At 37.7% G+C, this 144179-nt stretch overlaps 2 protein-coding genes and 1 pseudogene across 5 annotated transcripts; 1 reads left to right on the top strand and 2 right to left on the bottom strand.

Annotated features, from left to right (window-relative positions):
- Nucleotides 1-49204: 49204 nt before the first annotated feature.
- LOC121321929 lies at nt 49205-53975 on the bottom strand (annotated as a pseudogene).
- Nucleotides 53976-60368: 6393 nt separating this feature from the next.
- On the bottom strand, nt 60369-110042 carry LOC121322039 (TRAF3-interacting protein 1-like). Of its 4 annotated transcripts, XM_041261489.1 has the most exons (17): nt 109774-110042; nt 101486-101554; nt 98690-98851; nt 96171-96314; nt 94953-95276; nt 94443-94523; nt 90938-90961; nt 89269-89344; nt 88965-89030; nt 87187-87207; nt 85767-85842; nt 84559-84642; nt 83711-83843; nt 83122-83158; nt 82640-82716; nt 63993-64216; nt 60369-62470 (listed from the first exon to the last, which is right to left on the bottom strand). In XM_041261489.1, the coding sequence occupies exons 1-17, from the start codon at nt 109894-109896 to the stop codon at nt 62305-62307; spliced, it is 1887 nt and encodes a 628-aa protein (XP_041117423.1). In that variant the 5' UTR covers nt 109897-110042; the 3' UTR covers nt 60369-62304. The 4 variants fall into 4 exon arrangements, with proteins under 4 accessions (XP_041117423.1, XP_041117425.1, XP_041117424.1 ...); XM_041261491.1 differs by lacking the exon at nt 88965-89030; XM_041261490.1 differs by lacking the exon at nt 90938-90961.
- A 20025-nt stretch (nt 110043-130067) lies between these two features.
- Nucleotides 130068-135926, top strand: LOC121322209 (anterior gradient protein 3-like). The gene is made up of 8 exons (XM_041261821.1): nt 130068-130174; nt 130986-131088; nt 131327-131390; nt 132015-132067; nt 133441-133517; nt 134600-134663; nt 135051-135134; nt 135754-135926. The coding sequence occupies exons 2-8, from the start codon at nt 130989-130991 to the stop codon at nt 135801-135803; spliced, it is 492 nt and encodes a 163-aa protein (XP_041117755.1). The 5' UTR covers nt 130068-130174; nt 130986-130988; the 3' UTR covers nt 135804-135926.
- Nucleotides 135927-144179: the final 8253 nt, after the last annotated feature.

Raw genomic sequence — 144179 nt, 5'->3', positions numbered from 1 at the left:
CGTAAAGAAAATGTTATTGTTATTATTAAAATTTTATTGGGGTCTTACTCTTTTATACTATAATTTATCTGGACCTGTACAATTGCTGAATAATCTGTGTAGTATTGCGTCTGACTCGAAACTTGTGTGGAGGCGGGGCATCATTCAAGCAGGCAGGGAGTGGATTGACTGGTGCTGAAAGAACTGAAACAGGGTTGGGAGTTTAACTGGTTGTTTTTGATGGAGGGTGTTGTTTGGATCCAGCCAATGACAGATTTGTGGACCAATCGGGTCTTCCCTGTTGATTTGCTGTCGAATAGCTGTGAATTGATCCTTCATTACGGTGGCCTGTCACAGACATGATTTCCCTTGTCTCTAGACCAGCGTCAGAAAGTATGTTTAAGTAGTTTTTTATGTTATCAGATTAGTTGTAGATTAGAATGTTAAGGGAAAAAGCTGGTATTGCGTGGATAGATTTTAAAATAGAATTCACAGTTAAGACTTAAGTTAAATAGAAGCCCGCTAGATCTGGAAGCTGATTGGCTGTTCACACTCAATTGTTTTCTAATTATATAGTTGTAATAAAGTAATCTTATAAAACATACAATAACCTACATAATAGGATACTTATAATATATGTAATTAACACATCTTATAAGATACTTCATAGTATATTTATAAATTGACCTTGAAATTTTCACAAGATATTGTTATTAGTGAGCAATTGACATGTTATATATTACAAGTCCTGTTATAATCTATATTATAACGTTTTTATAATGTGTTATAGCAAAAAAAAATGGCAAAAGTGTATTAAGTCTTATTATTTCTAATCATACTTTATAATATCTGATAGTATAGCTAATAACGTGTTTATAGATTGTTTATAACCACTTATAAAGGATGCCTAAACTAAATTTCCACGTAATGCATTTTTTTAGCTGGCTTTTAAATACATATTTATAAGCATAATCATATCCATCTCGCTTCAAGTCACACACCAATCCCTGGGTTGCTTTTTATTGCTTCCCACATCTGAAAATAATTAAGCAGCTATTTTTGTTCCTAATCATGCCAAGTTTCAAGCTAAATCTTGGCAGTGCATAGATTTTCCACTTGCCACCCAAGCTTCCAGAAAGTGGAAATAGTCATAGGCAGATTTCACAAATCAAAAAACAACAAAAGCAAACTGAAGGCAGCCAGACAGTGGGTAGCACATCCAACAATTGTAACATGCAGAAGATAAAAAGCAGATGGTATACATTTTGAATTTGGAGATGATAATGTTTGATATTTATTGTACATTGTGACAATAAAGTTGGTTATTGCTGTTTATTGATTTCAAATTTAATTTTGCTTTCAAAGTGTTTATTTCTAGTAAAGGCAACTGAGATATTATTTGAAAATTGATTCCTTCATGAATTCAGTTAGATTCATAAGTGTTAAATGATAATTTCTGTGTATTTCGTGGGCCGATTGATTTAGGAAAACCCATTCCTGCTATTGTAGCTGATTAATCTCAAAACGTTGTCAAGTCGGGTCTTTTTCTCTATTCCCTACCCTTACCACCTTGTAAAGAAATGGGGGGGGGGGGTCCTGCCGGTGCTCCATTGGCAGACATGGAGCAGTGGGGGGCGTTCTCCTGGTGTGCTCTGACTGCCAGCTAAGATCAGCCCGAGCGTTGCTGTTGACTCCGTTTGCAAAATTAAAAAGGCTACCTATTTTGGAAGATAAAAGTTGCACGCTTGGAATCTTACCGCCGCTACAATTGGGGTCCGTTTCTGTCTGAAATATTGTTATACAGGTCATACTTGCAAAACTTGTTTATTAATCAACGTTTTAATTTTCGTTCATGATGCAATCCTAGTTTTTGTAAGTTCAATAAATAAATAAATAAATAAAACAGTGAGTAAATATTGTTTATATTGTACCATGCTGTCTTTTTATGTATGTTTTATTTGAAGTTTCAGTTTTCAGTTTATTCAAGTTAAAAACCAATGTTATTGCTTTCTAAAAACGCATCTATGACCACTTTGTTTATTGCCAAGACACAGCAAGGCCAGTGATTTTTACTTGAAATACACACACGATTTAACTACTGTATTGCTTTATTGTTTTGTAGTTAATTCACAAGGGCAAAGGAAGGCCCTTCTTAATTCTGGAATATTTTTCAACTTTAATACAATGCTGCATATAATGGCTTTGATAACATTTTTTAAAACTAATATCCGAACAAACATCTAAATCTTGAACAAATGTCCAAACATGAAAATTCCATGTTCGTCCCAACACAAAAAAAATAATAATAATTGCAAAATATAAATATATACTGATCAATTTTTTATTTAGCACTCAGCAAAAAGATAAAGACAAAGAATATTGTGACTATTACTGCTGCTCTGATACCTGGAATCTGAAACCTGGTTTGTTTGAACCAGCGCATCAACATCTGGTTCAAATGACTGGGCTGAGGATACCTTGAGTATGGAGTTAAGTTGAGAATAACATTTGATTTGTTGATACTCATGATGGAGAAAGATTGCTGCTTCTCAAGACACGATGCAAGCAGCATTTCTTCAACAACTTTCCATCAGAAAATGGTTTTGAAGAAGCAGCTATTTTGTGAGCAATCACATGGCTTACCTTAACAGCAAAATCACTTATGCTACAAGCATTAGTAAACATCAATTATTGCTTTTTCAATGACTGCTAATTCAGAGTATTTATCTTCACATACCATTCCTGTTAATGATATAATGTTAATGATATATATATAATGTATCATATTTCTTGCCACAGTTTGCTTTGATAGTGTATTTTCATATTGTATTATTTCACAACAGACACATGTTTCTTACAGATGAATCACATCGGCTTTCCATTCATGCCCTCAAAGAAATACGGAATTCCCCATTTCTCTTGAAACACACTGTTGTTATTAGCGACAATGCTGGCAGTGGCAATGCTGTCGCTGGAAATGCTGACAGTTTACAGGCTGGCTCTAGCAGGGGCAGAGGCTGCCCAAGGCAATGCTTGCAGCAGAAATGCTGCTAATTTCAATGCCGGCAGTGGCAATGCTGATGGCGGTGATGCTGTCAGAGGAATTGCTGACAGATGTCGGGCTGGCTCCTCCAGCTGAGGTGATCCTGGCAGTGCCAATGCTGACATAGAGTGAGGTCCTCCTCCAATGGCAAGGCTGTCAGAAATATTGACAGTGCCCAAGCTGGCTTTTCCAGCAGAGGGAATTCTAGCAGCAGAAATGCCAGTGACACCACTGGCAGCTGCTCTGCTCACAGCAGCCATGCTGTCAGCAAACATGCTGACAACACCAAGGCTGGTTCCTCCAGCAAAGGCAGTTCTGGCAGCAGACATGCTGCTAGTGGCAACGCTGGTAGCTGCAAGGCTGACAGCAGCAATGCCATCAGCAGAATTGCTGACAGCGCCAAGGCTGGATCCTTGAGCAGCTGCAGATCTTGCAGTGGTGCGGTGCACTACAGAAGTGTCAGTGGAGCTGGCAGCGATAACGCTGCCTTCAGCGTAGGACACTCCGGTAGTAGTAGAGGCGCTGGGCATTCCGGCTGTGATGTTGGTGCTGGCAGTGGCTCTCAGTACTGGACATTCCGTCAGTGGTGGCGGCGCTGCATACTCCAGCAATGGTGGTGACTCTGGCAGCAGTAATGCTGCCCTCAACGTGGGACACTCTGGGAGTGCAACTACTATGGGTGGAGGTGGTCTCCTCACCTCTCCCCCCTTGTTTATAGCCAGCGGTTCCCTTTTCCTGGGCTCCAGCTCCAGAATTTCCAGCAGCAAATGCTGCTGCTGGTTACAACAAAGCCCTGGTTGATGTCAAACAGGCATCCCCAGGTGGTGTTGTGCTGGCTTCCCCGGGTGATGGTGTGCTGGCTTCCCCGGGCGATGGCGAGCTGGTCTCCACTGGCATTGCAGGACAGGGCAGGAGTTGACCCTTGGGAGCTAGCTTTAGCTCCTCTGGTGATGGTGGCGGGAGCATCAGGTGGTCTCCCTCTTGCGGTTGGGATGGGAGTTGCAGGTAGTCTCTCTCTGGCGTGGCTCCTTCCGATGGGAATCAAATCTGTGGGTGCATCCCCATATCCACAGCCAAGTAGTTGACTATCACGGTTGGGATGTCTGGGAGGGAATTGGGATGGTGCTCCTGTTCCCAGGCTTCCCATCTCTCCCCATCTCTGGCTCACAGCAGGTCGATTGCCATCGTGAAGGCCTCCATAAGGTCCACTTTAGAGTTCATCAGCCTGTCCCATATTTCCTGAGAGGGCGTTGGACGCTCGTGCTCCCCCTCGTGTGTGCTGAATGCTTGAGCTCCGCCGTCATGGGCACTGAACGCTCGGGCTCCATCTTCATGGGTGCTGGAGCTTGAATCGGTTTCTTCCCCTTCTTCCGGGGAGGTCTGCTCCCCTCTTCTTTTTCCTCGGGACCGGCAGCTGATCTACTTCCTGGTGTGGGAGGTGGTAGTCAGGCGACACGTGCCCGAACTCACCAATGGCAAAACAACACACATCACTTAAGCAGGGTTTACAGCAGATGTAACTGGTGTGCTCTACTTGTCACCTTTGTTTTTTTTATCTAAGAGGGCAGGTAAATGTAATTATTACGTTTTCCTTAGGTTTTCCTCGTGGCACATTGCTTCAATGTAATTTGAACTTCTTACAAGTTAAAAGAAAAAGAGTCTTGTATAGATGTACAATTTTACAACAAGTCGAAACCAATTTAATTTTCAAAGACTTGCTGTAACAACCATGCATATTTAAGAGAAGTACTTTTGTATTACTTTCCAACAGTGGAATTCAATGTTATAAACTTAAGGACCGCAAGTTACTGCTTTACTGATGGAGTCACACAGAGAGCTGGATCTAACGTTGTGGTGGTTTTCTCAGCTTCAGCCCCAAGGTGTGTATATCTCAACATTAAAACATAACATTTATTAAAAATACAGAAGACGTAGGTGTTGCAGTTTCCTGTGCATTTCAGCTCATGCCAGTGTTATCAATTTCAAGTGGTGAACAATCTATGAAGCAGTGGTTTAAAAAATAACAATAAGCAAAAATCTAAGAAATAGATTACAGCACACAAACACTAATCACATAAACAGGAAATGGAAAATTAAAATGCTACAGGGCTCCCAAAAGTACTTCCATGATAGAAAAAAATGCAATGAATCATAACATTTCATCAAGTATATGAAGACCAGGGAGACTGAGTTAGCGCCACAGTTTCAAAGAAAGCTTTTATCTTTCCTCAAGAGATCTGCATTCAAATGTGTTTACAGGCCAAACGAAGGGTGGTGGTTCAAGACGTATGAAACTTGTTATCCTTAAACAAATAAGATGTTTTCGAAACTGTTTAACCTGTAAGTGCCTGTTATACACAATAGTGCACCCACCCACCCCCAAATATCAAAAATCCTACAGCGTAAACCCCTGGGCTAAACCAGGACCCTCAGGGCAGTTTCACCTGCACTCACTTTAGCTCCAGGCAATTCTTCTGAACATTTTGTTCAGGGCATGCAAGTCACCAATGCCAGCTCGCATCCATGTTACATAAATTAATATGAGAACTTAAGATCTTTGATTTGAACTTATTCCATCAACCTTTTAGAAAGAAGTTGCAGTGAAGCAGTTGGAAGGCAATAATGGTAACATAATATATTAAGTGTCCATAACTCAAATGTAATAACATATTGTGACAGAGATCTACAGTAAAACACCAAAGTTACGAATTGACTGGTCTACTGAACACCCCCTTTCTACCAGAAGTACGGAATCACTCAACCATGAGTACATTGCAACCACATAGCAGCATGCTGGTCACGGAGAAGGCAAAATTACTGTACCAACAAATGCATTTAGAAAGGTGAGGCAGATTTAAAGCAAGGGCAGGCAATTTTCTTGAACATTTTAGATTGAAACCAAGCAGTTTTTTTAAGCCAAAGGAGGCAAGTGGCACAAATGCATTTTGTTTAAAACAAGCACAGCATTAATCCAGGTTTTCATGTGCATTTAAATCTCTGTAGGCACATGGATAATACCGTTTTTCTATTATATTGTAGTCTAACCCTCCCATGTTCCCACATTTCATTTCCCACATATATTTATAGACTACTTTAATTAAATAAAACCTTTAGATGTTGCGCTATCTATTTTTTAAGTAGTAAAACTACTTAAAAGTATATACTTTTATGTGAGTGTGTGTGAGTGCTGGAAAGGTAAAGAGACACAATTAAAGTAATGCAAGATAATCTGGAATGTGCGCGACAACAAATTTAATTGCTAATGTTTTTAAATCTTCATGGCAACGCATGAAGTTCTCACGATATTCAGAGTCATTATTTTATTAATTACTAGTAGTGATGAACAATTATCACTTTTACAAGTCGATTCGATATTTGAAAATGATCCCGATTACGAGTATCGATTATTCTACTAACATCATTCTTAGGGGGGGAAAAAGTCACAACACGGTTCCTGATTAAATGTTTTTTATTTCTAATTAAAAACTACAATAAAACTTCAAGAACGTTTCAAGAACAGTTCTTTCTAGGGGTTCAAGGGAAGTCTGCCAACCTGGAAGGGGGCAAGACTCTGTTGCAATAATGCATTGACCCAGAAGGGAAACAAAGTGGCAGCTGCAGATTGGAGAGGCGGTTGTACTCGTTTAATAGGGGTCATGTGTGACAGCATAAAAGGGGACAGAGAATCGTAATCTGTTCATTTGTTTGGTTTGAGCTTTGAACCTGTAAGGACTGTGAGAGACCATGAGAGAAATAATGTTTGTGAGTGTTTTATTTATTTTTCTGTGTGTAATTGTCTTGTTTGTTTCACCACACTAGCACTAGAAGCCCTCCGGCCTGTCCTTTTTGGCGGTTTTTGGTTTTAAAATGTCATTTTCTCCAGTCATGTAACACATATGGGTCTGCGCGTTAATGTACCTTTCTGTCCCTATGTATTAAATATTCTCACAAAGCATGAAACGTAGGAGTACAGAAATAAAGGAGATTTATTACATTATAACTGAAAGCCCCTGGAGCATTGATGGCCACACAGAAAACAATTGTATTTTGATTATACAGAACAGTATTCTACTTTATTATTTTTATTTACCAGTCTGCAATGTGTTTAGCTGTAATCAGATTAGTCTCTGCTCTCTGCCTGAGTGAATGACTGACAGTCTATTGTTTTAAATCAGCCTTTTGAAGGCTGGTGCCTGCTTGCCAGCTGCGCTATTTTGGTCAGTCGATTAGCATCGGGACTAGTGAAAATATATACCAAAGACCGTGGAGTTTTACTGTTTTGGATCAAATGGCATGGAAGTATTCCATGAAAGCTGGTTCCCGATGGTGGTCTGTTCAGGTGTTTTACAATGTATTGGACCTAGCAGCCATCAAATCCTGGGTACTTTACAAAGAATGTGTGGAGAAGAATTTTTAGCTGTTGCCGAGGGCCAGCACTAAAACTGTCAAATAACCTGTATCACCCACCACGAGCACTGGTGACCGTGTATGTACTTTTGTGTGGCGGATACCTGTTGGGTTGATATTATTGTTTTGGTATGCAAAACCCGTTATTGTTTATTATTATTGTTGTTGGTCAGCAGACCTGGAATAAAACAAAATAAACAGCACTTTTCCTAAACCAGATAAAAACCTCCCTGTCTATTAGTTACCGCACTGCATTCATTCAGCCACTTTGTCACAGTACGTCAAAAATATTGTGAGAAAAACTGTCATGACTTGTCCATGTAAACGCAGTCACCGAAGTATATAAGCAATAAGACCCTCCACATCGGGCACTACCAGACATTATACGATCATTTGGTTGTAATAGCGTCCTTGACTTCATCTTGGGCCCTCTGTGTCCAGTCTTATTGCTTACGTATATTGTAACACATAAACTACCGGCTGAGGCTTACTTTCCAGCCTTACACATCGGAGTCAGATGTAGAACAAAGCTTTACACACACGCTTTTATTATTTACAAATGAAAATAAACAAAACAAAAAACTAACTCCTTTAAAGAGCAAACTTTGCCTCTGTCATTAATTACAACTGGACGGCTAAGCCGTTTAAGAGTAAAACAAAACAAAAACACAGTACCTCGCTGCTTTAAGTATCTTCAGCAGCTGGCTCATGGAGCCTATGGCTGCTACTCCATCAGCCCTCCATCAGGGCTTCTCCCGCTTAATTGGCCTCGGGTGCTTCCCATTTCCTCTGCTGTCCCTTGGTCTTCTGGGAATTGTAGTCCTGCAACCCCTCTCAGACTACTTTTTTATTTCTCCTTATGCAGACTTCCGCTGTCATCTCTGCCACTATATATATATATATATATATATATATATATATGTGTGTGTGTGTGTGTGTGTGTGTGTGTGTATATATATATATATATATATATATATATATATATATATATATATATATATATATATATATATATATATATATATATATATATATATATATAATATAAATATTGTGAGAAAGGGAGGAGAGAAACTAGTCCTGGGGAGTACAGGACTACACCTCCCAGAAGGTCACAGTTTGAAAAGCCTTAATTGTATTATTGTTTGACTTAATTATTATTTGTTGATCGGTTTATTGTTTAGGCAGTTGGCCTTACTATTGTTAAACGAGGCCTGCTGCCAAGTATAAAAGGAGAGCAGCCAGTGTGCTCAGGACTGTTGAGTAGAAGGAAGCAGGAAGGTGTACTCTGTGGCTGGCAGTCAGGGAGTACTGTGTGTACTGATTTATGAATTGTGTGTTTAACAGGGAAACAGCTTAGCTGTCCTGTACAGTAAGGTTCCTGGAAAGTGTGCATTTAGCTTTCCAAAAATTGGAGCTAGGTTGTGTTTTGTTATTTTTGTATTATTAAAAGTGCGCATCAGCGCTAAACCTTCCATTCCTGTATTGGGTCTAAGTTTTTAAAGAGGCAAACGAATGCGTGGAGTGCAGCTTTGTTGCTATCTATCTATCTATCTATCTATCTATATCTATCTATCTATCTATCTAGATAGATAGATAGATAGATAGGTACAATTGTCGTCAAAAGTTTACATGCCCCAACGGAAATGTAAAATGTATAGAAATTTCTCAAAAACAAATAATTATAGGGAAAAATATTTTGTAGCAAATGTTTTGTTTTTGTGAATGAGGAAAAAAGTTACAAGACATAGCTGTCTACAATTATTTATTTCAGCAATTTTTTTTTTTGCAAAACTCCAAAAATGCTAATTCAAAAGTATTCATACCCTGAATTGCTAGTTGAGGCACCTTTACCAATAATCTATTTTAAATGATTAGGATATTTGCTAATGAGCTTTTGGCATGAATCTTTAGCGATGTTTGACCATTCTTCTATGCAGTTCATTTAAATTCCGAAGACTGCTCTTGTGCACAGCCTTCTACAACTCATACCAAAGATTCTCAATCAGATTTAGATCGTGACTTTGACTAGGCCATTCCAAAACCTTGATTTTATTCTTCTTAACCATTCTCAAGTATATTTTGATGTGTGCTTGGATCGCTGTTGTGTTGAAACGTCCAGTTGCACTTTAAATCAGATGATTGGCCAGTATTTTTTGGTATGGTATGGAATCCATTTTATCATGTATAGGAACACAAATTCCCTGTGCCATTAGAGGAAAAATTGGGTTCTTTTCTGTGTATGCCTCAACAGACTTTCTCCAAGCGTAACTACTATCAGCGTGACCAAATAGCTCGATTTTTAGTTCATCACTTCACAAAACCTTTGACCAGAACTCATCTCCATCATTCAAATGTCGTTTTGCAAACTTTAAGCGATTGTCCTTGTGATGTTTTCCTAAGAGTGGCTTTTTCCTTGGCCTGCGACCACTGAGACCTTCACCATGCAATCCTCGACCTATAGTTGAAATGGAAACCCCAGGCCCACTTACAACCAATTCACTTTGAATATCTTTGGCAGTCAGTCTCGGATTGTTATTAACCTTCCTCACAATTCTTCTACTTGTTCTTGGTGAAATAATCTTTTTTCAAGACCAAGGCACAGTTGTGATAGTACCATGAGTCTTGTACTTGTTGATAATAACATGAGTTGAAATTGGGATACTCAAATACTTGAAAATCTTGTATCCTTCTCCAGATTTATGATAATTAATAATTTTCTGCCTGTCTTCATATAGCTCTTTACATTTTTCCCATATTGACTTATTGGTAACGACAGCAATCATCATATGCCTAACCCTTTCATATTCTCTAAGAATATTCACCTACAATCCAGGATTATCTAGTCTTTTCTAAAATTAAGTTCTGCATTATTATATTGAAATTTCTAGCGCCAGGTAGACCATACTATCATACCATCAAAGGGTATGAATATTTTTTAATTAGAAAGTTTTGCAAAAAAAAAAAAATTGCCGAAATAATTATAAAAATCTATTTGTTGTAACTTTTTTCCTCATCCACAAAAACAAAACTTTTGCAACAAAATATTTTTCCTATAATTATTTGTTTTTCAAGAAATTTCTAGAAATGGGGTAAGTAAGTGCAGTGAACTAAAAGTTCCACACCATGTGACTTCGTATTAGTATTCATATGTCTTTAAGGTTTTTCGACAGATTTGCTTCTACTCGTTATGAACTTAATATTATAGGAATAATTTCAATAAACTTCTTATTTGAGATTACTCCAGATACTGTAAGTATAGGTATACGGAGGAGTAGGATCCACACTCCTCAGAAAGGTGTGAAGGAACCACAGTTTGCAGCAGTTTACCTTCACTCTAGAAGTAGATCTGGATAGGTCCAGTGCGATCCTTCAACTATAATGGAGCTAACGTCAATAACAGAATTTTAGCCTAAATGCAACAGTAGCAAATGTAGAGCAGGTAAAAGTGGGCTAATATGATGCTTTGTTTCAATTAAAAGACTGTCGCTAAGAAATAAATAATAATATCACACTCATTAGCATTTAGCAAGTAATGCACTGCAATGATCAATTCTTGACAAGCCAAAAGTTGCAGAGTGAGTTAGTATAGCACTAGGGGGAATTAGGATCTCAGGGCCATATTTTAAAGGAAAGGCAGAGGGATTAAAACCATTTAGCTCTTCCAACTGTTACTGCCAGGTGTTAGTCTTTCAGCTGCTAATTATCTTAGCATGCATGACCTTCTGAGGGCCGGCCCAGTACACTGGCACACTGTGATGCTGAGTCAATCTATGACTAATGCTGACTCACTCCCAAGGCATCAATCTGCACATTCGCAATGCAGGCACTACCTCTAAATATGTACTGTACATTACAGCTGTTTATTTGAGATTGTTGATGCTAAGTTAATATTAGGATGTGCTGTTCCATTATGCTTTTCCCATTTTTTCAACCAAAGAAGAATAAAATATTGTTCTAATCTAAAATAGTACTGCAATTTACAAAATTGTATGTACTGCTACAGTAAAATAAAGGCATAACTATTAGTCATTATACAGAATAATAATGTACACTCCCCATCCCTGAATATTAATGACATGTAATACCCGTTCTCCAACACAGGCCAAGCTCCAACATTTAAACATCCAACCACTTTGATGACAATAACACTTTGTACTGTTATACTGGTGGGCTTGGAACAAAACTTCATGAGAGCATTAGCCTCTCTGTTAGATATAAACTTCATTCAACATGACATTGAGTGTTTGTGTTTTTTTGTTTGTTTGTTTCTATATGCGTATTTATTAAATAAACAGAACAAAAGACTTTCACAAAACACAAAACAAAACGTGAGCTGGCAAAAATAAACAGACAAACAAAACGCTGGCCCAAACAACTACCGTGCTGAAGTGGTTTAGTACTAGTAGCAATTGTTATTCTTATTTTCTATCTTCTCTCTCTACTCCCGTTCTCCAGTCACCGAACACCCAACACCCTGAGTGAGTTATCCGTTCAATTGCTAATTAACCATTCACTTGAATCCCAGCACGTGAACTAATTGGTGCACTACCGTGTTCACATACTAATACACATTTTATCTGCATATGAAATGATTGTGCAATCCCTGTGCCTAAATACAAATATACAGTTTAAATCACATGTGCTACATAGCCCAATTTATACCTCATGCAACACTATATCCACACCAACAACAACACATCACATACAACATAAAACACAAAAATACACACGGGGTGGGGCCCCCCGCCACAGACCTCCAAAATAAAATGAAATTATTTAAATCTGCTGGCTCAAATAACTTGTATACATTGACGATAACCTTGTACTAACCTTTTGGCGTAATAAACTCAATGGCATCACCACCCCATAACAAGGTAAATTAAAAGTCTATTAACCTTAACACACTAAACATAAGACATTTAATACATGTCATATCGCTTATTGATTTAATAAACTACAAATACCACAAAAAAAAAATAATAACTGAAATGCCAGAAAAAAACACCACAATATTAGATAGCACTGTCATTTCAGATGCTGAAAAATTCTCCCAAATGAACTATTCTAAAGCCTTAACCCCTGTACCCTAGGAGTCACCCAAGGCCCAATCCTAAACCCTTTCTCTGTTCCTGCTCTACATCATTGGCCATCCATCCTCCTGTCCCAATACCCAGTGCCTTCCATATGCTGACAATACAGCAATGTATACATCCGATTATAACAAACCACAGTTCCACACTAGCTGCACACAATTCACCTAACACTGCTGGGATGAACATGGATTTTGAAAGTTAAAATATAATTTCAAAACTCAAATGAATTTTTTTTTTTTTTTTCATTTTGAATTGGCAACACAGACTGAGAGGTAGTTTAACAAACTGACCTCCCTCTCTGGGCCAGAAGACACATGTTTTATTGTGGTTATTTGCATATCTTGGCAGAGGTTGCTTTTTTTTTAGGGCAATGAAAAAGAACTTCCTGACAATAAACAAGCAAAATAAAAAAAGCACTTGGAAGATGCTCAAGCACCATGAGTTATACAAGACAAATATACAGATGACTAAGAACAGTCAGCAGAGTAATGAACACTAATCACAGGACTGTGCTCTTAACATTTTCCTTTTGGTTTTTCCTTCATATATTTTTTGTGGCATATTACATCTTTATAACATGTTTCAACACTATTTTTATAAATCTATTTAAGGTTGTGTAAATATCAACTCTAGATGGAGGTGTTTCATGTAAAATGCTTTAATAACTAGAACATAATGTGGATATCCATGAGGTGTATTGATAAAAGAACTTAAGTTCTGAAATGTTAAGTGGTGTGCTTATCACTTAAGTGAGGCACTTAAATATTATGGAATTCATAAAAAGTCTTAAAGAGTAACTAGCAGGGTTCAGAAAAATACAGTGTTACATGTCCCCAGGTGTTACTGTTTAAATAACGGAACTGTAATTTTTATTTTCATTGTTAACATCCTGACAATTTTGTACACTTATAACTATAAAGTCTGTCATAAAGCTTTCAAAATGGCTGCTCTAGTGCATTGATAGTGTAAGGATTATTGCTTACATTTTCAAACAGTTAACACAGCAATAACGATCCATGATATGGTACGGAACAGAAAAGCCAGAGCAGCTGTTATGTTTCTTTAGAAAAACACCCACAGGTACAGGTAATTGCCCATATGGAGAAATATGTTTATAATGGGCTTCTGAAAATCCATGTACACATACCAACTTTACTAATATTTCTAAGGCGCTATCCTTTAAGGTTTTAAATAGCCATAACAGAGGAAACCTGGAATTTCACAGCAACACCTGTAATTGTCATTTCAAAACCGCATCCTCAAGTTTGTTTCTCCAGAACCTGTGTTTTAGCTCTTTCACAGTCATTCTCTAAATGCATCTGTGTGAAAAAAAACGACCATTCATACAAAGCAATTTTTTTTTTATTTTTTACCAGTGTGACATTGTAACATCTGCTAAATACCCACCTGACTACTGTACACTACCTTGGGAATGTAACCAAAACATTTTTTGTAACATTTTGGAAACTACTTCAACATTTAAATGTAGGGTTTTGAATCACCCTATAGAATTAACACATTTTGCTTCATAAAGTCAAATGGGGAAAGTGTTGCATAATGTTACGTTAACATAATGAATTACTTACCGCTTTGTAGTTTTCATATTCTTAATGAAAAACTGATAAAAAGGAAAAAAATGATATTTTGAAATCTAACTTCTATACTACTATTATGGATTATGTTTTTTATGCTGGACACAGTGGTGTCCTGCAAGGATCTGTTCTTGGGCTAATTTTCTTCAACTAAACACTAACAAATCTGAACTCCTCCTAGTAGGATCTAAAACTCAACTTAAGAATCTCAACATAGCTGCCCTGAACCTCGGAAACTGTCTGCTGCTGCCTTTCCCCACAGTACGAAGACTTGGTGTACTTCTTGACAGCAACCTCAAATCTTCCTTCTACCGTCTTCGAAACATCTCCAAAGTCCGTCCCTACCTTTCCCTCCCAGATGCGGATACTTTGTCATGCATTTGTCTCCTCTCGACTACTGCAACTCTCTATATCGTGGTCTCCTGACACGCACCATAAAATGACTGCAGCTAGTTCAGAATGCTGTGCCAGGATCCTTACCTGATGGGGAACACCCCACCCCTGTGCATATTATGTTTTGTATTATTTTGTATTTGTATTATTATTTAAAAAGTATGGTTTAATTGGTAAAACACATGTTTTGTTGTTATTGTTTGCCTAGATGTGGTTAAAATGCTTACTCCAGATAAAATTATGAGAATGTTTGGCAACAGCAAGGGCTTGACAAACTGGCCGTTGACCAAGCAAATGAGAAACCCTGTGCCGAATATTACAGAGGGATAAACTAGGTGATTAATAGCCAGTTCAGTAGTTTGGGATAAACACCAATCACAAAATGTTTATGTACAACTATTTATTGTGCAGAATGAGGAGTGTGATTTTACAGAGAATTATGTTTTATATACACTTTCATGTGGCATCAAACCTAACTTAGTTTGAGGGCTCGCTGCCTGGCCAAGTGGATGAGGCGAAAACCCCCAAAAAGAACAAGCTGGTCTCAATGAGGTGATTAATATTGAATATAGCCCACTTGAAGGTTTAGCTAACCTTTAACAAATGATCATCAGCACACAGGAGAGTAAAACAAAACCCACTTTTGGGAAATAAACCTCTGGGAATCCACGGCTGATTCGATTGCCTTTCCTCTGGGCAGGCTACTAACACTTAAGAGCACATTTTTGTAAAAGCATTTTTAGGATCCGTAATATTTGTTCTAATGTAAACTTGATAAGCACTGGAGGACCAACAACCTAACCATTTGGTGTGAATCCAGACCTGGAAAGAATTGTTCCGTTTTTGCTAATAAACAATGGGTCTGAGGGTGATGCGCCCTGATAAAGACGGAGATGGATAAGAGAGAAAGGGGTCATATGGGCTAACATGGGAGTTTAATTTATAAACGAAATAGGAAAGGGTTCCCTAATCATCCTGGTCAGTTCTACTTCTTTTGAGCAGGAAGGAAAAGTATCAGATGAGGTGATTGCTAGGTTGGAGATACAGGGGTGAATCTCGGGGTTGAATTTGAGAGCGATGTATACTCTGAGCACCTAAAGAACTCAAAGCTAAGGGTAAAGGGCTTTAAGGGTTATTTAAAAACTGTGAGGCACTGTGACGAAGTGCCCACCCCTGTGTATATTATCTGTTATGTGTTGTGTGTGGTGTGTTTTAAATGTTGGTGTATAGACACTGGTACACGGGATATAAACGGGTCAGTGTAACACAAGTGTTTAAAATGTATATGTGTATTAAGGCACGAGGATTGCACAGCACTTCACTTGCAAGTAAAATGTAGTAATATGTGAGCACAGGGAATTGCACTTTATTAATTCACGTGCTGGGATTCAAGTGAATAATTAATAGGTAATTGAATCCCAGCACAACAGTATATATAGATGCACGTTGTCACATATTCGCGGTTGGGTGTTCGGTGAGTGGAGAACGGGATAGGAGACGGAGGTAGAAGTAATAACAAAAGTAATCGTTAGATAGAAGCTCACTGTGTTTGTTTGTTTGTCCATTGTTTGTTTTGTTTAGTCCGTTTTGTTTGTCTATTTATTTTGGTGAATGTGCCGTGTCCTGTTTTTGTATTGTTCCAACCGTTTATTTTCTGTCTGCCTGTTAATTCATTAAATGCTGAGCGATACCATTCGCTCAGCTCTTAAACTCCACCTCTGTCTTTGTTTATTTTCCTGCTTCTGGTCTGATGCCACCCACTCCGGCCATCTTTGTGACAGGCACCAAGAGAGCACATTGATGGTGATAGGTAGGCAAGCAGGGGGAGAAAGAGATTTTGATCGTTGAAGCCCTTTGAAGATTTGTGAAATGTTTGAGTTACTGAGTGTAGAGCTGGGATGCCGAAAATGAGTTTGCAGAAAAACTGGATGCCGGAAATTGAAACTTGATAGAGCAAACTCTTATTCTTAATAAGGACTTCTTAAGGGACTTAATATAGGATGCTACTATGGACATTGAAAATGAAGGGAATGGAATGTTGAATGCAATGTGAATTTTTAAAGCAATTCCAAGATGACCACTATATTTGTAGTAAGCGGGGAGCGACGCTGAGAAGAGTTGTTTCTTGAGCTTGTAGAATTAGACAATGCAGTGGGTGGCTCACATGAATGTCAGGTCTGAAAGGGGAGGAATCTGAGTTGGCAGGAGGTTGCCTTTGGGAGCTAATGCTCTGAATCTCTGCATTTGGAAACGAGAAAAAGAATCAGCGATTACATTCGGGTGTCTGAGATTGTGTTGAGCTCTGATAATGAACTGATGATAACAGGTAACCAGGTAATCCTTCTGAATATTCTCATTATATAGTGGGAAGATGAACAACCTGTGTTAATGATTTGGAGTGCAGCTGAATTATATGAGTGGAGAAGAATAGATTTTTCGGGCTCAGGAAGACCCCATTAGTAATGCGGCTACAGCAACTGGATAATGACGAGGAGTGATCAGTTATAGGAATGGTGCTGAATTCTTCTGGCCATGGAGCAGAAAACCATTTTATCATCCAAAGTATCATCCAAAGCTGAGAGAGGGAGCTGCATCTGTGAACAGTTGAATGTCTTCGTGTAGCAGGAGACAGTCAACATAAAAGAAAGTAATGATGTTCCATTCATTTAGTAGGAGCTCCCACAGGCATAAAGGATCCATGAGTATGACTTTGTTGAGAGAATCAACAGAGAAGAGAAGGTAGGAGATGAAAGCTCTTCTTTGAGGAATTATCTTCATTGCGTAGTTTAAATGGCCAAGGAGGGACAGAAGATTTTGTTTGGTAGGAAGTGGTCCAGACAGAAAAGTGAAAATAATAGATACAATATGGGTAACCCCCCCCCCCCCCCCCCCTTCCCCCAAGGTCTTTTCTGATGCTAGGGGGATGCCGAGATTTGAAAATAATGATTTGAGGATCGTTACGTTCTGGGCAGGGAAGCGTGGTGAAAATCAAATTTGAAGAAAATCATCCAGGAGATGGAGCAGAAAAGGAATGTGGTAGTTATTAAGGGATCCAGAACAGCACTTTTTGATTAAGAATATGGCATGGTTGATTTTTGCATATTGCAGGGATAAATCTTTGTGAGGGATTAAACTATTGATGCTGGCTGTGGTGGAGTTATGGTGAGTGGAAATGAAGGAAGTTACAGGCAGAATTGGACAGGTTCCTTCGCTGAAGTTATTACAAATGTGGCAGCTTCCAGAATATGCAATATTGCGTACTGGAGGGTATCTGGAGGGGATGAAAAGATAAGGGGGATTGCATGAGGGTATGGGGTGGAGGATCAGTGGGGTGAGCGGTGGAACTGCATACCGAACATACTAGAAACCGAAGACCTGAGAAAAAACGGGAGAATATGTCTTGGTCCAGTGCACCCCTGTAGATCCTCTGGTTCCACTGTTGGTGACAGGCAGTGGCTTTGGCAGAGAAGGCTTTGTGGTTTTCAAAGAAATGGGAACCTCCTCATCTAACTGAGGAGTCGAAAATGATCGCTGGCTCCTCTCCCTCAGAGGTTCCTGGCTTTCCCAGACTTCATGGAGGAAGTACACTCCTCCTGGGATTGTCCGGCTTCAGGTCCTAATGTACTAAAACAGGCCGCAGTGCTCGCCTCCTTGGAAAGCGCAGATAAGCTCAGCCTGGTGGGGTTCCTGCTGGTAGACTCCACCATCGCAGCCCTGGTTAAGGCCGCGTCGGTGGGTGGTCTTGCTAGAGACCCAGCATGCCCGAACCCTCAATGCAGGGTGACGAAGACGCATTTAATGCGAGTTTACACAGCAGACATGCAGGCAACTCGCTTAACTAATACAGAGAATGTGCTTACTGCATATTTGGACAGTGTACTGAGCAAGTCCCCACTCCCCGAGCCTGTGGCCACGGAGTTAAGTCTCCTGTCCAGTATGCTGTTGCAGATCTCCGGTCTCCATGGGCAAGCTTTTTTGGCCTGGAGCCTACCTAGCTTAATCATGGCTCGTAGACAGCTGTGGCTGACAGAAGCCAGAGTCCCTGATGCGGATAAGGCAGCACTGCTTGACATGCCCATATCCCCAGGACATACTTTTGGGCCAGCTGTTGAAAAGATATTGCAAAAATCCCACCAGGAACGCGAGGCGTCCCATCAGGTGGCCGCATTGTTCCCTCCCCGTGCCTCTGGATGGGGTAGGTTGAGCCGTTGGTGAGCTCCCCAGACTCGACCTGTCACCAGAATAGTCCCAGTCCTCACAGCTCCGCTGGGTGACATAAGGCATCGCCTATAGGGCACATCAGCAAGTAACTGAGCCCAACTGGCAGGCAAAGGGGACGGGAGGGGAGGGGTCATGGTCAGTCCATAAACTAGCGTCTCACCCCAAATTGCCCAGCCCCAGCGTCAGCAGCCCGAGCAGGGCCCCTGAAGGCTGGCGGTCTCAGACCCCCTTTTCAGCACAACAGCTGCAGTACTGGCATGCTTGCACCTGAGACTCCTGGGTGCTCGCCACCGTGCAAAACGACTAAGCGCTTCAGTTTCGCTTTCACTTTTGTGACAGACCCTCTACAAGCCTCAGTACTTCAGAAAGAAGTGGCTGCCTTCCTGTGCAAATGAGCCATTCATCTTGTAGACCCATCTCCCACAGAGAGAGGTACTACTCGAGATACTTTCTGGTACCCAAGAAAGATGGCTGCTTTCGCCCCATCTTAGACCTGAGGCTCCTAAACGGGTTCTTAAAAGAAAGGAGGTTCCGAATGCTGACACATCCTCCAGTCTGTCCAGCCGGGCGACTGGTTCACCAGCATGGACTTACGGGACGCACACTTTCTCATTCGTCCAGAGCACAGAAAGTACCTGCGCTTTTCCTTTCAAAGAAGCACATGCAAGTTTGCTGTGCTGCCATTCAGCCACTCCCTACCTCCGCATATGTTTTTCAAAGTGCATGGTCGCTATCGTGGCTCCCCTGTGGCTGCAGGGTATCAGAGTGATAAACTCTCGACAAACTGGTTGATCTGTTCCCAGTCAAGAGAGGGAGCACTGGCCCACGTGACGGTTGTGACGGAGCATCTGGTCAGGCTGGGCCTCACCATAAACGATGCGAAGAGTCAGCTTACACCAGTGAAGTGCACCACTTATCTGGGGCTCCAGCTGGACTCCATTACAGTGCGCACATACCTATCGGACGACAGAGTTGCAGCTATTCAGGGTTGCCTCTTCCTGTTTCTACAGAGATCGCAGGTTACCCTCAAATTGTGCCAAAAACTACTGGATCTGATGGTCGCAGCTATCTTGGCCATTCAGCTGGGTCTGCTTCGCATGCAGCCACCTCAATGCCAAACATGACAGACACCTTTGGCTGACTGTGTCTTGCACATGCTCAGCAGCTCTACGCTGGTGGAGAGTTCCCTCTCATCTGCGCAAAGGTGTGCAAATGGGAGTAGTACTGAACCGCCAAATGGTGACGACAAACGCTTCCACCCTGGGTTGGGTAGCAGTCTGGGAAGGCAGCGGGGTACGCGGATCCTGGTCAGACCACTGGACATCCCTGCACATAAACTGACTGACATTTGTACTGTCGCTAGCTGGGCTATGATGTATACTTTCTCCAGGTTCTACCCTATTATTGTGTGTAGGCACAAGGGTCCTTGAGGGTGTAATTTCACACCGCTAACCTCTGGGTTAGACAGTGTTGTGCGTCTCTCATATATTGCCTTTCCTTCTCCCTCATGATGGCTTTGGCATACATTATCCCATACCTAATGTTGTGGTGGTCATCTTCAAATTGAAAGGGAACGTTAGGTTACTAACCGTAACACTGGTTCCCTGCAAGAGAAGACGACCATCGCTTCGGTCGCCCTCACGGGTCGATGGAAAAAAAGGAGGATCTTCCTGTGAGTGATAGTTTCATTCCCTTGGTGGGCGGGACCTAGTGCGTCATCCCAGGAAGGGGCCTTTCGGCAGCTCTGTTATAGCGAGCTCAGCAATACCTACCCGAAGAGTAGGAATATCCCATACCTAATGTAGTGGTGGTTGTCTTCTCTTTCAGGGAACCAGGGTTACGATAAGTAACCTGACGTTCTGTTACTGTATGTAAAGTATGATTTGATAGCCAGCTATTCATGACCATTTAAATAACCCCTCACCATTACACACATCTTGAGCCCCCTGTGGCCCCCCAAGGTTTGCCTTAATTGACCCGCCAGAGAATGTAATTGAGTATAGCCGGTTAGTTTGAACCTTTATTTTGGCCCTTGTGCCAGTTTGTTTGTTCCTGCTTCTTTGATGTTTTGTTTATTAAATATGCACTCCTTGGCCCCGAGTCTCTTTTCTTCTGGTAACATCTGGGCACACAGTGCTATCATTTCACAAAGCCCAACATGCAGTAAAGCAACTACCTTATTTTTTTTTAAATCAAACTTTATATAAAAAACGTGGACAACTTAGTGCAACATGGATGGCAGTAGAAACACTATTAGAAGCCAATATAGAAACTTGCAGGCTGTTATACAGTAAATACAATGATACAGCTAAACTAAAAACTTGTAAAATAACCAATATCCAATGGTTTTGGTTATTTTTGCTTCCTTGACTGGCCTAGATTTTATTGTACAAAAAATATATGAATAAAGTATAATGCTCTATCATTAGATAAAGGCCAAGAGTTGGATGGTAAGAGGGCTACATTATGATTTACATGGAAGGCATGAAGGAACAACCCCAGACCCAGCCTCCCTCTATCCCCATGATTAAAGTTGCCAACAAAATAAATTAAGTTTAGAAAAACTGCACCACCAAGTGTATAAACTGTATTCCAAATACACTTGCCAATGCCCTTTTAATGTGTTAGTTCTCTTTTAAGATGTCAAAAAAACCATGACATCATCTTGGCAGGGGATGCCACAGGGACCATCGCTTCAGTCCCACTTGTCTGGAAGGTAAACCTGTCAGTACAGCTTCACCTTGCTGCTTGCTGAGCTACAGCTAACATCTGCTGGGCTGGCCTTTGTCCTCAGGTTGCCAGTATCTCCTTGGCATCCACTGTCAAGCTCCTGGATGTAAAGTGGTAATTGGCTTGGCAGTGGAATTGCAGGATGTCCACTGACTTTCAATTCTTCTGACCTATTGTAGGGACTTGCTATGGTGAGGGAACTTAGTTGGACTGGGGAGAAAAAAAAGGGGTTAAATAAAATACCATTACAGTTCCCTGACAAGTTATTTGTCAATTCAATTTATAAACTGAAATAAAATTAGATATATATATATATATATATATATATATATATATATATATATATATATATATATATATATATATATATATTAATATGAATGAAACCATAAAGCTCATTCTCCAGTAATGCTTTGACCTTTTTAAAAGTTAATGCACCGTGCAACCAGTCTCATTGATCAAACATTGCATCAACCTAGGCGTATCACACAGTAAATGGCAGTGCCAGCATGGGGTTTGGGGTAGAGGTTTAGTGCAATGTGTTTCTTATTATTTGATAAGCTGATGTTATTTTAATGACTTTAAACTATTTCTTTCAAGGTTAGCACTGACATTGTAATATGTTTGGAACAGTCCACCAGCAGGGTTCCCTGAAGTAAACATATATCATTATTACAGTGACATTTTCCAACATAGCTATTACTGCCAGTAAGAACACAGGGAAGATGTTTTCCACTTATTTATTTTGGGTGGTGGAGTTTTTTTGTGGGTACCTGCTGTGCCCCCACCCTGTCTAGTCCTTGGTCAGCATTGCTAGCAATGGCAGCCTCAGGCTAACTCGAGCTTTGTTCTCGCTCCATTTGATGGAAAGCCAAACAATGCTGGTAACTGAACCATAACATTACTCACTTACGAACTTTTCTACAGATGCATTTGCCTCTTTTATCATAACAAAGTTCACATGCTTACCACAGAAAACTATTACTTTCTATGCATGTCTCTGCATATTCCCATAGAAGCAATTTAAATTACATTGTGTGTATCTGCAGTGTATTAGGGCAGTGGTTCTCAAACCCACATTCAGGGATCCCTGGGGGTCCGTAAAGGTGCTCCACAGGAAATTCTAGAAATTCTTTTGTAAAACAACGTATTTCATTTACTGAAAGGATCTTTCACTGTTGTGGTGAGAGATAGGCCATACAATACTTACAGACAATATATATATATATATATATATATATGTATATATATATATATATATATATATATATATATATATATATATATATATATATATATATATACACACACACACACACACACATTTACTTTCACTGCAGTACTTTCTTCCAAAAATAAGCAAATAATTTTAAGAAGCTACAAGTGTAGTGTTACCCCTAATGGTATCCATTGACTAGCAATACAGAACAACTGGATGGGATATTATGGTATGTTAAAAAATTGTTTCAGCAATGAAGACAATACAAGCATTCCATTGAATGTCAAAGCAGTTTTGGTGGCAGCCCAGTCAAATTTAGTTTGTCAGAAAACAGGGTCACATTTTATTTTAAGGGCCATTTTTTTAGTTTATTAACTGTTAACAAACACTTTTAGCTAAGAATTAGGGTTAGGGTTAGGGTTAATAAAAACCTGATTTAATTTGAAAAAAAAATTATACAGTAACAAATGTAACCTATTTCAAGCATATGGTCGACTGGGTAATGATCATCCATAGGGCTCTGGTGTTTGATTGATTGTGCATAGGGCTCTGCTATTTGCAGTTTTAGATGGACTATTATATATTATTAACTAAAAGTTAACAGAAAATCAATAATGTACATTAACATGTTTATTAGCTGTTTGTTAACAGTTAATAAACAAAAAAGGCACTTAAAATAAAGCATGACTGAAACCAGGGAGCATTTTGTACCATTTAACTCTTATTTCTGACCATTTAAGTTGCCGTGTCCCTGTTTTTTTAGGATTCTTGGGTGGTACAACCATATTAACTAAAAGTTTGGGAGAACAACAACTTTTTCAGAATACTAGAAAACAAGTTTCTTTAATAATAAAAACTAATTGTCTTGAGGGAAGTATGTATGTTTCCCACCCTTGAAATGATTTACCGCTAAACTCATTATGCTAATTTTAAACAGTTTTTCTTAAATCTGTGTTTGGGAGCAATGAGTCACTAGGTGGTTTTGAAATGTCTAACAATTAAAAAATGCAGTTACTTCAGACTTTTTCAAAAAAACACGTTAAGTATGGCACAGAGAGTATGCAATGTCTTGACCGTGTTGGTGTCCTGGACACTGATTAACTGTGTTATTGGTTCTTGGTTGTAAATCTCCCTCCTGACCTGTGAGGGCGCTAAGCAGTGAGAACAGAGTTCTTTGGACAGATTGGTCTGACAGTTCTTTCCCAGGATCGGGAAGTTGGCCAGTCTGGAAGAAGACGAGACTCTGTTGCAAGAATTTATTGACCCGGAAGGGAAACGACGTGGCAGCCGCAGATTGGAGGGGCAGTTGCACTCGTTTACCAAGGGGTCATGTATGACAGCATAAAAGGGGACGGAGAATTGTAATCTGTTCTTTGCTTTTGGTTTGTATTTAAAAACTAAGAAGGACTGTGAGAGACTATGTCGTTCGAGAAAACAGTTTTATGAGTATCTTATTTGTTATGCCACAATAGACGGCTAACACACTAGACAGCTAACACACTATTCCGGAGCTGTCACTCAGCTACCTTGTCACACGTGGTGTTAGACATGGGACGTGGATTGCAATGCACTGGCAGAGCTGCTGGAGGTGCTAGACAGCAGTTGGGGCACAGAGGAGAGGTAGGAGTGCTACACTGCGCTCATTGAACAGATAGGGTTGGCACATTCCACAGCACCAGTTCCTACCGGAGGCTCGGGCGATGAAGATGTCGACAGAGGGTGACCCAGATTTATACCTGGTTGCGTTTGACTGGCTGGCCACCACCATGTCATGGAGTTCTGGGTGAGCCAGCTGGGACCCTGCCTGATCAGAGAGGCAACCTACCAGGCTAAGAGCGACCCCAACACTGCCAGCTATGACCCACTGGTTACGGATCAGGGAGTACCAAAGATCCCCAGAGACATGCCCCAGGGTGGTTGCAGAGCGGTTGTGTGACCACATGGTACACTGGCTGATGCCCAAGAAGAAAACCAACCTGAAAATGGGGGAAGCAGTGGTTGTGGAGCAATTCTGCGACATGGTCGGCACCGATACAACAACTCCGACGCCCTGGAAGACACGTGAAACTGGACAAGGATTTTGAGGACTCCGTATTTTCCTCCTGGACCAGAATACTTTTGGTCTCCGCTCTTCAGAGCAGTCAAACCCTCTCTCTCCACCACCACCATCAGCATCAGGACCCAGACCTTCGAGACCACCGACCCCAATGGGCCTCCTTGCCTCCCGACAACGGGAGCTCCACTTCTCCCCCTGGTGTAGCTCCTCCCCTTCTAGCTGTGAAGGCAGCAGTAGCCCCTCCCCTTCTGGCTGCAAAGGCGGCAGTAGCCCCTCCCTTTCTGGCTGCAAAGGTGGCAGTAGCCCCTCCCCATCTGGCTGCAAAGGCGGAAGTATCCCCTTCCCTTCTGGCTGCAAAGTAGGCAGTAGCCCCTCTCCTTCTGGCTGCAAAGGCGACAGTAGCTCCTCCCCTTCGCTCAGCAGCACTTCCGGTTGCTGCTGAACGTTATCCACTACTCGCCCTCGTCCCCCCCTAAAAAAATTTTGGGTGGGTGAGGCCTTAGCTCCTTCCTGTAAATTGTCGTGGCTCTTCCTCCTGGGACAGCAGCTCTTCTCCTTTGCTCCTCCCAATCTAGGTCCGCGTATGTGTCCTCTTCCCGGTCATGGCAGTTGACCTCCACATGCCTATACTCCATGCAAATAGAGCACATGGGTGCACCAGCCCGAGCCAACTGGGACTGCTCCGCCTCCCACCACTCTCTATGAATCCAGTCAACCACCCTGCCCATAGCATCCAAACCCCCTTATCACACCTGATTTCAACAAGAGATTCATCCTCCACATCTATGCGTCGGACATGCTGTCTTGTCCCAAAAGGTAGAAGGAATAGAACACCCGATAATATATCTCAGTAAAAAGATTCTACCTTGGGAGCGCAACTACTCCGTAGTCGAAAAGGAGTGTTTGGCCATTAAATGGGCTACTCACTCTTTACAATATTACCTGCTGAGACATTCATTTGATCTTGTCACAGACCACGCCCCACTCAAGTGGTTAAGCACAATGAAGGATAGCAATGCCCAGATAACTCGTGGTATCTGGCAATGCAGCCCTTCATGTACCAAATGGTACTACTGCAATCACCCAGACCTGGTGACCATGTATGTACTATTGTGGGGCAGATACATGTTTAGGTTATTATTGTTTGGGTCTGCAAACCCGTTTATTATTGTCCATTATTGTTGTTGGTCACCAGACCTGGAATAAAATAAAAACAACATTTTCCAAACCAAATTACAGTCTGTTTCATTTCTGCACTGCATCACCTCTGCACCTGAATCCACTCAGCTCCCTTGTCACAGGCTGCTATCCTGTGCAAAGAAGATCTGTATTCACATGAATGTCAAAAATCCAGTGCATTTGGATGGTTCACAATCCAACAGACCTGCCTGTTTTCCCCTGTAGACAGAGCATATGCAAGCCTTCTCCCTTTCCTACTCCAGGAAGGTGTGAATACATTTTTTTATATAGTGACTTCCCCCTCTGCAAACCAAATGTTTCTTGTGGAGCAGTAGAGCTTTAACGTATAGCAGGCTTCCTGGTGGCCTGTGCTTTATAATTGTCACCTCCTTGTGCAAACATCTGTGGTTGCCTTTGAGCCCCTATTTTATTTCTCTTCTTATAAATAGAAAGTATTATGCAAGGGGCTTTAATCTGTACTTTTACATTATGAGGGATGTCTGTTAGAGATGGAGGTGAGAAATGATGTGGTGTCCATCTAACCCACTCAATCATTTAGAAGGCAACACTCGAACTGCATCCATGGGAGATGCTGACATTTTTTAGCAGCTGACCGCAGAAACGGCTGCTTGAACTGTGGATTTTGAGAAAGGCTTCTACCAGAAGGAACAGATTTGCAGACCCCTTTTGATCCGCTTGTGATTCTTTTATTTGTTTAAGCCACATCCTTTTCACTGGTGTAAGATGCTTCAAATTAGGGTTGGGGAATATATAAGCTTGGCATTTACACTGCACCCAAGCCTTCAATGTGGATTTGGGACTGACAATTACCCACGGCATAAACGCTGCAAAATAAAAACAAAAAAAGCCACAGGGGTTCCAATGGGCAGCATATTGCATTTTATTTTATGTTTTCTTATTATTTTTGTTTAATATCTCCACCCACGAACTCAAGTGTGGATATCGGCAAGTCAACTGCAGGTGTCCAATGTAACGCAATGAGAAGAAACAGTCCCTGCCAGTTTTGCCTTCAGAGCCAATGCAACGTTCTCTCTGGAATCCCCAGCGAAGACTGTTGAACCTGTACTCCACTGACTGTATTTACTCAGGGATCCCCTACAAAAAAAATGTCATTTTAAATCCAAGCACTCAGAAAAAATCTAAGTAAAGAAGCCACAATTAATACACTTGGGTTGATTATGTTCTGTGAATGGAATTCTGCAACAGCAAGTGGGTTTAGGCTTAGATTAAACATTTTAGATTATGTAAGAAAGAAAGATATGCACCGATGAAAGAAATTGCCCTAACGAGGACACAATTACCTTACCATTGGGCTTCACCTGTGAACCACTAAAGTTGTTGTCACGTTTTCTGGATAAAAACCCCACTGTTGAAGGATCATTGGTAAGGCTGTGAATCTGAAGAAAAATGAAGACCAAAGAGCATTCTACAGAAGTTAGAGATAAAGTAATACAAATGCATAGATTAGGGAAAGGGTACAAAATAATATTCAAGTGTTTGGATATCCCAGTGAGCACAGTTGGATCAATAATCAGGAAGTGGAAGCTGCATCACACCACCCAGGCACTGCCAAGAAAAGGCCATCCCTCAAAACTCAGCACTCAAACAAGAAGGAGACTTGTGAGAGAAGCCACAGAGAGGCCAACAATCACTTTGAAGGAGTTACAGAGTTCAGTGGCTGGGAGTGGAGTAATGGTGCACCAGTCAACCATATCAAGAGCTCTGCATAACACTGGCCTGTATGGGAGGGTGGCAAGAAAGAAGCCGTTACTCAAAAAGTACCATCTGAAAGCACATCTGGAGTTTGCCAGAAAGCATAAGAGTGACCCAGCTGCGATGTGGGAAAAGGTTTTGTGGTCAGATGAGACCAAGATAGAGCTTTTTGGCCAAAACTCAAAGCGCTATGTGTGGCACAAACCTAACACTGCCCATGCCTCAAGACACATGTGAAGTATGGTGGTGGCAGCATCATGCTGTGGGGATGCTTCTCATCAGCAGGGACTGGGCATCTTGTTACAATTGAAGGAAGAATGGATGGAGCAAAATACAGGAAAATACTGCAAGAGAATCTGCTTCAGTCTGCTAAAAAACTGAAGCTTGGGAGGAAATTCACCTTTCAGCAGGACAATGATCCCAAGCACAAGGCCAAAGCAACATTGGAGTGGCTCAAGAACAAAAAGGTGAATGTCCTACAATAGCCCAGTCAAAGTCCTGATCTCAATCCCATTGAGAATCTGCGGCACTATTTGAAAATTGCGGTCCACAAGCGTCGTCCAACCTACCTGAACAACCTCGAGCAAATCTGCCAAGAAGAATGGGCCAAAATCACTCTGACACTGTGCGCAAAGCTGGTACATACTTACCCCAAAAGACTTAAAGCTGTTATTGCAGCGAAAGGTGGCTCTACCAAATATTAATGTGTGGGGGTTGAATACTTATGCAAGCAAGATATTTCAGTTTTTAATTTTTTTTAAAAATATTTCCCAACATAAAATCAATGTCACCTTACAATAACATATTTTGAGTTCAAGTGTTTTAAAATAAAATATCGAACAGAACGAAATTTCAATGTACCATTTGTAATTTAGTAATATGAGAGAATTGGTTAGGGGTCTGAATACTTTTGTAAGGCACTGTATATAACACGGCTTGGAAAAATAACCACCTCTGATTGGTTAAACAGCGTCACATGACCGTTCGTATATATAGCGTATACCATGGTTTTCATACTAATGCGCCGCTTCACACTGAATAAACCACCACGCACAAAATGATATTGCAAAAGCCTACTGGAAGCCATAATAGCAGTACAGTGTTTTAGTACTAGATTTTGAAATATCACGTGTTTCAATTTTTGGCAGTTTTTCATTAAGTATATGGAAAATTACAAAGCGGTATGTAATTCAATATAACGTAACGTTATTCAGTGGGTTTCATTCAACTTTATGAAGCAAAACATTTGGCCATAGCTGGAAAGTATGATTCTCAGAAGGTTCTCAGATAATACCAAAATGATCGGCATATTCAAATAAATAAATAAATAAATAAATAAAATGTATTACACATATTGGATAAAAATAACAACAACAACATGGTTTTACATATGAAGAGAAATCTGTACACCCAAACCAATAACTATTTTATTATTTTTCATTGTAATTTTAAAATGTTATTATTACTATTTTTTACTACACTAGTTTCACAGTAACGTCATGATTAATAATGAAAGCTGTTTTTGACCATGGCTCTACAGGAATATATCAGGAATTCACAGTTATGGTAAGACTCTGCAAAGTTCAAATTGATATACAAAAGTGCACAGTTTGTCAGCTATGTAGCTCCGCTACTATATTAATGTTTTTAAAGCATTGCTTCTCCTCTCTTTAGGGAAAGCAATGCACAAAGCGGAGCCCCTGTAGATGAACTGACAGCAATCCATGGACTTCAAACACTTATTTAACACATGTTTTCTATTTTTTATTCTATGCAACCAATACTTCTGCCAGCCGGAGGTCCCTGGAAATGAATTAGTTTCTTAGTATACATGACCCATAGATAATATTCTTTATATGGTATAACAGCTGCATCTACCCAATAGCAGGACCAGCCGCCAATTCTGTGTGGACCACTGTCGTGGTCTGCTTACGTTAAGTTTACAAAGCTGAGCAAATTGAGAAATAAACCTAACAGGGGGTAACTTGATTACAACATGGTAAAAACGGTCCTTCTTTTAATTATGATGGACCATAGGTTTTTATGAATTCACAACAACTGAACGAGTAAGGATACAGATTCAAACACTTTATTATTGAAAGCCAAATAGAAAATCAAGATTATTAATGAAGCTCCAAAGATAGGCACTCCGTTATTAAAGTGCTCAATCATGTAACACACACAGAAAAGATATAATTTAACAGATATTGTTGCTGTTGGTTCTATGCAAGGGATGAAATGTGCACACAGGATAAGATGTACTGGAATGTTGACAAATCCTGAACAGTAATTGGCAGATTGCTGGATTCTTCATACATGATTTATAATTTAAAAGTAGCCTTTCTCCAGTACAAACTAAAGAAAACACGATCATATATTATATCATGTGACAATCATGTGACATATTATAGTTTGCACTATAGTCTCCGTAACAATGGTACATATTCATACTTAGCAACAATTCATATTGTGGTGGAGTGTCCCACCCCCTTTAGGTTTATTAGTGTTTTCTGTTATATGTAGTGTGTTTATTGTTGGTGTTTATGTATAAAATACACAGGATATAAATATGGGTTGTTCACACAAGTGTTTAAAATGTATATTTTGCATTTAGACAGGAGGATTGCACAGCAATCACGTGCAAGTAAACTAATATGTGAGCATGGGGAGTTGCACTTTTATTAATTCACGTGCAGTTGTACCGAGACTCCAATTGAATGATTGATGAGCAATCGAGTCTCGGTACAGCTGCATAAAAGCTGCATGTTTTCACTCACTTGGGGTTGTGTGTTCGTGAGTGGAGAACGGGAGAGAGAAGGAGTTTTTTTGGGTTTGAGAACAATTGTTGCAGCGTGCTGGAAGAGCCAGCCCGGTACTTGTGTGTCTGTTCATCCACTGTCTTGTTTAATGTTGTCTGCTTTGTTTATCTTTTTATTTTGGCCTCAAGTGCTGTGTCCTGTTGTGTGTGTTTTGTTTAAATCTTTTTTTGTTTATTATTATTTACAATAAAACCCTGGAATCCATAGCATCACAGATTCACCGCCCTACCTTTGTTGTTCTTCGTCCTTCTTCTGGTCTGTCACCCCAACAAAGCCATCCTGTTCACAATATACAGAGAAACAAGCCCACACCTCGCGGCTGAATTATGAGAAACATATCAGAAAGTAAAATATATTGTGGAAGCTTTGACAAAAAGGCTGCTAAAAACACAAAAGTTGATAGAAAAACTCCTATCACCAACTTTCCAAAATATCTCCATGCCAAACACCCACACTTGAAGCCATGGAGAAATAATATCCTCAAGACCAGTCTTCTGTAGAATTTCTATGCTGCACTGGTGTCTGAAAACCGAATAGAGATTAAGGGTTTAATAAAACATGTGGACTAGATATATATGGAGAGACTTTGACTTTGTGCAATATACTGCCTTGGAGTACATTACAATATGTCAACCCAAGGGGACATTAGTACACCTCAACTCCAGTCCATATTTGTAATATATATTCTTATTAAATACAAATTAGAATATGTTTATTCCTGTCTGAAGTCAATATCTTACACACAACATTTGAATAAAATAGTTTTGGCTAAATAAAGAACAGATACAAAATACAAGATATGTTGGCTATATTCAGGAAAACACTTCTGCTTCTAGAATAAGAAAAATACAATCCATGAATCATAGTTTATTTCTTCTTTCTTTCTTTTTTCCCCAAAATATTAGTCATTCATTATTCATTTCCAGTGGTGTCCTAGTGCATGTAAGTTATGACTCAAATAAACTGCGGTACAAGAAAGGAGGCATAACAGAACACTTCATCAAATCTGCTTGGATCTTTCAGAATCACAATACATTTGCTGTGTATGCCTAGTCTAATTACTTCAGCATGCAGTGTAAACTGGGCCAGCATCTGCATTGTTCCAAACAAACATTCACGTACGGTGGTACAAACCAGACTAATTAAAAAAAAAAAAAATTAAATGAGATTTATTTGCAGCCGTGTCTTCATTTGTATTATAATGATTAGTGTTTGAAAAAAGATGCACTTTCTATGTCGGGGTTTCTGAACAAAGACATGCTCTATTTGTAGATTTAAATGACAATAGCAATGCATTACAGCACTTGTGGAGCAGAGGCAACACATAACCTCAGCAAGACTAATGCTAACTGAAGTAGTGCAGATGGCTGTGATACCTCTTTTGGGTCAAGGCAACAGATGACACTGTTTTGTTTATACTTATGCAATGTTTAATATATGTTGAATAATAACATACAAATGCACAGTACTTATGCAGTTGGGGATTATTGTACGGGAAATTAACTCATTGTAAAAACCTGGTACACGTGCATGTAATATTATAAGGCACACACACAACTTTTGGCACTAATCTCTCTGATCAAAGATTTTATAAAAATAACAGTGTGGTACAAAGTGTTGCATGCAGGTGTATTATCTGCAGAAATGTGGTGGCCATCGCTGTGGGATGTGGAAATGCCTAATTTTAAATACAACAGCTTCAGAAGCAGAACTGTTCATATGATGTATTATACAACTGTAATTGGAAGAAACCTGGGGCTTTCCATTCATAAATTAGCAGCTATTCTGATTTGCCTCTGTACGCTGTAATTACATAAAAACAGCCTTGCTTTCTACCTCCTGTCACAGATAGGCCATTCATTTATTACACAGCAACATAAATCCCTGCCAAATCATGTAAAATGTACCTTCAACCATGCAGTTATACTGCTAAACATGTAACTGTAGACATGTATTTATACTACAGCCCTGGATTAAACATCACAATTGAATTAGATTGGTTCACGGTTCGGTTGAAACAGCACATCTCGGTTCTGTTAATACCAGCCTGGTACTGCATAGGACCAGCCGGCACTGAGCTCACAGGATCTGTCCTTCTAAAACTGCACAGCAGTAAACTTGACTATCCAAAGTGTTTTAAAAATAAAACAATCAAGCAGCATGCCCTGGATACCTTGGGAATAATTGTACACCTGTCTTCAGCTTGTTATTACAAATACTGGCAACGTGTAAATACTTACTTGGTAATCAGGCACTCAGAATACCTAATCATATCTATAAATAACAACATGGTTTATTGACTCAGATATGTACAGACCACTACTGTGGTCTACATATTGTATTGGAAGGGACCACAATGAAAAATTTGAAGAACTCCCAAAAGCCACTCAAAAGCAGCTGTTTGTGTTGATGGTTAATGTAAAATACATGCTCTTTTATCATAATATCCCACAGATTTTTTTTTTTTTTTCCCCAGCCTGCAGGGAGTCTAAATGTGTTGGAAATGTATGCACATCAACCCATCTGCATGATCTGTTGAGTTTGCCCTACAGTGAATAAGGGGAAGGGGTCATACTGTTCTTCTGTGGTATAGCTCCAAGGATGAGAAAATGCAAAACAATGAAAAGAACAGAATTGTGGATGTTGAAGCTCTGATTTTTCCAAAATGTGCTGCCCTCCTGGAAGAAATTACAATTAAATTACAGGGCACTGTCCTGTCAAACTGTGTAAATTAAAAAAACAATTAAACGAGGGATGAGTCAGTCAGTTTTTGGTTTACTCAAATACGGATGGGAACCCTCACGTAACATAAAGATTATTATTATTTAAATAGCTTGGGTTGACCCCATATTTTAAATCATTTGGGGTGACCCCATATTTTCCTTTAGTTCGTTTCTGCAAGCTTTGATTTATCAGATTCCCATGGGGAGTGCCAAAACCATTAGTTTGTGGCAATTTTGTAAAGCCAAAAAATACCTTGTTCACGCCGTGAGTTTTATACATAACATACAAAGAATGTTATGTAATAATGCTGGCTTCTTTATATGATGCCTTGTTTCATTTGTTTAGTTACCAAGAGGAAACTGAAATAAGAACAGAAAACGAGAGTAGGCAGTTGGCCCATCAGTGCTGATCCGGTCCTACTAAAGGATTTATATCAAAACTTAAAAAAAAGAAAGTTGGTTCTTAAAGTATCCCAATGATTCAGCCTCAACCATTTAGTACAAAGGTATGTCTGTCTCCACTTTAATAGAAATCAGGGCCAGTTTCCAAAAGCACTTCTAGTCGTTAGCAGGCTTATTGTTAGAAAGCTGTCTTCTTTAAAACTCTTTAACAAAACAATATTTCAAGACAGAAAAGTTCAGAATTCTATCTTAATACTGGCTCAGTGATAGTGATAAGCACTTTGATATGGAGCGGCAGCTGTACTGTGGAGAGGCATGGATCTCTATGTGGGACTGAGATCTATGACCCAGGCCTCTGGCTCTTGCATTAAGCCCCTGAATGGGAGCAGTTCCCATGGTGATCCACTGGAAATGAAAAAGCGTCCTCTTCTTCTCCTCACAGTCCCCTGCCAATCCCCTGCAGTCATTGGACTATCTGTCTCAGTGGATAGACACAGAGAGTGATGTACAGATGTGCATCAAATGACTTCATGAACCGCAAGACCAAAGCTTTTGGGGACTTAGTTCTCAACCCAGGAGTAGAATTACTGGTTTGTATTTTGTCCAGCCATCTGTTGTTTTTTTTTTTTGTTTATTGTATACTGTTCATACATTGCTTCTCTTTGGAGATTTTCCTTTTTAGCGAGGCAATCTTTTTATGAGTCACAGTTTTTGGTTTTGAACTGATGTTCAGAAATGTCAATTTTAACTATCCACTGTGCTCTGCAAGGTCAGTACTCTACATAAATGTCTATCATGTTACAGAAGCAGAATGATTCTAGTACTGTCTATCAGGTTTAAGACACCGATACACTGTTTTGTGTGTAAACTAGTCGAAAATCTCTTACTGGGAATTAAATGTGTACTGGTTTTGTATGTGTCAGATACAAACCTGTATAATGATTTATATTTTTAAACATAAAAATTCTAAATGCAGTTAGGATTTTGAAGATAGTAAATGCAACATGGTAAGTAACAATATTGTCACCTAGTCATTTCAATGATATAACCCAAATCCCAGAGTGGCTGCAATGTGAGTACTGTATCTAACCCTGAAAATAGCCACATTTAATTCATTGTACAACCAATTATACAATGTTGTTAGCTGTGTACATTTAATTAATCAATTACATTTTGTAACTACTATGAATCATTTATACATGGCACATTCATGTAAAATGCATTAACTTTCAGCAACTCTGCAAAAACACAACCCTGCTAATAATTATATACTGCAGTTTTAATTTATTTTATGGAAATAATCCACAAAAAATGATATCTTAGAATACACCATACAGGGACTGGTTAACTGGTCTATCGTTTTCTGTGGAGTTATTAGTAGACCTTAGAAGTGTTGAAAGACTTAAATATAAAAATGATTCACATTCAGCCTGATCATTCAACCAGAGGAAATGTATAGGACAAAAAAAAGAAGAAAGAAAAATCAAATCAAACAGGTCATTTAATCAGGTCATTTAAACATCAGCAGCAAAATGCTGATTAAAAATACTTAAAAAAAAAAAAAAAAAAAAAAAAAAAAAAAAAGAAAAACCCTATGTTCTGATATTCCTAGCAGATGGAAAGAAACATGAGAACCTTTGCCAAGACAGAACGTATATAAAAAGTGTGAACTGGAGTTTTGTATCTGGAAACCTAATTTCTGCTTCCTTGTCGGAGGAGGAAATGGTGATTTGAATTGGATCCACTCCCACTTTCTGTTACAGGGGCTCTGCTAAGAGATAAAAAGGAATCCTGAGTGGCTTCACACCAGCCCTCTCTGTGATTTACAGCCAGGGAGCAGATGCCCCATTATTCTAGGCTTCCCTCCACAGAGAGGAACTATATGGATACATTTTGACCTTATAAAATTGTATTCTGGCAGTAGCAAAAGCATAGCGAAGTATAGGCAGCACAGTGAAAATAAGGGTGGTAAAAAACTGATATACAATGCTACAATAAAAACAGTGTATACCATGCATTGATCATAGCATTGTATGGTAAAAGAATGATAAATGCTTATACAGTGTAACAACAATTAATGTAATAACTAACTGATAACACCGTTATTTTTTTTGGTTCCTGGGTAGTAAGTGTTATTTCCTAATTGCTTATGCCTCAAAAGTATAGAAAATGGCTATTATTCCCCACAAACTTTGCTTTTGCGACCAGGACAGTGATATTTTGAAATTTACCTATTTTCCAGAACATTCCAGATCGATTCAATGCTGAGTAAACTTGGAGTAACTTCTAGAACTTTCTAGAACTTTCCAGTAATATAAATAGTAGTATAAATACAGGGGCCTTAAGCCCACCAGTTCAGTTTAGTTCCAGCTGCCTAAGTGGATACATATCAAAAAAAAAAAAAAAAAAAAAAAAAAAAAAAGTGCATTTTTCTGAGATGGCATCAAGAGGCTGCAAGCATCCGGCAGACGCATTTTGCTATGTCTGCGGCCAATTTATCAAGACAAGAGCGAAAAAGTACTCAGTGGAAGCATCTGCTAAGATGTGTGAGGCCTACAAGGCATATTTCGGCATGCCTGTCGGGGATCAAGACAAACCCTGGGCACCTCATTTCACCTGCGAGCACTGCAAAAAAACTCTGGAAGGTAAGATGGACAATTGTTGCTCGGAATTTTATGTTATAAAATTTGTTAACATTTTTAAAATTGTAAAAGTTTTTAATTTTAAAATGTTTTACAATTTTCAATGTTATTGAAAAAATATATCATATATGAAAAATGTTGCGAGAATCTCTTACACATTAGTCATGGGTGAAATAAATTTATTTTTGTAGGATGGTACAGAGGGGAAAAGAGAGCCATGAAGTTCGCTACCCCAAGAATTTGGCGGGAACCCACTGAGCACTCAAGCAACTGCTACTTCTGCATGGTGGACCCTTCCAAACGTCGGACTGGCAAGAATGCACCTGCTATCACGTATCCGGACCTTCCTTCACCCACACCCCGGTGCCACACTGCCATGAGCTCCCCGTACCCACTCCTCCGGAGAGAAAGCAGCCGTCTTTAGAAGAGAGCAGCAAGTCAGAGAGCAAGGAAGACGTTGTAGATCCAGATGACAATTTCAGAAGTGGAGCTGAGGAGAGAAACCCATACTACCCAAACCAAAAAGACCTCAACAACTTGATTAGAGATCTTGGTCTCACCAAGTTCAATGCCAAGCTTTTGACGTCTAGGCTCAAGCAGTGGAACTTGTTGTTTGAAAGTGTGCAAGTCGCAGATCAGACGTTAATTGATAAATATAAACTATTAACATGTCTATTTTTGAAAGCATTCTTACTTTACAGCATTTTTTCACACCTGCCAAAAACTTTTGCACAGTACTGTACATATATTGTCAATGTATATTTTGAAAAAAACAATATTTACCACAATTTTATTGGATCAATCAATAGTCTCCATGATGTTTGATTGAAAATCATATCACATATTTAAGAACAATCCCAAAAAATGATAACAGACATCATGACATACATAATTCACATACTCAATAACCATTTTATATAATGGACAGAAAAAACATCTCTGCCCACGTACGCCAATATCTTGTTTTTATTAGTTACAGAAGACTAGATTTTTTTTCTACCATCAGAGGATTTGTACCTTTTTGTAGTTTTGCCCACATGCCTACATAAGGAAGGCATATAGCGGTCACAGATCATCAGATTTACATGGACAAATGCAATGTTTGCAATGGTGGTATGGCAGTTATTACATTATTAGTTAACAGGTTATTACATTATCAGGCAAGCTGAGTTATTACATTATGCATACAAAATTATTACATTATAGAGCAGAAATTTGTATTACATTAGTTGTTAAGTTATTATATTATCTGGTGATTATTACGTTACAAGAAAAAATAATTACATTATGAAGTATTACTACATTATCGGTTAGTTATTACCTTAATGGTTGTTATACTAGAACATATTAAAAAAGTCTGTTTTTTAAACTTAGTGTATATTCAATAAAAAAAACAAAAACATGAATAACACTTTTAATAACACATACCGAGGTTGCTGTAAACATTAGGCATTAAAAACGTCTATAAAATCAGTGGAATTTTCATTTTATACTGCAAAACCAGTTAAGGTGGAAGGGTCGTGGCTCCCATTTGCTCCATAATCCCATTACTCTAGTAAAACAGAAACAGCAGTCTTGTAACAGACTCCTGACTAGATCCTTTTAAAAGGGGAGAACTATAATTATATGCAGATAAAATATCATGGAGAAGTTTTTGACTGTACTCCAAACATATTGTTGCACATATTCACAAATACATCTCATGTTAATAGAGCTCGAAACTACTAAATTGTAAGACAACAAACACTGTAGATATATTAGAACCTGTATATTGCCAAATGAATAATTATAGCTCAAATGTACTCAATAATGAGAAAAATTGGGTAAAATATGGATAAAATTGTTTTTAAAAAGTTTTTAATTGAAACATCGATAGAAATTGGGGGGAAAAAATCTCAGGATACACACTTTACATGTGGAATAAGATGCATAGCCGTTCTGATATCTGATTAAGTTTAATATCCCTGGCATGTAAGCAGAATCTATGCAAATCAAAGCCACATTTTCCCAAGTTAGCTGGTACTTTGTGAATGTTTAGGCAGTCGCTGTGCTCACGGAAAAAGTATCTACAGAAGGTATTAACATGACATCAGCACAAAACAAACCAGGTTTATTCACCTTGAAACCATTAACCCTTTGCGGTCCTATGTCGGACCAGGTCCGACATTACAATTTTCCCTTTCCAGTCAAATGTGGGACCCTGTCTGACATCATCAAAAAGATGTAAAGCACAGGTCTCTAGCCGTTTTTTCTCTGGAAAAAGCCGAGCAAACCTTTCACTGGCCGAGTGAGAACGATAGGCGCCGTATGAAACCGGAAAAAAAGGGCGTATCTCATAGCCCAATGCACTACAGAAATAACACGGACATAATAAAGAAGGTAGCTGCAAAAGTGCTGAATAAATGGAATGCAAAGAGTTAAAAAAAAAAAAAAAAGAAAAAAGAAAATTGACAGAACTGGGCGGTGCAAGCCATCAGGAGATGTGTCAAAAATCACACTTGACATTTCCATCAATGCGTTCCATAAGTTTACCAACTAAAGCATCACCATTTTCTGTCTGATATTTATGATTGTCTGTGTTTTAGGCAGTGTTATAGCTGATGGACAGTACTGTCGCACAAAGTCACCAATACACACCTCTCTGCAATAAATAGTGGCTGTCCATGCAAAGCACAGCGCTCTGACAAACTCTTTTATTAAAGCGAATGTAAAAGCTGCATAAATTGTAAACTTGGTTGCTTTTCTGCAGGAGAATCCGCATCTAACCAATACGTCATCAACAAGCGCACAAAGGCTCTGTGTGTTATTCTCTCATGTCGCTTCTTTTGTTTCGGCTGCTCAGGCAAGCGTTGGGCTGCTGAAACAGGAGTTCACCACTTAGAGCCTGGAGGAAGGGCTACCCTGAGCCATAGGTTCCCTGAAGTTTCCCCCTAAAAATACCTTACCTGATTGCTGTGCAGTTCATATTTAGTTCTGCGGGCTGTGTGGTCAGGCTGGAGAGGCTAGGCTCTTTCCCCCAGTGCATTCATGCGCCGGGGGACGGGCTGTGTCTCAGCTTTCATGGGGGGTGGCTCATAGCCACTTCCTAGCTGCGGCACTAGGATGCATGTAATCGTTCATTTTTTTACAGTCGGCCTTACGCAGGTAGCCTTTGCGCACCCAAGGACGAGGCCTCCAGCCAAATTTATTATTCACTCGGCTGCATCACATGCGTCCTCTGCCTCATCTATCCCATTTATGCTATTTTTGCTTTTTTGTATACTTCAAAACATTAGTTTTCTTTTGAATATTCATAAACTCATTTATCTTTTCAGCCCGGTCCTCATCCACAAAAATATTATATTTTTGTGTAAGTATTTCAATTTAGTTTTTGATCAAGCTAGTAGATACTACGCCCAGCAACTGCCACAATAATCAGACTTTTGGAACATAATCAGGCAATAATGTGTTTGTGAAGTGACAGAGAACCACTTTTGAACGTTATTTGATCCTCTGATGTCTAAACATTTGCTGTATCCTAGGATACCGTGTAGGGCTGCTTATTACAATGTCGGAGTCAAAATAAAACAGCATTTTAATCAAAATATTATCTATTTACTAGAAAATATTGAATAACAGAAAAATCAGGTATAAATCAGTAAAACCCAATGTCCATTTAAAAAAACAAAACAAAAAACTGTAATTTTTCAGTAAAATTCTGAATAAACCAGAAATGCGGAACTCTATGAATTAGGACAACTCAAATGTTTGTAATCCATCAGTCATAATACAAGTGCAAAGCTATCCTACAGTACACAAATATTGACTCGAGTCGAGGATCATAGACGGCAATTATTGGCCAGAGTTTTGAAAATATTACAGACAGTGGGCTATAGTGTCCCAAGGCCTTGATCAAGGCTTTCTAACCAGATTCAGGAACCTAAGAGCAGGAGTAATACAGTGCACCTGCCGGTTCCCTTTATTCCACCCTTTATACTGGCAAGTTATTCTTTTCTATTAAAAAAAAGTATACAGTCTGTCTGGGATCTTATAAAAGTAAAAGTTGTGAAATAAAAAGATATGTGAGGCTGATAAAAACATTCAGATATAAAAGTTTTAGAAAGGAATAAGGTGGTTGGTACTGGTATCAAGGGGTTTTGGAGCTCTGGACGATACAGTATGGTTATGAAAAGATATAGTGAAAATAACAAACACAATATGTATTATAACCCCCAAATAGTCATCTATTAATCTAAAAACCATGTCACAATTACATTTATAAAGCACTTTGCAAAAGTTCTATATGAGAAAAATATATTATGGCAGGATAACATTATAAGTCTCTTAAGTAGGCAATCAAAACACTCAATCAAAAAGATCCCAGTACATCTTATTTTGTACTAAATACCCCATGAAATCAGCTGAAAAAATACATTATCTGTCATAAAATATCTTTGCATATGGTCATGCTGCAACCAGGTTTCAAGCTACCACAAAGTAAAACAGTCTGACGCAATCCCAGCTGCTTTTCAGTTAGAAGCCTTAGTAGTACAGTATTAAACATAATTGTATTAGAACCTAGACCAGGGACGGAAAACTGGCAGCCTGGGAACTGCATCCAACCAAGAATACCATTTTATTTGGACAGATTATTCTGTTGTGATATTTCTTATTTTGTGACACTACTACCTCAAAGTTGTTTCGACACAGCACATAGAGGTTTGTTGTAAACCACGGTCAACCTTTTTTATTCAGGAATAATAGCATGATAATTATAGTCATTTTTGTTGTAAATGTAATCACAGTCACATGATTTGTATAGAATGACAATGCTATGCCAGACAGTTTGAATTTCCAGGCAAACTCAAAACTTGGTAAAACCAGTTATAGAGGGAAAAGTTAACTCAATTGACATAACCATACCCAGAACCCAGATCACAAAAATTCAATTTGAATCATAAGGTTAAGCCCACAATGTTTTACCCCTTAGCCCTCAAACAAATGTCTTAAAGTAGGTATGACGTTTCTTGTGGTACAAAACTATTTTCAAGATGAGGAAATCATTCTGACTAATGGTAAAGTACCTTTGTTTTTTATTTTCCGTACAATTTCCAGGCAATGACATGCTCACACTGAACTCAGTGTATGTAATTTAGCTGCAAAACTCTGGGAAAGGAAGTGCTGCTGACTGACGGGTCAAGCTTTTACAGTGTAACAGTTCAGAATAGCGCATGGAATCGAAATAATTTTATAAGAGACTAGTCGCAGACAAGAGTGATCCAAATTCAAATACCCAACGAATTGCGTAGAAACTCTCAGGACTGCTTTGTTCTTTTTTTAGCTTTTTCATTGAAACAGGAGTGAAGGTGGATGAAAGGACTGAAAGAAAATAGAAACATGTGTATGCTAGTGACAAATGATGTGCTTTTGAAAAGACTAACAGCAAAACCAAATGAATCCACTGCTTCACAGTTTGTCATGAAGAGATTGCCATCTACAGGTTAAGGAGGGTACCTGAATATATTTTTTGGGGAAAAAAATCAACTAATGTTTTTTTTATGATAATTAAAACATAATAATAATAATAATAATAATAATAATAATAATAATAATAATAATAATAATAATAATAATAATAATAATAATCAGCCATTAGAAAATCAAAACATGTAAATTCTACAACAAACTTCGTATTGTTGTTTCTGATTTTGAACAATTGGATACATATGCCTGGCCACTTAATTAGGACTGTTGGATCTGGCATCACCCTGAGTTAGAGATGCAAAGTAAGTAGTGATGTGACATGGGACAGTCATGTTAGCAGGCTGCTGCAGGAGTCATCAGAGTGGATCATGGTAAAATTAAGGGATTGTAGCCGCAATTAGAGGGGGAAAATGATTAGAGGCTTGTCCAGTCTGAAATATTAATCTAAATTGATTAACATCCCTCAAGACACCTTCCAGCATCTTGTGGTGTAAATCCCATGTCATGTCAAGGCTGTTATCAGGGTAAGCGGTATCCCAATATCATATTGGGTACAGGTCTTAATAAAGCGGCCATGCAGCATAGGAATATTACTGAAAATAACAAAAACAGTGGAGTCACAAGTCATTAATATAACACATACTGTATGGGTCATATAAGCTGCTGACTAACTCTCTAGCTCAAATGTTTCATGCAAAACAACATTTCTGTGGTGGGTGGTAAGAAACACCACACACCTAGCTCAAACTATTCAATGCCACATTCAATATACTGCAGTAAGGAGTAAATAATAAAATGTGACTATTAAAATGCACAGAACTGTGTAACACATGATGGAAATCATACTCACAAATGTTAAACATCATTTTGGATTCTTCTTCTGTGTATATTTTTCATTCCTTCTTTTCTAACCCCAATGACAACAGCATTATTAATTACCTGTGTTCCGTGTGCGCTGAATTTCATATCAGCTTCCATACTCCGTCAAGTAAATTGAACACTGAGCATATCCTCCTTACTCACCCATGATGTATCCTATATCTAGTTCCTCATGTTGGATGGCCCACCAACAATGTATTGTTGTCAGAGTCAGAGCACCAGGAAAAGAACTCAGAAAACAGGAAAGCAGTGTTGCTCTTAAGCAGGGAAGCAGGGTTCTCCATTCAAATAATATTTAGAAACTCAGTGACTTCAAGTTAAAACCAGTTAGTAATAAAACATCCTATTCTTTTGATTGTGTAGCTGACACTACAAACAGAACATTAAAACATTTGTGAGAAAAAGAGATAGAGAACTTTACACTGTTTTCGCATTCAGAGCTGGGCAGAAACGTGACAAAAGAAATTCAATGTCCACAAATGTAAAGTATTACATGAATTGATACAAAATGGCGGGTATAGAGGTCGAACAGGCTCACCAACAGAAGATCCTGGTGTTGTAAAAGATTTATCGCTGCCAGCAACCACACAGTAGTACAAATCCAAGGAGGTTATGATGAGGTTGTATAATGCACTGGTGAGACAGCACTTCTGTTCAATTCTGGTCACCACAGTACCAAAGGGACATCGTGACACTGAGGAGAGTCCAAAGAAGAGCAGCCAGACTAATCCCAAGGCTTCAGGAATGAGCTACAAACATAGACTGAAATAACTGAATCTATTTTGATTCATACTTGAAGTATCTCATTTAAGGTCAAGGGCAATCTGTAGCTTTGTTTAAACATGCTAAGTTTGCTCTTCATCTATTTTCTTTTCAACTTCTTTGCAACTACTCAGTCAGGTTTTTAATAAACTAAATCATATCTAGACAAGTAGAGCTACATTTACAGGCTTAATAATTTGTGGTAGAAAAAAAAAATGTGTATACCAAGTTTCATTATAATTGGAATACTAGTTAAAAATATAACTTCATGTAACAAATATGCAACATTTCATTTGAAGAAAGCAGTTTCTAAAACGTACCGCACACTGCCCGACTCAAGCCGTCCCGATTCATCTCATCTGAGTTTGCACAGATTCTACGATCAGTTGTGTTCAGTTTTGGTTTGACTCAAATGAGTGTTTTTCTCAACTGGGTGTTGCATACTGCTAAGACTGAATTACTGACCACAGCTAGATCCTGGTGATTACTATGTATGCAAATTTAATTAATACTGCCCTGTACACGTTTTTTTTTTTTTACTAACTTAGCCCAACATATCGACCCTCGTATTATGCATGGCATTGTATGCTTATTAGACGATGGAGACAGTGCCATAAAGCAACCAAAAGAAGCACTTAGCCTATTAATTTAGCTATTGACCATTTACACCGTGCAAACGTTTCAGGCAGTGTTTGACTTTTTGTACAGTTTGTCTACTTTAACCTGTGGTAAATAAAATCTAACCTGTTGATTTTTATTTGACTTTGGCGGGGTTTTTTCTCAGTGTGTAGATCTAGGGGCTTGTGATTCATAACCTATTGGAGATCAACACACCGGTTACTTCTGTTTTAGTGCAGTAAGAAAATATAGACTGCCAGTAGATTGATAATAAAAAGGTAAATTGATAATTTACCTTTAATTAGTAAACGCCTAAAAAAAACTAATAAAATGTGGCCATATCTGGTATTTTTGAATTCGCAACACTCAGAGCAATTCAAGTCCAGTGTATTTTTATCTGTGGAACTAAATCTGTCAATATTCCGCCATCTTGTATGACAAATTACATGACAAGCTACATCACTTAAACCTGTTTCACCACTGGTTGACACCCTAATGACTAATCAGTCTCAGTCGGTCTTGGTCGGCAACCGCCGCACACAGACTGACTGATCACATCTGAACTAAAATGCGTCTGAAAAAGATTCAACATGTTCAATCTTCAAATCTGAAGACATTCCGGCTGAGATCTGGATAATCTTGGTTTTAAGGGCATGCACACTGCTATGATTCACCCAGACTCTGTACAGCCAGTTGAGATGAGTCGGGACTGCATGAGTCGGGCAGTGTGCGGTGGGCTTAAGATTTCATTAGCCCAATCAATCAGGGACTAGAACTCATAGGTCACAATAACATAACATCCTCAAAATAACTTGTCCTAATGGAGATCACGTTTCATCACAATTGACCCATATATATATATATATATATATATATATATATATATATATATATATATATATATATATATATATATATATATAAAGCTTAAAGCTTGTTTGTAGGTACAGCCCCTCCACGGGTTATACAAAAGAACATGAGCCAATTGGGCTACACGGCCTTGTTCTTTTGTAGCACAGAAGGGATACAGTTTAGCTGAAACAACATTCCCATGCTACTTGGGCTAACTGCTGGGAAGGGAAGAGGAAATAAAACGTTTGTGGTTTAAAGAAATAACTTCAAGCTTAAACTCTGCTCAATGAATCTGTATGTTTCAAAGATGGCTTGTCTCCAATTTAGCACATAACCTTAAATATTCCTAACGTAGGTGCCGCTTCGAGGAATGATAGTCTCCTGGACCTTTGCCAGCCACTTTGCCATCTTTCATCAGAGGCTGATTCATAAACAAGGACATCTCTGGAATCAACTGTATCTTAAACATCTGCACAAGCTTTCAGCGCTAAATAGTGGATACATGACATGGAATTATGATTTATAGTTTAAACTTCCCAGCTATCCCTCTTGTGGGAGCAAGAGATAAATCATGACTTCTTGCCTCCTATTTATTTCATTAAGTCCCATTTTGCCTTCAGCTGTCTCACTTCTTCTAATTTCCCAGGGTTTATTTTTCCCTTTTTATGTGGTTTCAGTTAGAGGCGTGAGATGCAGGTCTGTAGACTGTTTTTTTTCGTATTCACTGAGGCCCCATTGAAGGTTTGAGAATGTATATATTAGATACTTTTACCAAACTGGATTACTAATTTAGTAAATGAAGTACAGTGGTACCCAAAGGATTTGTGGTGCTAGGGATTTGTTTGTTTCTTAACCCCGCTCCAAGCACTTTTATATCTTGGTAATCCTGAATTAGATCATATCCTGTTCTTTAAAAATAGAATAAATATTACAATAAGCAAGTGCTGTGGTATGCCAAATATAATCCCTTTCTTCCCAAAGAGAATGACTGGTTGGGATATTTGCTCTACATTTTATGCCAACATATGTGATAGTAGGAGTTTCATGGGGGATTCAATATGGCTTCAAATGCTGAATTTGTAACGGTGATCCCATCTGAACATATATATTTATAAAAAAGTTGTAAAACAGGTGTATCACCCAGGTGCTCATTTCCAAACTCTTTGTATTTCCTGTTCTGTATCAGATAACTTTTGTTCTGCTCTTAGTATGCTTTTAAAATGTGTTTTGCCATTTTTCTTCTTTTTCTTTGTAATACTTGTTAGAGGGGAAACAGTCAAATGTGTTTCTATTGACCATTTGAAAAAAAAGATATTTACAATAGGACTTAAATATTAACAGAAATTAACTTTTCTGAACTCTCTTATAAACTAACACAGTTCACAAAGATACAATAGCAATATGGCATTGGCTCTCAAAGACGCACAAGGTAATGAAAATCAAACAATGACAAAGTGTACATTCTCGTTGTACTGTATAGTGGGGATACTTTTTATATAGTTAAGTGACCATGCGCATTGTGAACTGATGTAAACAGGAACGTGAATGCTTTCAATATGTTCCCGCACTAAAAAGGCAGCAAAAAAGGAAACAAAGACTTTTCATTAAGAGACTGTGGACGACTACGATGTGCTAAAATAAACACAGCATGTGTTAAAGGTACATCAATATGGATTTCTGTTCAGTTTTCAAGTAGACTAACATTACATATAGATGTGTGAAGAGACTATGAATGAACAAAGTTTTCACAATGAATATGGTAAATTATCTGTGACATACAGCATTTAGTAAAAATTACTTCCATTTAATTTTCAAAATAAAAACTGGTATTTTGTCAATGTGGATTACTGTACATTAAACTCACGGGCACCTGATAGGACTATAAGGCAGTACAGAGAAGGCAGAAATGAAGTGTTAGTGTGACAGTAACAGGCGAAGGGGGACTGAATTAGAGAAGTGGGCTGCAGCCTGGACTTGTGAACAGACACACTCTGACGTGGCAGAGTCGCCTTGCAGGGCAAGAAGAGGTCTCAATGAGACCTGAAAGGAAGTAATAACATAGGGTTCCCTGACCAATGTGGTGCTGCCCTTGAATAAAGTGAGGCTGAGGTCTCCGAAGCCGGGAGCAGAGGGACGTCCCGCCGGGAACCTGTAAAGAATGAGAATAGATGGGTTAGTTGGGACTCGAGCACTGAGAGATTAAAGCGGGCCACGTCCCAAAATGTTAAATATAGGATAGATCCTCACTGGGCTGTGGCAATGTTTTTTTTTCCTTTCACAGAAATGTGGTAAGGAGATTTGGTTAATTCGCTAAAATGGATATCCCAGGAACTCTAGCTGACATACTGCTTTGTCTTTAAATTCAAATTAGTGGATTACTGCTTTGTGGGAAATAAATGTAATTTATTTTGAACTGAATCAGTGTCTATAGAATTTATAGTTTTTCATTAGTATCACGATACGTGCTGTATATTCATGTAATACGCCCACACTAAGTGATGGACTATATAAACATGGAGTACATCCCACACGTTAACCTGACATTCAAAATGCCCCCTGATCACCAGTACAGTAAACAAAACAAACAAGCGTGTATTGCGGTCCGTTTCAGGCAGAGCGTCATGATCACCAAGGTGACACAGCTGAGAGAATTCTCCCTCTGACTTCCCATCTGGTGTTGTCAAAGTGTCAATTTGTGTCATATTTCCTTCAGCACTCCCCTTCTCAACTACAGAAAACCCAGCTTTCCTGATGCAATGGTGGATTGTTTGCTGAGTGACAGAGTCACAAGCATGCTTCAGCAGGCGCACAGCATCAAACAGATATTTAACGCACTGAACTGCATTGAGCTCTGTAGAGTTAAGTTATTCAAGAACTCTCTCTCATTGACCATTCAAACTGTAAACCCAACACTGCATACAGGGATTAAATAGCCATGGTACAGTACATGGTAAGCCCATCTGGACCATCACACTTATTGTAATGCATATTGTATTGCAACCTGCATGGCAGTGTGAAAGCCCTGCCGGAGCATGGGTGTGGGTCTGTGTGGGGAATATTAGGTGGCATGATGTTGGTTAAATTCCTCCCTGCAAAATCACCTGTGAATGTGGCTTGAGCTGACAATTGAATAAATGATTAATTCGTCTCCAGCCACTGTTGTATAAAATTGGTGCAACGGGTTTAAAGAAATTGATGTTTTTGATAGAGGTGGAGGTATGTTTTGTGTTCCATGCTGTGCTGTCTGTGTTTACTTTCGTGAGTTTTTGTAGAACCTTTTGTTTTGGCCCTTGTGCTGTTTATTTTGTATAGTGGTTTGGTCAGTGTTATTTTTGTTTATTTGTAAATAAAGAGCACTGTAGCAGGGGGAGATCTGTACTGACTCTGCTGGCGTGTTCATAGTGCTGCAGGAAGAGGGCAGCACTCGTCCAATACCCACCTGTGAGTCATGGCAGTGACACAGGGAGGTGGGAAAGAGGGTGTGTGGACTTTCCCTCTCTCTCTCTCTGAGTGGCTGGGAGGCAGGTCTTGGGGAGATTGGTAGCCCTATAAGGTAACGCTCTACTGTTTCCTCAGGTCTGCCCTTTTAGATGTGTGGAGCGTGCAGAAGCACTGGTCCAGGACTGAGAACCAGCCGGGAGAAAGATTGAGATAGTGGGGAATCCTTGGGCAGACCCCGAAATATTGTATATAGCAGGCTGAGGGAGCCGCTAGAGTATGTCGGAGATCTGGGTCGTGCGGGTAGCGACGACCATGATAAAGCTGCCAAGTTCAGCACCATTTATTTGTAGTTTTATTACTGTTTTATTTTCCTTTTTCCTTTCACCTTCTGTTTTTGGATTATTCTTTGGAGCACCTGTAAGTGTGCCTGCATTCTGGACCTTTTACTGTCTTTTGGTATTCCCGTGGTTCTTTTTACCATAGTTGGTAAGCAGACCATGGACAACAGCACCCTCTGCGGGCTAAAAAGAAAAACTGCACCTTGAAAACAAAACTGGGCATCTGTGTGGTGTTTTCAAGTACACCTGTCTGTCTCCTGTGTCAATGAATTACCCACCACCCTTCCACAAGCACATTAACCTGCAGTTTTCTGTATCCAAGTCTATCTCCCTGCCAAGACCACCTGGGCTGTGACTCTACCGCACCACACACCCCTACAGAGAACCTGCAATTTCAGCAGAACTCCATATAGCAACACAGTAAATTCCACATGATAACAGATATCCAGGCTGCGTGCACGTATGCCGTGATCTCAAAACCAAAAAGTCACATTAGGAGACCCTACATAGGTACTGTAAATAAAACACTGAGATTACCCCAGAAATGTATCTGGTTTATCAAGAACATTCGAAAGAGGCTCTGTGCAACTCCTATAAACTTCATGCAAGTTGCTCCTTAAATGTTTTTATGGAGCAAGAAGATCTTGATGTTGTGGGGCACTGATAGGCTCTGAATGTCTTTCAGCTGCTGTTTTCCAAGCACTCTTCGGATGGTGATGCGGCACAGTGATGTCAACGTCCGGGGAGAACCTACAGAGGTGACAGTGGCTGGGATTACATTTTAATTAGTGCTGCCTCCCAGACCCCAGCTTCAAACCCCAACTCCATTTCAGAAGATAAGGCAGCACCCAACTGACTGCTACTAAGTCCCTGGCAGCTTCATTTAAAGGGGGTTTGTCAAATCAGATCGATTGGTTGGTAAGCATGAAGTAAAATGGAATTGTGAAAAAACTGTATCGTTGATATATCCACTAGTGACATTTTCTAGTGGACACCATGTGCAATGGAGACATCACGTTGATTTTGCCAGAGTTTAATGCAATGTGGCAGGCAAACAGTTCATTTGTACTGGATAACATGGATAATGAAAATCAAATAACGCAGCTGTCTACCACAGATTAAGAAAATAACTAAAACTGTACTGTATCTATACAGCTGTGGATTCAAAAGTCACATGACCTCAATATGCCAGCCATACTAGGTCACAGGTCAATGTCATGGTCGTCAACACATTTATCATGAACTGTTCATATAACCCTGCACATATGAAGTCACTACCTCAAGTGTTTGAGATGCAAAGCTTATACACCGGCTACAGCCACACTGGAAAGGGCTACTTATTCTTGTAAATCATCCACAATCAAACTTCACCTAGGGAATCAGAGAATATATATGTGTAGCAAATATGAAACCATTATTTCAAAGCTCTAGGTCTTTATAGATTGGAAACCAAACAGTCACATAACCTCAATATGTCTGCCATCTTGGTTTCCAGGCCAAAGTAAAAGGTGCCGTTAGATTCTGTCCAAGGAGTTTTCACAACAATGAAAAAATGAAGTTGTCAGCTTAATAGACGTAGATGCGGTTACAGGTTTGCAAACTCATACAAGCTCCCCTCTATGGGATGCTTAAGTTACACAGTGTCTTAATGACGGGGGCATGGACAGAGTCTGCTTGGCAGTCTCAGAAACAAAATAATCTTAAGAGGGTAAAAGGAATAAATGTCCCTCTCAACTCAAGGTCAACTTATTTTCCACAGCCTCAAAAAGAGACATTTAAAAAAAAAGAATCCTTTGTACAGTAAAATGTGTCAGGGTAAAGAATCTGAATATTATAGGCAAACAAAATTTACATGAAAGTTCACATAGCATGGTGTGGCTATGCTGGAATAACATTTCAATTTAAAACTAGTAACACATTTACAGCCGTCTTATAATAAAAAAAGAAAAGAAAAATTGAGCATACTTCTTGCCTGTCTGAAGAGCTGCAGTGCATCATGGTTCACTTTGATTCTCCCCATGGTCTCTGGGTCCAAGACCTCCCACTTGACCAGGTTCAGGTTGGCTCCATACTCAATGAGCAGCACGGTAAAGGCAGGCTCACAGCCGTGTCTCAGCACCGCGTCCAGGATACAGGTGGGGGAACCCCTGCTGAACGCCTCCCTGTTCACCGGGCCACAGTAGTTGTAGTCAGGGTTGGCCCCGGCCTGCATGAGCAGCTGGAAGCTGTGCAGGTGATGGTAGGCGGCACTGATGTAGAGCGGGCAGACCACCAGGGAGGTGAAGCGCCACGCATTAGGCAGCAGGGGGCACTCAGCCAGCTGCTGGTCAACATCCATATTAGCACCGAATCTGGAATACAAATGAATTTTTATATTCATATAGTCTGTCCCTGATTATTACAATACATATCTAGAAGTAAAAAAAAAATGCAAACAATAAATGTCCCTTTACAAAAGGTTAAATTTGTAGTTTTCTCCATGGTTAGAAGTGCGTTTACCACGGTTTGCCAAGTTTCTTTTTTATATATGCTTTACCACACCTCTCTGCATTTTACAATGATTACCTGTGCTTTACCATACTTTCACTATGCATTATTATATTTTGCTATGATTTTACTATGGTAAAATGTTAAGTTCAGTATGCACTTGTTCATAAATTTCAGCAGGATGCTAAATAAATGACAAACCCACAGTATAAACCAAATAAATTTACAATTTCTTTTTATTAAAAAATAATGCTACTGTAGCAACAAAACAGAACTGTACATTGAATGCTCATCCCGGAACACTCATTCAGTTTCAAATAAACTTATTTCTAAACTTTCTAACATCTATGCAGATCACAAAAGGAATTACACCAGCATTCTATATTTTCTTAACTTTTAAAATTAAATAGGAAATAAAACTGTTCAGTGACAGATGGCGAGATCTGGTTGAGTGAGTGAGCGAGTGCTTTGGTAAGTTAATTTCTTACTTTACCTTCTAGGGCTGCAAATAGCCCAAATGGTCATTAAAAACAAAACAAAAAAAAAACATTTATTTAAATACAGTGAATAATTCCACTTGATGGATAAACAATTTAATTATATTATTATCTTTCTGTACTACTTTTCGTAAAATGAGTGGTAACTAACATACCTACTTTTACTACTAACAGGATCTTAAGGTTGCACAAAGAGATAGCTAGATGCCATATGGAGTGCTAATTTCTTTGAATGTGATTGCATAGCACACAATGACACCCAGTGGACCACTACTGTAACTGCAGCTCTTAAAATCAATGCAACATTTTCATAGACAGAAACAGAAAACTATCTAATGGAAAGCGATCATGATGTGAACACCCAGGCGCTGACCTTAAATTACTAAATAGGATTGAATAGGACTGCAATTGGACAGACCCTATGTATCATACTACTGCACCAACTAACCCAGATCTGAAGTGAAGCGCCGTGTCCTCACCTGATAAGCTCCTGGAGGATGTCCACCCTCCTTACCCATGCTGCGTGCTGCGGTGGTGTCTGCTGCCATTGGGGTCGGCCCCTGCCTCCAGCAGGATTCACACGCAGCTCAGGTGTCCGTTGACCACGGCCACATAGAGTGCAGTCCGCCCCTTGATGTCCACTAGGTCCACCTCAGCACCCTCTCTAATCAGGAAGCTGACGCAACTCCCGTGGCGGCAATGCGCAGGGGGGTGCAGGGCAGCCAGCCACAGCACCATACCGACTTGGGGGAGAGGAGCAGGCAGGGTTAGCGTGGCTTACTTTATTATTTGGAATATAATGGGAGGCAGCTGTATATGTACGTCACACTTTATATTTACTTGAAAAAACTCTTATTGTGAGGGGACATGGCATTAACATTACTTATCAGATTGCAGGGACACAAGAAGGCATTGCTCTGTCTGTCTGTTCATCCATCCATCAGTATGTCACACTTAACTTCTTGTCTTCAAGACACATGTAAAAATGTATCTTGAACACAAAGAAGTTATTACAAATGCTGTAAAACTAGTTATTTTAATATACACTACCATGATTTGACTATACTACTTATTCAATGTTTATTAAACTGCCATTTCATATTCTATATCACAAACTAATAAGGATCTTTTAGCAACTGAATTTGCAACAGTGGGGGAGATGTATGTTATTAATATTATTATTTATACATACTGATTTTTCTGTTTTAACAGAATTATATAATTATGACATAACAAAAGTAAATTCGAAATCTATAATCATACCATTTACATTTGCTTTAAATTTCTCTTCCTTTCATTCAGTTAATTTTACTCGAGTAAACCAGGCTTTTCACCAGACGTCATGCCAGAGACAAGGTCAACTGTACATGTTAACATACATTAGGAGACGCTCTGGACTGGTCCCTAGTGATGCTGGTCTCTCACCGTTTGAAGTTGTCCTCTCACAAGAGGTTTTTGATGGTGTCCAGGTCTCCCACATAGGCCGCATCATGCAGACACATGTCCTCACACTGCTCCCATAGCCACTCCTTCAGGTTCTGACCTGTGCAGGAAACAGTGTCTGGTCTACACCTTTCACTGGAACCCTAAACACACAGCACTGTACAAATATTATCTTCAGAAGTGTAACAAATGGATCTTGTTTTAAACTGGATTATTTTTTTTTTCTCTTTTTTTAAATAAAAGATAATTCATATTTGGCGGAGTTAACATTTTTTGATTTAGGTTACACCCCCCCCCCATTTTATTTGTTGTTTTGAAGAAACAAAGACAACAAACATTTACAGACATCTTAACTCAAATTAGGAATTAACTGCACACTGTACTGTACAATTGGTCACATAGGTTTATAGTATCCCACATTTGGAACAATCAGTTCATTTTGTCTGCAAACTGATTTTAAGGGAGGGGAAAGAATACAGTGGGTAGGAAATAGGGGGTTCTGCATTACTAAATAGGGAAATAAGTAATGCATAGTTTATTATTTGGGTACCACTGCACTTGAATTGCTCATTTAAAATGTTATGAAATCTAATTAGCATGTGTTTTAAAATAGGACATTTGTCAAAGATATCAAGCAAGACAATTTAGTAAGCATGAAGTGGGACAAACTGGACAATAAAGCACTCCCGTCGTTGTGAATTTATTCATTTATACATCCTATAAAAATACCTGTTTATATTACAGCAATCTAACCCGCAACAAGGAATGCTGCTTGGGTGTAAGAGCAAAATGAAGATAACCTTTGTGAATAAAATAACACATTCTTAGGCGTTCCCACACTCCCCAAATCAAATGAAAGTTAGGCGTCCTCCTTACATTACCTGCACTGACACCGCCGTCCATCCCATGACAAGACACTGATTGGGTCAGCGCAGAGGGACAGCCGCCTGCCATCGCCATCTCCCTCTCCCTCTCCCTCTCGAGTCTACATTCCACTTAGCCGTCTTTCTTACAATCGCTGTTATAAAGATTGTATTTATTTAAGTTAACAGCGGTGTAGTTCTCTTTCTGCACACTCAACCTGAAGCCTCAGTTCAGCTGACATGTATTTACAATTTCACCCTTGCGTGCTTTCCGATTGGAAGATTACACCGCTTCCTGTCCAGTGCTTGTCCTTAAAGTGGAGTTGTTGCTTTTTCAGGCAGACTTCAAAGGCGCCTTAAACATAACAATACCTTTGTTTCATAAATTGTATAGCAGACATTGTTAAATAGAACCCCCTTTACTGGAAAGTCCTGTGACACGCTATGTAAAACATTTTGAAATGGTAAACATTTTTTATTTGGGTAAGTGTCGCTATTGTGCCAGCAGAATAAAATCATTTACAGCAGGTGCAAATTTTACTTGGGTTTCAACTTGGGTTTTCAAATGATGATTGACAGTGTGAAATATTTAATTAATAATTGGTTCTATTTACAGAATGTTTTATTGTATTATTATTATTATTATTATTATTATTATTATTATTATTATTATTATTATTTATTTATTTATTTATTTATTTGCAATATTATTAAGTGTTTGTTTGTTTTGAAACTACCTGGACATTTTATAAACCACTCATGTACACTTGTCTCAGCTGACATATGGTTGTTGCATATTCCAAATATATATATATATATATATAATATATATATATATATATATATATATATATATATATATATATATATATATACTGAAATTAACAATCAACAGCTAATAATAACTCCTGTAACAATTGAGTTACTAATATGAAAAGTTAACATTATTTTACATGAGTTACTTGACTGTAATTATTAGGGCACATTACTGTGAAACGCATCCTTTTGAAAGAGGAAAGCAGTGATTGGTTTAATATGTATTGAGTTTAAAATCGCTTTTGCTATCTCTGTTTGCTGGTCTGTGGGGAAGGGGTTTATGCCTGTTACTTCTAGAGAGGATCATTTCAGAAAGTGTTCAAGAGCAGAAGCCTCTTTTAAAAATAAATACAAGGGTATGGCTCAGACAGTCTCCTAGATCACTGCATATCTATTTATTATCTAAGTTGTTTTTACCTTTAACCCATTAAGTACTTTTTTTTATTATTTTAATAAATCAGAACACAAGCCGCATTAATCTAATTTGATATGTTACAGTGAGACAAAATGAGAGTACGTTTTCATAACATTATAGTTAAAGAGAACATTTAAATAACAGGTAGCTGCCAGTTAGAAATGCTCTAAAAGACTACACTTAATATATTATATTATTTGTTTATTTAGCAGATGCCTTTATGCAAGGCAAATTACAGAGACTAGGATGTGTGAACTATACATCAGCTGCAGAGTCACTTACAACAACGTCTCGCCCGAAATACAGAGCACAAGGAGGTTAAGTGACTTGCTTAGAGTCACACAGTGAGTCAGTGGCTGAGCTGGGATTTGAGCCTGGGAACTGGTTACAAGCCCTTTTCTTTAACCACTGGACCACACAACCTCCATAGGTTGTACTTGCAGAAAGCAGCTTGTCTATTGTCACATTCTTATCTTCACTATCAAATTCTATGTAGGCCCAATTTTGTTCAGTTGGAGGTTATTTTTTTTCCTACTCTGCGTTCTTGCAGCGTGAATCTTTAAAGAACTTCAGTCTTCAGTGTGTTGTTTATTATTATTATTATTATTTATTATTATTATTATTATTATTATTATTATTATTATTATTATTATTATTAATTAATTTATTATCAGAAATAAATACATTTTAGCGGGCCCCCTTATCCATTGTGACTTAAAATTGTTACAAAATGTCACATTACAGAATATCACATTACCTTTGAGAGCAGTTATAAAGAAAATAAGATCACATTAAAATAAGAGCAAAATAAAGAATACAGTAAATAATTCCATTTAAGAGCAAGTTCAACCAAGCAGTAGTTAATTTTAGTAAAAATATTTGCTTATGCAAGTAAAGTCCATTAAGAGCACATAGAAAGTATGATGAATGGATGAGAACGATTTTAAATAAGAGTAATTACAAAAAATGTAAGTAATGATACCTGTAAGAGTAAAGTAGTAAAATGTGGCAAGGTATGGAGCAGTACAGTGCAAGTACAAGCTGATGCAAGTACTGGTACAACTGGGCGCCAGATAATCTGCTGGTGGTGGAGGAGCAGAGGGGTCAAGAGGGAGTATAGGGAGAAATGGTAGTCTGGAGATAGGACAAGCAGAAACATTGAGGCAGCGATAGGAGAGTAAAACAGTTTTCAATTGGACGCAAGCAGCAATAGGGAGCCAGTAGAGGGAGCGGAGTGTGGTGTAACGGGGGGGAAATGAGGAAGGGAGAGCATCAGAGTTTTGGATGAGCTGGAGCTGGAGGGAGTTGCAGTAGTCAAGGCTTGACATCTTCAATGGGGATTCCATAGGGCAGGCTGCAGAGTCACCGTGCTACAGCAGCCACTGCTGGACAGGAGCTAGGTTAGTTCAAGCAGACACTTTCAGAGTTGGCCTTTGTCCTCCAGAGACCAGAAACTGTCCAACATCCACTCTCAAGCTAATGGATCAGCTTACTGGTGGAATCTGAAGATATCTACTGTCCTGCAGCTCTCCTGAGCTGTTGTGGGGCATTGCTGCAGTTAGTGAACATAATCGGACATTCTAAAAATCATAACGTGCAAATGTTATCTTTTTTTTGCGCATGTAAAATACTTAATCTGTCCCAATAATTAATTTAAAAAATAGATCTAAATAAATGATTACATATAAATAATAAAATAACAAATTTTGGAAAACCACTGTGATGCATCAGGGAGGAAACAGAAACATCTTTGTATTCTGTATTCCTTTCAGACCCTCTTGGTAATTACATATTAGGAACTATAAATCAAACATAGAAACTGTCACTGCTAAGAAGGGCTGCATTTCCAGCTTTAAAAACAAATGGGAGGCATATGGCTCATCTGGTTAATACATAAAACTCAATGGTACAGAAGCTTAGAAAATCAAATGACCTTGTTTCCTGAGCTGCAACCCCACAGGACAAAGGTAATAATAGAGGCCTGGCAGCACGTGCAGCCTCTTTGTTTTTCTCTCAGGCCCCTCTCTCAAAGAACACATTTGCAGTTCAAACCTAAATGTCAAACAGTTTGAATAGGAAATTATGGGATCAAAATGAAAAGAACAGCAACTTCACAACAGCAGATGTCCACTTGTTCAAGTCTTTAAGTTTAATAGACTTGTGCCTCCAAAGTCTCTGCCAAATCCTCTTTAATTGAGAGTCTTTTTCATACTCTTTTCTGTTTTGAAGTTTCTGTGCAGCTGTTTTGTCAAATTTGCACAAATACAAAATTATTTACTGTTTAAGGATTAAGGGTCTATTACGTGTAGATTCCAACTGATATGTTTCCTCACAACTTTATAGTAATAGATTATTCAAAAGAAGGCAACCATTTGTTAAACTTTTCAAGGGTTATTAGCACTGAATGTTTTTTTTTTTTTTTTGGTTGTTTTCCAGTTTAACCTTGAAACCAATTAAACACAAAGCAACTCTCCGTCGGCTCCTTTTTAAGCAACTACCAGACATTTTCCAACTTTTTTTTTTTTTTTTTTACCTGTGTGAAAAGTTTAGGCAATAATATAAAAACATTTAGGATTTTGGCAGCTTGGTTAAACTGCTTAGAAAAAATAAATACATAAACAGTTTCCTGAATATTGCCCACATTATAGGAAATAGCCTACAAAAATCAAAGCCACACCCATGATATCACCATTTATTTATACAAAGCCTTTTCACTGGTACTTTATTTTGATTAATTATAAAAAATAATCCATTGAGACTAGTGTCTCATTTCTAAGAGGGTCCTGTGGATAGTGTATTTGAATACTAGGATTCTAAATCACTTTGGTACAAACACAGATTCCTGCAGGTAAAGACAGGAGGGCAGTAACTCCAGGCTCCCCCCAAAGCCACTAACTATTGATGCCTGCTATCGCTTCTTATGCTGTTTCAGTGTACAGTAATGTTATACATTAATGGTGAAACGACTTCCATAGTAAATATTTTAAAATAGCAACAATGCACATTTACCAATTTCTAATTTCATTGAAACTCTGATTAACAGATATTACATTGGTAGTTGACCTTGTCTTTATGGTAAAAAAATTTAAAAAGGCACTGTTTACCAGTGTGTTATCACAAAGAAACCACGAATACTGTGCTCTTACCTTCCCAACTTAGTCAACTACCAGAATGTAATGCCCTGTAATATGCCCTGTAGTTTGGTTGCTGGTCTCAATAAGGATCAATGTTAAGGATAGAAGGTTTAGGTTCAAAAAGTTAATTCTTCTTTAGCATACAAACATTTTGGCTAATGCTTTAGTCCGTCTTAATCAAGGATCAAAAGGGGTGTTTAGAAGTTGCCACTTATCACTAGGAAAGGCATTATTACAGTATTAATTTGTTTAGAAAGAGCACAGCTTCGTGTCACTGTCTATTTCTGTAAATGTACTGTTTATATGTCTCTCTAATGTCTTGCATTACCCTCTTTCAACATAAGGGTTTTGGTATTTTGTATTCAGGTTTTATTGGTCATTTCAACATAGTATCTTTCAACTATGCCGTTATGTATGTTTCTTTGGGAACAGAAGCAAGCCTAAATGAACTGGTGCCACTATTTTATCATTATTAATGTGATTAGTACAATTTCTTAACACAAAACTACTCACATGTGAGTTAAGGGGGAGAAAGCAGAACACATAAGAAAAGGACAGTATTTCTTAAATGTATGTTCTTTATAACTACAGTCTGCAGCCCTTTCCCCAAATAAATGTCCCTTCACGACATTTTAATTTCATTTGCTTTTTAATATAATCTACTGGAGTGACTCCAAGGAAGAAATATACCTGCAAGCAAGCAATCTTGTAAAACAATTTGAGTTTATGATCTAATTTTCATCGAGTTTTACTTTACCATAAGGACTCGTACGGCTGCATACAAAATTGGTTAGCACACCTTGGCTTAGCATTGCAGTTTTGAGCTGTTGTACCAGCGGAATGCTATTCTTTTTTCTTTATTGGTACATAAAAATAAATAACTCTGGGGATAAAACATAATTTCCTTTAGTAGTTTTGTATTGTGCATTTGATCTGATAAAAAGCGGAATGCACTTGTCTGGAAAGATTAACGTAGTGGCTGTGGGGCACTGACATCGTTTACCAGCAGCTGCACATTCTTTTAGATAACAAAACAATCTGTGCAAGAAATGTTCTTCAACTTAACTTCAAACGCTGCGGCAAGGAATGTTTTTAAAAGATAAAAAAATCTTTAACCAAGTTAGTCAGTCTTGCTATGAAATGTTTACTCTCTGGTTTCAATTATTCAGCTTTGCTCACTCCACATTCCCAAAATTCGGAATATTTTCATGATAAAGAGCTGCAGAGACAGATTTGATCATTACTGTGACGTGTGTCACCAAAGTGCTGTAATGTGTACTGTACACTATTGCCGATATTCTTGAGGTGAAAACTAGCCAAACTATGAAAAAAAAATCCACAATGGCCAAAGGCATTGTTTAAAAGAGGAATGCGGTCATTTATAAGGCTACAAGCTAATTCTTATAAGAAAGCTTAGAAGAAACTGAACTACTACTACTCCTTATTGCAGCTAAGTGGATTCCTACTAGATGTATACCTTTACAATAGTTTTATCTGGCATTGTTTGCACTTGCTACAAAATAGGGCCTAATAGCTTTAACTCAAGTAGAAATTCTTAAAAGGTTACAATGTGCTGTTAAAATAGAGGGAAACAAATACAGCAAACCTGTATTCACAAGCAGTCACCTAGCCAGCAGAGTTATAATCGGTAACAAACTATACATAGGGAATAAATGACTATGTTAACAATAGAAACTAAAACAAATACTTAAATATATAGTACATAGTTTGAGTTGTTTTTCACTATATGAAACTTCTACCAGCTTGAGTGAATGAGCAGCTCTTTTAGCTAATCTGCTCGAGCCAAGCCTGTCGAGCTGAGATTGCAAGGTTGCAGCAGCTACCAGTCGACACACAATTATTGCTGCAGAAAGCACTAGAAGTATGTTGTAATAAAGAAAGACCCAAGCATCTGTCCACACTCAAACTTGTACAGAAATGTAACATTTTATTCCACTCTACTACAAAAGTTATAGTAATTTATGAACTATGATACAGACTCGAAATATACATAATATACAAGAGAGCGACACTGGTTTTAACACAAGTAGTTTACAGTGTAGATGCTTTCTCACCAGAGGCCTGTAAATGATTCTTATAAATTGATGGATAAAGAACATGCCAAAGTATTTGTAATCTGTTTAGGAAATGGCCCTTTTTCAAGCAAATGGTTTTTATTTGTAAACTGCCTTAACTGAGGGAAATGTTTCATTTCCAAATAAAAGCTGCATTTCATTAACCTGCAATCACTCTATTAATACTGATAAAAAAAAACCCAAAAACTATAGTATTGATTGAAAAGATCTGTGTATCGCACTCTCCGTGCTACAAAATTGGAATTTGAAATGCTGATTATGCATACATTACAGACTTAAACAAATACATATACCATTGTGTGTGTGTGTGTGTGTGTGTGTGTGTGTATATATATATATTTTTTTTCCTAGTCATTTATACAAACCAAAAAATCCTATCAACAAGGTTGTCAACTGGGACTGGGCCAAGTGTAGAAAAGAAATCCTGTGGTGGTGACTGCAGAGGTATCAAAACTACTGTGCTGGACAATCAAAACTCCAATTCTCACACGTTGGGACTCATATCCACAGACTGTACGCATTAAAGATATGGATGTGTGAATGATCACTTCTTATAACTTGTCAAAGACATTTCGGGAATTTGTTTAAATGTATTGTTTAGTTCCACAACAAATAACCAAATCAGCCTTCTTTTTTGGTGGAGTACTGTGTGTGGTCTACTGTGTTTGCGATCAATCCATCAATATACAGTAGACTTAATTTAGTCTGTCATGCACAATTGCTGTAAGTAATACATCTTCCCCTTATCCTGCAGCAAAATATTCATTTTACTACTGCAGTAGCAGTAGTCTTTTTATACTAACATATGGTAGCCAGAATGTCACCTGCTCTGCACCATAACATTTTATTTGCATGACCTGTCAATATATTGTCTTTGAGATATTGAGACTGCATCAAGGCCAGGACTTCAACAAGATGAAAGACTCATTTATATGTACAGCGGTGACCAAGAATAACTTTTAAATACATGTTGATATTATTACAAATTAGGAAATGTGGGTATCTACAGTATGACAATATAAGACCATTTTATCTCAAAAAGTGTAGTTTTTTAGTACACTTTGTAGTGTGAAATATTAAATATATAAAATGTACTTTTGAAAACAAAACTGGTTTCTTTCATTTCCTCCTAATTTGTTCAGAACTACGAAACCTTAAAAAATAAAAAGAATGAAATCTTATAAGGAATAGAGTTCATATTTCACTTCATAATTTCAAAACCAGACTTGTAAACAACAGTTCAGAAATATATTTGAAAGTGTACAGAAGAATTTTAAAAAGACGTTGGGAATAGGCATCATTTGTTTATCAGTAATTGTTCTACCACACTGCCAGCACAGAAAATACTGCATGTAGCCTCTGTTTGTGTGTTAATGCACAGTTCCATGCTACATATTAAAAAGGCCAATACATTTTCATGGTTGCTAAATGTGTTTAGGAAGGTTAGCAAGAATGATATATTCTGTGCTGATTTACTGCAAAGACAAAATCAATTTTGAATTGGAATGGTATATGGTTTTCTACATGACCTCTGACATTTCCTTTTTTTAAATAAAATAATCCATATTTTACAAATGGTAAAATCATCAGAGACTTTGCTATCAAATAAATAAGCAAGATGATTTTCTAAAATGACTTTTCAGTGACAAACCAACTGATGTTGGTATAGGGGATAGATGTGCTACACATGCAAGATGCACTCTATGACAATACCAAATGAAAATTCATATGGATAGTGAATAGTGATGTGATGTGCCAGGAACATGTGAGTATGTTAATAATGAGAGGTTATACTTATAATTGGGTGGGAAAGCCCACAACTGCTGAAGAAAAAAAATCAATTGATCACAGGATTATAAAAATACAATACACTTTATAAAAATAGCCTTTCCTTGTTTTTAGTGCCTTTTAATATATTTATTATCATTTTATTAATATCTGATGAGTCTTTTCTGCCTTGGGCTCTCACGTCCTGGAAGAGAAGTTGATACTGGAGACCATTTTCTCAATCTTCTCTTCGTTCCTTAAGATGTTGGCCTTTGCAGCACAGATTTTGTCCTGCTGGTCCTTGATTAGCTGCTCCAGCTCCACCAGCACAGCTTTGAGGGGCTCCACAGCACTGTCTGTTATTCTGCGGGAAAAAAATACAACTTGCATTATGACTGAACACAAATTCAATTAAACTTCCAGACACTTTACAGCTATGGCCAAAAGTTGTGCATCACCTTGAATTAACTAATTTTGCTTCAGAAAGTCTAATGAAACTTGCTGAATAATGTTATGTTAACATATTGAACTACATACCACTTTGAAAGTGTGACATTTTGAATCTAACATGAAATACTGTACTACTTCCTGTAGACTTTTCTAGTTTCTTTCATTACACAATGTTAAATAAAATATCTAAATTATATTAATATAGTTTTTTTGTTTTTCATTATGTGTCAATCCTAAAATTCTAGATGATGCAAAACTTTTGGCCATAGCTGTATGTTTAATAGTAGATTCTGAGAACAATGTCTGTTTCACCATTTATAAGAAGTTAATATGTTCCATGTAGGCTATTTCTTATTTTAAGAGACATCATTTTGCACAATAGGAGCAGTTAGAAACCTGCACAACAGAACACCTCTGAAACAAGAAGAGACACCCTTCACATGACATATTAACTTAGAATGTTAACAAGTGTTTTTAATATTTTATATACGCCCCAAATTTAAAACCTGTGGACAGTTTGGTTGAATTTTGCAACAGAATGTGAATAATTTAAGCCGCAATATGTAAAGAATCTTGATTTGTGGTGCTTTGTAAAAATTGCTTGAAAATGTTCCTGGCAACTGGTTGCTTAACATGCTGCCAGAAAAACTGCCATGTGTTACTAGGCTTTAAGGTATTTGGCATTTAAAGAAAATGAATCATTTTGTGAATGGATTTGGCTTTAGATGAGTCAAGCACAAAAAAGATGGATAGAAGATTTTGGGTACTGTTACCCAATAAAATAACTTTGTCTGCAAAACAGCTACACTGAATTCTTCACTGTTTTAGTTAAAGCTATTAATTCCATATGTCTTACCTCCTGTGCACTCATTCACTTTATAGGAAATATGTATTTTATTTTAAAACCTGCTATCTGTTACTACATTGGGATAAAGAACTATACAGTTTGCATGTCATGCTTTCAGATAGTGTTGAACTTCTTTGGTCCTTTCACGGGTGAAACTGTCTCCACCACTGATTTTCCCTCTTGACTGACATGCTTCGAGCCAGTAACAGGTTTTGACCCATAGATTTAATGTTTTAAATTGAAAATATATGTTTGCTATAATGTGCTTTTTGAAAACTGCACATTTAATGGAAGTGAAAAACAGGTAAGATTTAAGGAATTATTGTGTTACCTACAGTGACTTTAAATTAGGTATTGTAAAAAATCCAGTTTGTACAGATACCGGTAAATAAATCTCTCAATGTACTCATAATAGTTATCTCCTTGCTTCTTCTAGAATCATAATTTGAATGATATTAATGTTACCATTTTGTGTACTATCCCTACACTGAATGGAACTTGTAATCACACAAGATTGGCTTGTATGGTATTGTTCTTTGTAATCACACTCAGATTGTCTTGTATTCTATTGTTCTTGTATTCCCCCTACCGCTGCTCCTTGATCAGTGCTGCTGCATGCTCTGTGTTCTCACTGCGCCACATCTGCAGCTCCTTCTTCATAGAGTCCATGTCCTCCTGAATGTAGTCCATGATCTTCCCCAGCGGTAGGGCACTACGACACACTGTCTGAATTGAGGACCTCAGTTTTTCAATCTCCCTGGAGACTAAGTCACGCTCTTTTCTTTTTGTTGCCTCTGATACAATTGTTGTATCCTGATGAAAAGAAGAATTAAGTCAAATCCCTTACACTCTCACTAATGGTACATCTAGGTTCCCTTTAAATCGAAAGGATGCTGTGTGGTCCAGTGGTTAAAGAAACAGCCTTGTAACCAGGAGGTACCTGGTTCAAATCCCAGCTCAGCCACTGACTCATTGTGTGACCTTAGCAAGTCACTTAACCTCCTTGTGTAAGTGACTGCAACTGATGCATAGTTCACACACCCTAGACTCGTATCTTGTAAAGCACTTTGTGATGCTGACCCACTATGAAAGGTGCTATATAAAAATAAAGATTATTATTATTATTATTAAAGTTAAGTGTGTCAAATAAGCATTGTCATTCACTGACATATCTCAAAGCACTATATATTGCAATCGCATGATAGAATAATATGGATTGCTAAAAGTCTAAACTCTACTGTATTTATGTATTTATTTTTGTGGGTTGTAAAATAGAATACATACTGGTCAAGTGCAATGAACTATAATTGTATAAAACAAGTAAAAAACAACTTTGTTGCCTGAAGAAGTGGTCAAATTATTGAGTAGTTTGTTGCAAATTTTATACCATTACAATTATTCCTCTCTGAAAACATATCTGTACTTGCTTAAAAAGAAAAGTGAATTGTTTGTTAAAAAATTAAACAGTACTGTCTGCAAAGCTTAGATTTTTGATGAACAATAAGAACCGTTAAATGTATAAATACAGAAAAATAGCTTTCTTTTCCTCTCTCTGGTATAGGGCTTGTTTCAAAATCTACCATGTCACCTTACACCCTAGAATGCTCTAGCCTCCCTGTGTGCACAAGCTCCCCAATGTTTAGTCAGCTGTGTGGGCCGTGCAGGGAATACTGCCAAACTCAGCCTCTCACCGTAAAGGAACACACATACAATGCTTTTTTTTGGGGGGGGGGGGGGGGGGGGGGGGGGATTCCAGACTTATATTTATTTACTTTTATATCAGGATGTGTCAGTGAAAGTTGTAGCATTGCGTTATTTTGCACCTAATAATACAAGCTTCCCTAAAAATGAAACATTTTCAATTCACCCTCAGTCTTCCCTAGCAGTAAGGCCTAAAAACACCTGCTAGAGGGAGCTTCACTGCTCTTTCAAACACTTGCTGTGCAGAAACCATTAAAGAACATTGCACTTATCATCTACTGTTACCTCCTTGCGTGGTCTTTAAAGTTTTATTTTTATTCTCAATAAAACCTTGTATTGTGCATATTTAAATATTCCCCTGCAAATATTTTACCTGCACGTAAATCTGTCAAAAGTATTTCAAATGCACAGAAATAGCAAGTCAGAATAAAGGGACAAGCCACAAAGAGGTGAGATCTACAAAGGAATCCAATTTATACACAAAAAGGACAGCCTAGAAGATATGTAATGTAGCCTATTAGGGGCTATGCTAAACCAGTCAATTGGGGCAAGATGAAAAAGATGTGTTGGAGATTTGACCACAGTGCTTTAACAGATTAGACAACAGTGTTTATGTTATTTTTTTATAGTGCATCTCAATCCCTACAAGTATAGCGAATTTCATGAAAATCTTTCTTCATTTACTATGCTTTTAGCATCTCTTTAACTAAGAGAACAAGAACAATATGTTTTGACCACCCATCTCTTCTAATATAGTGCTCAGAACTGTCCAGAATAGTGCTGAAAAACCATGTAGCTATTGAAATAACCGAGATTTCCCTTAAAGTTTTCCTCTATCCTTTATTCTAAGTTTGCCAGAGCACTGTGACTCTGTGGAAACGATGATGTGTGTGGGGATATCAGACCAGGAAGAAACAGCCCCACGAGGTGATATGGTGAAATGCTCCTGCTTGCACGTTTTAATAATACACAGAAAATAAAACAGTTGAACAAAGCAGCACGTGGCACTTCCGAGTAAAAGAAATAGACAAACAAAACGGACTAACAATAAACAAACAGTGGACGGACAAACAAGTGAATGACTCGTGCATCTACATACACAGTTGTGCCAGTGTTATGTAATATTCTGTATCCCATAAAATTACGTATCCCCTGCTTACTGCACTATATGCAATCAAGAGGTTTTTGATTAGTAAAAAACATTGTACCGTAATAATGAAAATATAGTCCTCAACCAACAAAACAAACCGTGGTGAAAGTGTGGAAGACGAATAGCCAGACCAAGTGATTGCATATAGTACAACAAGGGGATGCAGAATTTTATAGGAATTATAATTTTATAGGTGCCCACATACAAATACACACATTATATGCATGTGAAATGATTGTGCAATCCCTGTGCCTAAATACAATATGCTCTGTTATAGTCGCATACTGCAGGTGAGATCCCAGGCGATCACATTGAACTCTTAATCCTATCTTTTGTTTTGGAACTGCCTCCCCCACTTATATCCCAAATTTAGTGATGGAAAAAAAGATTCAAATTTCATAACAGTTTGCAGGACTGCATACTTTACTGTGAGTTTAATTAGGATCACCTGATCTTTTCCTGTCTAAGGTTTGCCTAATTGAGCTCACAGAAAAACCTGTCTCAAATGACAATGCAATGGGAGTCTTGTTTCCCTTCCTGCTGTGGTTAGAAATCACATTTAAATAGGCTACCATCACCTAGCATTTGCAGCAATACTAGAAGAAACTTTTTTGGCCAAAAGTCCTTGATAGAATAATGAAGACACTGAGAATTTGAAACGCCAATGAATTTGTCTACTTTTAGAATTACTACATATTGAGAGATTTAGTTATGGATGAATCACCTATAATATTCTGAAAATTGTTCCTGGTTAAACACTATTTGTAGTTAACCAAGTTGAAGGATATTAATCCAGGGCTTGAAGTTAACTTTTCCATGCACTAGCCACCATGGCTAGTGGATGGGAAAAATCCATCGACCACACAGACATTTTACCAGCCAACATCATTCCAAAGGGTGACGACGACAAAAGAAAATGCAAAAACAAGCAATATTTATGAGCAGTCTCAACAGGGTCTGAAACAATCTGCCTCATGAGTGAAGATATATCTTCTGAGATGTGTTGGGAACCTGTCCTCTCCACAGACTGCATACCCACAAGATACACAGTCACCAGCCCTTCCTGGCAGAATCATACATGTACTAGCTCCTCTTCTATACCAGCGCTATCGGTTGAACCATCTGACATCACTGACAGGAACTTTGCACCTTTTATTTTCTGACCGAGAATCTGCTAAGCATTAACTTACTGTGTTTCTTCAAGCTTTAAACAAGTCAGTTCCAGATAATCCAGTAAATTCACTAAAATTCATCGTTAAGGTTGCGATTTTGTCATGGTGATTTTTGTACATTTCACAAGAAAAAAACAAGAATTCACGAAAATGTCACAGAAAATGTCACCAAATAAATGTAGGTTTAGCTACATCAACATCACAAGAGCTTTTAAATAGTACACAAAACCAATAATATAAAGACTATTATTTTTTACTGCTGGCAAGTTTAAATGTCACTTTAGAGTACAAAACTTAGTTAAAGGTCCTTTCACACCAACGTACCTTTATTTTAAAAATACTGTAAGATGCAGGCTTTCACACTGTGTAATGAAACAGACTGAAATAAACTGTGTTCCCATTTCTCTGTGTGAATCTGGCATAATGAACATATATAATCAAAATCAGCATGTGAAATTGTTTTTATTACCGTGTTCAAAATTAAATAGTATATCTTTTTTCTTTAATAATAAGAATGAGACAATTAAACTGGTTGTTTCTGAGTAGCCTAAACAGCACTGCCCCTTTAAACATAAAAACAAACCAAAAAACGAGTTGAAAGGTCAAATTACACAGGCAGCACCGTGTCCAAGAAACAGGGGAATCACAAAGATCAGAAAAAAAGACCAGAAACCAATAAACCTTTCATTTTATAGGAAATAAAAAAGGAATCTAAAATATTTTGTTTAGCAATATTTAGTTTTAGAGAAAACAAGTATTTATTTTCAACAGACTACTTGGGTACAATATTTTTTGAAGATGCAAGCCCACTTTTTATTTAAAAAAATTAATTAACAAGCACTGTATGTGACTAAATGGATAATTAACAGCCGTCACCTTTAACTAAATATTGTAGTTTGAGATCCCTTTTAACAGCTCAATTATCTCGGGTGTTTAGCTGATAGCTTACCAGCCTGTCAGGAGAATGTTTGCACCTGTGCTCTTCCCTATAACAGCCAGGTGCAGCATGGGGACGCGAGCGTACAAAGGTCGGAGAGCACAGAGGACACAGCGCCGAAGAACAGGGAGGGGAGCGTCTGAACCAGAGTGTCCAGGAGGGAAGCAGTTCATGGAGCAGTAGACGTGCGGGAAGGGAAACGTTGGGTTCAGTGACCAAGAGTTGCGTCACACAGTGAAGAACTTATCTGAAGCAGCAGAAAGGAGCAGCAACTGGCTGTGGTTGAGACGGAAAGATTCTGGATGGGGATCTCAAGCACAATAGAAAGGAAGCAATGCTGACGTAAAGGTAAGCAAGCTGGGCTGAGCTGAGTGGCGGATGGAGGGGGGTGATGCTGGGATGCCAGAATCACTGTTGAGCCCTCTTGAGGTGTCGTGGGCTCGTCAATGAAACACAGAGGATGGAAGGTGTCCACTTGAAGACCCCAGAGATGTACCCTACTTAGCTTAATCCAGACGGTTGTCCTGCTGATGCGCTGGGGAGACCCCACTGGGTTGATCCCCGGAGCCAGCATAGCAGCCGTTGTGTGTGCTGATGCACTGGGGAGGCAAAATGAGCTGATCCCTGGAGCCAGCATTACACTTCAGCAATCAACACCAGACAGAAGGATATCTACATCATCAGATGGAAAACAACACAAATGGATGGAGATACAGATGGATCACATTAGATTACTGCAAATCTATGTCTTAGTTGGTGCTTATCTTGGCAAGAGCCGAGTTCAAATCAGCATGAAGTTCAACATCTACTATCATGTAATGGAAAGAGAAGCCGTCCATTGAGTGCTACATCAAGGAAGAGCTGTTTGTGGGAGTCAGAGGGAGCACTGGATAGAAGAACCACACAGATAACTGCTCTTGCCTGGTAGTTAATAGATTGAAGTAGTACTTTGTTATTGGCAGTGTTTCTTTTGTATAAGATATTTTAAATACGGATTTGTGTTTTTTAGTATTACTGTAGTTGTGGCCAGACGTAGTGTTTTCATCTGGAGGGTTGTGACATTTGATTTAAATACAATGCTTGGAAAAGTGTGTGGAAGGGATTCGGGAACGTTTGAGGAGAAAGGTGATTGGTTGGTATTCACAGAGTGTTTGATTTTTTTTTTTTAGTGTGGAAATCACAAGGATGGCAGTGGTGTGACTGCGGTGTTCTATTGGTCGATGCAGGATGGTGCTAGATTGATCTGCATGGCAGACTGCTACTTCCCCCTTTTTATGGTGTTTTTTTGTTTGTTTGTTCCTTTGGACAATCGGATTGGATTATATTGTGCCCTTTCTTTCTAACATTTTTTGGACAGTTTTTTTGTTGTCCTTTGTTTCTTTAACTCTAGCCCAAAGAGGGAGTAAACCCTTTTACACATGTCACTACTTCTTTGTTACTTCGGCTCTTCTGTAGCCAAGGGACCAAAACCCCCCAGTTTTAACTTTTCTTGTATTTGATATTTTGGCTCCTAGCTAAATAAGTAGAGCTTATATTGTGTTTCTGTGAATATTACATAATAAACTGAACTACTTTTACTATTTTGTTTGTGCCTACTGCTTGGTGGGGTGGGGTAACTCTAGTTAAGTTAAACAAACCTGAAGGTGAGTGGTGTTCTTTGGAAGTAAATCACAGGTTCCTAGTACCTGCTTTAAACACTTAGGTGTAGGTCGGACTACAACTATATATCTATTTTTGTTTGTACCTGTGGTCCCCAAGTCTCTAGGGTAACTAGTGGTAGTAGAGGGTGGGGCCAGGTACAACATATGTATGTGAAGATCACAACCGAAAGTTTACAGTAACGTATGATCTGTTTATTTACATGCTCGCTCAGATAATACAAATCTCATTAGCTGGCATACATAGCTACACATAAATGCTATATGCATACATAACCAAACAATACAGACACTCGCATATTTGTATTTTCAGTGCATGGCATACTGCATTTTAAAGAAAATAAAGACAGAGACTAACCAGATGTGTTTTACATCCATTTCCAAGATTTCACTGACTTTTGTTCAAATTCACGATTTTCGTGACAAAATTGTAGCCTTATTCATTGTAAATACCAAATAAGAGTTTACTTTATTTAACGCGGCTGCATTATAGTTTACCAGCAATCATTTTAATACCCTTTTCATAGTTTGTAGTACACAAAACAACAGGAAATATTGTACATAGTATCCTATATTGAAAATAAAATTTGTACCACAGTAATAATATTAATAATAACAACAACATGTTGGTCCTGGGGCACTTTGTACAATGTGTTTAAAACACCAGTCGCTGTATTAAAATTAAAACTTCACCGGTTACACTTTCAGTGAGGTTAAAATACTCACAAGTTGATTGCATTTGTTCAGCAATTGATACCCATGCATTCTCTTTTTTTATCTGATCTTTATAATCAATCTATCGATTGCATATAAGCAGGGATAAACACTGAGCAGCATCTCCACAAACAACCGCTCATCCATTTTGGCGTTGTAATAACCATAGCAACAAGGTCAAAGTTAATCTAATATCAAGGAAGGGATTGAGACATTAAGCAGGCATAGTAATGAAAAACTGATGTCAAAAAATGTATAACTTAATTAATAACATTACATATTTTTTATCATTGCAATCGTTAGAAGTTCTGTAGCTCCATTATTGAGCTTTAATGATTTCTCCCATACTTGTTGTAAAGTAGCGGTCAGCTAAACTCAGTGGTGCTGTGGAATGCTCAGTTTGATTTCTTCATTCTAGAAAATCAAGCAAGCCTGTGATCTTTTAACAGCTTGTTGGCAGCATCTGCTTTACAGTATCGTATGCAGCCAGTGTAAACACTTGAAATGTCACAGACTCGCATTGCAATATGGAACAAGGAAATTAAACAATTAGCATTCCTTTTGTTCTCTCTTGGGAACTCGTGAGGCTCTGACTGTATCTGGCTTGTACAGGAGGAGAAAGTAACAACTTAAATAATGAATGACAATTCATTATATGTTAAATTTAAGCAAGTATCGAATATTGAATTTTAGCATCAAATGTTACATTTTAACATCAAATAATAAATTCAAGACTTAATATTAAATGCAAGTAATGAATGTTAAATACTACCATTGAATGTTAAATGCAACAGTCAAATGTTAAAAACTAGCATCATACATTAAATATGAGCTTCATCCATTCAATCTGCCTTTTATCGCTCTTGCACACTGTCAATCAATCCCATCCGCCCCGCCCATTCCCTCCCCTTCCACATCGGGGAGATCAGTATTTCTTCTTGTTACCTGTTAACCTGTTCAGCCAATGAAAGGCTTTGATTTACAAACTGAAATACGGTGGCTGTCTGTGCCATCTGTAGAAACTAAAAAGGGTCTTGTTGTTTTACCTGTTTTGTATGTAAAAAGTTACAAGTTAAGTAACATTATTAGGCCTTACGGGTTTTTTTACAATGGTTTTTATTTTATTTTATTAGGTTCACATGGCTGAAGCTGCTAGGCCCAACGTAGCGACCCAGCTACAGAACTACCCCTCGACAAAAAATTATTCTATAGAGAAATATGCAGAAACTAATACCAGTGAGGATACTGTTTTGTACATTTTAGAGAGGCTTCAGTATTTTGATTAATTCAGAGGCAAGCGGAATTTATGCAAACGGCCCGTTGGTGGAAGTTTTATCAGACGTCATTTCTGAGTTACATCGTGAGTTTGCAGGTGTTCAGTACTAATTCAGTACCCCCTCAGAAACATGTATCCCCTGGCACATTGCGCACGCGTAAAATGAGATCGGCCCACAGGCACGTCTCATTTTTCTTTTGCTCGTGTCTGAGGTAAAATACAAGTGATGTTCATGCGCAGTAGTTGTCAGCTGCATTTTACAATCATTTACTCATTTTTCAGCAGGAAGGCATGATTTCCTTGTCATGTGTATAATCAGTTATAGTTTGTTTCATTTAAAACAATCTTTAAATAATGAATGCTTAATGTATTAGCTATGCAACCAACCTGTTTATAAACGATTGTCCCGATTTCAAAAGAGTCTATTTTTTATATATTTTTTGGATTTCAAAACTTGAAAGTTGAAAGTAAATGAAAGTTTTCACAAATGTTGTTGCTCTGTGGCTTGTGCTGTTATGTCTACAATAAACACGAGTCGTGTAAATTATGTTAAAAATGCATAATGTATTACATATAACGTTATTGTTTACAGATACCATATGTGTTTATATGTTTCTTTATATACAGTACACACACACACACAAGATTGGTATTGACAGTGAGAAACACAGAGGATACCAAATTAGGCAGCTGACAATATCTTAGTCTATGGCTATATTATTTGGTATCCCCTGTGCATGTCAGGCAGTGGGGCTCCTACAAATGTCAAGCTTCCAGTGTCTACCTGTGCCCCATTATCACAATCAAAGGGATTAATTGATATTGGGTGTATTTACAGTGGGAAACACAGGGGATACCAAATACAGCCATAATGTTTAATGAATTGTCATTCATTATTTAGTTTTTGTTACTGTCACCTCTCATAGACTTGCTGCTGCTCCAACCCTGAAGCAATGATGTTTAAGAATTTCAACATAGGGCACATTCAACCAACATGGTTACTTATAATCCAAGTCAGCATAGTGTAACCTATGTGAAATCGACCCATTATTACGACTTCCTGTGGTACTAAAAAGCAGCCCACCGAGACCATCTCTTCACAGGAAACAGCTGGTATTTCTAAAACGTGTTCTTAATTTTTTTCACCAGCTTTTAAATGAGAGGTTTAAGATAGATTAAGGCTTCATGCAATGTGGGTGGTTTATTTTCAAGCCCATAAACACCCAACCTAACTAAATATTATTCAGGACATTCACCTACTGTAAATACAATATGGGAAACCAGGCTGTTTTGGTCTGTTAACAGTTGTCCTACACCTCATCTTCCCAAAAGCTACCCCGCAGAGTCTGGGCCAAAATAAATCAATCATTTATAGGGGGCCTGTGAAGATCTACAAGCCCAGAGCAGCCTTATTTTTCCTCTTTTTCACGAGGCACAAAGAAAAATATTTATTTTAAGTAAGTAAAGCAGATCTTGTCTGTTTTACCCATTACCTAAATCTGTGATAAAGGCACTGTGTGAGAGGAAGGTGGCTCCAAGAACCTATTGCTTTAGAAATTGCTTCTCAAGCTGGGCAGTGAATATGCTTAGTGACTAACTATTTCTTATATTGTTCTTTGAAATTATAATTGAAAAAAATAAATAAACATGATGTATTACTACAATCACCAAACATATTTAGACAGTTACCGGTGGTTTCTAAATAATTATATCAGAAAATCAAACATTACTGATCATTTACACCTAGTTTATACCAAATGATCAGTCTTTTGAAATCCACCATAGTATTTGTCAGGTGGAAGAAATTAAACATCTTTCCCTGCCTTTTGTTAAATGTCAACACAGACTTGAGCTTCAAATTATTTTAAACCAATACAATTGCATTAAACATAATTTAAACACTGTGTCATTGCCTACCTCCAAATGCAAAACAAAACAAAAAGACATGCTTATTGTTAATTGTATAACAGCCTGGGGCTACATGTAAATCACATTATCTGTGAAGAACATAATATGGCTGTGCTACATGAACCTAGTGCTTCCTGGAATTCCAAATTTCCAGAAACATAAGCTCCTATCTCAGTACAGTATGTACCAAAAATACTGTGAAAATAAATCTTCAAAATTCAAGGATGAGAATTATATCCCTGTTTGGGCTTCTACTTTTCTATTACCCTAAACAAAACTAATCTAAAATACAATAAACCATTATTAATTTAAAAGAAAGCAAAAATACATGCGTTTCAGTGTTAGTGGCAAATCAGAATTAAAAAACGTACTTTACCACTGCCAGAAAATACAAATAACTAAAAAATGTTTAAAGATTACACAAATGTTGCATATTAACATCACACAGGTGCCCAATGGTAAAAAGAAGGCATTTATTAGCCTAGAGTCAAATCTGCTAGAACCCCCCCAATAACCCTTCTTAAAGTTGTCTTAGGAAACAAGTGATTAAACAGGGAAAATACAGTATACTGAATTTGTCAGGAGTGTCCACTATAGACATTTGTTTCTTCTATACAGGTGGTCTTTAATACAGGGTTTACTGCATCCACGCAAAGACCTGTTCTCAACGTTTTCTTGCAGTCTGTGATTTATTTATTTTTGTGCAGGTTCTGCATGATTGAACCTGGCTGCCTTCTGGCATCACTTTCAAATCACCAGCTGCTAATTTACACAACAAAGTTTATTTATTCACCATAAACCTTCATCAAGGGTGCATTGCATGGTGTAAAAGGGGAAATAAAATGATGCATAAAAAATCACAGCTGTTTAAAAACGTTGAGGCCAACTAAATAAAGTCTCTCCCTGAAATGAAACTTATAATAATATACATACTTTCCAAGGGTCATGGATAAGGTCACTTCCAAAATATACACTGAATTCTTTGCCATTTTACCCTCTAGTGACAGATTACGATCAGTCATCTAGCCTGCTAACCAAGTTCAAACCCCAGTCTAGATGGCAGAGCAAGGGGGCAAATTCCTATAGCGTCCTACAGAAATAATACCAGCAGACATTGTCTGCAACGACAATTGCTACCTTTATGCGTGTTTTTTATGCAGAAGACAAGTATATGGGATAATTAATAAACAAGTTTATTCAACAAGTGATACATTACGTGGTACACCGGTGTACTGAAAAAAAAAAAAAAAATCTGATATTTTTCTTCTTTTTTTTTTTATGTCTTGCATGGTTTCAGGTCACCCCCTTGGACTTTTCCACATTTAGAATCAAAATGGAGGAGTTTTTGCCACTGATCAACACAAAAAAAGTCCATATGTCAAGGTGAAAAATAAAATCTACAAATTGTTCTAAATTAATTACAAATACAAAACAGAAAATAATTGATTGCATAAGTATTCACCCCCTTGAGTCAACATTTGGTAGAGGCACCTTTGGCAGCAATTACAACTATGATTCTATTCGGATAAGTCTGTACCAGCTTTACACATCTCGACACTGCAATTTTTGCCCATTCTTTGCAAAATTGTTCAAGCTCCAACAGCAATTTTCAACTACTTCCAAATATTCTCAATTGGATTGAGGTCTGGGCTTTGACTGGGCCACTCCAGGACATTGACCTTTTTGTTTTTAAGCCACTCCAGTGTGGCTTTAGCTGCATGTTTGGGGTCATTCTCCTGCAGGAAGATGAATCTTCTCCCAAGTCCCAGGTCTCTTGCAGACTTCAGCAGGTTTTCCTCCAGGATTTCTCTGTACTTTGCTGCATCCATTTTGCCCTCTATCTTCACAAGCTTTCCAAGCCCTGACGCAGAGAAGCATCTCCATAGCATGATGCTGTCACCACCATGCTTCACAGTAGGGATGGTGTTCTCAGGAGGATGTGCGGTGTTAGGCTTGCGCCAAACATAGCACTTAACGTTGAGGCCAAAAAGCTCTATTTTGGTCTCATCAGACCATATAATCTTCTTCCACTTGGTCTCAGAGTCTCCCATATGCCTTCTGGCAAACTCTAGCCGAGATTTGATGTGAGTTTTTTTCAACAATGGCTTTCTTTTTGCCACTCTCCCATAAAGGCCAGTTTTGAGAAGCACCCGGGTTATTGTTGCTGTATGCACAGTGTCTCCCAGCTCAGCCGTGGAAGACTGTAACTCCTTTAGAGTTGCCACAGGCCTCTTGATGGCCGCCCTGACTAGTGCCCTTCTCGCCCGGTTACTCAGTTTTTGAGAACGGCCTGTTCTAGACAGATTCACAGTTGTGCCTTATTCTCTCCATTTCTTACTGTGCTCCGGGGGATATTCAATGCCTTGGAAATGTTCTTATATCCTACCCCTGATTGGTGCTTTTGAAGAACCTTATTCTGGATTTCCATTGAATGTTCCTTTGTCTTCATGATGTAGTTTTTGTTAGGAAATGTACTAACCAACTGTGGGATCTCCCAGAGACAGGTGTATTTAACCTGAAATCATGTGAAACACCTTAATTGCACACAGATGGACTCCATTCAACTAATTATGTGACTTCTAAAGACAACTGGTTGCACCAGAGCTTATTTAGGTGTGTCATAGCAAAGGGGATGAATACTTAAGCAATCAATTATTCTGTTATATATTTGTAATTAATTTAGAACAATTTGTAGATTTTATTTTTCACTTTGACATCATGGACTTTTTTTGTGTTGATTAGTGGAAAAAACTTAAATCCATTCTAATTCCATGGTGTAACACAATAAAATGTGGAAAAGTCCAAGGGGGGGTGAATACTTCTGAGAGCCACTGTGTGTGTGTGTGTGTGTGTGTGTGTGTGTGTGTGTGTGTGTGTGTGTGTGATATATATATATATATATATATATATATATATATATATATATATATATATATATATATATATATATATATATATGTGTCAGGAATCATGCTATTTATAAGCCTACTTTTTTGGTTTATAATTAAAAAAAAAAAAGCTATTGTTTTAGGTTTAAATTTGGGCAGTGTGTGTGCATGTGTGTGTGTGTGTGTGTGTGTGTGTGTATATATATATATATATATATATATATATATATATATATATATATATATATATACACACAGTGCCTTGCAAAAGTATTCAGACCCCTGACTAATTCTCTCATATTACCGAATTGCAAATGGTACATCGAAATTTCGTTCTGTTTGGTATTTTATTTTTAAACACTGAAACTAAGAATCAATTATTGTAAGGTGACACTGGTTTTATGTTGGGAAATATTTTTAAGAAAAATAAAAAACTGAACTATCTTGCTTGCATAAGTATTCAACCCCTGTGCTGTGGAAGCTCCCAGTTTGCACTGATGAAAGAAATTGCTCTAACGAGGACACAATTACCTTACCATTGGCCTCCACCTGTGAACCATTAAAGTTGCTGTAACATTTTCTGGATAAAAACCTCACTGTTGAAGGATCATCGGTAAGGCTGTGAATCTGAAGGAAAATGAAGCCCAAAAAGCATTCTACAGAAGTTTGAGATAAAGTAATACAAATGCATAGATTATAGAAAGGGTACAAAATAATATCCAAGTGTTTGGATATCCCAGTGAGCACAGTTGGATCAATAATCAGGAAGTGGAAGCTGCATCACACCACCCAGGCACTGCCAAGAAAAGGCCATCCCTCAAAACTCAGCCCTCAAACAAAAAGGAGACTTGTGAGAGAAGCCACAGAGAGGCCGACAATCACTTTGAAGGAGTTACAGAGTTCAGTGGCTGGGAGTGGAGTAATGGTGCACCAGTCAACCATATCAAGAGCTCTGCAAAACACTGGCCTGTATGGGAGGGTGGCAAGAAAGAAGCCGTTACTCAAAAAGTACCATCTGAAAGCACGTCTGGAGTTTGCCAGAAAGCATAAGAGTGACCCAGCTGCGATGTGGGAAAAGGTTTTGTGGTCAGATGAGACCAAGATAGAGCTTTTTGGCCAAAACTCAAAGCCCTGTGTGTGGTGCAAACCTAAGACTGCCTATGCCTCAAGACACACCATCCATAAAGTGAAGTATGGTGGTGGCAGCATCATGCTGTGGGGATGCTTCTCATCAGCAGGGACTGGGCATCTTGTTACAACTGAAGGAAGAATGGATGGAGCAAAATACAGGAAAATACTGCAAGAGAATCTGCTTCAGTCCGCTAAAAAACTGAAGCTTGGGCGGAAATTCTCCTTTCAGCAGGACAATGATCCCAAGCACAAGGCCAAAGCAACACTGGAGTGGCTCAAGAACAAAAAGGTGAATGTCCTACAGTGGCCGAGTCAAAGTCCTGATCTCAATCCCATTGATACTCTGTAGCACTATTTGAAAATTGCAGTCCACTAGCGTCGTCCAACCAACCTGAACAAACTGGAGCAAATCTGCCAAGAAGAATGGGCCAAAATCACTCCGACACTGTGTGCAAAGCTGGTACATACTTACCCCAAAAGACTTAAAGCTGTTATTGCAGCGAAAGGTGGCTCTACCAAATATTAATGTGTAGGGGTTGAATACTTATGCAAGCAAGAGATTTCAGTTTTTTATTTTTCTTAAAAATATTTCCCAATATAAAACCAATGTCACCTTACAATAATTGATTTGGAGTTTAAGTGTTTTAAAATAAAATATCGAACAGAGCGAAATTTCAATGTACCATTTGTAATTTAGTAATGTGAGAAAATTGGTCAGGGGTCTGAATACTTTTGCAAGGCACTGTATATATATATATATATATATATATATATATATATATATATATATATATATATATATATATATATATATATATATAGAGAGAGAGAGAGAGAGAGAGAGAGAGAGAGAGAGAGAGAGAGAGAGAGAGAGAGAGAGAGAGAGAGAGAGAGAGAGAGAGAGAGAGAGAGAGAGACACACACACACACACACGTCCTTATCGAGCTAAATAAGCCTACGTTTAATTGTTGTAATGAACGCAGTACTCAGAACCTAACTATCTCCAAAGTTTATCATTTTTTGTGCACAAGAGGTGGTTTAGAGAATTATTGCTTCTATGGCAATATGGTCCTGCACCTTCAAGTCGTGCAACACCACATCATTAAAATGTAATTAAAACTACTTAGCATTATGAGCCCTAATTAACTGAACCAAACAGGATTAGAGAGATTCTGTGGATTGCCTGCAGCTGTATGTAACATTTTCAGCAGTTGAGGATCTTTGTGTTCCAGAATGTGATATAATTAAGCAACACATGGAGTCCATGTAAACAGGATGCAGCTTCATGCTTTTTGCATGAATCTTTAAGTTTGGAATTTTAGGGCTAAATGCCCTGGAAAGTTTGCTGAATTTAGGCTCAAAATAATCAGCAGGTGTGCGTGGCACAGTTGAAATGGCCTAGGATTAATTGAATATAGTTCCGGTGCATTGACACTCAATTAATCTGTTACACTTGACTGTAAAACTGGTTAAAACCTGCCTGTCCTTGAATCGTAGATTAACATTTTATATGAGATGCAAGTGTCAGACACTAAGACAAGTTATGAAGGGTTATCCTAAAGATATTTGTTTTTATAAGCTTACCTTAGCTTGTTACCTACATGCTATGGCTAATTAAACCCATTGTAAAGCCTGGAAAAGGTGGAAACAAACAAAGCAGGGAAGTCATGTGTGTGGCGTGTCACTTCTGGATTAGTCAGGAAAAGTGCAAGTTATACACCAGAAACCAGGCAGATTCTGGTTGATGCACATATTTAGTTCTCTTGCAAATGCTGAGTTCAAACGTAAAAAAGACCCCACTGACCCACTTAGTGCCCAACTTTCACTATTTTTACTATTTAATTGATTTTAAATTGCCCCCAGGAATAAAAGTCTTTAAATCTGCCTTTTAAAACATGCTCTAACAGCAGTATTGTTCCAACCCTTTTGCCAACTAGCAGCAAGGCAATAAATCAGCATTTCTTTCCCTTTTATCAGACTGGGGGCTCGAGTATCCATTTTCTGCTAACTACCTGACAGAACACAACAGCAAGATTGTATACAATGCAGGGGTGAGTTAGAACACTTAAGATTTACAATGTCAAGCCTTTGGTGTTAGCCCAGAATGAAAGAATATCATTTCTTTATTACACTGACCTTCAGCTCTTTCAAGTCAGGAAGGAAATCATTAGAGCCCTTCAGACAGCACATGAAGGGGAAAGGGTTTCCTAAATAAACCATAGTGCTGAGAAATGCTTCCTTTAGCTGCAATGCAGATTTATTCTGGTAATAGTTCAATGCAAAACAAAAACCTTGGAAAAAGCAAGCAATTGCTATGATTTACATATCTGTAAAGAGATGATTAAAGATTATTAAAAAATCTAACATTAATATTTTACATGCTATGCAAAGTGCTAACATCAGGTACATAATGAAAAATGAAAAATTAAAACTGCACCCTATACTGTTTGTAAAAAATTCCAGCGATCCAGAGAAACCGTCTTTAATAACCCCTAACTTGTATTGGGTAAGAGCAAGTTCAGAATTGTCTAGTTTTGTTATACTATTAAGACAAATTGTACACTAGCTTTCATGCAAAACAACTGACAAAGTTAAGAGCCATGTAATTATACTGGGTATCAGAAACAAACATGTATTTTGAAATGTAACTGGTCATGGGGAAATTGCTTTTTATAATATAGCCATAACATTGTTCTCTCCCACAATAGAGGGAGGGATTGAATTAAAGTAAACAAGCAAAAAAGAAAACAGACAGAAAAAAGAAAGTGTGTGTAAGAGAGGAAGGACAACTAACTGGGTAGAAAAGCTATTCATGAGAGCTAAAACATGATTGAAGATAAACAGGATTATCATGATCATATTTAGCTGATAATGACTTTTTCAGTTATTGATTATCATCCAACCCGCAGAGTACAGTTGATTATTTTCAAGGCCTCATTAAGATCAAAGTAATTCTGTTTTTAATTTGCTTTTTTTTGGAGGGGGGGAGGGTCTGTGCCACACAGAGGCCCAGATTTATAAAAGGATTGCGCATGTTTTACGACCATAAAACGGGCGATGAGGGTTTTGAATTCTTGGACGCGGCAATCCCCAAGAACAAGGCTCAAGTGAGGTCTCTACTGGGGTTAGCCTGTTCTTACCGCCTCTTTATCCCCGAGTGTGCCACAGTGGTTAATCCCTTAGTTGACCTCACCAGGAAGAGCACAACAAATTCCACTAAGTGGTCAGAAGAATGTCAGGGGGTGTTTGATATTGTTAAGTAGAGACTTTGCCAGGCCCCCATCTTAATCACACCAGACTTCACCAAGACATTCATCCTCCACACCTATGCGTCAGATGTCGGCTTAGGTGCAGTCTTGTCCCAAATGGTAAATGGGTAGAACAATAACTCCGTTGTCGAAAAAGAGTGTTTGGCCATCAATTGGGCTACTCACTCTTTGAGATACTATCTGCTAGGGCACTCATTTAATCTTGTCACTGACCACTCCCCACTCAGGTGGTTAAGCGCAATGAAGGACAGCAATGCCTCAATAACTCGGTGGTATCTGGCATTGCAGCCCTTCATGTACCATATGGTACACCGTGCAGGGAAAGAACACCAAAATGCATACTATTTTTCCCAGGAGGGGAGAGTAATGAGAAAGATAGATTTAGCCGAGTATTCCTTTGGCTCCACTCTGAGCGGTGGGATATGTGACAGAGATTGAATGACACTTGGTGTTAGAACTCCCTCCCGACCTGACAGGGTACTAGATAAAGGGATCAGAGTACCCTGAACTAAAAGGAATTACACTTTGTTCCCGTGGGTAGATGAAAGTCGGCCGGATAGAAAGGGGACAGAGCTACGGTTCCCGAACTCAATGACCCGAATGACAAACGGCGTGGCATCACGCATTGGAGGAGCAGACGTGCTCATTAACCAAGGCGTCATAAGCAAGGGTATAAAATAGGGGTGTAAATTAATCTGCTCCTTTGTAAAAGGCTGGAGTTAACCTAAAAGGAGTAAACGTATTGCTGAGAACAGTGATTGTTTTGTGTTTGTAGTGTCAGCTGTAACTGTTGTTTGTCTTTTTAGACTATCAGTAACACGATCCGGAGCTGGAGTACAAGCCAGCATTAACCCGGACATCACTTTTCACCCCAGCATTTCATGGAGTACTGTAATCACCACTAGCACTTAATTTCACTCACTGTCTTGTGTTTGTGCTTCGTGTTTAGTGTGGGCATTTGTAAAACCTGGACTTTTGGTTGTGGGTCAAAGCCAGGGATTACCTTTACGAGGGATACATGCCGCTGTATCACTCCAGCATTTATTATTTACAGGTGTATGTCTTAGGGCTCTGAATATTGTTATTATTGTCAATAAACACCCCTGCACCTGAAAGCAATTGTCTGTGTGATTTGTACCTGCACGGCACTGCACTCACCACTTTGTCAGAGACCCACATGCCAAACATTTTTTACTGTCTGAAACAGACACTGGCTGTTACTGTAAACCAACAGATATGAAAACTATTTATTGAGGAACTACTGTATATTGACATTGCGAGGTAGCCAAACTATGTACAATAGCAACAGCACCACCTTGTGAACAAAATATGGCAATGTTACCACAACTGCATCAGCCAATTTCCCAAAAATAAAGGTTGATAATATGGGGAAGGAATTTCTGGACCTGGGGTTGTTAAATGTAACCTTACCTGTTCTTTTGACTTCGACGAAGGTTGTGAAGCCTCATAATCTTTTTTTGTTTCTAAAATTTTCTTCACCAGCCCACCTAAAAATGGAGAAAGGAAATTTATATAAATATATATTTATTAAGCCATCAAGTACGCTCTACTATACCTGGCGAAGGTTGAGATGCTACAGGTGCTGGGCAGAGGTAATCTACTGTGATTTGTGATTAGCTAAATCAGGAGTGAACACACACAGGAAGCAGCTCCATAAAATCTTAATGAAAGGCTTTACCTCAATGTATCAGCAATTCCTGTAGTTTGCGCAAACACAGTATTGTTGACCTTCAGAAGCACTCACTTAATTTTATATGAATGAAAACGGGAATGATTTAAAGAAAACAATAACAACTTGGGTTTACATAGAAACAAGTATTCTGGTTTGATAATTTCAAGTATCACCCCTTAAGTTCCTTTTGAAAATAAATGAATCCTTAGGTACCACTTACCATGTTTCTCATCCTCTTTCAACTCCACTGCCGGCTCCTAAAAAGAAAGTGTTTTGTTTTGTTTTTTCTGATGGCAATAATTTGTTTAAAGAGGTAAAACTTGACACGAAGGGGCAAATTGAATGATAACATCCAACAGTGTTCATTGGATAACATTATTATATTGTATTTTGTTATGCTGTTTTCAGTTTTGCATTCTTCCTTAATAATGGCAATTATCCTTATACTAGGTTTATTTAAATGTGTCAGATGTTTTACTAGTACCTAATATTTTGCAACAGTGTCTTTTTTAAAAATAAAATTACCAGTCAACCCTAAAATACATACAGAGATATACTTATTCACTTAATCATAATTTCCTTAACTTTCATGCAAAAATATGACCAGCTACAGAAGGACTGAAAGGTATAGAGTCACTCCTACTACTTTGTGAAATTGTTGTGTGGAGCACTGCAGATATACTAGTTTTTACAGTTGACCTATTTCATAAAAAGGTAAGGATTCATTTACAGTATATTGTTTTTTCCTCCTCATATGTAGTTGATACAGAGTCCTTCAGGTGCAGTATATCTATCATTGGCAGACTAACCATTTCCATTTTAGGCAGGTCTGGAAGAAGTGGAGCTGCTTCCTCCACAACAAAAAGCTCATCATTATCTTCGTCGTCAGAGTCCTTTTTCCCATCCACGATCACAGCAGTCAAAGGCTTTCCACTACCGATCCTAGAGACAGCGGAAACGTGGATACATCATAATGGGCTAATTTTCATATTCCATGCACTTTCACCAATCCATCCACTAAAACACAGTGCCTTCTATTTAATTTAGCTAAATTGAAGAGGATCTAAATGCAATGTGTTTAGACATTTTTAAAAATAGTAATTCACTGTAATTTGCCCAATGTATGTATATAGCAATATTGAAGGGATATAGGTTCCACTGTAATTAAAATAATTGGATATGAAATGCACACTCTGGTTGAGACATCCCTGGATTATGTATTAAAATTTAGCAGTAACACGCAACATAATTTAGTAGGATTGTATAGGTGTAAAAACAGTAATGTGTTCAGTTTAATGTTTGCTTGAACCAAATTGTCCCAAATGTAGGAAATGCCACTGGTCTCAAAATCCCCTGCATAGTTTACAATTGATCTGTTCATTTTCAGAAGTTATTTTCTGCTGAACAGTTTCTGACTCCGAGTTGTAGATATACATGCCAAGAGCCTCAAACTCACAAGAACCTATGCTTCAATCAAACACATTTGCTCTGCTATTTCTCAATGGACAACTCAATAAAACAATGCAATATATTGGAGACAAAACTACATTTGTTGTATTTAAATCAAACACTTGTGATACAAATGAAGATGTACAAATATGATAATAAAAAAAAGTAATACCGAACTGCCTACTGAAATAATACACTACTGGCTTACCTTTCTACACTTGGCACATCAGCACTATCTTGACGTTTGACTCTTGGTGGTGCTGGCCTTGCACTACTTGGCCTTGGTATTTTCCTAATACACCAAAAAACAGACACACAAGCATTACTTGGAGATCCACAGGGACTAACATTACAATCATGTGCTTTTACAAACTACAAATGGGAAACGTGTAATCTGAGAATATTGGAATGTTTATATACAAAGGTGCCGGCATATCAAGTATGTCAGTGTAACAGATAAGAGTCCCAGTGAATTGCATTTAGGATTTATTATAAGCATAATTAACTATACCTTCGAGGAAATGTCCAATTAATCTCAGGACTAATTGGGATCAAGGAAAAGACTGAAATGGAGTAAACTGCTTTACAATGGGGTAGTATCTGTTACACAAAAATATATAGAATAGTAATCATTGGTCATGAACACAAAACCAAATGTCATTCACTTTTAGGAGACCTGTAAATACAAATACAACATACTTTTTTATTTATCATCTCTTACACAATAATCAGACAGCTTACGCCAAGGGTAACACCGAATAGTCAACTAGACGAATAGAGAAGTGAGCGTTCACCTCAGAAACGAGTAGTCCACTAATCATGTCACATAATTGTAAAGTTACAGATGGACAGTACACTTGCGATTGCATATCCATTACCACATAAATGACATTTTAGAGCATTAATAAAAAGCTTGAAAACATTCCAAGCAGTTTTAAAATAGTGCAAAAATGGCAATGTGTTATAAAACTGTATGTTCACAAACAGAGCACCAAACATTATCAAATAGATGATTTATTAATATACTTAGAGACTAGTTGACCTACTGTATGATTTTCAAATCACCTCTGTCAAATTAGTAGTCATTCTACCCCTAGTTTATGCCACAACTCTCTTCTATGTGGGGTTCGGCAGTTAAAATGTTCTAGTCAATTGATTCCAGATCCCAGGGGCAACAAAACTAAAATATCAAAAAGCCTGCTCATACATTCTTTCAACCAACTCTTTCATGCTGTGTTGTTGAACCGATTCATGCTAAATTAACCATGTTTACAAAGTTCTAGCAGAGGAGGGTCATTACTACTAATTGCATTAAACTGAGAGCTGCCCTGAAGCAATAGCAAGTTGTGTTAAAATGGCCTACCCTTCACGTATTGTGCTGTTGTAGAAAATTAAATACTGTAGATGAGAACAGACCTGTGAGTGGGCATGGCATCAACAGCCTCACCATTCTCCAATGGCATGGACTTGTCTGAAGAAAGGATTTCTGCCTCTGAAAATGATACATGATAAAATAATCCAAAACCTTATCCACAAATCTGTAAATAGGCCACATATAACATAACATTCAAATGCTTTAAAATAAATATATATATATATATATATATATATATATATATATATATATATATATATATATATATATATATGTAAAAGGAAAGCCAGTAGCATGCATACCACCTGAAGTATATCTGAAGATATAGGGCCTCATGCACTAAACAGCGGTAACCAGTTTACTACGCAGTAAGCCTGTTACTGTGTGCTTTGTACACCTGCTATATTCACTAAACAGCAGCAAATGACTTTGCACACGAAGTTAATTGTGTGCAAAAAGATACCATGCCAGAGTCATTTACATACAATTAATAATGGAAATGTATTCAAATTCTCTCCCCTAATAAAGCGAGGGAGGGACTTGATATAAAAAACATATTTACTTAATGGTGCTAACTTTACTAAGTGTCTCAGCACATGTTAAGTTTAACGTTTACTGAAAGCAGACAGTGTGTCTAAATCGCAATATAAATGGAGCAGACCACAAGTAGTGCTATGTGAGAAACATGATAAACGCGTATATCTGCTTTCAGGTACTGTAATTTTTATCCAGGATAAATGATTGCCTGTGTTCCACAGAACACTACAAATAAAAATGTCAAATATAGGCTACATAGGATGTATTTCGTTGGTTTTGTGGATTAAGAGGGCAACATTTTAACATACTGTGTTATAAGACTGTATATAATATGTACATTGTAGCGATAGACAGTGCTGTATAACATTTTTCCATTATGACATTGTACTGCCGAAACAGCCAAGAGACAGTTGTGCTCTTTTAACACATGAATTACACTGAATTATTTCGGCCCTGAAAACATTGGCATTTTTGTCATGGAAAAGACAGCAGTGAGTACTGCACAAATTGTGACTAGCCTGTGCAGCACGTCGAAATCACTGGATAAGCAGCTGGAAGGTTAAAGTTTCTTAAAAGGAAAAAAAAAAAAAAAGAAACCGCACACTTGCAATCCCTTTAAAAGAAACACAATTATATTTACACAACGTTTCAGTACCGGAGTACCTTCAAAATAAAACAGTGGGGGATAAAGGTGAACAAACACATATTTGCTTTCAGTTAATTATTTTCTGTTTCTCCGCTTTGACCATCTCAAAGCAAGACATTCCCGGTGTTAAGCAGAATTCTGTATCCCTGCATGATTCCATGCCTGTGCAAATGCAGTCTTTCAAAGCTGGACATGGACACATGCTATTCCTGTGCCTGAGTCCTGCTTAATACGTGTCCCCTCATATCTTTTCAGGAACAAGAAAGTAGATTTCTTACCTCCATCACTGTCAGATTCATCTGAAAATAATAATAACAGGAAATGAGTACAATATTAATCAAAATCCATACACATCACTGTAAGGGGAATAAGAAAGATGTCGAATCTTTGTGTTGAATTGCCCTATACCAAGGGCATTTCATGTTTTTCATATAAACTGTTCATATAGGTAAACTGAACAAAGAAAGGAAAAGCTTTAGTACATGGAATACAAATGTTTACTTGTCACAACTATTGAATAAAACAAGACCATACATGCCATTCGCCACTAAAGTGTTTCTAAGGATACAGAGCTTGTTTTGTTTTACTTTTCTTTCTAGGACTGACACCTACATGGCAGTTTACACTTGACTGGTACTTTGGTACCCATAAATATTTGGCTGAACTGTATTAAAAAGACAAAGGTCAAATCTAAAAATAATTAATTAACAAACATTCTTTGGTCACAAGAGTCAGCTTTCCATTGTGTTGGTCAGAGGTGTGTCAATTCAGCATGTATTTTTTTTTTGCATGATATAGTGTATCGTAATAGGTACGATCATCCAAAACTATTAAACACTAAATAATGCTGAATTTAGAAATACTAAGACAAATGTATGTTTCTTTTAATAGGTACTGTATGTATTGTTTGCACTGTGAAACAAAATCAAAAGCACAAACATAGCACAAAATAGCTCAATTTCAAGATGAAATTCATGGATTTAAAAAGTATTATCCAAAAGTAGTGTGCGTGAAGGCAAGTACCGTGGAGTATCTGCATCGCATGCATGTGTTCTTTCATTTCTGTACAAACATGCAAGGTATGATGCTAGATTTCTGGTATTTGTAGTCATGTATATTATACGCTGTCTGACATAAGAGTCGGTATGTTAGCAAAGTGTTTGTTTAACTGTGCTGCAAGTTCTGCACTATTTTCCTATTGTGGGGGTTACATCTTTGGGGAAAAAGTGCATTACTTACCCCAGCTTATATTCCAGGTCAAAGACCAATTCTAAGGTTCCGTACCAAACCACTCCCTTGCACCCTACACCCTTCAACAAATGTACACTTGGCGTGACGTTTTACTGACATCACAGAGTGTGCACATGGATGAGAGAGGGAGTAGGGTGAAACTAAAAGTGTTAAATGGGACGCACTTCAGCATCATCATCATTCAGCACCTTTATCTCTGACTACACAATCTTTTTTTGTCACATTGTAGTTTGGAAGAATGGCTGCACCATTTGCACTACTCCTGTTCCAAAGAACTGTGGCAAGGATTTTGACAAGTAGCGTATAGCTATTTATCTAGTTCATTAATTAATTGATAGATAATTAATTCCAGCAATCGATATGTACTGAAAAGATTTGTCGCTTTACTTTCTAATCATATATTTAAATCATGATCATAGATTTAAGAAGATTAATTTTATTAGCTAAGCGACTCAATACAACATATATTTCTCAAATAATCTGCTTGTTAAATATCTTAGCAATATCTGCAATTTCCTGGCTAACTATATTTACATTATATTTATGCGCAGCTGCGTCCGACATATTTGCAAATTGTTCCCACTTGTCTCCGCCTTTAACGCAAAGAGTTCTGGGACTTCAGCACAAAAACACTTCCGCAGAAGTCAGCTGTTTTGTACACTCACCCTAAGGAATTGAGAAAACCCTTAAGATGGCCAACACAGTACTTCTGCCCCTCAAGGGAAGGTAATGAGTGAGCAAGGGTGCGGGTTGGGACGCAGCCTATGTCTATACATTTTCTTCCTAGCCTCATACTTTCCCTTACCTAAACGCTGTGCTATCTCAACGCTCCCTGAAAATGTTGCTATATCTGTCTTGGAGCTTTGAGATCCTGATCCAAGAAAAACAAAAAAACACATTAGTCACCGGAACAATGACCACGATACTTGTTCCTGGCACAAACTCATTCTAAATCCAGCAGTACTTAGTAGTTTAAACTAATTTCTCTTTGTGCCGACAATTTATTTTTGTAGACATAACAAGTAAACATTCTTTTACAATGTAATCCTCTGGCAAAATACTGTAAGAGTTAAAAACCGTAATTGGAGTTGAAAGTTTAGATGCAATACCTTGCCCTCCAGGTTTGGGGCGTCTTCTTTGTCCTTTTGCAGAGGAAGGCCGAGGTATTCTTGCAGGACTCTCATGCTTAAAAAAAATATTGACAACTTAGTCTAGTTTTTATTAGTGATGCATTTAGTTCCCATAAATAACTGGATCAGAAGCAGGAAAGAGTGTGTCTTCCATCCATATCATTGTTTGAAAATTGAACACTGTACATAATTACACAACACAACAATCTCTCAGTCTTACCTGTGAAAAAGTATCCTTCGATATGGAAAGAGGAGGCAATAAATAAGCAACAAAACAGAGGCAATTTTCCACAACCCATTGAGAGGAAAGGATGACAAAAGCAAAGTCACTATTACTATGGATAGTATGATCTCAACTAAAGCCACAGAACCACTAAATAACACAACCTTATTTTGGTTTTGCCTTTTCACAAAATAGTCAATTTGAATGATGTTTTGGTCTTAATACGTCTCATACAAATTAGTCAATCAGGACAGTAACAACAGCGGGATACACAGTAGCAGGACCTGTGTAACCCATCAGGACCTTAATGTACCGTTAAAGCCTTGCCAAAAATGAGAACTTATTTAATTCCAACGTAATTATAAAAGCAAGTAACTTCAAAATTCAATGTTAACAGTTTTTCTATGTTATATCACTCTTGACTTTAAGAGGTTTACAATCACTTGTTTTAGAGTAAAAACGCCCCCATGGCTAAAGACGTGCAAACGAGGGCAGTAAAAGACATTGTTAAAATGTCACAAAGATACTTTCACATTTATCATGACCAATTTGTCACTTACTGGAACAGTATGAACAACCTTGCTGAAATCCCTATGACTTCAGTTGTTATGTGTGACACAATCACATCAAATTCACACAATACATCAGTGCAGGGCATGACATAAGAAGAACACATCACAGAGGTTGCATATTTATCTACTCCTATCTAACGCTTTAGGAAATGTATGCCTCAAAGGTGATTGAACAACTCCTATTTCTTTTTTTATTTAATGTATTTATTACTGACAGTAAGGTATTTTAGTGTTTTGTTTATTAATAGTTGATTGCTCTAATAGTTCTACAGTAGATTCAATAGTCAACAAGAGGATTACCCAGCTTTTCTCCATGCAGTTTAATTATAGTCATTGTTATTCAAGTTGCAATAGGGAATCTTGCCTTGTTTCATGCCCTGCAGTGATATAAAAATGTAACAGTACCTCTGCCTCATGTATCTCTGCAGGCTTTCAAGAAATAGAGAAATGCAGATATTATGAAAAGGTGTAAATCAGACTTGCAAGTCAGGAACACTCATGTGCTTTCTAGTAGCCTTGTAGGGTGGGGTCCAAGTCAAGATTTTAATTATTTATTTTTTTTTACATTTGAATGTGATACATTAAGCCTTGCATTGTATTTATTCAGAGATGATTTACTCTGTGCATGAATGCTTGTTTTCTAACACATCTTGTCCCTGTGCTTGTGAAGCAATATTAGATATTAGGACTTTAATCAAAAGTGCTGTCTTAATTAACAAGCACAGTATGACGGTTCAGGTCCAGAGAATACATGGTTACCATTTTACATTTTATAAAATACAATTATGCTCACTTCACAAACATTTTCAATGTACAATATTAACTAAAAGGCAAGTTGATTAAAAGACAATACCTCTGCTTCAGGAACCTCTGCAGGCTTCCAAGAAAGAAACAAAAATAGCCATTATTGATTAAAGACAGGGTCCATTGATGGATGTGTCCTGGCACAACTTAAACAGTATATTAAAATTTAAGGGGCTGATTTAAACATCGGCATAAATCAAACAATTGTGGCTGCAAAATCTAAATTTCCTAGCAGCCAGGCAATTATTTTGCACAGCGGCCAATGTAAGCTTAAGAGCAATTCAAATTACTCAACACACACAAATAATGGGCTGCAATCATGATAATGAGGGTTGCAATGAGCGCCGCCTGTGCATCTGGGTATTTAGCGGCAGGACTTACAGCCCAGAGGTGACGTGAATTAGGAGTACAGGGAGCAGTAGGCGCTGAACGAGATTTGTGGAACACGAAAATCAAAACAAACTAAGAAGGGCAGCAAAGTCCTCTTGGCACACGGACAAGAAAAGTTTTCTGAGGAGGAGTTATGAGTCCTTATGGCTGAGGTCACTCAGCATGAAACTGAGTTATTTGGAAACATCAGTTATGCTACCAAAGAGGCCATATGGTCCTCTATAGTGGAGAAAGTCAATGCTGTCGGTGTTACCTGGAGGACAGTCAACCAGGTGATGAAAATGTGAAATTCAGCTATTAGGTCTCGGATGGCCTGCGGAGGCTGCTAAAGACGGTATGCACGTGCATAACGCAGATTTTGGCCGCAATATGGATGTTTTGCAGCCGCAAATCACTTTGCACGTATCCATACATCCTCCCCTAAATACTCATTACCAGCAATTCCTAAGATATTACAAATTTAATGAAAATTTAGATATAGCATCTTTACATTTTGTTTCTAAATTCAGCATGCAAATAAAGATTCCTGGTGATATTAAAGTTATGATGGAATATGCTTGGATTTCCTTGCAAGGAAGATGGAAATACAGTTATCCCGCATTATACCGCTCCCCTTCATAATGCCACCCTTGCATACTGCCAGCTATTCTCGCTGAACAAATGTTACCAATATAAACAGTGCTAGTTTTACCTGTTATATCGCCACCCTGCTGTCCACCACCCACCAACTTCCCCAGCCAAGCAAACATAAATGTAAGCATTGTAGCTTCCCTCATTATAGCGCTAGCGAAATAATCATGGCTAATTAAAACAACAAAGTTACGCAGTTAACCTTTGACTTGCTTTCCTAATTCGTTGTTAACTGAGCGTTCATACCAATGTCATCAACACTCCCGCTCCCAAAGCAAAACATAAAGTACAAAATGGCGAGTCGATTCTACATGTAAAACTAGAGCAAAAGGCATAAATCTGAATGTATGCATCTGAAAATAAGAAAGCAAGTCAGCAAGACATCGCAAATGTTTTCTCGCCTAAGTGAGGCATATACTGTTAATTGAAGAACAATCTGAGACATTGTAATGAATAAAAACAAATGGCTTACCTTGATGGAACAGGTGGATTGCTTTAACCTGAAAAGGCTTGACGCAGTCTAAAATAAGTGACTTTTACAAACCACAGTAAATGTTAAAAAAAAAAAAAAGTATGGTAAGAAATGTGTTTGTTTACATGTAAGTTTTGCACAAATGATGGCTCACAAACTAAAGCTGCAGTTTTGTAAAACAGCAGAATATTTTATTTTTATTTTTTTTACTTTTTGTTTACAAAAAGGTGTTTGCCTGTACATATTCAAAGTGTTTTTTTTTTCAACTGCTAAAAAAGAATACTCTTAAATTGCTTTGTGAAATAAATAGATGGCATCGTTCAATGGGGGATAGTATTCGGCAGGCTTATAGTCATGCCACAAACAGTGAAGTTCAAATGACTAGTAAAAAAACAAAAAACAAAAATAAAATTAAACATGGTACGCTTTTTGGTTTTTACGGAACTGTTGTTTGGGTGATTTGACACTAAATGAGTGTTTATTTATTTATTTATTTATTTATAAGTATAAACTGTTCCTTAAAAGTAGCCATGTATGTTTCATACAGATGGGAAAAGATGATAAAATGTCACTAGTAGACCTACTGTTGTGTTAAGAACTAGTACTGTAGTTTTAAAAAAAGATTAATGTTTTATTAAAATGGCCTAGAGATACTGCAATTGTATAACTAAAAAAATAAAACGTTTGAATTTATTGCAAACATAGTAGGTTGTGTGTGTTTTTTTTTTTTTTTTTTTTTGGTGTCACCATAACGCCACCCTCGCTAATTTACCATTTTTGCCCATGGCCCTTACCTTGCAGTATAAAGAGGGTTAACTGTACAGTAGGGTTTGCATTGAAATAGTTGCGTATAGTGGAGTGAACTGTACCATAGATATTGCACTGTGAACATTATTAAAAGTCTTGATTGAAATTAGAATTATTGTATTAAATTATTATTGCATCATTGTTATTAGTACTTCCACTAGGACAGATGATTTCTACCCAGACACCAAAAAGCATACTAGCATGATTCTACAACTACTCTGCAATAGAAAATAACCATTCAACACTCTATAGTCCAAACCATATGAAAAATGGTTAAGTAAAAAATTGACAAAATAGAAGGAACTACACTAAGACACTGACTCAGTAGTTTTCTGCTAATTAAAACCCAACAAAAAATGTGAAGCATTTTACGACTCTAGGTTGTCCTTGCAAACTTTAAATCACACTTAAAAGGACCTCTACTGTGACGATTACTGAACCATGTATGACAGCGTCATACGTTGGACAGCCCTGCTCGACAGCATGTAAACACTGGATTACTTAAGTACCCAGTTTCCGAATGTCTAAACATCACCCCAATAGCATATTATTTCCCTCCCGCACACACACACTAGATCATACTGTATATGAATCTGTTTGCTGAATTTCATCCACCACAAAAATGTCGGGATTTATAAAATACAAAGAAATGTCTGACTAAACAACTAATTTTATATGCAGGTCAAATAAAATCAATAAAGGGGATATCTTACTGGAAAGCAAGATATACACATGCACCTTATCAGAATCTATAGACTTCAGGTGAGTTCAGCTGATTAGTACTTATAAAATTACAACTTTAACAAACAATATATGAATAGTAAAAATAGTCAAATAATGGCATTTCTGTTGCATTCATTTGAAATTTAATTAATTGCTGCCTCCTGTTTTTCGTGTTTTGTGTCAAATTTAGATGATAATTTTATACACATATGCTGGGCTAGTAATCTGCTAGGGGATAGAAAACTCACATAATGGAGGGCCAATTCACATTTTAATAGGAAAAATTTAAGCACTTTAGCACCTGGTTCTAAGTTTAATTGAATCAATATTTTAATAAGATCCTGCATCAACTAGGCCCACCAAAGCTGCTGAAACAGAACACCCACATAATTAAAACGGCAAAAAATGAAATATAACATAAAAACTTGAACCATAAATATGTTATCTGAACACCCACCATTAAATGTGAGCCCAATTCTAAAGCAATGTGGACAGAGGGTTGTTCATTACTTGTGAATGTTTTTTAACTAACCTCTTTATCATTTTCAGTTTTGCTGTTTTTCCTTGTTAGCTGAGATGCTTTTCGGTGTCGTGTCTCCTCAGTGCCTTTAGACTGGATATATAAAAAAAAAAAAAAAAAAAAATAGAACATTATTCTCCTTTATATAAATGGATAAATTAAGTGCTGTGATTGGCTGAACAAGATCACATGACCATGTGGTAATAATTGTCTTACCACACGGCTATGCTGTGCGGTTATTTCTTACATATGCTGCTCAATTTAAACACTTAAGATCTGTATGGTGGGATACAAAAAAGCATGAAAGCAATCATAATCAGAATAAGGCTGTAAATCGTTTACAACCGACAAACAAGTTGCAGGAATGTGCACTTAAATTGTTCAAATAAATGTACACCTCTCAGAAAATGTTCTTGTGTACCGGTTATAAAATTGTCCCCAGTATTTGAGTTTAAAAGTACTGTTCTGTGTTGCAAGAAATAAGAAAACAGGTTTAACTGAACTATTTCCTTTTTTTTTTACCTTCCTTTCTGCTTTCTCTTCTGGTTCTTTGGCTTTTTCCGCAAGCTCCTTTGGGCGCTCCCTCCTTTTTTCCCTGTCCCTATCCCTCTCTTTTCCCTTCTCCCGGTCTTTCTCCTTTTCTTTGCCCTTCTCTTTGTCTCTGTCCCGGCTCTTCTCTTTCTCCCGATCCCGCTCTTTCACCCTTTCGCTTTCTCTTCCTTTCTCTTGCTTTTCATCGTCCTTGTGTCTGTCCTTCTCAGTCTTTTTGGCCTCAGTCTCTTTTGGCTGTTCAACCTTTCGATCTCTGCTTGTGCTTCGGTCTTTGATTTCAGTGTCTCTGATCTCCTGAGGGGGGAGATTATATATATATATATATATATATATATATATATATATATATATATATATATATATATATATACACACACACACACACACACACACACACACACACTGTTAATGTATACTGTTCTAATCAAGCAATCCAATGTATTTATTATATGAAATAAGTACTAAAAATCCACATTACTTTATTTTGTCAGTATTCAAAATCTAATTTGAAATGCATACTAGAAACCAACCAAAGGTGCCACTAATTGTTTATTAATTTATTATATTTGTCATTTATATTTTGTAATTCATACAGTGTTAGTGATAAACTAATATTTTATTCTGGATGTTTCCACGTGCCACAGAGATTGACTCGTTAATTTATATCAGCAGGAGATCCAGATTTCAATTAGGACCTTTTTAGGATTGTGGACTGGCACAACTGGATCTCTACAACTTGCACCGATTAGTTACCTAATGTGTGTCGGTGGTGGGGTACGCCCCGCCCCTGTGTGTATTTTGTGTTTTCTTATGTGTTACTGTTATTTTGTACGTATATATGTATTTGGGCATGGGTGTTTAAAGTTGGCCAAAGCAGTTCACATGCAGACTGTGCCCAAACTCGACTGAATGATTAATAAACAATCAAGTCCAAGCACAGCTGCAATTCAGAGGAGAAAATCTCTCACTTGGATTGAGTGTTCAGGGAGTAAGAACACAAACGTGAGTAAAGATAGAAATAGTAAACAATTGCTACTCAACTGGCTTTAAACCAGCATGTTACTTGTTTGGTTCAATGTTTTGTGTGTCTGTCTGTTTTGGACACCGTGCCACCGGGTCTTTTCAATTGACTTAAACAGAGTGGGATCTAAATATCATTACAGTTTTAGATATCTTGAGTTCTCTAACCTCTTTGTCTTTGTGCCTTTTCTTGTCTTCCTCCTTGCTCTCCCGGTTCTCCTTGTCCTGAGATTTCGAGGTGGAGGGATGCTTTCCTTTTAGGTCCAGCTTCTCACCAGCAAGGACCCTCTGCACAGCGTCTTCGCTGGAAAGCTAGTAAAACAAACATAAAAATACAATTATCTAATATTTCCAAGATCCTGGAAAATCTGAATTACATCACATGCAGCTGCAGACAAGAATATCTCCATGAATACATATATGTACGATCAAGGAGGCACTAGCTGAAACTTTTGTCTACATGAGATATATATATATTATATATATATATATATATATATATATATATATATATATTATATATACACACACACACACACACACACACACACACACACACACACACACACACAACCGGTAAAAAGTTTTAGAACACCTCCATTTTTCCAGTTTTTATCGAAATGTACGCAGTTTAATGTCTCAATGTACATTGAAATTAAAGCATAGAATAAATAAACAATTGGAGATAAAAAAGAAATCATGGAATTGTTTTGTTTAACAAAATTTAATCAAAATTTTTGACTCAAAGTAGCCACCTTTTGCAGATATAACAGCCAAACACACTTGTGGCATTCTTTCTACAATGGAAATCAAATATTGTTCAGAAAGTTCTTCACAACACTGTTGCAGAAGTTCCCACAAATGTGTTGCTCTTGTAGGTTGCTTTGCTTTCACCCTTCTGTCCAGTTCATCCCAAACCAGCTCGATGGGGTTTAAGTCTGGAGACTGTGCTGGCCATTCCATGATTTGAAGCCTACCGTCTTGTTCTTTTCTTCCAAGGTAGTTCTGACATAGCCTGGAGGTATGTTTTGGGTAATTATCTGGCTGTAGGATGAACCCCTGACCAACTAGGCGTATACCAGAGGGTACTGAATGGCGCTGCAAAATGCTGTGGTAGCAGTTTTAATTCAGGGTGCCACTCACTCTGTGCAAGTCACCGACTCTGGATCCAACAAAAGAGACCCAGACCATCACGCTTCCTCCTCCATGTCTGACAGCTGGTGACACACCGAGGAACCATCCTTTCGCCTACTCGATGGCGTACAAAAACCGCGCGTAATGAACCGAAGATTTCAAATTTTGATTCATCGGTCTATAAGACCTTCTTCCAGTCTTCAGTAGTCCACTGGCGATGCTTCATGGCCCAGGCAAGCCTCTTTTTCTTATTTTACCATCTTAGCAATGGCTTTCTTACTGCCAATCGACCTGTCAAACCTGCAGCTTGAAGTCTTCCCTTCACAGTTGAAACTGAGACTTGTTTACTTCGACCAGTGTTAAGCTGTGCTTGAAGCTGTTGTCCTGTGAGCCGCCTATCACGCAAGCTGTTGACTAAACTTGTCCTGATTCTGTTGTGGCTTTGGGTCTGCCAGACCTCTTCCTGTCAGAGTTTCCTCCAGTTTCCAAGTGCCTTTTGATGGTGTAGGAAACTGTACTCACTGACACCTTGGCTTTCTTTGCAATTTCTCTAAAGGAAAGACCTACACTTTTAAGGGTTATAATGGTCTGTCTGTCTTCCTTTGTTAATTGCCTTTTTCTCGCCATAATGATAGCAATATACTACTTCCTGCAGTACAATACTGTCCAAATAATGCTTATGAGGGTGTAGTAACACAGCCTGTTCCAACACTGCTTTTATATAGACAGAGGGTTTGTAAGTAATCAACAAAAGGTGGGACACCTGTAGGAATTGTTAGCATCAACTTTTAAGGCTTAATTTACTTCCATTGCTGCAGAACAGCTGTAAGTTGTTAACCCACTACTTGTTTATTTATCTTTTTACATAACTCTGAAATCTACACTATTTTTCAGTTTTTGGTAACCTAAACTTTTTTTTTTTTAACCTCTGGCAGTTTACCGCTTACCTTTGTACCATTTCAGGTTATTCACTGGACTTGAACTGTGCATATATATATATATATATAGAGAGTAAAAGCCGACTCGCCACACATGCTCGCTCTGGTTCTTTTCCCTTCCAGATCACGACCCAATACACAGGACTTGAAAGAAAAAGCACTGATGCGCACTTTTAATTATATAAAAATAAACAAAAACATAACAAACACCTAGATCCTTCAGAGCTCTTACTAAACATTTGATGCAGGTCCCTGACTAGCTCGCAGGACGGCTAAGCCGTTTACCTGACAAACAAAACACAACAAACCACACAGGTTAAATACAGCACTTTGCATTGACTGCTCGGAAGCAGAACACACCTTCTGCCTCGTCCTACTCAGCAGCCCAACTCACTTATACCCTGTACCTGGTTCTAACTTACAATGTGACCCATGTGCGAGTGATAACTGACTATAAAACAATAAAAAAATTAAACCAAAACGTGCATTTGCGCGTGTTTTTGGCAGGGAGGATATTAACCCCCTCCCTGCCGTGTTACAAATATATATATATATATATATATACATACATGTATATATACGTATATATATGTATATATATGCATGCAAACTGACCTTATTGAGGCAGCACTTTCCCATGGCCTGCAGAAGCTCATTTGTTTTCTCTGGCTCATGTCCTGACACAACACGACCTGGCTTCACTGATAGGGGCTCGCTTGTCACCATTATTACGACATCTATTGCTTTCTGGAGGAATGCAATCTTGGCTTCTTTATCCTGGAAGGAAATAGGAGCATAACTAGCAAGGTAAAGGTACAACACTTTGTACAGAATCAGACAAAGGTCTCTTGAACATGTAGGACATCCGAGGGCTGCTATAAATCCTGGGATCAGGGCCTGGGAGGCTTAGTTTGTCCCGTGTTAACAATTCATGTATTATGCACCTCTCAATGGAAATGAATAGCTCCCCTTCCCCTCCAGTCACATTTTCAAAATAGCAACTTGATCGGGTAGTAAAGTGGGTAGGCATGGGTAAGTGTTCAGACTTGGGTAGGATTAATTTCTGTCCCTATATGATGTAGGCTGATACACAATATGGATATTTTTTACATATATTACAGTATCTTGATAATAAGTATGTTTTTGCTTTGTATTAAAATTATGCAATGACATTACTCTTTATACTGTACAGTGAGGCATAGGCAAGACAGTACCATATAGTGTACAGTACTTAAACTAGCAAATTATTTATATTTATTTATTTATTTAACCAGCAGTTTGACTCATTGAGACTGAGGCCTTGTTTAAAAGGGGATCCTGGAAAAAAATGTTTAGATCTATACAAATTAACTTGTGGTGTCAAGACCAGAAAACAGCTAGACATATATTTCAGAAGTCCATGGGTGAAAAAAAATATTCTTATAATTGCTAGTTTATTGAAACAAGCATCTAAAAAGGTGTTCTGTGTGAGCTACTGTAGTGCAAGTTGTTTATCTTTAGTGTGGTCATTTTGTAAATTTCAACTTGCTAGGCACTGACTGTAGGCACAAACTGAAGCTTCCACAGTTTATCGAGAGACTTTTGTTACAGGAATCCTTTTAGGTCTCTTAGGATCCTTGAGGTCCCACAATGATGGGAGATAACTGATAGAAGCCTGCTACAGTATTCAAATGCATTACAAAACATGTCCAAAACAAATTACATAATATAATGTGACTGGCCCATGGACACCTTCATCCCTTTCTTTGTTAGTGTTTTGCCATCAGATCTTTCAAGATTTTGCCAAGACGGGTACAGCAGTGTTTCTAATTTCTTTGATGCTTTCTTTGTGCCGGGCTTTGTTTCTCTGTAGTGATTATTTCTCTGTAGTGATGGAACCAAAGTGCTTTTGTAAACCATAATTTTAGAATTATCTTCTAAGCAACATCCAGAGAGATAGGGCTGTTGATATTTTAAAATTCAGGCTTTAATATATTATATATATATATATATATATATATATATATATATATATATATATATATATATATATATATATATATATATAAAGCAGTGCCGAGATTTGATGACCCTGTTTTTAAACAAACACTCAAAAAAGATGCTTTCGTCATGCAAATGAAAATTTAAAAATTTGAATGCCTTAAGAAAGCAGCTAAAACCAACGTGCAGGTATTAAACGATACGGACTACTTATATTCCGATACAAGACAGTAAAGCCCTCTTCTTCAGGTTCTATTGCTTATTTAACCTAACCTACTGTATTTTCCTTTTGTAATTATGACAGTGCATGCTGGTGTCTCTCAGGACATCTTCATACAGTTGATGATGACTGAATTCATTCATTATTACATTTATTAAGCATTACTATACCTCATGGGATTTAAAGGTCAAACATTTGACATTGTTTGACAATTTCTCCTGCTTCATGGCACGTGTGAACAGACTGGCTGTAGGGGTGGCGTCAGGCCAGAAAGGAGTACACACAGACTGGCAGTACTGGCAGGTGAAACAGACGCTGCGGCTCTCAGTGCTTTTATTACAAATAAAAAGTTTCAACAAAAAAAGAGCACACGGCACTTTGGGCCAAAATAAATAGACAAACAAAACGAAGAGACAACAACCAACAGGAACGAACACTGAATAAGCAAGTACCATGCTGGTCCTCCAGTACGACGTAGCAATTGCTATAAGTATTATTATTTTTACCCTCTTCACTCTCTCCCTTTCCTTCGCCTGAACACACAACCCCGAGTGAGTAAAATGTGCATCTATAGGATATACTGTTGTGCTGGGATTCAATTACTAATTAATTATTCACTTGAATCCCAGCAGGTGAACTAATTTGTGAAACCCCGTGCTCACATACTATTAAATACTTTAAATGTACGTGAAGTGAAGTGCAATCCGTGCCTAAATACAACTATATATTTTAAATCACTCGTCCTACACAGACCCATTTATATCCCGTGCACCAATAGCTATACACCAACATTAACACATCACCCGCAACACATAACACAAAATCCACACATGGGCGGGGCACACTGCCACACACGTTACAAGGTGAGCCTGTAGTCACTCAGAAAATAAAGCAAGGGGTATGCTAGTTCATGTTTGTCATTTAATAGCTTTTGTTTTAAATGTTCAATAACTGCTGTACTTTCCACATGTTGTCACAGACGAGACGACGGATTATCAATCTTTTTTTTTTTTTTTTTTTTGACAAAACTGCTTGTCTTTGGCTCATTTCAGGTGATATTTGACATCAATCTTATAATACATGTAACAATTGGCAATATAGCATGCCAAGGATCAAGGTGCTTTGGTCCCTTTCATCTCACCATTAATATATTACAATCAATGTTTAATGATAGTGATGCTTGCAAAAGTATAACATTTAGAATACCTTACCTTAACATTTTCAGACTTCATTTCCAGTTCTGAATAGAGCCCCTTCATAAAACCTGTGGTCCTTATTACCTGTATAAAGTGAAACAAAAAGGGTTTATTAGGAACTAGAACTGTAGTGAAACTGTAAAAATATTTGCCCATCTCGACTTCGGTACCAGCCTAGGGGACCTACTATATCATTGCTTGTACCATTTTCTCTAAAGGAATATTACATCAATGATCTATCTGCAGCATGACACATGCCCTGTTTTATTTCTTTAAAGTATCCTATCTTTGACTATCTTCCCCATATATCTCCTAATTTTTCCATACCCTGTTAATGAATTCACTATGTCTCTAGTTTTACTGAACGCCCTGCAGTGTACACAAAAAACGCAGTAGCCTTTACAGCTCTCAAAATTTACTTGGGAGCATTCACCAGGAGAGAATTCCTTTGGGGGGATTCTGTAACTAAGGACGAATCCAGATCCACTCTCAAACCACTGCATTTTATTTATTTATTAAATTTTTTATTTATTTATTTATTTATTTTTAATTTAGCCGTTGCCAGTTTTCATCCCCGGTTTGGAATCAGCAGTTGTATTTTATGAATCCCGGTTCACCGCTGCAACCCCTGGCAGCTGACACACATGTCCTCCAAAATGTGTCCCTGACTACCCATCATTTTTCACATTGCAGATCCACAGCGAAGCCATCAGACCTATAGTGCCGGAGGACAACACAAATCTGAATGGCTCCACAGCAGACCAGCAGGCTCCCTATCAGCCATAGGGGTCGCTGGTGCGTGGTGAACAGTGGACTGTCCTGCCAACCTAAGCCCTCCCTACCGGGGTGGCGCTTGACCAATTATGCGCCGCCCCCTGGGAACTCCCCGTCATGGTCGGCAATGACATAGCCTGGATTCAAACCCGTCATCTCCAGGCTATACCTTTACCAGATGCGCCACTCATTAGCCCCTCAAAACACTGTTATCTGGGGTAGTAACAGGAGGTATCCATATCAGATTTGTGTTACAGCTTCAGAGTGGCGAGAAAGATGTCATTTCCATGGAATACCCGGTTACTTATCAAACTGACTTTGCAATTTACAGCTTGGCAACGTGGAGAACTACTGGGCCAGTGTTAAGAAACAATTTAAAACAATGCAGGGCATAGCAGAAGACATGACACCATCGTACCTGGACACATTTAAAAGGTATGGCAGGAACTGTCAAGATGAATTTATAAATGTTCAGCATCAGATCATACAGTTGTGCAGGGGGTGGGTCCAGGGCAGCAGGCAGGCAGACCGAAGAACAGACAGCGGGAGCAACGGCAACAAAACATCTTTTAACCCCAAAGTCTCTTTTAAGAGGGACCCAAATCTTTTGTGAAAAGCTGAAAGTTTAAGAGATATTTTTTAAACTATTTATTTTCAAAATGCGACAGGGAAACACTGTAGTTCAGGAGGAAGGAACAGAGCGATCAGAATGGCGAGTTTTGAATTTATTTGAATACTTTTGCTTTTTTTCACTACTTTAATTAATCATTGGTGTCCGATTCAGAATCATTCAATATCTCATGTACACTTTGGTTTCCCAAAAGTTCAACATTTACATAAATCTTGTTATGTCTGCTGTTTTTGTTTTCAAATTCTAGTAGTATGGATACCTGCCAATGATTTGCCGGTTTTTGAAAAAAAGTGCCAACCTACGGCGATATGCTGTAATATCAACACCCCCATGTGGCCTGTTTTGACCCATCAGGATAGAGTATTTAAAATACGGTACTCATATATATATATATATATATATATATATATATATATATACATATGGCAGTATGCAGATAAAATACAAACAGATATAACAATAAAAAATAAAACATATACATACATACACATATACATATTATAAAAATGTTAGCTCTAACAAATGTTCAGCCCTTAATGTCAGTAAGACAAGATACTATATTGGTCCAAAACGAGGTATCACCAGGTTTTAGAGACAAATACAGCTGGGTGTCATCTGCATAAAAATGGAAATTGACTCCATGTTTGCTTTTAATATCACCCAGAGGGAGCATATACATGGAAAATAATAAAGGAACTAAAATACAGCCCTGTGGAACACTACAAACTAATTCAGACAATGCAGATATTTAATTCCCAATTAAAACAAATTGAGACCTATCAGGAAGGTAAGACTTGAACCAGGATAAAACAACTCAAATTTTGCAGGCGACTGATTAAGATAGAGTGATCCACAGTATAAAAAGCAACAACTGGATCTAATAAAATTAAAACCAGTCAGTGCCAATTAACAGATCATTTAATACTGTAACAGTACTGTTTCAGTACTATGTGCATGGCGAAAACCAGACTGAAATTTTTCATAGATGTTGTTTTGTGTAAAAAATTGATGCAGTTGATTTGCAACTACCCTTTCTAATATCTCTGCAAGAAAAGGAAGGTTTGAAATAGGCCTATAGTTATGTAGATCTGTTGGATCCAAGTTATGTTTATTGATCACTGACTCTATGACAGCTACCTCAAGAGCCGATGGAACTAGCCCAGAAGAAAGTGAAAGTGAAGCATTAATAAAATCAAGAATATAGGTATTAAGAGAACAAAATATTTCTTTCAATAATTTAGTAGAAATAGGACCAAGAATACAGGTAGGTGGTTTAATATGCATGACTATATCATTTAAAAATATTCAGGTCACCGGAGAGAAGAAATAAAAAATAGCCAGAATAGGCCTGGTAGGTTCTACTGGGGTTAAGTCTTTCATCACCAAAGATATCTGTGAAATTTGACTTACTATGGAAATAGTCAATTAAGTCACTACAAGAGACCGTGGCAGCAGAAGGATTACACAGAGGATTTAGGAATCCTCTAGACTAGGACTAGAGGAACTAGTTTATTCAAAATAGAAAATAGATATCTAGGATTGTCTTTGCTAATTTCAATTAAGTTTGAGTAGTATGTTGATCTGGCTACTACCAAAGCCTCTCTATACTTTACTTGATGGTCCTTCCATATAAGATAGTGTGCATGTAATTTAGTACCTCTCCATTTACGTTCTAATTTTCGACCATCCCTTTTAAGTTTGAGTGCCGTCATTAAACCATGGCAAGTATTTTTTTAGCGAAACATTTCGAACCTTCAATAAGCTCATCCATAGTTTCAGAGTGCAAAGGTAATAAAGAGCCAAGTGCCTCTGAAAACTTTAAAGTAGTTGAAGGGTTAATTAAGTTCCCGAGTTGTAAAAGTGTGCATCACTTTATTTATAAGTACTGTGACATTAACCTCAAAATGATCTGAAATGGTAAGTAAGATCAGTAATTATAAAGTCCATAGCGTTTAGGCCATGAGAAATGACTAAATCTAACTTGGGTCCATGATTATGAGTAGGACCTGCAATATGCTGGACATAGTCTAAAGAGTCAAGTAAATTAAAAAAAAAAAAAAAAAAAAAAGTGTTGAGTACTTGTCTGATTCCATATCTATATGAATGTTAAAATCACCCACCAGAATTATTCTATCATAGTTGGAAGATAGGAGAGATAGAGTCCACCTCCTCTCCCAATGGTATGAGCCTTCTGGATAAAGGAGAAGTCTGGTGGGGAAGCCTCAATCAATGAGACATTATCATCTACCCCAAGCCAGGTTTCGGTGACAGCCAACACATTAAGCTTTTGATCTACAATAAAATCATGAATTAAAGGTGATTTATTGTATAGTAATCTAAGATTAAATAATGTCAAACGAAGATTATTAGACTGATGTAGTTTTATTTGGCCACTAATAATTGGGATATTTAGAAGGTTATTATAACAAACTCCACAGGGCCTATTAAAAGGTAATGAAGGGTGATCATTAAAAAATGAAAGTAATGCATTAAGTTATTTTGAAGCAGTTATGGTAATGACATAAACCTCCACTAAAACTTCCAGAGAGACATACTGAATAGTAGATCCAACTGCAGGAAACTCAGTAATCTCTCATTGGTGGTTGTTATGCATTCCAGGTTTAAAGTTAATACAGTTCAACAAATAGTTCCAGCAGAGACACAAAGATAATCAATAAACCAAGCATCAATCCCATAGATTACTCTTCGGACTGCTTCCAGGAAACCTTTTTTTTTTTCAAAAAAGACTTTCTTGTACAATGTTGGTGGTTGATTTCTAAGTTTCTGTTACTGCTGCTTTTGATCACGTGCTGCTTTGAGTGTCTTTTTACCAACTGGCTACTAATTCAGAGGTCACGTTAACGCTAAATTTTTCACCTTAGATGCAAAATAAATCCACTGGACGGAAAAATATGTTGTCTTGCATTCACTGGACGCACAAAATGGAAAGGGACACAGACATCCATATTCATGGTAATCTATTACACTGCAGCAATGACTGTAAAATACTTGCTTTTTTGAAAATAAAAACTGTTCTGCAGCATAACAGCATTGATTAATGTACACTCCAGGCCCGTAGGTGGTAGCAATAAGCCTCATACTTGGCTTTGCCAGCAATATTAAGAATATTTACTTTTAGGCCCTGTCCACACTACATAAACAATCTCGAGAACTGTACTCAAAAACGTTTTAATTAATCCAGCTCAAACTTTAGCGTCCAGACTGGAGTACCATTCCATGTTTAGTCGGGAGCATTGCGTACACACAGTAATGCTATTAGAATAGTTTGGTTACAGTTCCTAGCAGTGCAGTGAACATTGGAAATTAATACGATAGTATCCAGCCATGCCCTGTACTTTGTTTTAAAATAATGTGTTATGCCTCATATTAACAGAAGTCCATACTGCTAAGGAACAACACAAGTATTTTGGAAAAAATTTAATGCAAATACACACACACATACACACACACACACACACACATACACACAAGTAGGGCTTGAAGTTTTTGGGTTTTATTTTTAATCAGGTGACAAATTTAGCTGATTCGTTTTCATAATTAAACTCTGTTTAAGCTGTTAATTGCAAAACAATCTAATCCTAATTCTGCTCCCTATAAATTTATTTCAAACAGAGCTGACAAATTACGTGAATTGTTCAACCCTGATCCTACTTTAATTGCATTTCCTTTTTGCAGTCGCCTAATTTAACATTGTGCTTTTGTTATTATCTGCACTAGTTTAACAGGGATGCCCTTACAATTTTTTTTAAGTATAAAAATGAATACCTAGTGCAGAGTGTACACTGACGTCAAGTCATTTGTCAATCGGAAGTTTTTTGTGGTAAACAGTCAGCATCTCCAGGGATTCTCACGAAGAAGATTTCTCATCAGCATCTCAGCCATTTACTTCTGACTACGTGTACTAGTGTGACCGAAGCAGTTGCAAGCAGTAGTAATGCACAAAAACGCAAACAAAAAATACATTCTTATAATTTTGAATGGGAGATGAAGTATCCGTGGCTTAGAGACGGCAATATGTACTGTGTATGGGGAAAAAAAATAAAAAATACGTAAAGATGTACAGTTTTTCAAAAATCTTCTCTTAAGACATAGCGATAGTGTTGCTGTTATTGCAGAAAAATATTAAAACACACTTAGATGAAGGCAACAAACAGTGCTTAGAATCCCATCTCGTTGTTTATGCGAAAGGCCTACTGTTAGTATATATAACAAAGAAAAAAGTGTGTCTGTGTTTATATGTACATCTATACAAAGATTTTTAAAACTACTACATGCCATAGAGTTTACATCTTAGCCAGCGTAGTTTAGGGGGTGTGAAGCTGGGGGCTTCCAATTTCCTGTTAATTAGTACTTATTTTTTATTTAAGCTCTGATCACTTGCACCTTCATTGTCTAGTGTTTCATTTTCCTCCTCCTCCTCCTCCTCCTTTCATACATGCTTTCGCATCGGTCATCTCAGGGGAGGCAAGCGTGTCTCACTTCCCCAACCTCAGGGGGGTTCTCAACGAGTGAGTCAGAGCAGACCCCCGGCCACTCTGTCCTTTCACAGCTCCTGCACTTATCTTGCCTCACCTCGAGGCTCTGTTTTTTATCCTGCCTTTCTTTCAGGGCGTGGTCGCTCCCACTGTTCGAGTCCAATACTTCATGCTTTGTCCTTATTTTAGGTCCCTGGCAGTGTGAAGTCTCTGCCAATCAGGGGTTAAGGAGCGCCTCTTTACAGAAGTCTCAGATGCTGGGTATTCTCCCTCTCCCTCTCTCTTCATGTCCTGGTCTACCGGGATTGACTTCCTCCCGAGGGGCGACTCCTCGTATGTGTTTTCCGTCACTGGGTCCTTTGCCCCTGGGTTGTGTCGGCATCGTCACCCTTAGTTAGAGACCATCTTTCTATCCTAGTTTCCATGTCAGGCTATGCCAGTCTGCTACTAGAGTCAGAGCCTCGCCCACTCGTCTATCCTAAGTCCAGTTGTTTCTAGCCGGCACCCCGTCCTACTAACTGCTCCTTTCTGCCTCCTCTGCCCTATCCTTACACCCCCCAGCTCACGCCCCGTGAAACATTCATAAAAATGTACCAAAATGCACATCCCTGGAGTTTATTAGCCTGTGTTAAAATGCACATTTGATGGATGGGACACAAAATGTTGGCATGTGCATTTCAGGAATGCATGAAAAGAAAAGCTAGTGCAACTTACTAATTGGACTGTTGTAGTTTGTTCCAATCTAAATATACATTTCAGCATTTCAAATTGCTCCTTAAATAGTCTGACACATTTAATATGAAATACTAACACTGAGAAAATGTATATAATATTCAGCTGGTTTTACTGGTGCAACAAATGAAATACAACAATGATCTAATACCAAGCTTATATTTTCAGATTTTGATACTCTCAGTAACTTGCTTTAAAGAATAACTGCGTCATCAAAATTTGTATCAGTTTTACAATGTGTAAAAATGTAATGGTGACTTACAGACAATGTTTTGATACCCTCAAAACATGTGCTGAAAGACGTATATTAGATGTAAAAATAATTCCACAGTGGATAATAAATGAACTGCTTATAAAAAAAACTCCCTATGAAGCATCCCTTATTAAAGTTTACCATTGTAAATGTGCATAGTCATTTTGCATTTGATCCTTGCTTTTCCCATGTTTATACTATGCATTTACCATAGTTCGCCATGTTTTTAAATGTGCATTACCATACCTATCTATGTGTCACAATACTTCCCTGTGTTTTAACTATGCCGTATTACACTTTGCTATGCTTTTACAGTAATATGGTAAACTTTTATAAGAGATTCATCAGTAATATACCTGGTCTTTCTATTCAGAAGTTAATTCGGGAAATATATGGATTAATACAAACTGGTCTTACACGAAGGACTGTAAAAACAAAAGCTACTTTAAACTAGTCATCCAGAAAGAGAACAATATATTTAATTAAATTGTAAGCAATGACCTATTTCTTTAAACATATTTACAGTTAAATTGACCTCATCACCTTAATGTACTATGTGTTACTTTGCAGGGCCACTACAGACGATCAGTCTTTCATATAATGTTATAACTATTAAATGTAACCAAAAGGGTTACAATTTGTCAAATGTGTTTAGACTGTTTACATTCCCAAAACACAGTATTATGGTGTCAACCTTTACAGGGAACGTATGCAGATATTTATATTTTCTACATGGTCATAAGGTGACACACTTCTCAAATCACTGAATCGTAAAGGAATTAAGAGATTAAAAGGTGCTCCTCTCTAAAAAGCCAAAGATACCGACCATTTTGCATGACTGGGCAGGCAAAGTGGAGCAGCGATTAAAAAACAAAGATATTTTCCAAAACGGATACTTAAAGCAAACTAAATTAATTTGTATTTAGAATTCATAGAACAAAATATCAGACGTGGTGGTCCTAATTCTAAATGCCCTATTTAGGGTGGCTTTGCATTGTTATCAGACTACCAGCGAGGCCTCATGATTTAGTGTGCACCTGAGCAGAGACAGGAATGCCTAGCAACCAGGGGACGCCGGCAGGATTCAACATCACTGACGGCGTTCACTGCAGTAAACTGTGTACTGTTATATCTGTTGCTCATTTTATCTAAAAGCGTTAAATAATCTATTAACACTAACATTTGATTTTCTAAATATCAGTGTCCATACCTATTATTATTATTATTATTATTATTATTATTATTATTATTATTATTATTATTACTTAAATCGAGTCTGGTCATTATTGCCAGTTAAGCTCCTCCCAGCGTTACAGAACAAGTTGTACTATTTTAATTCCCCTGGCCACTTTTTTTTAGGAAAGTGATTACGTCAAGAAGTTTTTTTCTTTTTCGATGTCACGATTTTGATTCTTACCTCTGTGAAGATGTCGTGCAGAAATCGAAACGGCGGTTTGCTCAGCAGTTTTTCTGTAAGCGGTGGTTTCTTAATCACTTTCCCTAGGGTCTCCTGGGTCTTCTTCGCCATCGACCCATTCATCTTAGTGGCTCCTGATATCGACAACAAAATTTTAGATCTGATAAAATGTGTCAAACAGAAACCGCTCTCTAAACAAACCCAATATTTACTACATTCACTCAGCGCTCACTACTTCAGAGCCTTCCGATCCCACAATGCATTGTCCTTCGTCGCTGCGACTGCGCTAGTGACGCACCGTTGTCATGCAAGTCTGCTGTCTAGCAACAGCTAACAACCACACCAACACAGCTTCCCTGATGACTCCCTCTTTTGGTTGGAGAGTGGAGATATTCTTTTTAGTTAAAATGTTGGACCACTTTTTCCTTATTCTCATCTCCCTCCCTTTGTTTTTATATACTTAGTATTTTTAATAATAATAATAATAATAATCGTGTCAATGTTGTAATTATGTCGCAGAGAGGTCGTTCATGTGCCTGTCTGCAGGTGATGTAAGTCTAAAGCAACTGTGTCAAACTAACAGTCGGGTTTGTAGATTTCACAGAATTAATACACTATAGAATGTCACTCATGTCATGAAGGTATTGTGGGTATTCAGGTGGACGGGGGTATAACTAGATATGAGGAGGGGGCGGTAATGGCAGCGATAGGACTGGCAGTGTGAGTGGCCATTAGGTGCACTATTCATAGGGTGACCACTTCATAGCGCGACGCTTTTAGTTTATTGTACCTGCAGTGAAAATAAAATAAAACAAAATAAAAGATACCAGGGTAGTCAAGATGCTGTTATAAAATATAAACATTTGTCACATAACTAAGGCACAGCCAATTGTTTATTTTAGGCCAATCTTAAATATCTGTATATTTTCTGATGACCAATGCCATAAGGGGCAGTGCCAGGTGGGAACATTTATAAAACCAGCAGCAAACCTGAAAAAGGGCATCACAAACGGACAGCTAAAGTATGGAAGAGGAGAGTCAAGAGGAGGATACTGAACAAGAAGCAGTGAATCATAAACAGAAACCATTATGAAATTAATGTGCTGGGAAAACGCAAGCCACATCTGCATGTAAATTTGACCAACAGACCAAAATTTTAATTGACAACATGTAAAACATCATAATTTGCATTACGTATTCCAGTTAAAAAGAAAGACTAGAATCTTTCAAAATAATAATAGCATTATGATAGATATTTGACTAAACGTCAGGAATTCACTATTCACGGTTTTTGAAATTATTTAAAATTTTACCAAAACAACTTGCAGACATCGTGTTTGACATAAAAGCAAGTTTGAGCTACTATACATATACTGTTTTAATGGCGTATACATTTGTTGTAGGTTGCCGGTATGTCTATCAAGGTATGAGCGATCCAAATTAACTGAAGATGGAAGTGGAGAAACTGCGTAAGGAAAACGCCAGCCTCAAAACGATTGCGTTTGTTACAAGGTATTTTATTGTTTAAATATTTAAATACAAAATACAGAATTGTAATAAATTATAATTTCTATATTGCATTAATTGAATGGTTAAATTAATTGAAGGCAGCAAATGAAAGCATATAAAGCAGTGGCAATCTTGGAAATGTCAATACAACTGATAAATGTTCATGAGAATGACCAAAAGTAGGCCCTACTAAAAATGTATTATATCAATAAAGGCATTTAGAAAAAAAATTCACAGATTTTGTTGTTTGTTCTATTTGCCTGAAACCTACACAACATTAGAGTCTTTATTGAAAATGTTTCAATCAATAGTACAAGACCAATCATCTGTTCTTGAACCCACTGCTTCTGGACTGTCAGACAGCTATAAGCATCTATTTCACAAACTGTACAGTCAGAAAGTGGAAAAGAGGGCATAGATGTGAGTATATCAAATGCATACTAAGACTTACAAATAATGTACTTTTAGTACATCAAGTCACCTATCTAGAGTCATGGTAGTGACTTCAGCCAATTCAAAGTATGGGCTGGACTATAATTACTGTGACCCTTATAGCGCAGAACACTTGCCTAATTCTAGGTTATTGTCAGAACTATTCCAAATGTTGGAATGCCATTGTTCTTACATTTTTATGAAACAGAGGCACTCTAACTTGACATTAAAATGGCATTTATAAAATCATTAACGATTAAGAAAAAAAATTGTCAAAAAGTAGGAGTATTATTCTTTTCATTGTTGAATGACAATGTTCCATAATATGCAGTTTCAATTAGCTTTTCATTTTCAGTGTGACATGGATCCATTAATAGGTTGCCTTTATATTTTTTAGAGACGCAGTAAAAAAATGAACTCCCTGACAAGATGGAAGTTTCAGTAAAAAGTTTAATGTGGCAAAAATTAAACAAATGTATAAAGGTGGTTCAGAGGCAGCAGAGGCAAGGGACTCTAAATAATATTGAAAGTTTATCAAACTGTCCACCCTGAGTAGTGAATTTAAAAAAAAATACAATACAGTGTATATATGTTAAATTTAATAAAAAATATTTTGCTTGATGTCTTTTTCAGGTAACAGTAGCAAAAAATGGTTGTCAAAATAATGTGTTATAGTCTGTAATTAGGTGTTCAATAGAATTAAATAACTGAAAATAGTACATTTTTAACAGTAAAACATATACTGTAAACTGATTCATGTCCTTGAGCTGCTTGGTTACTGCAGTAATTCAGAGGAATAGAGTAGTATTAAACAAGAACCCTTTATAAAGAATACAGAATACAATCATGCATTTTAAGAAATACAGAACAGCCACAGAACCAGTACCTTCTGCAGTAGGACAAGCATTACAAAGGTATTATAAAGCAGTACTAGGAAAGTACTACAGTACACAGAAGTACTATAGAATAAGCACCACATGAGTACTATAGAACAAGCACTACATCTACATGAGTACTTGTAGAAGAAGCACCACAGAAGTACTATAGAACAAGCACCATAGGAGTACTACAGAACAAGCACTACAGGAGTACTTCAGAACAAGCACCACAGGAGTACTAAAGAACAAGCACCACAGGAGTACTAAAGAACAAGCACCACAGGAGTACTAAAGAACAAGCACCACAGGAGTACTACAGAACAAGCACCACAGGAGTACTAAAGAACAAGCACCACAGGAGTACTAAAGAACAAGCACCACAGGAGTACTAAAGAACAAGCACCACAGGAGTACTAAAGAACAAGCACCACAGGAGTACTAAAGAACAAGCACTACATGAGTACTAGTATTCGTACTAGTAAATGTGTCATATGGGGAGTAGAAATAGAAACAAAAAGAAAGAAATGCCACAGTGTAAATGTATTTAATTATTATTATTATTATTATTATTTATTATTATTATTATTATTATTATTATTATTATTAACTCAATATAAAAGTAGCAATACCTATATAACACAATTTGGCTACTTAACTAATTAGCCACAAATTATACACCAGAAATGTACTGAAATTTGCTAGTTGCTTAAAAAAAATAAAAAAAATAAGACAGTACCAAGAGTGAGAGGATGGCTATTTAAATAAATAGCCAATATTTAAATAGTTTAATTAGTCTTATCAATTATTTAACAATGTGTCCCATTTTTGAGCTTTGAAAATCTGGTCACCCTAACTATGAAAGGGTGAAAGTCACACTTTATTATACTAATATACCTTTCACGTAGACGAGTTATGACGGCTAAGAACCGGCATTGATTCTGTATTTTGGTCTGTGTTAGAACTGCCTATACCATCACAGTCTAGAGCCGTCACATTTCATGCCTTCTCTGAACCACCTCGCGAGGTGGTTCAGAGACGGTGTATTATCTATTTCGGTTACCCATAGAATTCAGTATCCCCTGCTAATTGTGCGCATGTGCAGAGCTATCTTTTCACGTCACTACACATGTAGTTTGTCAAAGCAGTTTCACGGCGATTCAGCAGTTCCCGTGGTAACGCGCAGCGGCTGCCCTCGATCAGAAGCTCCTGAGATAAACATGTAGCGAGCTCCATATTTTTTAAATAATGCACCAAAAAATACACAGCGTAACATTGAAGGAGTAAGTTGAAAAGCACAGAAGTTGAAAAATTATCTCATTACCCTCAGAGTACCTTCTCTTTTTTATGTAACAATTAATAAAAGTGTCTTTGGTTTTATATGTATTTCCAGCCAACTTAGGGTGTACGGGAATGTACCAGCAGCACACAGGAATATCCCCTAGAAAGTGTCCTGAGGGCATCATATGATTCTTAATGGTTAGGCATTGGGTTTGAGGTTAGGTTTTAGGGCAGGGCTTGCCTAAGGTTATGGTTATGGACAGGGCGGCTTGATTTTGTAGAGTTGCCGGGCTGTGGATCTGAAAAGTGGGAGTAAATGGCAAATGCCCATGAATCATCTGGTGCCCTCAGGATAATTTCTAGGGGATATTCCTTTACGCTAACAGTGATTTGCTTTTTGCAGCTTCATCATCATTGGCCATTTGCAGTCTGGGATGTCGTCTTTCGCCATCACGTAAACAGTGTGCAACATAACCATTTTAATGTTATCTGACTGTTTTAAGCCTTCCTTAACAGAGTTACATAGGCTTCTGCACAGGTGACAATGTGTTACCTTCCCAGTGGCCTGCCTGCACTGCATGTTGTTTTAATGCACTATTCTAGTTTTACAGCCAATTTTTTTCCCCAGTTGACATGCATGTTTTGCAATGCATGACAGTGGCATTTTCACTAGAACCTTCTTAGTTTTTAGTTTTAGTTGACGTGTTGAGTTGGTGCATAGCACATGATTTCTCATTTTTGTCTATATTGTCCAATTACCGTTTTCACCAAGAACCAGAGTGTGGCACTATTATTTGCATCAGTGGGATTGGATTTTCTAAATTTCAATCCAACAAAATCAAATATGGATTTATTTTTTATTTACTCATGATCTCTGTTTACTGCATACAATAATGTGTTTGTAGGTGTGATCTCCAGTGCTCAATGCCAGGGATGTGTGTGGTGCTGTGGGATACTGAGACCTCTGGCTTTTTTGTTTTGTAATGTTTTTATCTATTTATTCTATTTTTATTTTCTCTGTGGTCTGTATTTGAGGCGTTGATCCTTGGCACTAAGAGCAGACATGGTACAGTTTTGCTAAGGGGGAATCCCCCCTAGTGGGATTTGTAGTCATCTTTTTTATGCACACATACAATGTGTCTATTTGGCCAGTAAGGGTCATTCAATACAGTTTGTTTAAGATGCTGGGTGCAGTGCAACAATTTTTACACATTGACTTAACTAAAATGAATTTGTAATTTAGAGTAATCGACATTATTGGTTATAAATGAAAACTGGATCAGTGGTATTTTACATCTGTGTTCTATAAATGCACTGTTGTTATTTTTTTTAGCGTTTTATAAAACGTCCTGTGTATATGCAGTAGGGATGGGACGGTATCAAATTTGCATCGTATGATAACTGTTAAAAAAAATACAGTGGTAACCTTAATATCAGGGTATACAGTACATCATGCAAGTTATCAAATAAAGGCTTAAATGAAGAAAGACTAAATGTAAATCACTTAAATTACTGTAATGCACAAAAATAAAACCAACAAAACACACTTCCGTTCATGGAATGATTTAAACATTTGGTATTTAGTATTTTACTATGCCAAATAACTTGGTACGTTTCTTTTTAATAAAGACAATCAGAATTAAAAAATAAATAAATAAACTAGAGTTGTACACTCTCAATGTTATACTACAACAGTAATAAGATCTATTGCTCAAAATGACGTGGTGCTGTAGTTTGTTAAAACATTTTAACATATAAAATTAAATAAATAAATAAATACTTTGTTTAGCTGATGGTAAATAGAATTAGGAAATGATCGGTCTTATTGCTTAAAACACAAACATGTACCACAGGTTATTATTTAAAAGCAGAGATGAGTTGTTTATTTTTTCAACCTGATAAATAAAATATATATATAGCAAAAAAAAAAAAAAAATAGTATTATTAAAGTATTTATTAAATTCCAAATTTATTGGATTTACAGCTACACGTCATGACATTGCACAAGTAAGCTTCCATATTACACATGTGGAGTTTGTAAAAAATAAATAAATAAATAAAGATTTCTTCGCTTACCTAAGAAAATTGGAATACTGTTATAACTTGTTTAAGCAAAACTACATTGATAATAAGCAGGCTATTGTGCTGCGGTCGCGGGTCTGTGCTAATTTTAATTGAGACATTGGTCGTGTTCTTATAGCGCAGATTTCTGCAGTTCTTCACAGCGCTGCACAGAATAGCGGAGATGCGCTGTAGACGTCACTCAACTCCACCCACAGAAATATGTGCAGATTCTGTACAGCCCAGCGCTGCTTTGAATTGTTATTGCGGGAGGCTGGCTGCGGCTGTGAACCAAAGGGGCGATGCAAAGATCACGAGTCACCTGCTAATCGTAATGCAAATAACCACTAAAACTACTGCTGCCGCCTTGTAGCGGAGGCAAACAACATTTTACCATTATACAATGAACCTTTAACATCCTTTTCAATGCTATATTAAACAAATAAATCAATTATTTAAACAAACATAATGTACTTAATCCATGATAAGTGATGTATACTTGTACAATAAAGTTCATGTTAATCAATTACATTAAACTGACAGTTGATAATCCAGTCAAATGTAAATATAGCATCTTGAAAATGTGGGCTCTGCTGCAAGGTTTGGAGAAGGCGTTTCTCTAAAAGCTGCGTGTGACATCAGAAAGACAGCAGCCAAGAGCAGCCGGCGCAGCAAGCTCTGGGTAACAGAACAAAGCAATTGAAAGATGTATTCTGTGTCGCTGATCGTTTCCTTCAAAACCATTATCAAAGTACAGTATCAGTTCACAAAAAAATCTTCCTCAGACAATTTGCTAAGGCTGCAAGAACCATCGTTTGATTTAGAAGAAGTGTTTTTGCAGTTGAAAATTGCGTTAACCGTTGTATAAAGGAATTACGATAATTGCGGTGTAGAATTAAAGTAATGGTATTAATACCGTAATGTACAGAATTCTGCGTAAATGCAACCTCTAATTTAAATCAATTAAAACTCTGAACACATCTCCCATGTAAATTTAAATCAATTAAAACTCTGAACACATCTCCCATGTAAATCAATTTAAAATGTTTGAAGTAGACAAAAAATAAGTGTACTTACACATATTTGCAGTGAATGCACTTTAAACAATTGGACATTCCAAAAGTGGTAGAAAATTTGGAAAATGAATAAAAATAAGTATTAAAAAAAGACAAAAACCTTTAGAAAATCCTCTAAAATTAAAAATGTACCTTTAAATAAACCTCTGCCCATTTTATACTTCCAGATTGCCTTGAGCTGAATCTTAAATTAATCTGGCAACACTGCAAGAGTAATGAATTAATTAGCATCCTGCCTGGGTTAAAAATAACACATAGAGGGCAGTGAATTTATGTACAATGTTTATTGTATTAATTAGGCTGCAGTTGCATCTTATTTTTTACAGATGTCTGTCTACCGCATTTTGTACTATTTTTTTTTACTTACTAAACAGTGTTTTGTGTTGACTAACTGTGTCCTCAAGGGTGAAAATTGTTTTGATAAAACAATAAAACAAATGTAATTCCTTTAGAAGTGTACTGTATGTAGATGTGACTCCTTGTTATAAAATAATGAATGTAATTACATTGAGAGTGATGGTGTTACAATAAAACACATGTTATTTCTTTGGGAGTGTACTGTATTTTGAAGTGACTTACTGTAATAAAAGAAAATAATGCATGTAATTACATTGAGGACTATGGCAATTACAATTAAACTAATATTACCAAACTTAATACTGTTAGAAGAATACTGTATTTTGAATATTACCTTATTACCAAGTATTCTTGATAACTGTAAAGAGCAAAATAAGATATAAGCAACAATTCAATTTGTTTTTTATTCAAAACAGATCCAGACACAGTAACCTGAGTTTTCGCACTTACAAGATATATAAACAAAGGAAAAACAAAAACCTAACTTATTTTTGGAGTGCTGACTACACACATCCGGAAACTAACTATTGCCGGACAGCTAAGCTGTTTACCGGCTACAAAACAAAACAAAAACACACAGATTGAGCGCTCTTTCACACAGCAGCAGCCTAGAACAGACTGCTTCCTCTCTATAAATACCAGCACTGGCTGGGATTTACAGTAATAGCCCTGTTGCCATCGCAACATCCATTAATACTTACTCATTTATGCTTTTGTAAACAATAAAAATTAAACATCATTGAAGTGCATTGACAAGAACGAAAAGGCAAGTCATTTAAGTGTGGCAGGTATATTGAATATTGTGGATATATATATCAGTGACTATGTGGGCACATGAATTCTGTCACAAGTATATTATTGTAAACCAGTGCCTGCATTGCAACGTTTTGCATATCCTCCGTTTACAATTATCTGATATTCTTTCTTTTACCAAGGGATCTACCGCCAGTTGTATATGTCTTTTACTTCCCGCAACACTGCCTTTTGGGTTGACTTGTCTCATGAAAGTGGGCCAGGAAATGCATAGCCGCATTACGATGGAGCCCTCCCTGCCTGCGTTTAACCAAAAGCTTCCTCGGATTTAATTCCGTTTAGAAGTCTTGTTATTGTACCGTATAAGTGCGAGCTGCCTTTGAAGGTCTTTTTACAGCAGTAGGTGCAGGCCTTGAGTGATGGTGTTTTTCCTTCTACCCCCGTGTTTTGTGTGTCAATCTGTGTCTCTGTGTAAATTGCCCCCTTGTGTTGATTTTTGTTGTCATGAATAGAAACAATGCGTTATTTCAGGGGGGGGAGTTCCATCAGTGTAGTTGGAGTTTTGAAACTACAGAGTTGTCCCGAGCTGCGCTTATGGTGGGACTACTGTGGTAAAAGAAACGAAAAAAAAAATAAATGCATGTAATTCTTTGAGGAATTCTCACTTGCATTGCCGGTTAAGCAATTACCTAATTTATCAATACTTACCAATACTGTTAGAAGAAAGAATACTGACCTTGAAGCCTATGGAAGGTACCTTAAACATGTACTGGGATAACTAACTGAGCAAAATAAGGATATATACCAACATTGGCCAATTTGTCTTGTATCAAAACAGATTCACCAAGCTATAAGCAAAGGAGGTGATTTTTTTCGCAATTACAAGATATATAAAATTAAACAAAGGAAAAAAAAAAAAAAAAACAAAAAACCTAACTATTTTGAAAAGTGCGTTTTCGCACTTAAACAATATCGGGAAAAAAAGAAACAAACCTAAGCTAGAATTGTTGGAGTGCTAAATACAAACTCCGGAAACACACTAGTTGCCAATTCACCAAGAAGAGGCCTTGCACACAATGTCTTCTGCGTACCGGCTACAAAACAAAACAAAAACACACAGTATTTTTTAACAAGTCACAAAAAGGCTTCACACAATGTCTTTTTCTCATACGATTGAGCGCTCTTTCACACAGCAGCAGCCTAGAACAGACTGCTTCCTCTCTATAAATACCCAGCACCTGGCTCGGATTTACAGTAATAGCTAGGTGCAGGTGAAAATTAATTAATAAATCATAATTAAACAATAACAATACAATTGAAGAAATAAATGAACAAATACACATTTCTGGCAGGTATATATAATATATATATATATAATATATATATATATATATATATATATATATATATATATATATATATACACACACAGTGCCTTGCAAAAGTATTCAGACCCCTGACCAATTCTCTCATATTACCGAATTACAAATGGTACATTGAAATTTCATTCTGTTTGATATTTTATTTTAAAACACTGAAACTCAAAATCAATTATTGTAAGGTGACACTGGTTTTATGTTGGGAAATATTTTTAAGAAAAATAAAAAAACTGAAATATCTTGCTTGCATAAGTATTCAACTTCTTCATAAGTGAAGACTTCTTCGGGAGAAGCTTCTTCGGAGTGTCCGGCCAGTGAATCAAGGAGTTTACGCTTTTGAAGGAGACAGTGGCTGGGAGTGGACTAATGAGAGAAGTCCACAGAGAGAATAGGTCTGCATCGGCCTGTTGAAGGAGCTACAGAGTTCAATGGCTGGGAGTGGAGTAATGGTGCACCAGTCAACTATATCAATAGCTCTGCATAACACTGGCCTGTATGGGAGGGTGGCAAGAAAGAAGCCGTTACTCAAAAAGTACCATCTGAAAGCATGTCTGGAGTTTGACCAGAAAGCATGTTAGTGACCCAGCTGCGATGTGGGAAAGCGGTTTTGTGGTCAGATGAGACCAAGATAGAGCTTTTGGCCAAAACTCAAAGCGCTATGTGTGGCGCAAACCTAACACTGCCCATGCCTCAAGACACACCATCCCTAAAGTGAAGTATGGTGGTGGCAGCATCATGCTGTGGGGATGCTTCTCATCAACAGGGACTGTGCATCTTGTTACAACTGAAGGAAGAATGGATGGAGCAAAATACAGGAAAATACTGCAAGAGAATCTGTTTCAGTCCGCTAAAAAACTGAAGCTTGGGAGGAAATTCACCTTTCAGCAGGACAATGATTCCAAGCACAAGGCCAAAGCAACATTGGAGTGGCTCAAGAACAAAAAGGTGAATGTCCTACAGTGGCCCAGTCAAAGTCCTGATCTCAATCCCATTGAGAATCTGTGGCACTATTTGAAAATTGCGGTCCACAAGCGTCGTCCAACCAACCTGAACAACCTGGAACAAATCTGCCAAGAAGAATGGGCCAAAATCACTCCGACACTGTGTGCAAAGCTGGTACATACTTACCCCAAAAGACTTAAAGCTGTTATTGCAGCGAAAGGTGGCTCTACCAAACATTAATGTGTGAGGGTTGAATACTTATGCAAGCAAGATATTTCAGTTTTTTAATTTTTCTTAAAAATATTTCCCAACATAAAACCAATGTCACTTTACAATAATTGATTTTGAGTTTAAACATGTTTTAAAATAAAATATCGAACAGAACGAAATTTCAATGTGCCATTTGTAATTCAGTAATATGAGAGAATTGGTCATTAAAATAAACATGTATAGTGGTTTTATTGTTGCTTGTTGTATTTTTATTTGCATTATATATTTTTTTAAAATTATTTACCAAATAAAACCATACGTCTTTAACAATTTTTCTTTTGAGCTGTAATTGTCCTTGTTTTGTTTATATCAGATTTGAAATTCAATGTCCATTTGTATTAGTAATATTCATAGGTTGGTCATTTGTAACAAGGCAGAGGAGGGAAGTTGCAAAATCACCCTGCCGCATACATTTTTATTGGTGCACTGTTTGCACATAATAAAATTAGTTACAGATGTTTACCTGTAACGAATATATTTTTTTTAAATTTAGTTACTGATGTTTACATTATACATTTCTTAAGCTTTTTTCATCTAACATGTTTGTTTGTTTTGTTTTTATAAATTTGATTATTTTTGTCCTGTAACATTTTGTAACATTAATAGGGTTTTTTCTTTGGAGTAAAATGCTTTGCAAATCCTCACCTACATATTTGGGTGCTTTTTTTTTGTCTTAAAAGTGTGAGGTGACCTTGTATGTTTTGATGCATTTTTTTATTCAAGTGTTTGTCTGTTTGGAATGTATGCATATGGAAAAATAAAATTATTTTTTAACTGAACATAGTGTTTATTTTATTCTCCACCAATCTCTTATGGTTTAAAAATAATTTCACATCCAGCCTGTCATCAGGTGTAAGTGGTGCAGTAAATAAAAGTAATGTCCATGCAGTATTTCTCCCAAAAACATGTATTTTAATAGTAATAACAAAAATAATTCACCCCTTTACCAGCAATGGTATTGGGGGGTACACAGCAGGCTTGCAGACCCAAAAAAAATAATGATAAGAACAATAGTCCAATGGACTTGCTCGGTCCCGCGTCCTCCGTGCACAAAATAGTGCGTGCTCCGTTCCGGGGACCGTGGTGCAAGAAGACATGGTGTTTGTGCAGTGAAATGCTCTGGGGTGATTGCTGACTTGGCAGCGACAGCTCCGGGGCGATCAGTTCTCCTCTGCAACACAGAAAAACACACGTAACAAAAAAACAACAAACAACAGGCTCCGGCCATCAGGTTACTTTTGTTCAGCGCAAAGCGACGTACTGACATAGCTGCTTCCCCTTTGTACCCATGTTCTCCTCCCTGCAATCAACTCGTCGCCATGATTTCTCCAATAGAGGACCATCCCGTATTGCTATATTACTGTAGTTGGATGTTATTGACAAGTGAACCAATGTTACCTAAAAATACAAAACATTTACAAAGAAATCACATAGGGTTACCTTAGGTTCAGTGTACTTATCATGATTCACAGTGTAATTACATTCAGTATTTTCTTTTATTACATGGTTTGGGAGGTTGTGGGGGTTCACTGAGCACATAGAAGGTTTATTGATACACAAGAGGGCACTGTTGCATTGTGGAGGAGAAATACAGCGATAATAAAAATTCCTCCGGTCAGTCCAGCTATGGTGCGCACGCAGGTGCCGAAATAATATTCAAATGTCAGAAGACAAAAGAAAAAAGTGAAAATAAAACATAATAATAAAACTACAAATGGTAGTAAAACAGGTGCTTCCTCCTGCAGTGTCCAGCAGCCTCCACTCTCCGGTACGGCTCAGGTTTCAATGATGCTTTGCTGTTCCCTTCCTAGTACTGAAAGGGTTGCCCAGGATTCCCCAGCTAATCTACAATAGCGTCCCAGTATGGATATGCAATATTTAAATAAATAATGTACCCACAGCTGTCTTCTTTAGCCGGGCTTGCCTGCCTCTTTCTCCAGCTCCAGACACTGGCATTTTTTCCCCCGTTTGTTTATTCCAGGGTTACGAAGCCAGCTCCCACTGTCATCTCTCCTACAAGGCCAAGCCAGGAGGAACAGCAAAGCATCACTTTTATTGGTCGATCGACTCAGAGAGAGGGTGATGCGACACACCCTCACCCAACCTCCCTGTGTCATTGCCATGATTGACAGGAGGATCCCACTGGGCTTATGCGCTGGGGATCAACACAGTGCAGTCTCCCCAGCGCATCAGCATGCTAACCGTCTGGATTGAGATAAGTAGGGTACATCTCTGGGGTCTTCAAGTGGGCACCTTCCATTGACTAGCCCACGACACCTCAAGAGGGCTCAACAGTGATTCTGACGCCCCAGCATCACCCCCCTCCATCCCCCACTCAGCTCAGTCCAGCTTACTTACCTGTACATCAGTGTTGCTTTCTTTCTATTGTGCTTGAGATCCCCTTCCAGAATCTTTCCATCTCAACCACAGCCTGTTGCTGCTCCTTTCTGCTGCTTCAGATAAGTTCTTCACTGTGAGACGCAACTCTTGGCCCCTGAACCCGATGTCTCTGAGAAACTGGGTTGTAGAGTGTGCCACAAATCCTCGACAGCCCACCTTCACTGGGTAAACTCGGACTCTCCATCCTCGCTGTTGCACTTGGTCGAAGGTTAGTGGTGGCAATCTCAGGTGAAAAAATAAGCCATTGACCAACATCTGCCAGCATCTTCCAGTCTCTAGCAGCTTCCAGTTGTCCTGAGCGAGGCTTGATTTTAACACCTTTTCTTGGTGGTTGCTCTACTGGATGGAGGAATATTGTCTTTTGTATTTGATGCTTTGATGGAACTGGTGGCAACTTATTGGTCAGTTTACGTTTGTCTTCCAATGCTAAGGCCAAACATCGCAGCCCCTGGTCAAGGCGTCAAGTAAACCATCCTTGGCTAAGACCCACTTTACATCCTGTCAAAATGTGCCTTAATGTTGGAGGTAATGAACACAAAGGACATGAGGGATCCTCACCCACCCAGAGGTTTAGGTTCTGTGGTGATGGGAGAATATCATATGATGATCTGATGAGGAAATTGATCCTGCTCTGTTCCACTGTCTATAGGTCTTGCCAGCCGATCTTGCATTGTTCCACACTTTCCCATTTCAACCATTCTCCCTGTTTGGCCTGGGAAATGGCCTTTACACACCTGATCCTCTCTTCCTGCTTTTGCACCTCATTGACTACCAGCTTCCTCCGTTGAACCAGAGTACCCTTGTGCCATGTAGCAGGAGCTGAACTGAGACCAAAACCTCCTTTTCCATGCTGAACTTGCCCCATATTATCTTAGATTCTAAGGGCAGCCTCAGCTTTCTTTGCTGTCCATTTTCTTCCAGTTTTCAACACAGATGCTGCCTTACGTATTTGTCCTGTGAATCTACTAATGTCATTTCCAATCAGACTTTGGCGCACTTAAACTCCTTGGTTATAGCAGAGATTGGAAGCTGCAGTATTCCTTTACCAAAAAGTACCACTCTGCTGAGGCAGCGTGGAAATCCCAACCATTTCCTGACGTATGAACTGATTAAAGCTTCCAGCTTCTCAACTGTTGTCAAGAAAACCTCATACACAGTCAGTGGCCACAGCAGTTTTGGCAGTATACCAAATTGAAAGCACCAGAGTTTCAGTTTGCCTGGTAAAGCGCTGCTATCTATGCTCTTCAACCCTTCTACTGCTTGTTGTCTAATCTCTCCCACATGAACTGTGTCCTTTCCTGTCCATCTCCCTAGACTTTTCACTGGCTTCTCGAACACTGTTGGTATTGCCTCACCATTAATGTAGAACCTTTTGTCTACTACTTTACCTTTAATTATAGAGATGTTCCTTGATTAAGTGGGCTTGAATTGCATTTGTGCCCATTCAGTGTTATTAGTTAATTTGCCCAATAACCGATTAGTGCAGGCTACTGTTGTATCGTTGTTGTCATGTCATCCATGTATGCTTGAATTGGTGGTAGTCGCATTCCAGAAGCCAAGCACTCTCCTCCCACTACCCATTTTGATGCCCTTATAATTACTTCCATTGCCATGGTAAAAGCCAGTGGAGAAATGGTACATTGTGCCATTATTCCAACTTCTAGGCATTGCCATGAAGTGCTGAATTCTGAAGTTGTAAAACTAAATTGCAAATCTCCAAAGTAGGCTTTCAGTAAATTTGTTATTGTCATCGGTACGCTGAAAAAATCAAATGCTGCCCAAAGAAGTTCATGTGGCACTGAACCATATGCATTAGCCAAATCCAGGAATGTCACATGGAGCGCCTTCCTCTCCTTTTTTGCTGATTGAATTTGTTGCCAGATTATGCTGATGTGTTCTAAGCATCCTGGGAACACATCAGCGTATAAAGACTCCACCTGCTCAGTGCCATGCTCTTGGTACAACCTGTTTTTCCCATGCCACTTTCATCAATTTCCACAGGATTCGTAGAACTCCAGAAGCACTCTTGTACACTTTGTATGGAACTCCATTAGGCCCTGGAGATGATGATGCCCTTGCTTTTTTCACAACTTGCTCTACTTCTTTCCACTTAGGTGCAGAGTCCTCCATTTGGTATTCGGGTAGATTGATAGGTCGAATATCTGAAGGAATTGACATAGGCGCCTGTCTTTTTGCATCTGTATGTGTTTCCTCCAAATATCTCTCCAGCTCAATCTTTGATGATTTTAGAGTGCCATTTTTCTCGCTGGTGAATATCTTCTTTACAAATTTGAATGGATCTTTATAAAAGTTAGTTCTCAAATGCTTTTTCTTTTTGTAGCGTTTCCGTAGGTGCTCAGCTCTGTGCAATGCTGTAAGCTTTATCTTTTATGACCATTTGTAACAGATTGAGTCCCTCCTTCTGACTTCTGCTTTTTTCCATTGCTTCCTCAACTGCCTCCTTTCTCTAACTAAGCATTCAATCTCCTGTTGCCGTCTAGACTTTCCAGGAATAGTTTGTACTTTTTCCTTCCTTTTTTCAATTCCAAACTTTGTCTTTAATTTCTTAGAAGCCTTGGGCGAGTGTCTCCACGATCCTGTTTACCTTTGAAAACATAGAGCTGGATACTGCCAATCAGGGTAGCTAACCCTTGCCAGCCCCAGTGGGGTCTCTTTCCTCCTGTCAGTTGTCTCTCCATGCTGTCACAAGGTCTTTTCCTTATATATGTAACTAAAGAGACCTACATGTTGTTAATATAAGTAATTCTATAATGTAGTTACTGGTCCTGTTATAGGATTTAGGAGTAATTATGTGTATTAAATACTGTAATTACAGTGTAGTTAATGTACCTGTGTTTCTACAGGTATTAGATGCAATTCTAAAGGTTTTATTGCATTCATATAGAAGTTGTTTTTTTTGTGGGGGGGGGGGGGGGGGGGGGGGGGGGGGGGGGGGATCAGTCAACACTGAACTTGAGTGCACTGGAACTGACATGTTTTAAAGACCTTTGGAACAGACTTTAAACTTGTGTCAAAAATAATTTACAACCAATGCTGAATGACTGGGTGCAGCATTTGTTCTCTGTTTTACCACAAATTTTCCTGAGTGGGGACTGCCAAGACTAATCCAATATTTAATGTAGTGTTGTCCTTTGCAGTCCTTAGCCAGAAAATATGTTTTGAGGGTAAAATGAAGAGAAAATGTCATATCCAGTCATTCCACATTGATAGTAAGTGGATCATATTTTGGGTACCAGAGAATGTACTGGACAGGCTGTTCAGTAAAGTCTTTTACAAATTCTTAAAGAGGAGACGATTATTTATGTAGGCATGTGTGAACAGGATGTCTTTGCAGGGGTGATGTCAGACCAGAAATGTAGACTCCAAACAATGAGGAATGGTAGGTGAATCTGTGACACTACGGCGTCCAGAGTTTTATTGTAAATAATAAAGAAACAAAGGATTTAAACAAAACACACGACTGAAAATAAAGGGCATGTTGGCCAAAGTAAACAGACAGACAAACAAACAAAGTGGACGGACAGAAAACAAGTACCGTGCTGGAACTTCCAGCACGAAATAGCAATTGTTAGACTCTCTCCTTCTCTCTCCCGTTCTCCACTCACGAACACACAACACAGAGTGCGTGAAAACATACAGCTTTTATGCAGCTGTACCGAGACTCGATTGCTAATCAATCATTCAATTGGAGTCTCGGTACAACTGCACGTGAATTAATAAAGTACAATTCCCCGTGCTCACATATTATTTTACCTGCACGTGAAGTGCTGTGTAATCCTTGTGCCTAAATACAAATTACACTTCATAACACTCGTGCTCGTAACCCATATTTATATCCCGTGTATTTTATACATAAAAACCAACATGAACACACTACATACAACATAAAACACTTAATAAACATAAAGGGGCAGGACACTCCGCCACAGCATGTTAATATATTTAGTGAGCAGGTAGCTAGAGTGAGGTTATCAGGCAACAAACACCCCCTGCTTTCTTAGAAAAGGAATGTTTTGGGATAACATTATACTTGTGAGATTAATTGCTCATTACAATTTTTAAAGAAGAGTCGATTATCAATTCAGAGAAATCGAGGTACTGGTATTTAGTAAGTAAGGGATTTGAGTGAGGACAGAGGGGCAATACAATCCCTACCCCTAGTCTTGCTGTAACTCATTTGTTGTTTTTATAATTTGTGTTGGTTCTGTATGTTGATGGATTAATGACAGTGCTGCAGTAGCTGACACTTTGCTTTAGATGGCAGCATCGGCAGTATTGATTAGTCTGTGCAGGTTTACAAAAGAAACAGCTCAAACACCAGGGCTGATTTTATTATCAAAACTTGAAATTGCACTGTCCTACAATTATATAAAATTTTACAATCAAAATATATAATAGTCCTGCATATGTGCAAATCTGGGATTCTGTGCCTGACCATGAGGACCAAGAAAACAGCAACCTAACCCTTTGTAATTACACCCTGCACCTAAACGAGTTAAATAACAGGGAGTAGGGCCCTGTGCACTTCATTCAAAACCAGGTATACACAACCAGTGAACGCATTATAAGTGACACGTTCCTGTAATCTGATTATATTTTTCAGTAACTTGTAACTGTAAAGGTTCCTGTCACAAATAGCCGAGTTGGGTGGAGGCATAAAATAATGAAATCCAAACAATGGTGTGATATTCCAGAGTTTCTTTTCTTTATTCCTGTCTACTGGCAATAGAAACCAGTAAACAAAAATAAAAGTCCAAACAAAGGAGAAACACTAACTGAAATGTGAAGACAAAATAAATAAACAACAAAGTAAAATTATCCAGGCTCTGAGAGGCTGCTCTCGCCTTCCCAAGCGTTCTGGTGTCTGGCCTCCTGGTTGCTTGTCTCCCTTTTAAGGCAATTTGTTCAGGTCTGCCAAAAAATCATAGTTAACATTATTTTTATAATCAACACCTCAACACCTCAACACCTCAACACCTCAACACCTCAACACCTCAACACCTCAACACCTCAACACCTCAACACCTCAACCATACTTCTCTGAAACCTCCAGAACCAGCCCCCACTGACTGCACCAGCACGGCCCCCTTTATGTGCCGCAGAACGCCCCCTAATCAGTGGAACACCAATCAGCGATTAGTGTTTTAATTGCTTGCTAAATCTGAGACTCTCCAGTACATTCTATGTTGTTGCCCTCAACAAAGATGGCGACCGTCCTTTTGGGACTTCCGCCCCAAAGGCTTAACTGCCACGTCACACCATCTCTGTTGGAGCATTCTAGGATGGCTCAAAGCCCCCTGGCGGCTGAGAGGTTGGATTACAGCACAGGATCGCTTTACCTCATCACAGTTCCTTTGTCAGACCTCTAATGGCTTACATTGTATGTGAAAAAATAACAGTTTCTTAAAAAAAAAATAAAAATAAATAAATAAAATAAAAAAATTTAAATAAATAAATAAAAGGACTATGCCTAATGCATAATGTGGGAATTAGAAAGCGTTTCAACAGTGCAAGATGAAGCTTACACATCACATGAGCGTGATATTCATCTTGCTAGAAATGGCATGAGAGGGGGGATCAAATGGGTCCCCTAGCTGGATCGTCAAAGAATATTTAGAGTTTTAACATGAGCAAACTGAAAAGAACATCTCTGTAAAATATAAACTGTGCCAGAGAAGTAACTACTTGAAACTCTAACTAAAATAATACGTTATTGTAACTAGTTACAATTTTATTCAAGAAACTTTTAAATGTAATAGATTTCTTTTTAAAAGTAACTTCCCTGACACTGCACCCAACCTAGAATGTTAATTTAAGGGCTATTACCTGCACCTACATTTTTTATACATACAGTACAAACGTTTCAGAATACAACATTGCACTTAATGTATACCAGGTATCCCTATATGCTTAAAGCCATACACTCTGTAAAGATCTATTATACTTACCTTTTGTAGAAATAATTGTTTATATAGAAGACATTAGTAAAAGTATTAATTAGCATCCTGCTCATATCCATTCATGAATAGATGTATATTATAGAATCCAGGACGAAGGTTTAATTTCTGTGTAAAAAACCAGGACACCTCTGTTTGTTTGATGCTGAATGAAAGCACTAGAGTGCATAATCCAGACTCTAATACAGGATTATGTGGGCCCACTTTGTCATCTAGCATCCAGAACACTGTTCCGAAAAAAAGCTGCCAAAACTCAGTTTCAGTATGTTCCTTGGAAATAGGCTTAATTAAAGTTGCACTACTGATATTTCAATATTAAGTGGAGTGGAAATAAGTTGTATGAGAAATAAATTTGATCAGAGTGTGATAAGTGATATTATAAAGAGCTTGTCACCATTGAGTTGCATTACGGTATATTCTGGCAGGGACATTTCAATGTGGTGATAATTAGTGAATAAATGTGTTTCAATGTGTATAAATACTAGTTGATATTTCTGTTAACAAACCCAAATGCATCCTATAATGCATTAAAGCAGGCTTTAAAAGTACTTTACAAGGATTGGGCACATTAATACACAGGACGAGAGTAAACTGTCTACCTTTAGTGTTCTATAGTATAGCAAAAAAAAAAAAAAAAAAACATTAACACACAGGACAAGAGTAAACTGTCTACCTTTAGTGTTCTACAGTATAGCAAAAAAAAACAAAACAAAACAAACAAAAATAAATAAATAAATGAGCCAAATCTAGTGGGTACCTCAGATAAAATATTGAAAAAACACACAACAAACAAACCAAGTTCTTTAACTACTGTAATTACATATTGTTTTTTTTTCTCACTGGCAAATATCCAAGCAGGTAGAGAAGTGTGTGCTGTAGGTGCACAGGACTGTAAAAGAATGTGTTTTCCTGCTATTTGATTAGTGCTTCAATAGAATAAGGATATCCTGCTCTGACGTTGGAGCATGGCTGCACCTGCAGGTTAGGTGGATATAAGAAGCTGAGGCGTGAGCAGGAGCTTCATTGAAAAGGTAGAACAGCTTAACAGAATTTTCACTCAATGCACAGGACAGCCACTTCTGGAGCAGGTAAGGTTCAGGCTAAAATCAATCTTTTTTTCAGAATACTTTCCTCAAGATTTCCTTTAAATGTGAAAAATAAAATATTGTGGTGGATCCATCGACTTTACTTTAGTATTTTTCAGATTTTTATGCTTGGGATAAAAGTTTGTTGAGAAGTCTAAAACTCTTTGGCATGATGTGTGGCCCTGGAGGAAAAGAGTATTTTTTCTTTATTCACAGTATAAAATAATTGATTTGTTACAATAACATAATTGAAAAATGGGTTACACCAACAAAAAAAAAAGTGCAAATTTACTCTGGATGTGCATTATTTTAAAACGAGAAATTCTAGAACTTAGTTTTTCATTTGAACTCTTTGTATAAATGTGTTTCCACATAAAATATATTTTGTAGGCATGGTAAACAAAGTTTTTGAGATGTACTGTCTATTAATCTCTGTGTACCATCCCTTATACTCTGGTAACCCTTTAAAAGTAATGGAGTTAAGCAAGTGTGGTGAGTCTCGTTTGGGGAAGCTATGAACCCAACGATACACACATATTTTATACACATACATATATATATATACACACACACACACACACACACATATATATATATATATATATATATATATATATATATATATATATATATATATGGGGCTGGCAGAGTTGAAAGGTCATATGATTTGAATGGAATGAGAAAGGCTGTTCAGTTTGGCACTCCTAATAAGCTCAAATCTACATTAAAGCTAGGCAAAGGCTGATATAGAGAAATATTATTATAAGTTACTGTTCAATTGAAATCCCTTTAAGCCTGTTTTTACCTGTTTCAGAAAATGAATCCATCCGCCCTGCTTTGTGTATTGTTGATTGCCGCTGTTCTGGATGTGGCTTCAACGAGGACAGAAACAAGGCAGCCCCAGACTCTCTCCAGAGGTGTGTGTCTGCAGTATATCACACTGACTGGTGACCATGCAGTCTATGCAAATACCACATACAGTGCATTTGTGAATTCTGCTTGAAATCAGTTAATGCTATATACTTATCCAACTTATTTTATAAGCTAATGATAGATTTAAGTTTAACCTTAAGAATGTGTTGTATAAATGTTGATTACATTTTACACTCTTGCCAATGATATTAATCACTGTTTTTGTCATGTTGATGCTTGTAGGGTGGGGTGATGGGATTTTGTGGGTCCAAACCTATGAAGAAGCTTTATTAAAAGCAAGAAAAAGGTAAGTCTTTGTTTCACGAATTCATGAGTCGAAACATGTAGGTTATTTTTGTTCTCTGTTTTGAATTAATAAATATGAATTAACTAGAACAACGTAATGTTGTATTTCTTTGTGTGCGGATCCGTACTTTTGCATCACCAGACTTTTTTGTGGATTTACGCACCAAACACATCCTGATTTTAGAGTTTGAACAAACAGCATGCAGTAATAACTTTTTGGATGGATTACAATGATGCTTTCACAATGAAAGAGATTGTAAGGAGTTAGCATAGGCTTCAAACTCATTGGCGTTTTGCTTAAAATTTGTTAAATATTTAATTATTATTACCTTTGTGTACCAGTAGCTAGGGCTGACTAAATATTTCTTATGGAGGGCTTTCACAGGGGAAAGCTTAGAAAGTTTTTTTCTTGTAAAATCAATACTTTAGCCTATAACAATTGAGATTCTTGGTAACGGTTTTAAACCTTGCAATAAATCTGGTGCCATTTTCTGTGTGGTTTTACAATTTGACACAGTGAACTGTAACATTATATTTTCACTATAATGGAAATATGAGTGTAACTTTAGCCACTGATATGTAAAGTGTAATTAAGCTAATGAGACCAATCTTTTTCTTCTGCTAGTCAAAAACCTCTTATGGTAATCCACCACCTGGATGAATGTCCCCATAGCCAAGGTAAATACTACTGTCTGTGTCAACTGCTAATTATTTCTGCTTATACAGATGCTGTACTTGGAGGTGTAAAATAAATGGGAAATATATTTAACTACATATATAAAATCATTGTCATTGGAGGCCTTCCATTAACATAAACTGCAGCTATGGCCAAAAAATTTGCATCACCCTATACAATTAACACATTTTACTTTATAAAGTTGAATTAAACGTGCTGAATAATGTTACGTTAACATATTGAATTACATACCGCCTTGTAATTTTCCATATACACCCACCCCTCGTTATCACCCCTCGCTTTACTGCGGAGTTGGATATATCGTGGTCCTGGAGTTCGCTCCCAATTTTTGTATGCCTTAGCTGCAGTATACATAGGCACTTAGAATTACTGTTTGTTTTATTTTGTACTGCACATCACAAACAACAATATACAAACAATTAAAAACAAAGCATTAATATCGTACTGTCATTATATACACACGTATTGCACAATAACACAAAGCAAATAAAATATCTACTTGCTGAAGCGTTTTTTATTTTAGCCAACAAGGTGTTCACGTGTGGCAGTAATGTATTAGCAAAAGCCACAAGGCAGTGACATCAGCTCCCTAGTAACAAGCCTCCTATGTTGTTGGGAATGGATTCTTTCAATGCAGTGGGTTTGTGCATTTGAGAAAGCAGAGGAAGACTCATGAAATTAATTGGAGACTGAAGTTGATGAGAAGCAATTACCCTCCGCTGTACGAATTATAACAGTGTGCTGCTTTTTATACGAAAAATGAGAAAAAGCAGGTCGCGTGAGGATTTACACTGGACTGTGACACCCCCAATAAAACAAGGGAGTTGTTGTGCAGTATTTGTTTGTTAGCTTATTTGGTTTTCTATGGGTCTCTTGCTATATCGCGGCCCTCGATATATAGCGGATTTATATTGGAGCCCGACACCCACGATATGTTGAGTAGGTGGTGTACTTAACAAAAAATTTAGAAAAATTGAAAAATGTGACATTTCGAAATCTAACATGAAATCCTGTACTACTGTGGCTTCCGGTAGACTTTTGCAATATCATTTTGTAGTTTCCTTGATTACATGATATTAAATAAAAAATCTCAATATAAGTTCATACAGTGTTTTTTTTTTTTTGGAGATATGTCTCAATCCTAAAATTGTAGGTGATGCAAAATGTTTGGCCATAGCTGTAGTTACAAGTATTACTAATTCTTATTCTTCTTGCAGCTTTAACAATATTAAATAAATAAATGTATTGTTTTATTAGGTTACCTCTGGATAACTAGAAAAGAATAAGAGGAATGCATGAATGATGTGGAATGTGCTCATTGACTTCCCCCATCCTCTTCTCTTTCCCATCTCAGCACTCAAGAAAACTTTTGCTGCTGATTCAGCAGTGCAGAAGATGGCCCAGGAAGACTTTATCATGCTCAATCTGATGGTGTGACTGACCTCTTCATTCCCCCCTAGCTGGTTTAGTCTTTCCATTACCTGCTTCTGATGGTCCATCAAATCCACAGCCCTATTTATTTACAGTGCTTCTCCTCTATAAGGCGGCCCTTTATATCATATTTATAAGGGGGCATGGTCGTGGCTCCTATTTGCCTCAATGTCATTCCATTAGCTCTTGCATTCTCGTTATAAGGCAGAACACAAATAGTCTCGTAACGATGGCTTCCAACTACAGCATTATAAGGGGGAGAACTGTATTTAAACTGATCTAGCTGAAGCTGGGACTAGAAAGATCACTTTCTATAACTGTAAGTGGAGCTATGTAAAGTGTTATCTTTGAATTGTAGCACCCCTTAATGAATGAGTATCTTTAAATGCCCTTTTACTTATAATGACATTTGCAATCATTCTGAGTGGTTCTGGGTTCCAATATCATCTTTTTTCCCCATTTGTCTTTACCGGGCTTTTGAGCTTCCCTGGAGATCATAAATCCTGGCACAAAAGACTTTCTCATCCCATTCAAATCATGTGACAATGTGACAGTTCAGCTCTACTGGTCCCACCATTTATGTATGGTAGAAATGAGGGGAGTTGAAAGGTTACATTGTCACATGTTTTGAATGAATGAAGTCTGTTCAGTACTGACAGGATCACCAGAGGATCTCTAGTTAAGACTTATTATTGGAGCCTAAGAACTCAGGACAACTCAGCATGATTCCGAACATCAGAAAACAATCAAGGGAAATTTAAAGAAATCTATAAAAATGAAGTTTACAGCCACTTACTTTTTAAAGTAATGACATTGACCGCAGCTGTTTGCCTTTGAATTTGGGTGTGTGGTAATGTTGCATAGCTTTAAAACAAATTAATTTAATGACGATTCAAGCTATAACTATTCCTGTTTAAAAATCATACCTTTAATATGTGGTATGGTAGTCCTTAATGTTATAGATGATGCTGCTGATCTGTGTGAATAGTGCTTATACAGTATGTCAAGCTGGGTTGAGTCTTTGATAGAGTTAAGGCAAGGCTAAGTTACTAGTCATTTAAATGTTAAATGTTTGTTTTCAGCATGAAACCACAGACAATAACTTGGCTCCAGATGGTCATTACGTTCCCAGAATTATCTTTGTTGGTAAGTGTGCGGTATATTACCAGCTGTACTATCTGAAAGTCAGATAGTTAATTCACCGAAGTACAGTAGGAGATTTTGGTTACCTGGGAGAAACTGACAGGAACTACGGTTGAGTAAAATGGTAACAAAGTATATTCAGTTACGTGGCAACACATAGCAACCGGTGAATGGGCAAATAAATGAAACAGAAAAATAAATAAATACAAAACAAACATTATTAGATCTATTAAAGAGTAATGATTTTTGTTTAATTATGCAGCTTTTAAGAGGTACTAAATAACAAAAGACTACGACAACTTTGTGTAATTATTTTATTTTATCCTAATATTGCAATATGGAACTTGTTTAGAAATATACAATTCTAATGAAGTCTGTTCTTATTCTCAGATCCTTCTCTGACTGTAAGAGCTGACATTGCTGGGCAGTACAGCAACAGACTATACGCTTATGAACCAGAGGATATGATAACCTGTAAGTGCCTAGGGGGTTTAATGTATTCATATAAGTTTTTCAGTTTGGGAATTAAAGAAACTTTTACAGGCCCATAAAGCAATGTTTTTTTGGGAGTTTTTTTTGGTTTTACATGGCATACACAGTGCAAAAAGCAATGGCTTTGGTTTTACACAACACACATGCTACATGTTTAACACACAGGTAGTAATGTGCAAAAATACGATGGTCTTAAAATATAGGGTACACTTTTTAAAGCTGTTTTGTTTTTCGTATATTATAACACACCTTGAACTTTGTCAAAAGTAAAAAAAAAAAAAAGCAGTGTCTGATAAAGTAATGGTTAGACATTGATATGTTTAAAATATGTGTTATGCCAAACACACTACTGCATTAACAAGAGTTTTCATTTGAAATTACTTATAAAGAGTCCATCTAGAAAGATATGAATGTTATGATAGAACAAGACTGAATACCTCCTAAGTGACAGTGAGTCTGCTGACAAGTGAATACATTTACCCATAGACTTAACTTATATAACCATTAAAAAACATATATTGTGAAATCAATATTTCAACACAAATGTAAACCACACAAGCTCACCAGTCTCATGGCTCTGTTTCAAATGATTCTTTTTCAGTGGCAAAAAACATGGTGAGAGCTAAGAAACTGCTCCACACTGAGCTTTAAGAGCCTGAAGCCCCTGCCCATCGCCAAGCTGTTGCTGAGGTTGCACTGGACAATGTATCAATGGATTTTAATACAATAATGATGTGATATACACTATATATATATATATATATATATATATATATATATATATATATATATATATATATATATATATATATGTGTATATATATATATATATATATATATATATATATATATATATATATATATATATATATATATATATATATATATATATCGTATACCATGGCTTGCACACTAATGAGACGCTTCACACTGAATAAATCACTAGGCACCACTACATTCTAAATTCCATGACCAACTGCCATTTTATTTGTTGTTAGTTACAAAAGCACAGACAAAAATGAGTGGCATTTCACCTATTTCCTTTAATATATTTGTGTATGAAACTCCACATAACTGGTACAACACCAACTTTCTGAGGGAAGACAGCAGCTCATCTGAAAAAAAAAACAATAATAATAAATGCACCAGCAAGAGTACACACATAACAGTAGATTAAATGAAACAGAAGAAAACAAAGACTGAAAAAAACAAACAAATAAAGAAAATAAAAAAACAGCTTGGGCTGGTTAATGTACTTAAAAGAAAAAAAATATGGACATTCATTTTATGGAAATAAATCCAAAATATCTCAACAACATAAGGGGATTTTATGCTAGTGCAAGTACAACTGAGGACCAGTATTCAGTCTCCAGTTTTATAATGTTGAGCTGGACTAAATACATATTTTAACAGTAGAAGTTTTAACATCTCTGCTGACAGCGAGTTTAAAACTAGCAGTAATGTATTCATGACACTCAGGAAATATCTTATAAAAGCAGGACACGACCCCCCGAATTGCCGGCCTGGATTTTAAGTGTCTGTGGGAAATTGAGGTACTGTCCCCTGAAACCACAATCGGATTGGTGCGTAAAGTCTGGTTCGATCGTCAACTTAATCTGGAACGACATGGACGCGAGGGTGTCCGACAACTAACAAAAACATATTTTGAGATCCAAAAGGCTCAAAACGTACTAGAATATGTGCGCCTTGCATATAATGAGTTCACAAACTCACTTCAAGATCCGGCTTCAGTCTCCATAGCAGCTCCTCTCCTTACTTCCATAATATCATTTGAAACTCCTCCCATTATCACAACTTGTATCCAGTCCTCCAGTTTCTAGTGAGATGGCACTTTTGATGCGTTCACAATAAACTAAAGGGCATCACACCAGACGTGGCGCACATGCCGCCTCCTTGTGCGTTGCTTTGCATTCGCCGCAGACCACTGTTCACACCGAACGCATGTACAAGCAACAAACAGTAAATGCCAGAGGGAAGGGAAAACAGAAGACACAAAGCTTAGAAAAAAAAAAAATGAGCTAAACAGTATATATACTTTTTATAATTTTAACCCCCCACACACCATCATAATCCCCCCACAATTACCCAAAATATCAGGCAATTGTGGTGTTTAAAATAAAATAAAAACAAATTGCTTTTAAAAATTGAGATATTTTCTTTGTTTGTTTGTTTTGTCTGGTTTGCTGTGCATAGGCAAAGACAGTGTGAGTTAAAGGCATCATTATGCATTGATATTATCGAGCATTAAATGCAACTACTGTCATCTCATCCCATCCCATCGTATCATATTTTTATTTATTTATTTGGGGGGGGGGGGGGGGGGGGCTGTTAACACAGAAACAATCACTGGTACCGTGCATCTAACGACACAATACCTGGAACAATGAACAGCAAACACAAACAGATAATTGCGATCACCCTGCTCTACTGGAGAAAGAAAGAAAATCGCTGTGGGTCCATAACATTGCTAATAAAAGAAAAAGGTACGGCGAATATCATCGGCTGATACAGAAGCTCCGGTTTGATGAAGGCAGATTTCAAACCTACTTAATGTTGTGTTATACAGCGCTGGAAAATCAGAAATCAGAACCATGAGCTTTACCTCCATTGTCCTTTTTTTTTCTTCCTCGCAAAGGAGCCTTCTACTTTCCCCTGATTGGTTGCTGGTAGTTTACGTCATGGCACGGTGTGGCAAAAGTTGAAAATATTTTATCTCCTGCGCGCCGCTCCGCTTTAGTTCTGCTTCCCTTTGTTGCGCTGCGTCCAATTGCTTTTGCCACACGGCAGTGAACGACCCTTGATGTGTACAATTTATTTTTAATAAGCAAACAATGAATTAAATTAAATTAAATTTTGGACTATGTTACAGTGTGGATGTATACACAATAAAAAAAGTTTCTGGTTTTGTCTTAATTTAAATGTGTTTTAGTTATTTTAATAATTTTTCTTCCCACAAATGACAGGTAGCCATGTTATAAGCGGTATAACCACTTTGGGCTGTGCGGTTCCGATGATATATATCACTTCTGGGTTGGTTAAAGTGCTTATCTATTAAAAATACAAATCTGAAAGATCGTAATTGCCTCCTTGGTGGAAGAACCTTTGGCAGCAATTACAGCTGTGAATCTTTTGGGATAGGTCTCTACCAACTTTGCACATCTAGATTTGGCAATATTTGACCATTCTTTACAAAACTGTTCAAGCTCTGTCAAGTTCCTTGGGGAGCTTTGATGGACAGCAAACTTCAAGTCATGCCACAAATTTTTGATTGGATTTAGGTCAGGGCTCTGACTGGGCCAGTCAAGGACATTTACATTTTTGTTTCTTAGCCACTCCAATGTAGCTTTGGCTGTGTGCTTTGGGTAGTTGTCATGCTGAAAGGTGAACTTCCATCCCAGTTTCAGCTTTCTTGCAGATGGCAGCAGGTTTTCCTCAAGGACCTCTATGCTTTGTTCTATTCATTTTCCCTTCTGTCCTGGCAAGTGCCCCTGTCCCTGCCCATGATGCAGCCTCCACCATGCTTCACAGTAGGGATGGTGCTCTTTGGGTGATATGCTGTGTTGGGTTTGCGCCAAACATAACGCTTTGCATTTAGGCCAAAAAGTTCCAATTTATTTTCGTCAGACCACAAAACTTTTTGCCACATGGCTACAGAATCTCCTGAGTGTTTTTTTGCATACTTCAAATTGGATTCAAGGTGGGCTTTCTTGAGTAATGGCTCCCTTCTTGCCACCCTACCATGCAGGCCAGATTTGTGGAGTGCTTGGGATATTATTGTCACATGCACACTTTGACAAGTCTTGGCCATAAAAAGTCTGTAGCTCTTGTAAAGTTGCCATTGACCTCATGGTAGCCTCTCTGATCAGTCTCCTTCTTGCTCGATCATCCAGTTTGGAAGGCCGACCTGATCTAGGCAGGGTGTTGGTGGTGCCATACATACACCTTCCACTTCTTAATAATCATCTTGACCGTGCTCCAAGGGATATTCAAGGCCTTTGATAATTTTTTTATACCGTGCCTTATACTGTGCCTTTCAACAACTTTGTCCCGTAGTTCTTTTGAAAGCTCCTTAGTATTCATGATTGAGTTTTTGCTTTGAAATGCACTACCCAGCAGAGGAAAATTACCGGAACTGCTGAATTTATCCTGCAATCATGTGAATCACTACAATTTAACACAGATGGAGGCCACTTAACTTGGTGTGTGATTTTGAATGTGATTGATTACACCTGAGCTAATTTAGGACTGCTATTACCTGGGGGGTGGACACTTATCAAACCAAGCTATTTCAGTTTTTATTTTTAATTAATTTTCTACAAATTTGTAGAATATTGTTCACTTGGAAATTGTGGGGTAGGATGTGTAGATAAATGAAAAAAAAAACAATTTTAATGCATTGTAGGTGAACATTTTGAAAGGGGGTGTAGACTTTCTATAGGCACTATATATATATATATATATATATATATATATATATATATATATATATATATATATATATATGTATAATTAACCCCAAAGTAGCATAAATCAGAATACATTGCGGTCTTCTGTTTATTTTTCTAAGAGAGATGTCAGTGTACTGAAGTTTCAGAACTGAGTCATACAATTTTTCAAGCTGTTTGATAGAGTTGTTGGCCACATAGCTAAACCTCTCTTAAACTTGTAGCTAACAACATATTTCCACAAATCTTACCATTTGTGCACTTCCATTCCATATATAGGTTTCAGGTGTACAGTTTGGAAAGAAACTTATGTTGTAGCAACTATATATATTGATATATTCTATATACTTTAGATATAATATATATATAATATATATATATATATATATATATATATATAATTAGTCTTAAGTCCCTATTTAAGCCCTACTCACCTGTGCTCCCACTGTCTAGTGTTTTTGTTGTAGAAAACGCTCAGACACTAGCATTCATGCTTCAGCTTAAACATCTTTGCTAATATCTAAACTTCGCAGCCTTGCTCCTTTCACTGCAGGTCACTTCTCTGCACAGCACTGCCAAAATATTATCCATTATTTTCCTACCTGCACCGATGATTCTTCTCATCATTAAGCTTCTCTACTTGGCTGCAGGAGCTCCACGTTAGTATTTCCTGCTCTACCCAGACTCCAGCCCAGCAACAGTGCCGTTCAAATCGCAGCTCCATTACTCAACAAGAAAGACATTGTTGACATTGTTGGCCCTCCGCCAACAAAACATTGACATTCCCTCATCAGTGATTGCCTTGCCTTAGCTCTATTTAAATCTACCACAAAGCTTTGACTGCTGAATTTCTCTTTTCTCCTTGTCTGCAATAAATCACCCCTCCCTCTCTCACCACTCAGCACTCAAAACATGCTGCTTTTATGCAGCTGTACCGAGACTCGATTGCTAATCAATCATGCAATAGGAATCTCTGTATAACTGCACGTGAATTAATAACAGTGCAATTCCACGTGATCACATATTATTATATTTTACCTGCACGTGAAGTGCTGTGCAATCCTTGTGCCTAAATACAAATATACAGTTTAAACCCTTGTTCGCATAACCCATATTATATCCCATGTACCAATGACTATACATCAACATTAACACACCACACGCAACATACAACAGCAACAACACAGAAATACATACAGGGCAACATTGCCTCAAACCCACAGAAAGCTCTGACCAAGTTCAATGTTTAATATGTGCAAAAATGCAGAAAATCAGAGGGGGCAAATACTTTTTCAGGGCACTATATATATATATAATATATATATATATATATATATATATATATATATTATATATTATATATAAATATATATATGAATATATAACTTTGAAATATACCTTTTAAAAAATTTTAAAAAAAATAACTTGAACAACTTCAACTTAAACCTTTAATTAGACATAACTGGTAATTTGGCAATTCATTTTCTCAAGCTATAAGCCAGTAGGGTATATGTTTCAGTTGTTGCTGATGAAGCTGCTACAAGTGTCAATAACGCACAAGCAAAATTAGAAAAAGCATACCCATTTTTCTTCCGATTCCCCATTTTTCTTCCGAATCACTGAAGTCTTCTCAGCACAAAAATGGCACAGATCTCTTAAACTCTCTCTAAAAAAAAAATTAACATTAGAATACTACAATACTACATATGGCGACGATATGTAGGTCTATTTATTTGAAGAACAGTATACAAATAGTGCTTCTGACTTTTAAGGTGTCTGACTTTTAAGGCCCTAATAATGCCTACTAAGACCCTATAATTGCAACTAGCAGCATATAGCCCAAATTTCACTTAAAACCCCCATTTGCAGTTATTTTTGAAAAGAAGTAAAGAGGTACACACAAGTGGTTACTAAGTTTACAGTGGATGCCGTCAGCAGGCTGCATACAGGGTTTTCTACTTTAGAAAAGCTCTGAAATAAAAGCACTAGAAATGGTACACTTCTCAATCTCAAAGACAACTATTTCAGAATTATTTTTTTCCTATCAAGTCCACTTAGAATACTTTTCAAAAGGTTGTGTTACACAAGTATAGGAGAAATAAATGTAACCTGAAAAATTAGAGGCCCTCCATACAGTATGGAGAACAGTGAACACATTCGGAACAAGGAACAAAACAAAAACCTTCAGAACAAGACAGAACCTTGAACTTTGTGGAGAAACTACATTTTTGCAATGTAAAAGTACCATCCATCAAAAAATATTACAATTATTGATTATTTGGGGTTCAGATTCAGAATACAAAATTGATCCAAATTTGGTTTGATGTTAATTGAAAACATAACATTTTTAGATGTGATTTTTTATTATTATTTTTTTTCTAATTTAGTAGTTGCCAATTGATTTTACCCCGTTTTTCTCCCAATTGAAATGACCAATTGTATTTTTTAGGCTCAGCTCACCGCTACCACCTCTGCACTGACTTGGCAGCGACGAAGACGAACCCATGCTGTCCTCCGAAGCGTGTGCCGTCAGTAGACCGCTTTTTTTCGCTCTGCAGGCTCACATTGCAGCCAGCCCAGCTCTGGGCAGGTTACAAGCAAGCCCGTAGCTGCCCAGCCAGTCTACAAGGGTGTGGTTCAAGTTTTACTTGATAAAGTTTGTCTTATCTTTAATGTATTTGGAACTATTTTCATTTTTGGGTCTCCTATCTTTCTGTTTTGAATTATCTGTCCTATTCATGTTTAATTCTCTATTTTGCATTTTATTATTTACTTTTAATTGGTTTATTTTTACTGTTTTAGAATTATTCTGATTATCTTTCTTAGTTATGCCACAGTATTCAGATTTTCTTCTGGTTTCATTGTCTTTAAATACAATAACTGAGAAATGGTTATTGTTGTATAAAAGATCAATTGGATTGTTCTTATTTTTAATAGTTTCTATTGTGCCTTCGTATTTAAAACAATCCTTATTCTTTAAGTCTGTGTATACGTGTATGGGCCTATTAGGTCTACAGCTGCCAGAACTTGTGCCTCTGGAGCCCAAGAATCTATACTCCCATCACTTTTTATAATTTTTTCAATAAGGGTGACTGAGTCAATGTACTTTTCATATCATTTTATATTGCTTTCCATTAGTTCTGTTACATTATTATATAAAATCACACCGAAACATCTAAAGAAACAGTTCCCATCCTTCTCTATTTAAACTATGTTGTAGCCGTCATAACTATTATACTCACATTGCTCAAGCAATCTAATTGAAAGTGTTTCAGCAGTGTTTTCCTTATTCTCGGATTTGTTTGATTTGAAATTGTAATTTTTTTCTAGACCTATTCTATTTTCTAATCCCGCTTGACCTATTAAAAATGTAATTTCATTAACCTTTTGTTGTGCAAATGTTCTAGTTTTTTGTTCTCTAGGTTTTCTACTTTACAAAGTAACTGTCTAATTTCTGATAGAGGGAACATGCAATTTATGTCATTTATAACATCGCTATTTCATCTCTATGTCATCGTTAATTCGTCTTGCCTATCTCAATTTAACTTCCTGCATTACCTTAAATAAAGTCTCTTTCAATATCTGATTTACATTTAATCTTTCCACTTCATTAGTCTTCATGTTTACGGTTAGCTTAATCTTAAAACCAGTTGGAACTAACTCATTATCTATACAATTATCTATAATGTTTTGATGAGAACTATACTTAGATCTCTGTGCCGTCAATCTCTTTAGTTTATTATCTGCCTGTCTTGCCCTTCTGGATTGGTGTAATACTCCAGTCCACCTCTCACTTCCTCCATTCATTTCCTTTATAGGATGATATTATGTATAAAACAAAATAATATATTTTAGCTCAAAGGCCAGCTCCCCAGCATTTAGATATGTTGTTGTGACAGAAATAGAATGATTCTTGGTGGTAAATCTCCCTCCCCACCTGTGAGGGCGCTAAATAGCGGGAACAGAGTACCCTGGACCTGGTGGCCTGACAATTCATTCCCTAGGTTAAAAGGAAGTCGGTCATCTAGAAAGAGGATGGAGCTTCAATGCACTAATTAATCGACCCAGAAGGGAAATGATGTGGTAGCTGCGGATTGGGGTCATACGTGACGATACAATACAAATAGGACGGAGAGAGACGTGATCTCTTACTTCGTTTATGGTTAAGGAACGAACCAGAAGGACCAGTGTTTATATATATCGTAGCTTGAGTGTTTTATTTCTTTGTATGTAATTTGTTACTTGGTATTTATTAGTAGACAGCTAACACATTTCAGAGCTGTCGCCTGAGGCCAGCATTAACCCAGACATCACTTCACCTTATCACGATATAAATTGCGTTTGCACCACAAGCACTACAGCACTCACCCAGGACTGGTGACCATGTTGGATATTGTGTGTGTAATTGACTGTGTTTATTATTTGGGACTGCAAACCCTTTATCTAGAACAATGCAATACACATTATTGTATATTGCCTGGGATTATTTATAGTCACCAGACCAGTATTATAAAAATAAACTTCCTTACACTTTGGATCCTTGTTGACTGCTTTTCATTGA

The sequence above is a fragment of the Polyodon spathula genome, chromosome 10 (assembly GCF_017654505.1).
Source record: "Polyodon spathula isolate WHYD16114869_AA chromosome 10, ASM1765450v1, whole genome shotgun sequence".
Lineage (NCBI taxonomy): Eukaryota > Metazoa > Chordata > Actinopteri > Acipenseriformes > Polyodontidae > Polyodon > Polyodon spathula.
The sequence above is the reverse complement of the archived record's forward strand: the minus strand, read 5'-3'. Positions and strand labels throughout refer to the sequence as shown.

Coding starts and splice junctions, on each gene's coding strand:
- LOC121322209 (XM_041261821.1), top strand. CDS start 130,989: ATGAATCCATCCGCCCTGCTTTGTGTATTGTTGATTGCCGCTGTTCTG. Junction 131,089..131,326: donor GCCCCAGACTCTCTCCAGAG/GTGTGTGTCTGC, acceptor TGATGCTTGTAG/GGTGGGGTGATGGGATTTTG. Junction 132,068..133,440: donor TGAATGTCCCCATAGCCAAG/GTAAATACTACT, acceptor TTCCCATCTCAG/CACTCAAGAAAACTTTTGCT.
- LOC121322039 (XM_041261489.1), bottom strand. CDS start 109,896: ATGAATGGGTCGATGGCGAAGAAGACCCAGGAGACCCTAGGGAAAGTG. Junction 90,962..94,442: donor AAACTGAAAATGATAAAGAG/GTTAGTTAAAAA, acceptor CTTTCTTGGAAG/CCTGCAGAGGTTCCTGAAGC. Junction 85,843..87,186: donor TGAATCTGACAGTGATGGAG/GTAAGAAATCTA, acceptor TATCATTTTCAG/AGGCAGAAATCCTTTCTTCA.